Genomic DNA, 134704 nt, shown 5'->3' with positions numbered 1-134704 from the left:
GGAGTCCGGAATTGGTATAAATTGGTGCATATAGCGCCAACATACTCCGCAGCGCTGCTCTGATTTACAAACCAACAGCAGGTAAAAGTTGTGAGAAGCCCTGCGGCTTCTGCACCGATATGTATTTTAATACCTACATACCCCCGCCAGGGCACATAGCAGCAAAGAAATGCCCCTCCTGTTTAGGGCTGCCGCCACTCCTATCACCCTCAGCCATAGACGCTGGAATCCAGCAGCTTCCATCACGGTTAGCTAGTTTTGGGCTTCAGCCCCCAGCACACTCAGCCAGCGCCGTGTGCATAGCTGCCAGAGCTCCTGTGTGGCTGTATAGTCCCGTCGGTGGGTGCAGGGTCGACACGTCGGGCCCCCGGAGTCAGTTTTCGTTGCTGAGCACCCGCATGCCGCGAGGGTAATTAGCCTCGGGACGGGGCATTTACTCAGAAACTTACCCTGGAAGCCGGGCTTTGTCTTCCCCACTGAGGCTGTGTTAACCGCTTGTTATCTTCCGTTATTCCGCCCCATCACGTCACGCTTTGAGTATTTTTTATTAAAATTCTCCCACAAAAAAAAAAAAGATCCCCATATAGGGTCCAGTTTATACCCCGCCCCTCCCCCGCGTCTAATTATTGCCCCCTCTCCACCTCTGTTTCCTCCAGCCTCTCCCTCTCGTGTTCTTCGCTGGATGCAGTTGAGTCGGACCCTCCGGCGTCTCCCGTTTCCTCTGGCCAGGTGGTCCTCTCGCCGCGGCGTGATGGATCTCCGCACGGTGGTCTCTCGTCTCGACGCCTTCGCCCCCCCAGCCTTGGCGGAGAGCTGGGATAACGTGGGCCTTCTGGTGGAGCCCAGTCCTCCTCACCTGGTCCACAGGCTCCTGCTGACCAACGACCTGACGGAAGACGTGCTGGAGGAGGCGGTGGGGATGGCCGCGGACTTGGTCCTCTCCTATCACCCTCCCATATTCAAAGCCCTGAAGAGGGTCACCAGTGGAAGCTGGAAGGAGAGGCTGGTGGTGAAGGCTCTGGAGGGACGTCTGGCCGTCTACTCTCCGCACACGGCCTACGACGCTCTCCCCGATGGGGTGAACGACTGGCTCGGGAGGGCAGTTGGTGAGGGCCGCTGTGTGTGATGTCCGCGTTCTCCCCCTCCTTGACCAATGGCGTCCTCTGTTCTGCACTCGTGTAGACGGTTGAAGGTACTGTGTCTGTAGGTACGTCCATCTATCTATCTCTGTCCGCAGGGCCGTGCACGTCTGTTCCTCTGCGTCTCTCCTCATGGCTGTCCCACCCCGGTGGCTTCGCCCACGTCCTGGAGTTTAGCCACGACCCGTCGGAGAGCCCGGTGTCCAGACTGAAGTCCCTGCCGGGCGTCCGCCTCCACCCCTCGGCAGTCAGGTAGGTCGTCTTAGGTTCCGCGCGCGGCTGTGATGTCATCCGCAGGGGTTTAAGCGCTCTCCGTGTCGCCCACCAGGGAGGACGGCGATGGAGCGGCCCGGGTCAGGGTAAGTTGTTCTCGGGATGCCCTGCCGCAGGTTCTGGCTGTCCTGACCGAGTGGCCGCGTGCGTATAGTAGTGTGGAGCTCCTCAACCTACAGAAGGTACGTGAACCGGTGCACCACTAGGCAGAGAAATACGGCGAGGAGGAGGTTAATGTTTTATCTGCCCCTGCAGCCCCCATTGCTGGATACCGGGATGGGGCGTCTCTGCACTCTAACGGAGTCGGTGTCCATAGCAACTGCCCTGGAACGCATCAAAGCCCACCTGGACTTACGGCACCTGCGCCTGGCCCTAGGACGGGGCAAAACGCTGGGTGAGCAGTAATGTGACCTGTCGCTAATACGCAGCTGTCTATCACAATGCGACTGTCTCTTTAACACACGGCTGTCTATCACAATGCGACTGTCTCTTTTACACACGGCTGTCTATCACAATGCGACTGTCTCTTTAACACACGGCTGTCTATCACAATGCGACTGTCTCTTTTACACACGGCTGTCTATCACAATGCGACTGTCTCTTTAACACACGGCTGTCTATCACAATGCGACTGTCTCTTTTACACACGGCTGTCTATCACAATGCGACTGTCTCTTTAACACACGGCTGTCTATCACAATGCGACTGTCTCTTTTACACACGGCTGTCTGTCACAATGCGACTGTCTCTTTTACACACGGCTGTCTCTTACACTCGTCTGTCTCTGTTATACATGGCTGTTTGTCTCTATGCGACAGTCTGTCTCTCTGTATGAACAGTCTCTTGCTTGTTCCCAGAGTCCTCTGTAAGTACGGTGGCTGTCTGCGCAGGCTCGGGGAGCAGCATCCTGAGTGGAGTTCCCGCTGACCTTTATCTGACAGGTACTGGAGTGCCGGCAGGGGGTCGTTACCCTCTCCGGGGGTCTCCCGGAAACCCACAGACCAACGCTCAGCCTGTGACTTCCACTGTGAGGCAAAGGGCCCCGGGTTTACCCTCCCACCTGCCCCATCTAAATGCCCCATCAGGCTTCAGGTGCCTTTCCTTTGCCCTGTAACTCTCAGGTGAGTGTTTACCCCGGGGTAACTCGCGTCTGTCTGCCCCGCGCAGGTGAGATGTCTCATCACGATGTGCTGGACGTGGTGGCCGAGGGGCGCAGCGTGGTCCTGTGTGAGCACAGCAACTCGGAGCGAGGGTTCCTGAAGGAGCTTCGGGGGAAGATCCAGGAGATGCTGGAGGGGAAGGTGGAGGTCGTGGTCTCTCAAGCGGACCGAGACCCCCTGCAAGTGGTTTAAAGAGACGGAATAAAGACTCCCCGCCCGTGTCTTCGGATTTTCTGCCGTATCTGTGTTCTAAATAAATATATCCATGCGTTTCAACATACGTGTTTATCAGAACATTGTATGCAGCCAATGGGAAGTGGCGATTAGACATACTGCTGTCCTATTGGCTACAGGCCCCTGTCCTCTCTGCTCTAAAACACATCATGGTGCCCTGGATCCGGAGTCGGTGCCGCCGTATTTTCCGGGAGGAACTCAGAAATATTGTGTAAATTCCCCAATTAGACGGAAATTATTAGAGTGTCGGGTGCTGCCGAAAAATAAAACGGGATCTCCACGCGTTTCACCCGGAGCCGCGACGCTCTGCGGTTACAGGAGCCCAGAGGGATCGGCCCGCTTCCGATGGTTTTTGGAGCTTTCTTCTGTCTGGAGAGACGTTCATGCGCGGAGCCCGCGGGATAACGGGGTTCAAAGGAGTCCCAGAAATATCCGGGATCCAGCGGAGGGGGCCGAGTCACAAGGCTCCCCCTAATTATTTGCCTCATACCTCTAAATCCCCCTATTCAGCTAGAAATCGTCTGCCCCCCGATATGACTCCCACACCACTATCTGCCCCTCTCTCTGCGCCTTATGTTTATACCCCATTCCCTCTAGATTGTAAGCCTGCGAGCCGAGCCCTCTAATGTATCCGGTCGGCTCCGGTTCTCTCACACCCTTTGAATGCAGGGACTGTAAGAGGCGCAGCAGGATTGTTGGCACTATATAAGTAAAATAGAATAATATAGATAATAAAGTGGTTTCCCTCCGGAGCTGGGGAAGACGAGGACACAGAGAATTGCCCCGGTGGGGTATAAACGCTTGTAACGATGGGGGTTAGAAACATTGTAACCGTCCCTCGGAACGCGGTATTTGTTTTCGATACGATGTAACTAAACGTTTATTACCCCGGAGTGCGGATTCATCCAGGAGGGGCGGATGTTTACCCCGGGGGGTGGGGGCAGATCATCTCGCTGGGACTCTGTGCATAGAGTCTGTCTGCCCCTCCCACTCTATATCAGGGATACTATTTGCCCTCCTACATACCCTCCCTGCCTGTATCTCCTCCCATGTGCCCTCCCCTGCCCCTCCTCCTGTGTGTCTGCCCTCCCCCTGCCCCAGTCTGTCCTCCCCCGGTGTCTGCGGGTCTCTCGGAGCACATGGTTTAGGTAAGAACATGTTGTATGTATAGTGTGTACATGTAGCATGTGTAGCGTGTGCGCCTGGTGTGTAGCGTGTGCGCAGGGTGCGTGCCCAGCCGTGGCGTGACCCCCTGCACATGCAGGGCAGACATGGCACATGTAAATGTTTTTCTCCCCGTATGCATTGCGTGTTCCGTACCCTTCATGTATGTAGCTTGTGGATCTGAAGCTGTGTACATACATGTTTGCGTCGCCCTGTGCTGCAGGACGTGTATGTGTGTGACAGGTATGAAGTTAGCGTGTCTCTAATTCCCGTGATCTGGTGACGCTCCACACAGAGACAGCTTTGTGAGTCTCGCTCCGAGACCAATGAGTGTTTCCTGCTGATCTAATAAAGCGACATCCAGCCGAACTCGTGAGCGAGCGCTCAGCCCCTCCAGCGTACTGACATCTGCCCCGTTCACTCCGCTCTGCCCCCAGCCTAGGGCTTTATTCGCTAAACGGTGAGCGGCATGGAACCATCTCCCCGTATTAACCCTGTAATATATACGTGGCTGGCTGGAGAAGCTCTCTCTTGATAACGCGGGGTTAACTGAGCCAGATAGCTCATTCCAGCTCGACAGGGAATCCCCCCAGCAGTTACCCCTTCTCACCCCGTTCTGCCCCGCACTCGCTGAGGACGCTCTGCCGCTCGGGGTTTGTCGCTCTCCGGTTTTGCGCTCACTTGTCTTGTGTTTCTCTTCAGGGGTCCGCTGTATCTGCAGAGATGGTGGTCTTGCACTTCTACTGCTCCTTGGAGCCCTCGGCCAGCGTCGCCCGTCTCTCCAGCGTGGAGTACATCCGCGGCGTGCACACTGAGCTGTGTTATAATGTCAACTGGACGGGTGAGAGCGAAGTCGGGGGCCCCTGCACCCCCCGAGCGGGGTACCTACTGATTAATCCCCACCACCCCCCGGCTCCCCCTCCTATGTCTTTATTTCTCACCCAGCGCTCTCTCCACAGCCGACTCTCCCCCCTCCAGCCAGGAGACTGACGCCCTGCGCTGGCTCTTCAGCTGTCCGTTTGACCCTCAGAGCGTCTCGGAAACGTCTCGCCTCCATCCCGAGCCTTCAGACCTGCTCGTTGAAATCGGGCCGAGGTGAGCGGCCCTCCGTTTCCTGCCCCCTCTGTCCTTGTTTCATGCTCATTACCCGGCCCTTGACACCCACCTCTCCCTCTCAGGATGAACTTCTCCACTGCAGCTTCCACCAACGCAGTCTCCATTTGTCAGTCGGTGGGTTTCACAGACGTGGACAGGATTGAGTGCTCCAGGAGGTACCTGATAAAGGTGAGATGTTTCCACTCAATGAAGACGAATCCAGCCAGTGCCCGCCAGGCGGGTATTACTGTATACATGTTACTGGGTCCTGAGTGTTGGGAGGGCAGTTTGTGTATATATTCTAGAATGTTCCTCTTAGTCTGTAGGAATACTCCGTGGTGCGCGTGTTGGGTCAGCGTTGGTGTCTCTCCAGCTGGGGTTACCAGGTTGTCTTATCCGTTCCCCGTTCAGTTCCAGAGCCGGCCGGAGGAGAGCGAGGAGAAGAAGCTGACGGCGTCTCTTTATGACCGCATGACGGAGTGCGTTTACCCGGAGCCCGTGACCAGCTTCCAGGTGTCTGCCCGGCCAGAAAACGTGTACGAGGTGGATGTCATCGGGCAAGGCAGGGCGGCGCTGGAGAAAGCCAACTCTGAGCTCGGTGAGTGAGACGCCATCATGACACCCAACCTCATGGCTCCTGGCGCGGAGATCTCGTTCTTAAGCTTTTTGTCCTGATGCCCGCTCTCTCGCGTGGCTTTGGCTCTCCAGTTATCTCGTTTACGCTCCTGCCTGGCTTTTGCTGTCTCTCATGATTGCACCTCCCCAACTTACGCCGTATGGTGGTCTCGCTTTACCGTCGTCAGGTCTGGCGTTTGACTCGTGGGACCTGGATTATTACAGCGGCCTGTTCCAGCGCGTGGGCCGTAACCCAAGCAGCGTGGAGTGCTTCGACCTGGCGCAGTCTAACAGGTCCGTGTTCTCCCCCGGAGCGCGTGTCTTCGCTCCGCCGGTCGGCGACTAACCGAGCTTTGTCTGTCGCAGCGAGCACAGCCGGCACTGGTTCTTTAAGGGCAGACTGGTGGTGGACGGGCAGGAGAAGGAACAGTCTCTGTTCGACATGATCATGAAGACTCAGGACACCAGTAACCAGAACAACGTCATCAAGTTCTGCGACAACAGCAGGTCCGTGGGGAGAAATGTATACGTTGTGCCATATTATAACCCCGGTGCAGCCATTTAATGCGTCGCATGCGTCCTACACATGCGCTCAACGCAGCACTCAGCTCCGTCTGATTCTGTACCCCCGCAGCGCCATCCAAGGACATGAAGTTACGAGTCTGATCCCCACCGACCCCTCTCGTGCCGGACGCTACGAGCTGCAGCGATCCATGCGCCATCTGATCTTCACCGCGGAAACGCATAACTTCCCCACCGGTGAGTAGGTTTGTGTGGTGGAGGAGTAGGGGTTAAGGAGGGAAGACTGAATGGTAGGCAGGAGTCCAAAAGATGCCCTCCTTTCCCTCTCGCTCACTGCCCTTCTCTCCTGCGCAGGTGTGGCCCCTTTCAGTGGCGCCACCACGGGGACAGGCGGGCGCATCCGCGACGTTCAGAGCACGGGGCAAGGAGCTCACGTCATCGCAGGAACTGCCGGCTACTGCTTCGGGAACCTTCACATCCCAGGTGAGGATCCTCGGGGGTGGACCTGCGATGTCTTCCTGTAATACATTAAACATCTTTTATTAAGGATTCTCTATATTATTATATCTTACTCTACGAGGATTCGGGAAAACGCGCCGTGTCCGAAGCAGGGACGGGGAACGCCGTAGTCATTTCATGTTGGCCGCATCATCTAATTTTGTGTCTTTTCCGTCATTTCTGTTTCTGGGAATTTAAAATGCAAATTCGTTTTGCTTCAATCTTCCATTTTCTGTCGGCTCAGGATACCCCCTGCCCTGGGAGGACTCTTCTTTCCAGTACCCCGTGCAGTTTGCGCGGCCCCTGGAAGTGGCCATCGAAGCCAGTAATGGCGCCTCGGACTATGGAAATAAGTTTGGCGAGCCGGTCCTGGCAGGTGAGAGATCTGGCGTTTCCTGGGAGGGGTAGGAATTTCACACCGGGGGGGTTATGTGGCTCCTTAATGCCGTCTGTGCTTCCCGTAGGGTTTGCCCGTTCCTTCGGGCTGCGTATGCCCTCCGGAGAAAGGAGAGAGTGGGTGAAGCCTATCATGTTCAGCGGAGGAATTGGCTCGATGGAGGACATTCACCGCAGCAAGGACCCCCCAGAACCTGGTGAGGATTCCTCATCGGGGAGCAGAAAGCAAAAAGCGCCGACAGTATTGCCATGGAAACTGGATCAAGATGATTAGATAACGAGGAGCATGAACCCAGACCCGCAGGCAATAGAATGCGCGTGAATATCGCGGGTGACGGGGTCCGTTTAGGATTCCTGAAGGACGAACGAGCAGAAGATGCATGACATGAGTGTGAAGAATGGTGGCCCAAATACTATTCAGCTTCCTGATCTTTGTAATTATTTTCAGGGATGCACGTGGTAAAAGTCGGCGGCCCGGTCTATAGGATTGGTGTTGGAGGAGGGGCAGCGTCGTCCATCCAGGTACGCCCTGCGAGGGCCATTGATACCAGCACCCTAACCCTGCCATTAGACTGAGGGAGATGCCACTAGTGCTTCATCACAGGGTTCTCCGGAGGGTCCTGAAATGAACCTCTTGCTGCTCTCTTTTTAGGTTCAGGGTGATAACGCCAGTGACCTAGACTTTGGGGCTGTGCAGAGAGGGGATGCCGAGATGGAGCAGAAGATGAACCGTGCCGTGCGGGCTTGTGTGGAGAAGGGGTCCGGAAACCCAATCTGCAGCATCCACGATCAAGGGGCCGGAGGGAATGGTGAGAACCCAAATAAACGCATCGTATCATCCAGCACGACGTTGGCCGTCATCTTTCTTAGGACCGAAAACAAACCATATGTTCTTCACTCGTTCCTTACGCTGCCTTCTCACCTGCAGGCAATGTTCTCAAAGAGCTGAGCGAACCCCAAGGAGCCGTCATCTACACGGGAAGCTTTCAGGTCTGTTTTCCTGTCATCTCTCAGGGTTTTGGGTCCTTCTCGTTTTCCTTCTCGTAAGAGTCATGCTTTATTATCTCTCTGAAGCTGGGAGACCCCACGCTGAGTGTGCTGGAGATCTGGGGAGCAGAATATCAGGAGTCCAATGCTTTGCTGTTGCGTCCAGCCGATGCTGAATTTTTGCGGTCTGTATGCCGACGGGAAAGGTGCCCGGTGGATTTTGTGGGCAAGATCACAGGAGATGGCAGGGTAAGTGTCCCCATTGTCCCTCTTGACTTGCCATTGGAACAATTTGGAATTAAACTCCCTGATACCCTCTCCTTACCCTTCTTACAGATCATGTTGGTGAACGGCAGTGAGACGGACCCCCTCCCAGATGCCAGAGATCGAAATGCTGTTCCTGTCGATCTTCATTTGGATTGGGTTTTGGGAAAGATGCCACGCAAGGTAATACCTGTTAATAAGCGCCTTGCTCCACAGCATGGTCCTTTATGACTTCTCTGGCCTTTTGTTCTTCATTGTCTTTTTGTATAATTAGGAGTTTATCCTGAATCGTGCCTCCCTCGACCTGCAAAGCTTGACTCTGCCCGGAGATCTGACTGTCCGACAAGCATTGGAGAGAGTTTTGAGGTTACCGTCTGTGGGAAGCAAGAGGTACCTGACTAACAAGGTAAATCCGGGCTAGCTATGCCCAGACGATGTGGCTCCTTGTGGTACCTCTCTGTTTTTGACTTTTGTTGTGATATTATTGCTGTATTATTCCCATTGCTTGATACGTTGGCTGACATCTTCTGCCTCCGTCAGGTGGATCGCTCTGTCACAGGCCTTGTGGCCCAGCAGCAGTGCGTGGGCCCCCTTCACACCCCTTTGGCTGATGTGGCCGTGGTGTCCCTTTCCTATTCCGACGTAGTGGGAGGAGCCACTGCAATAGGGGAGCAGCCAATAAAAGGCCTGTTGAACCCGGCGGCAGGAGCCCGGCTGGCGGTGGGGGAGGCTCTGACCAATCTCGTCTTTGCTGAAGTCACTGACCTGAAGGTGAGATCCTCTGACCCCGGCTCCGTAATTTGTTTTTATCACGGATTATGGATACATCCGGGATACTCGAGGCTCGCGTGTCGATGAGCTTGATTCCTCTGTAATTGCCCCAAGTGATTTGCCCATTCTGCCTCCTCCTAGGATGTCAAGTGCAGCGGAAACTGGATGTGGGCAGCCAAGCTTCCTGGAGAGGGGGCTTCTCTGTACGATGCATGCGCCGCTATGTGTGATGTTATGACGGAGTTGGGGGTGGCAGTAGACGGCGGGAAGGATTCTCTCAGTATGGCAGCCAGGGTCGGGTCGGACACGGTGAAGGCACCAGGTAATCATAGAGGGAGTTACATGGGGGGGGGGGGGTTGGGGTAAATCTCGCTTTAAGCATTAAACTTACCCTTCCCTGATTGTGCTTCATGTTCTCGTTAATTAAAATATTTTTACTCTCCTCCTTCAGGCTCTCTTGTAATTTCCGTCTACGCTCCATGTCCTGACATAACTGCAACAGTAACCCCGGACCTAAAAATTCCAGGACAGAAAGGTAAAATCCCATGGCTGCCTCTATCGGGGTCTGTCCATAAACAAACTTCTGCGGTTGCCTAGTTACATTACTTAACATACATTACAGTTATGTGATCATACGGGTTTGGAGTCTGGGCAGCGATGTATTTAGTATGGTAGATGTAGTAGTGATTGGTTTCATTATGTAGATGATGGGCTAAAAACATGGTGGCCGTGATCTGGTGTCTTCTTTTCAGGTGTCCTGCTCTATGTCCCCATCTGCCCTGGCCAGCATCGGCTGGGCGGTAGTTCCTTGGCACAGTGTTATTCGCAGTTGGGTGATCAGCCCCCTGACCTGGATTGTCCGCAGACGTTAGTGTCCTGCTTCCAGGTTACACAGAGGCTTCTACGAGGTGAGAAGGAGCTCATGGTCAATAAAGTCAGATAATGTCTCATTTTGGGGTGTTTCGGTGGAACGTGGCTATTTTTTATCCGTGGTTAGCCATTAATTTGCATTTCCGTTCTCCCAATTTACATCAGACCGATCCTTGAGTGCTGGGCATGACGTCAGTGACGGTGGCCTGATTACGTGTCTCCTGGAGATGGCTTTTGCAGGGAACTGTGGTCTGGATGTTGAGCTTTCATCCCCTGGGAAAGGAGGTGAGTCTCTGTACCCACAGCAACAATCTGCGGTATAAAATCTGGCTATGGGGCTTCATCTTCTTTCTTCTCTCATTGGATGTTCAGCTCTGGAGCTCCTGTTTGCAGAAGAGCTGGGTCTAGTTCTAGAGGTGTCGGAACTGGTTCTGGAGGTGGTTATGGAGCAGTACCGAGCAGCCGGGGTTCAATGTGTGAAGATTGGATGTACCGAGGGTCGGGGACCTAATGCCAGGGTTTGTGTAATGTGACCCCTCCTCAGTAAGTTAACTACAACAAACCAGTCGTCGATGTCTAAGCCCTTTGCCATCCTGTCCAGGTCCGAGTCTCTGTGAATGGTGAAGAGGTTCTGTCCGAGGACGTGGGGACCCTGAGGGCTGTTTGGGAGGAGACCAGCTTTCAGCTAGAGCGTTTGCAGGCCAATCCAAGCTGTGTGTCCCAGGAGGAATCTGGATTGCGTCAGAGGGAAGGACCTACGTTCCACCTGACTTTCGACCCGTCTGAAAACCCTGTTCTGCCCCCGTTAACTGGTACAGCGATGGAAAGGAGCTTTGTTTTTTCTGCACGAAACACATTCTGGCTGCTTAGATAACTTTATTTCTTGTAACAGAGGAATCTCTCCCACGTGTGGCTGTCGTGCGCGAGGAAGGAAGTAATGGAGATAGAGAGATGGCGGCTGCTCTGCTGATGGCCGGGTTTGAGGTAGCCTTTCTGCCCTGTAGGCCAATGGTTCCCTGATCTTGCCTATGGGTGCTAATCACTTGCTGCTGTCCTCTGTCTTCAGGTGTGGGACGTCACTATGGAAGATCTCATTTCTGGAAGCACCACTCTGGACTCCTTCCGGGGGATCGTGTTTGTTGGGGGATTCAGCTACGCCGACGTCTTGGGCTCTGCAAAGGGTAAATGTCGATCCGCGCATGTTGCTGACCTATTCGGCTTCCCGCGCCATCTTACGTTTATATCATTGTGCTTTCCCGTGTCGCAGGCTGGGCGGCCTCTGTGAGGTACAACGCTGCCGTGCGCGACCAGTTTGAGGCTTTCCGCAGCCGCAAAGACACCTTCAGTCTGGGCGTCTGTAACGGGTGCCAGCTGATGGCGCTGCTGGGATGGGTCGGCCCTGATAACCCCACAGAACAAGGTGAGTGCATACAGGAGGAGATGAGCCTCCATCTCCCGAGCCCTGTAAACTGTACTCATGCTCACTTTCCGTCCATCAGAGGAGCGTCCAACACAGGGCACTCTGCTCACTCACAATCAATCCGGCCGCTTCGAGTCTCGCTTTGTCACGGTACGGATAGAAGCCAGCCCATCCGTTCTGCTGCGTGGAATGGAAGGATCCTCACTTGGAGTTTGGGTGGCTCATGGAGAAGGTAATTTATGTTTCTCTATGCGATTACTCAAACTTTAATCCCATCCCAAAGCTGAGTCTGTCCAGAATATCCATCTCCAGGTCTTTCAGTCGGTCTTCTGTATCTTTTTAGGTCTCGTGAGGTTCCGGTCTCAGAAGGTCCAAAATTATGTGACGTCGCGTAACTTGGCCCCTATCCGTTACGTGGATGACCAGCGGAATCCTACAGAGACATATCCCATGAACCCCAATGGCTCTCCTCTTGGCATAGCTGGTCTCTGCTCTGAAGATGGTCGTCACTTGGCCCTGATGCCCCATCCAGAACGGTGTGTCCTCAAGTGGCAATGGCCATGGATGCCGGAGGACTGGCGCCAGTCTCTGAGTATATCCCCCTGGAAGCGTCTGTTTCAAAATGGCTACCGTTGGTGTCTGGAAAACCAGCCTTAAAATGTGTAACCTCAATCCAATTATACATGCCATAGGTGGTCCCAGGGCTATCCCACCTTCTTCCAACACTTATTTACTGAATTAAACTAAAGTAGCGTCCCGTCTGCTGGGACCCACGTAAGTCTTTCCAGTAGTATTGGCCTGAAGCTCCCCCATACTCTTCTATCTGCCCCCGATAAATATGTTCCACGGGCGTATTCTGTAGATGAAGGATGCTTTATAATGGTTAAGGACAGGAGCCTCTTCGTGTGGGCTTCACGCGTAGGACGCGGTTCTAGCCCTGGGAACACGCTGCTTGGATGGGGTATCAGATCTTTGAGGGATCGTGGAGCCCAGAAATGTTCCTTTTGTTAAAATGACAACCAAAGACAATCTCATTCCATTAGTGGTGATTTATCGGTCTCATTCCAATAAAGAGTTTATTACCACCTTCTCTATTGTTTGAAGGGCCTGCTGTATGCTGGGTCCATGCTCCATTTACACGTGTGCCTGGTGCGCAGTGATTGGAAGTTATGTAACTGGAGTCCATGTACACGCACACACACGTCACACGCTCAGTGTTTACATGTGCGAATCCCACTGTCATGCACACACGGGAGACAGAGGGTAGGGGCGAGGAGTTAACCTGTTGGTTGATCGGTTTCTCTGAAGAAGTGGGTCTTAAGGGATTCGTGGAAGGGCTGGAGACGCGGGGGGGGGGTGTGATAAGCTGGGGTAGAACATTCCAGAGGATGGGGCGGCCTTGAGACGTCTTATACAAGCATGAGAGGTAGAGATTAGAGCAGAGGATAAAGTTCATCAGATGAGTGGAGGGACCAAGTAGGTCAGGAGTGAGTCTGGGGTTAGTGGGCCTGGGTGAGCCCCCCCATGTAACTTACATACACATATTAACACGCAGGCTCGCTCTAGCACACGCTCATTCTAACATACATACATTTATACATACAGTACATACACACATAGGCTCACTCCGACACTCTAACACCATAAGCGGACACACACTCTCCAACACCGTACACTAACACATGCACACTCACTCCAAGATACCTGAGGGCTGGACACCCACCGTAACGTGTCCCTGGGGTAGATTTTGAGCCCCGCGTGTAAATCCTACCAGGGCTATTATTTGTTCCTTACATTCAGTTTGAATGATTGAGCAGATCAAATGGTGACACGTTTTTGAAATGCTGACACAAGAGGGTTAAATAAACCGGGGCTTTCCACAAGAACCCCAGATACCCTCCCAGGGACGGTGTAGGGGTGTTTGCAGAGGGGGTATATCACATGGCTGCATTAAACTCCGTATGGCCCCTGTAACGCAAGGACTTTAAGCGTTCCCACAGGGTGATGGTGGTCATCTTAGTCTAGTTTCAGCAGCAGCCACAGCTCTGCAGGCGGCCATATTACTGAAGGACAGGGTGACATTAATGTGACCTGGTGACGTGCCGGGGCAAGAAGGAAGCGTTTTCTAACCTTTGTTTGTGTGTTTTTAGAACAAACCAGATCTACGTTCCTGATTAGGACTGTTATCCCTCACTGTATTAGCCTCTACCACTTCTACTGGGAGGCTGGTCCCCTTATCTACTACCCTCTCATTAAAATATAAGCTGAAATGACCACTATGAGAAGAGCTTCCACCTCGATATAATCGGCCAAGGGCCGGCCCTCGGGGGCTGCTGCATCCATCTGTAACTACAGAGAGATACAAATGTAACAGAGCTGGGTGTTAATTCCATAGAGACCCAGGATGTTTCGTGCATATAATATGTGTGACTGCCTGTAATATATGTGTATGTATGTATGTATAATATGTGTGTATGTGCGTGTGTAATAAATGTATATGTGTATGTATACTGTTTTTATGTATAATATATGTGTGTGTGTATATAATGCGTAATATATGTGTATGTATTATATATATGTGTGTGTAATATGTGTATATCTGCGTGTGTAATATATGTATATGTGTGTGTAATATATGTGTATATCTGCATGTGTGATATATGTATATGTGATTGTGTATGTATAATATATGTGTATATCTGTGTGTGTGATATATGTATATGTGTATGTATAATATATATGTGCGTGTAATATATGTGTATATCTGTGTGTGTAATATATGTGTATATCTGCGTGTGTAATATATGTATATGTGTATGTATAATATATATATATATATGTGTCGTGTGTAATATATGTGTATGTAATATATGTGTATATGTGTATGTATAATATATATATGTGTATATCTGCGTGTGTGATATATGTATATGTGTATGTATAATATATGTGCGTGTGTAATATATATATATGTGTATGTATAATATATCTGCGTGTGTGATATATGTATATGTGTATGTATAATATATATGTGTGCGTGTGTAATATATGTGTGTGTGTAATATATGTGTATATGTGTATGTATAATATATATATATGTGTATATCTGCGTGTGTAATATATATATATGTGTATGTTTAATATATCTGCGTGTGTGATATATGTATATGTGTATGTATAATATGTATGTGTGTGTGTAATATATGTGTATATGTGTATGTATAATATATATATGTGTATATCTGCGTGTGTGATATATGTATATGTGTATGTATAATATATATGTGTGTGTAATATATGTGTATATCTGTGTATGTAATATATGTGTATATCTGCGTGTATAATATATATATGTGTAATATATATGTATGTATACAGGGTGATTTGATGTACATGTTGTTTTTACATCAGCCGCTTGTCCTTTTGCCTCTGAAACTTCTCCAACATGGCAGCATCCCTGGTAACGGGGTCAAAGGTCCTCCCCGTCTCTCTTTACTAAAGGGTTAATCTGAGAAGCATCACAGAGAGGGGAGGGCAGTTCACGGATTTCCCGCCCCTCCCTGGTGTAAAACGCTCTGGTTGCATAAGGAAGCCTTTCATTCACTGGCGCTTAAAGGGACGGCGACACCGGGGTAAAGGGGCAGAAGGAAAAGCCACCAGGAGGCATTAGGGCAGGTAGAAGAAGCCGACTACCAGACATACTGAGTAAAGATTTCATGGACTAACCTGTGACCAAGCAGGGACTCCCTGAACCCCTGCTTTGTCACAGTTACTGGAGGCCTTTCACTCCCGCCGCTCTGACGTCTCATTCTACCCCTTCACAGCCGCCAGTTACCCTCAGTGTTCTGACCTTTAACTCTTTACACTCTGCTCACTTATTTGCTTCCTCTACAGATCGTCGGGATGGGGTCTGTTTGGGAGACGGCGCAGGACTATTACACCTGGGTCCTGGAAAATGGAGGTAAGTCATGTGGCAAACAGTGGCCCCTCCCACTTCAGGGCAACGCAGACAGGAGAGAGCTATGCCCGTCCCAGGGTGTATGGTTTGTGATGGTTGCCCCTCCCACTGCAGGGTGTATGGTTTGTGATGGTTGCCCCTCCCACTGCAGGGTGTGTGGTTTGTGATGGTTGCCCCTCCCACTGCAGGGTATATAGTTTGTGATGGTTGCCCCTCCCACTGCAGGGTGTGTGGTTTGGTATGGTTGCCCCGCCCACTGCAGGGTGTGTGGTTTGGTATGGTTGCCCCGCCCACTGCAGGGTGTGTGGTTTGGGATGGTTGCCCCGCCCACCGGAGGGTGTGATATAACATTCCTTCACGCAGATAGCCGCACGGACCCCTGGCTCCTGGTTTACTCCCCGGCACCTGTGGTTCTGATATTCGCCGCGTACCTCGTGATTGTGGCCCTCGGACCTCGGTTAATGGATGGACGGGAACCCTACACCCTGCGCGCCGTCCTTCTCATTTATAATCTGGCCCTCGTGGGGCTTTCTGCGTATATGTTTTACGAGGTAATTCCGCCCCGTGAAACGGTCTGTGTTTATTGCCCCCATCGGCCTCTTCCTCGTTAAATAACCCGAATCTTTTCACTCCAGTTCCTGGTGACGTCGGCGCTGGCCGGATACAGCTACCTGTGCCAACCCGTGGATTACAGCGGCAGCGAGCTGGGCATGCGGGTAAGTGATAGCGTGTCTTGCTGGAGGCCCCGGCAGAGCATCTCACCTGGTAGTGAAGACGAGGCTGGCATGTGCGGTAAGTCGGATCTCGCCCGAATGTGCTGCTGGTCCATAATAACCGGTTCCTCTCACAGATGGCGCGCGTCTGCTGGTGGTTCTTCTTTTCCAAGGTGATCGAGCTTCTGGACACGGTGAGCACCAGCGGCGATGGCCAAACCTTCCCACCTGTCTCCCTCCGTCTCCCTCTTTATCTCTCACGCTTTATCACCGTCTCTGTCCTCCTCGTCTTGGTCTCGCTGCCCCTTTTCCCCGTCTCCTCAATCTCAGCTTTACTCATCTCCATTTTTTTCTAGGTCTTTTTCATCATGAGAAAGAAGTTTAATCAGATCTCGTTCCTCCATGTTTATCACCATGCAACCATGATCTTCAACTGGTGGGCAGGGGTCAAATATGTGGCAGGAGGACAGGGTAATTATACAATGTTAATGCCCCTCCAGGCTAAAAGAAACATAAGGATGTCTCTAGCCAAAAACCATGGAGATGACCTAGCCGGACCTCCATGTTTAAAATGATAGATATGCCTCCATCTCAGGCTCCAGGAGATTACATGTTCGGGCCTCTTTCTCTAGGATTGTGGTGACCAAGAGACCCTACTTCTTCCCAAAATTCCCTGTCTAGAGCCTGATTGCCCCTTGTTTCTGCTCCGCAGCTTTCTTCATCGGCATGCTGAACTCTTTTGTTCACACCTTCATGTATCTGTATTACGCGCTCGCCGTGATGGGGCCATCAATGCAAAAATATCTTTGGTGGAAACGCTACCTCACGTTGCTTCAGCTGGTTAGTATGCCTCAATTTCAGTCTCAAATCTGGTCATTCGTGGTGACATTACATTTTATTGAGCACAAGAGGACTGTTTGGGAACGATTGGGGTGGAATAAAGTTTGGTGGTTAAGGTGATGGATTCTATGGGGGTTGTTTTACATGGATACATATGGTGTGACACTCAAGGTGACCATCTCTTCATTTCTGTAGACTCAGTTTGGAGCCATCGCTCTTCATTCTGGCTACAACCTCGTGACCGACTGCCCGTTCCCAGATGGCTTCAATGCAGCCGTCTTCGCTTACATCATCACCCTCATCATCCTCTTCTTCAACTTCTACTACCAAACGTACTTGCGCAGAACACAGAAGAAGAAGGAGCTTTGAGGACTCCAAAGCCAACGGAGAGAGAGCCGCAGTCACACGGCTGGGAGTGATTCATTTACCAAAGACGACAACAGCTAGAGATGCCGACTCGTCACACAGAGTTGGTGTCACCACAATGTCCCGGGGGTTCCTGGGGGTATCTCACGCCGCGAGCTGTGGGGGGCTCTCAAGGTTCATTCAGCTCGATGGAGCCCAAACCTCAACCAATGACCAAAAACAGGCATCTTGGAGAACATGGCGGCCTGGGAAGCGGGGAGTGCGCGTGGAATAACTGCTCGCCGCGGGGGGAGGGACTTTTAATACATTTTTGGGATGTTTGATGTTTTTTCATTTGCCGGTTTATACTCAAACGTGCGCTGTCCCACGGGGCCGCTCGGGCTCCCATAAATGGTATCATCAGGGGCAAAATAAACAAAGTGTTCCTTACGGCGGTGAGTCCGGGACGTGATTCCCCCCCAGCCGGATAGCAGACGTTTACCTCGCGTTCAGGACTTCTCAGGTCGCTTCATCGCAGATATTTCCCTAAAAATTCCTCCAAAATCATCTCTAGAATGCGGCGTCTCTAAATCTTTCCAGAAATGCGGGGATTTTATCCGTTTCGCGGTAATCTGAGTGCAGATCATTCATTGGTTCATTGATTCATTCATTTTTTTGGTATTGATTGATTGGCTAATTGATTCATTAGCTGGTCATTGATTATATGACTAGTTATTGATTCATTGATTGGTTATTGATTGATTGGATGGATTGATTGGGTTATTGATTATTGATTGGTTATTGATTCATTAATTGGTTATTGATTCATTGATTGGCTAATTGATTGGGTTATTGATTGATTGGTTATTGATTAATTGGATTGATTGATTGGTTATTGATTATTGATTGATTCATTGATTGGTTATTGATTATTGATTGATTCATTGATTGGTTATTGATTCATTAATTGATGTAGCCGGCTTGGTGTTTCCAATTTTTGGAGCAGGGGAACTGGTAGCCCCTCAGCTGCTATAGGCAACAACTCCTTTACCCTCAGCCACCACGGTGGGATGATCATGATAGGAGTTGCAGTGTGACAGCAGCTGATATACAGTAATGTGCATTCTTAAAGGGACACGCAGCCACCCTATACACTTCAATGCATACGATGTGCGGCCCCTTTAAATTTCTGCATGGACGGGTTATGCTGAATCCCCCATATACCCCCCCCGGGCACATGCACGAAGAACGCTCCCTTTTATTTCAATGATTTCAGCTCTGGGGCTGCAGCTTCCGTAAGGTATATAAATTTTACCCTTCTTTGGGGAGGCTGCCCGTGACATTAAACTGCCCCTGTAAGCCGGGGTTGGTCTCGGGAGAGCAGGCGAGGCGTCCGCGTTTCATTTTGATTAATTTTGTGGGGACCCCTAACTCTTCACCCCATTAACCAATTAACCCCAATTATAAGCAGTTATTATTATTTATGGAACCCCACAATGTTATGATGATGTCATGCAGTGATGTCATATGTAGCAGTGTGGATGGAGCTGCAGTCTTCCCTCTCTCTCTCGCTATGAGATACCGAGCTGTCTCTCTCTATGAGATACCGAGCTACGTCTTCTCTGCCTCCTCTACTGAATATGAGGCTTCTTTCTATAAGTGCGGTCAGAAGAGCTGACACTTCACCGCCTTTACCACATCACCCACTCTACAGATTCCCCTCCCCCCTACGTGGCTAATAAATCTGCCCCAGCTCGTGAAACGTGGCGGCCTGATTATTATTTGTAGTTTTTTATAGCGCCGTCATATGCCGTAGTGCTGATGTAATACCCCGTTTACCCCACTAGGTGTCAGGCGGAAAACCTTCACGCAGTTTGATTTTCAGTGCTTTGGCTTCGGGGGCCCGGGGGCCGGGGGGTACTTTACCCCCAGAACCAAACATACCTCCAACACTCAACTGCACCTTCTATGTGGGTTTTAAAAGTGTCTGTGGCCCCGGTGACAGCCCCGGCGGTGGCCCCGCACGTTGGCCCCGGATGTTGGCCCCGGCTGGGTCCCCGTCTCTGGAAATGGTATTCCTGCCATTATTCTAATATTCTGCTGTCAGTAACCCCCCAACCCCTGATGGGGCAACAGAGACTGCAAACCCCTACTTTCTGCCTCTGACATCGCAAGCAGTCATGTGATGCTGGCAGAAACACAAATGTGGGAACAGGGCTTTTCCCAGGTCGGCCCCCGGCGGCCCCCGTCTAGTCGCCCGTTTCTCCTGCTGTAACGACTCAAACCTTAATCAGTCGTTGGTCTCGTCTTAGATTCAGGAGCCGTATGTCTATCCCATGCATGTTTAATCCCCTCACTGTATTACCCTCTACCACTTCTGCTGGGAGGCTGCTCCACTCATCTACCACCCTCTCGTTAGATTAATGTCTCTTGTTCTTGGCTGTGACATCCAGCAGCACATGATGTCACCACATAGCTACGCCCTCATAATTTAATACAATCTGCCCCTCCAAATCCAACCTGCTCTCCCCCCCAAGACTAACCCCCCCCCCTCTATTATCAGAAAGCTCCTCCCATATAGATGATTTAGTGATCGGTCGCCCGGCCCCTGGGGACGTGCGGATCAGGACTACATTTTACCCGTGAAATCCAACGTTTTCTGCCCCAAATAATTATAATTTGTAAACGCGTGACGAGCGGAGAGGAGTCCGACACGTCACGCATCGCGTGTGTTTCATATGATTCCTAACACGTGTTTAATTAAAGTCAGAGGGGGTAATTTTCCGCCAGGTTTTGGGCTTTTATGCTTCACATGGGCCGTCTGGGGTAATAATGATGCGGGGCGTGTGAAGCCCCTCGAAATGTGACAAAACCTCACTAACAGACGGAGCTTTAGGGCAGAAGATTGACTCTGAGCACTCCTTAAAGCTTCAGAGGCTGACATGGAACGGAAGGAAGTTTTACTTTACTGAGAGGGTGGTAGATAAATGGAACAGACTCCCAGCAGAAGTGGTAGAAGGTAATACAGCGAGGGTATTTAAACATGCATGGGACAGGTGTTACATAGCTGCCAACAGTCCTGAAAGTGATGGAGCCATTCCATTACCAAGTTGTAATGGGAGTCGCTGTGGCTGGGAGTCAGATGCCAGTGAGACGACTCCATTAAACTCTACAAGGCACTCGCCAGCAGCTCGGCAGCGAACTCTCTTGACCCAACTGGGCTGTCGAATGGATTCAAGTTGAGTCGGTCAACTGAGTTCACAAACGTCAATGAACTTTATTGAAAAGACCCCAAAGTAACAGAGACAGAGGGTCTGGCGGAGGCTTTCAGATTACCCCCGAAACCATTCTTTCTCCTAGATTTACCCCTCCAGGGGTAATTTACTAATAATGCGTCATTAGATAAACCCCGGGCTTTCCCAGAGGTGTGTTTGTAAAGTGCCCCCTCTGCCCCCGGGCAAGGAAATTCCGCAATTTAAACGGGGAAATCCCGCCAGAAAACCAGATGAATCGGCTGAAATGCAAAAGAGACCCTCCGAGATCTAATCTGTGAGAGGGAATCTCCCGCCGTGTCTGTAGGAGTAACCCAGCCTGGAGCCCCTGGGCCACGGGGGGTGGGGGGGGTGACCCGGTGTCTCCTCCGTGCCACGAACTGATACAAAAAAATTCTTCTCGAGTGCTTCGTGGCCCAGAATATTGCTTTGTAGACGGCGTGATGGGAAGGGGCGAGGGATTGTGGGTGGGGGCGAGGGATTAGGGGTGGGGGCGAGGGATTAGGGGTCCCTAGGCATGTGCCTAATGGTGAATCTGCCACTGCGTCAAAAATCATAAAATATCCATAAATGCCCCCAAAACCTCGGCGCCCGCTCTCCGCAGAATCACCGCCTTTGGTTTCACTGCCGAGCATTCTGGGTAATAAAAGGGAAATCCCCAAACGCTGATACCCGCCGGGGAAATTAGTGTTCCTTTGTTCAATTGATTAACGAGACAATTAACCCCTTCCTTCATGGAGAACAATGACATTTACATTGAGACACAGACTTAAAAAGCAGCGGGGGGGGGGCTCTCTGGCTGCAAAGTGTGTTTTATGCCTAAAAATAGAGAAAGTGAAAACTCACCCCCCCCCGGGGGCAGTTATTCTAATGCTCCGATTTTACCCCCCACCTCACCTGCTGTACGGGGGGGGGCTGCTCTGTCAATAGAATTTATGAGCGCAAACGAATGCAAAACCCCTCAATACCTTTAATAAAAACCTTTATTTTAAAAAATATACATTTTTTTTTTCTATTTCTTTTCTGGACATTTTAGGAAATGTAAGTTAAAAATAATAATAATAATAATAAGAGCCCGCCTATATCATGTGTAAGGGCATACAGCGGCACGCGAGGGCCACATGTTTAAAAAAGACATATTTTTTTTTGTTGTTTAACCCCTTAAGGACCAGGGTTATTTTACCCTCCGGGGCAGAGCATTTTTTACCCTCGGCCTTTGTTTCCCCCGTTCTCATTTAGTGAACCCGCACAAATGATAAGTTTTTTTGGGGGACAAAACACATTTTCTGCCCAGAATTTGAACGGCCGGTTGGCTTAGGGTCACCGCCGTGAATCACGTGACCCAACTGGCCATGGAAGACGCAACCCATCGATAAATTCCGACTCCAACCGAGCCGAGACAGCGAGGGCCACCACTGAGGTATGGAGGGCCGACCCGTCGGGAGGACAAGGGTTTCTACCCAGGCCTGGGGTATTCAGCATACACATGTACCCAGGGGAAATGTCATCTTCTGCTCGGGGGTCTGTCCACGAGTCTCCCCAGAAATGCCACAAATAGGACATTAGAACCCTAAGATTAGCAGCTCTTCTATACCACAGGCAGAGATCTCTTGCGCATGTTGCCCGGCTGTTGTGAGGACACCAGACTGACTTCTACACATTGGGGGCATCTTCTGGGCTGATTGTGGCCACCCCTTGGTCCAGGAACCCCAGTGATTACCCCCTCTTTATCTGGGTCGCCCGTTCTGCGGGGGGGGGGGCAGCGTTGGCGGTTTATTAGAAGCTTCTAGAAAGCTCAGGATGAGAAGCCAAGACCAGAGTCTTCATCGTCATCTGGGGCTGGGACCGGGGGCCACGTCGGGGCAGCAAAGAGAGGACGTTTAGGTATCGAGCGACCCTGGGAGGCAGAGGAAGGCGTTAAGGTGTTAATGAGATGCTCGGGGCTGTTGTTCCAGAGGCTGTGGGAAACGTGCGCGCATGTCACGGGTCAGGTACGCCGGGTCCCACTGCCAGCCCCGTAGCATTCCAGGGTGAGGTCTCACCTCTTTGTTCAGTTCATTAACATGACAGAGACAATCCTGTGATGTATGCGGCCCCCGGCAATGCCTCCGAGGGCCGGACAGCGAGGGCTGCGGGGGGGCAGAACAACGATTTAAGGGGGCGCTGTCATAAAACCCCCAAAACACTGAAACGCAAACAATGGCTTCCCTTACCTGCAAATACCAGACTTTCCTCTGGCCACTCCGGCTTGATTTTGGGTAATAATAATAATAATAATAACAACAATAATAATAATAATAACAACAATAATAGTAATAACAATAATAATGATAATAATAATAATAACAACAACAACAAAAATACTACTACTAATAATAATGATAATAACAATAATAATGATAATAATAATAATAACAACAACAACAAAAATACTACTAATAATAATTATAATAACAACGGCATTAATAATAATAATAGTAATAATAATAATAATAGTAATAATAATAATAATAGTAATAGTAATAATAGTAATCATAATACAAATAGTAATAGTAATAATAGTAATAATAATAATAGTAATAATAGTAATAGTAATAATAATAGTAATATAGAAAAATGAAGGTTTCCACTAAATAAGGACCCAGTGTCAGCTACCATAGCGTAATGCCTAAAAAAGAGATTCAGGTTCAAAAGTGGTCTTATCGCCATGGCAACCAACATTGGATCATTCTATTTTTTGCCCAAATGTTGTCCCAGGATCACTTTTTAGCCGTAACCCCAACGTTTCTTTGTTTCCCCCAAAGTTTTGTGCCCCGAGCTCGGCTGTGAGATGGCGGAGGAGCACGTTGTGTTCCGGGGCTCTCGATGGGGGTGTAATGATGATGATGTCCCCTCTCCTCCACGGTGTTTGTTGGTGCCATATTTAATGTCTTGCCATCTTGTATGCGTGCCCCCTATAGACGGGATGAGCTCCCAGGATCCTCTGGGAAGAGCCGGGCCATCAGCCCAACGAGGAGACATCCAGATCTCCATCTTCACCCCAGAACCACGGCCCAAATCGGGGGGGGGGGGGGGATATGTTCACCACACTCTGCAGGACAGAAAAAAAGTGACATCATCTGTGTGACATAAAGATGACATCACACCACAAAACATGGACCTTAGTGGTGTCACCAAACCATGGATTTATCAAGAAAATGTTTTATGTGAATTTACCCCCTACTGCGGGGTATTTGTGTAACTGGGAGGGGCAGTTATTAGAAGCATAATGGGGTTTATTTACCCCGTTTAATTTATAAAGCCGTTCCCTGCTGTTTCTATACACATTATCGGGGCTTTTAGGGCTGTAGAACCCTGCGATCCCCTCATACCCAGCAAACATTCTGCCCTCCTAGAGAAGAGGGGCACCAGGGGGGGAGAGAGGGGCATCAGGGGGGAGAGAGGGGCATCGGGGAGGAGAGAGGGGTATCGGGGAGGAGAGAGGGGGATCAGGGGGGAGAGAGAGGGGGATCAGGGGGAGAGAGGGGCATCAGGGGGGGAGAGGGGCATCTGGGGAGGAGAGAGGGGGATCAGGGGGGAGAGAGGGGCACACAGTTTTGGGAGTAGTTGGTGCAGACCGGGAAGTACGTGCTGGGCTGGCCAGTTACTGGTTCTTCGAGGTGATTTGGCAGATTGACATCTGTGTCTAATTAGCCAAATTCTACGTGCAGAGCGGCCTCGCACCTCACAGCCCGCGGCCCGCGGGAGACCTGCGAGGGCCACAGGGAGCATAGCTGCCTTTAACCCTCTGTGTGCCATGTATCGGCCACCTCTCTGCATTGGGAGCCGCTCATTAAGGGTTAACTTTTTGTGTTTAATTAATATGGATTAACAGCCAGAAATATATCAAGAAAATCAGATAATGAATTCAATCGACTTCCCTGGAATTCTCTTTCCTTCCTTCCTTCATTCTCTTTCTTTCTTCCTCTCTCCCTTTTCTTTCTTTCTTTCTTTCTTTCTTTTTCTTTCTCTCTTTCTTCCTCTGGCTTTTCTCCTTTGTTCTTTTTTTAGAATAATATTTCCCAGTAACTCTGCTCTCCATAGACAGAAGTGGAGAAATTGCCCCCCACAATCACCCCAACTGGAAAGGTTCTGGGGTAACAAAGTCATCTCTACCGGAGCGAAGGGTTTCTTGCCCCATCCAGTAACCCGCTGGGTGCCTCCATGTCCCAGAAACGAGGGTCCCGGGGTGTGAAGGAGAATAGACCCCCAGGGCGAGGTCCCCGCATGCGCAGGGTGCGGGTAACGGTGCTGCGCATGAAGCCTATATTCAGCGGGGTAACCCATTCACTGCGGCGCAGGGCACTATGGAGACGTAAGAACTGCCCCTATATATATATACTGGTTACAAACGGTGCGGAATTCCAAGACTTTGCCCCTTCACCCCGAGAATCTGCCCCCTACCCCCCCAAAAAACCAAGAATCTGCCCCCCTACCTCCAAAAGAAACCCCAAGAATCTGCCCCCACCTCCAAAAGAAACCTCAAGAATCTGCCCCCCACCCCCAAAAGAAACCCCAAGAATCTGCCCCCCACCCCAAGAGAAACCCTGAGAATCTGCCCCCCTACCTCCAAAAGAAACCCCAAGAATCTGCCCCACCTCCAAAAGAAACCCCAAGAATCTGCCCCCACCTCCAAAAGAAACCCCAAGAATCTGCCCCCACCTCCAAAAGAAACCCCGAGAATCTGCCCCCTACCCCCAGAAGAAACCCCAAGAATCTGCCTCCTACCCCCCAAAAGAAACCCCAAGAATCCGCCCCCCACCTCAAAAAGAAACCCCAAGAATCTGCCCCCCCTCCAAAAGAAACCCCGAGAATCTGCCCCCTGCCTCCAAAAGAAACCCCAAGAATCTGCCCCTGCCTCCAAAAGAAACCCCATGAAACTGCCCCCCCACCTCCAAAAGAAACCCCAAGAATCTGCCCCCACCTCCAAAAGAAGCCCCAAGAATCTGCCCCCACCTCCAAAAGAAACCCCAAGAATCTGCCCCCACCTCCAAAAGAAACCCCAAGAATCTGCCCCCACCTCCAAAAGAAACCCCGAGAATCTGCCCCTCACCTCCAAAAGAAACCCCGAGAATCCGCCCCACCTCCAAAAGAAACCCAGAGAATCTGCCCCCCACCTCCAAAAGAAACCCCGAGAATCTGCCCCCCACCTCCAAAAGAAACCCCAAGAATCTGCCCCCCACCTCCAAAAGAAACCCCAAGAATCTGCCCCCTACCCCCAGAAGAAACCCCAAGAATCTGCCCCCCACCTCCAAAAGAAACCCAGAGAATCTGCCCCCCACCTCCAAAAGAAACCCTGAGAATCTGCCCCCACCTCCAGAACCGGAGTGAAAAGATGAAAATGTTAATTTCAACCTCAAAAACAAATTCCCAAGATTAGCGTTTTCTGCGTTCATTTTGGGGCCGATCTCGCGTTTACAGATCAGAGGATCTCAAATAAAAGAGGGTTTTATTGTCTATCCTAATAGTGTTATTCCTCCCCGCAGCCCCGGTCTGCAGATTGTCGCCTTTTTTCTTCGCGCACCGCAGGGCATCGCCTCCCGGGGGCTTCGTTCCCAAATTTCCACGCCTGATGTGTGGAGAATTACTGGACGCGTGGCCCGCGGGGGCACAAACCGGTCGGACGGCTCTCTGCGCTATAAAGGGCCGGCCGGGGGACCTTCAGGCTCAGAGCCGTCAGCCCAGAGGACTCAACATGATGAGCTTGACTTTGTCACTTCTGCTGCTGCTTCTCCTGCCAGGTAAGAAATCCTGCCCCGTGCGGCTCGTAATCTTACTCTCCACGCCGGGCATTTGGTTTTGGGGCAGGTTGGGGACGCCGAGCCACCCCTAGCCAAGCCGAAGGGCTGTGGGGTCATTTCCCCAAACTGAATGTAGATACATGGAACAGCCTCCCAGCAGAGGTGGTAGATGCTAATACGGTGAGGGGATTTCAACTTGCATGGGATAGACATACGGCTCCTGATATATAATATATATTTTCTGTACAGCGCCGCGGAATATGATAGCGCTATATAAACCGATAAATAATAATAAATGTTTATTTAAAAATAATAAGTAAATTCGGACCCTGACCTCCTCTCTCCCTCTCCCCCTCTCTCCCTCTCCCTCTCTCCCTCTCTCTCACTCGCGCAGGATTGGAGGAGCTGCAGGCTGCCACAGGTGAGACGCAGATTTCTTTACTTTTCAGTAAATTTGTATAAACTGAATGTTTTTCATTCTTCTGATTTTCTGTGAATTACAGTTTATAAAGAGTTTTTTTTTTGCGCCCAAACTTGGGTTTTTCCCTGAAAAAGTTTGTTAACTTGGTGAGATTCATTAGGACGTGGATGCCGGTTTATGGGGGGGATGCCGGTTTCGGGGGGGATGCCAGCGCTGGCCCGTAGGGTGGTTGTGGCCCACCGGCCCCTGTTAGATGAATGGGGGGGGCAGTAATTAATTTGGATTCTTTGCTTATTTGAATTCTCCATCATTTATCATTCTTTTGCCATCTGCAGTGTGTGGGACCCCAACCATGTCAGAGCGAATAGTGGGAGGAGTGGATGCTAAAAGAGGGGAGTGGCCTTGGCAGGTGAGCTTGCAGTCGAACGGCAAGCATTTCTGCGGAGGATCCCTTATTACCAACTCCTGGGTGCTGCTGGCTGCTCACTGCTTCGAATCGTAAGTAATCCAGTATCTCTCCCTGGTCTCCAGTATCTCTCCCTGGTCTCCAGTATCTCTCCCTGGTCTCCAGTATCTCTCCCTGGTCTCCAGTATCTCTCCCTGGTCTCCAGTATCTCTCCCTGGTCTCCAGTATCTCTCACTGGCCTCCAGTATCTCTCACTGGCCTCCAGTATCTCTCCCTGGCCTCCAGTATCTCTCCCTGGCCTCCAGTATCTCTCCCTGGCCTCCAGTATCTCTCACTGGTCTCCAGTATCTCTCCCAGGCCTCCAGTATCTCTCCCTGGTCTCCAGTATCTCTCCCTGGTCTCCAGTATCTCTCCCTGGTCTCCAGTATCTCTCCCTGGTCTCCAGTATCTCTCCCAGGCCTCCAGTATCTCTCACTGGCCTCCAGTATCTCTCCCTGGCCTCCAGTATCTCTCACTGGCCTCCAGTATCTCTCCCTGGTCTCCAGTATCTCTCCCTGGTCTCCAGTATCTCTCCCTGGTCTCCAGTATCTCTCACTGGCCTCCAGTATCTCTCCCTGGTCTCCAGTATCTCTCCCTGGCCTCCAGTATCTCTCACTGGCCTCCAGTATCTCTCACTGGCCTCCAGTATCTCTCACTGGTCTCCAGTACCTCTCACTGGCCTCCAGTATCTCTCCCAGGCCTCCAGTATCTCTCCCTGGTCTCCAGTATCTCTCCCTGGTCTCCAGTATCTCTCCCTGGTCTCCAGTATCTCTCACTGGCCTCCAGTATCTCTCCCTGGCATCCAGTATCTCTCCCTGGTCTCCAGTACCTCTCCCTGGTCTCCAGTACCTCTCCCTGGCCTCCAGTACCCCTTCTAGCCTCTAGTTACTCTCATTAGCCTTCAATATCCTCTTCTAGTATCTAGTACCTTTCCCTAGCACCTGGTTTCTTTCTAGCCACAAATACCTTTAACTAGCCCCCAGTATTTCTCACTAGCCTCCATCTTCTCTTACTAGCCCCCAGTACCGCTCACTAGCCCCCAGTACCGCTCACTAGCCTCTATCTTCTCTTACTAGCCCCCAGTACCTCTCCCTAACCCCCATATCTCTGATAATACTGTATCTTTCTGCTTTCAGGACTGACAACGTATCCCTCTTCACCGCGTATCTCGGGGCGTTCCAGCTCTCCAACCTCAGCGACCCTAATGTAGTGTCCGTGGGGGTGAAACAGATTATAGTCCACCCTGACTTCATGTACGAGGGATCCAGCGGAGACATTGCCCTGGTGCAGCTGGAGAGACCCGTCCAATACACCAAGTCCATCCTCCCCGTGTGCCTCCCGTCTCTGGCTGTCCCGCTTGAGGCTGGGACTCTATGCTGGGCCACCGGCTGGGGGGACATTCATGCCGGAGGTGAGTCGGCCATAACGATGAAGCTTTTATCGAAAATGTTTGCCCAATGAGAGTCTGAGGAGCCTTCTGGCTAAAGGTCTCGAGGCATTGGGGCCAACAGGCTTTAGAAAGCCCGGAATGAATCTCCAGGCTCCCCGACACTCACCTCTTTGTCTCCTTTTCTTCTTGATTTCCTGCAGTTGTTCTTCCGCCTCCGAAGAAACTTCAGAAAGTGGAGGTTGCCGTGATTGACAGAAACACGTGTGAGTCCATGTACCAGAGCAGCCTGGGCTACAATCCCATGTTCCACCTCATCCAGGAGGACATGATCTGCGCCGGTTACAAGGAGGGCCAAAAGGACGCCTGTCAGGTAGAGTTCACACCAATGCACAAATATGGATATTAGCATCTTGGACCCCAAGCATAAAGCCCAAAGTCTAGAGTAAGAGACCTCAGAGGTCCCTGCTTCAGTTGGTGCACTGAAATGTCAGGACTACCTCTCTCCCTCCTTCTGTCAGTCGTTATTAATTTATAGGTGGGCCGAGGTCGGACGGTGAAACAGATATCATGATACCCCTTTCTTTATTGCAGGGAGACTCTGGTGGCCCCCTCGTATGCAAAATGAATAACGCCTGGCTTCAGCTTGGAATCATTAGCTGGGGCGTGGGGTGCGCCAACCCCAAAAACCCCGGCGTCTACACCCGAGTCCAGTTCTACAACGCGTGGATAAAGAAATACGTGCCTTCGATCAGCTTCAGCGACGGTGGAGTCATCAGGCCACAAAATATTCTTCTCAACACAACAAAGGTGCACCTTCTTCCCGCCTCGGAGCTCAGCAGCATCTCCTTCCACCAGGAGACCAGAAACTCCTCGTCCAACGCCACCGAACCGAGGGTGGAAAGCCTGTCTACCGATGGAGCCCACTCCCCCACGCTATCCACGCTTGGTATGGCCCTGCTCATTATGTGCACGTGGTTAAGCTTCCACTGGTGACCTGCTTCTCCTCACTACCCCTCGCTGAACGCGGAGAACATCGCTGGGCCACGGAAGCTTCGTGATTCCAATCCTCTACAGGATCCGCAAAACACGGACACTTTGGGGCAAAAATACCGATTAGGTCTCTTTGGTGATGGGTGACCTCCCGATATAGAAGATGTAAATATTAAGAGAAAACAATACTGCTATGAAGTGGCCCTCTACCCACCCGGAACTGCCCTCGGGGGGGATTCCCCCCCCGAAAAATATATATAAGATCAGGGAGATGAGCAATTGCAGCAACAATGCTTCTAGAATCCATCTCAGAGGGGGCGAAATACCAGGGGTAACTTTCCAGAAATCAGAGCGCCATCTTGTGGTAAATTGGAGTAACGTCTGTATCAGGATCCCCCCATTCTATTGGCTAATATTTTTTTCTCTCTTCTGGTATTTAAATATTTGTATTTATTTATTCTTGTATAAAAATGCATTTTTTTTGTATGAATTTAAACTTGCGGTGAGCGGAATCTCTTCTTAATTCTTTTTTTTATTCCCCGCTGTAATTTTTGTTTGTTTTATTTTTGTTTCCCAATATTTTTTCGGGGGGCGTTACATGCGTTTATATAACCAGAGAAATAAAAAATAATTCTTCAGATTGAAAATACTTTCTCGGACTTTTAATGATAAATTCATCTGCCTGCGGACGGGATTCCCGAGCGCCGCGCCGCCGCCGACCATGCAAAAAAATCAGCCAATAATAATAAAAAAAAGTTTTTATGGAGAAACTTGAACAAAAACACGCTTTTTAATACAAAAATACACAACACAATATAAAACCCCAATATCTCAGGGTCAGCTCCTCTGATGGAGATCTTATGTTCTGGAGATGATGTCAGCGATGATGTCACTTTGCTGTATAAATACAAGACTAGTATTGGCCTGAAGGGGCCACGCAGGGCCAGCATGACCGGGCTGGCCGTAAATTGCCCAATGTATCTTTTAGGTGATAGCCCAATAGGGACCCTCTGGTAAGGGTTATGTTAATGTTATCTGTTACCCCTCCCAAGGGGTATTTATTTCTTCACAGGGGTGATATCCTTTCAGTTTTAGTAAGTTATACAGAGTGAAGCCCCCCGGCCTCCCTTGTTTCTTTGGGTTCTGGGTATGGCGGGGGGTCCCTCTGGGTCTGGCATCAGTTGGCCATCTGAGGTATGGCAGCCCGGGTGGCATTAGCCGAACGGCTCCGTGCAGGACTCCCTACGGGACGGCCCAGGGGGGTTCATATCAGTTTGGCTACAGTGCGGGGAGGACGCCGGTAAGCGCTCTTAACATCGCTTCCGCCGGCGCCAGCATTCCCGGGGGATCCCGTCCCGGTAAGCAGGACGCTCATTGGTTACGCGCCGAATGATGATGTCATTGTCCGAGGCTAATTGCGGGATATTAATATGTTTATATGTTTGAAGTTCCCGTTTATGAATGTCGCAGGTGACCACTTTAAAATCCGGCAGGTCTCTCGTCTTTATTGGGTGATTGATGATCATGCATTTAATAACAGCTAGTAAACTGAAAATGAGATAATAATAATAATAATAATAATAGACCTTTAACCAAACCGGTGCAGTTACTATCGTTTACCGAACGTGAACCCTCGAAATCGAAGCTTATTTTGCTTTTTTGACCCACTTTCTGCCATCTGCGTTGTTGAGATATAATCTCTCGCAGGGCCTTCGCCTATGTGATACGTTGTATGCTTAAGAGACGTATAAATAAAGTTTTTGTTGTTCCTCCTGAACAGGAAGTGAAGCAGTTAATATGTTTCAATAAAGGCACGGAAGCAAGAAGCACCTGTGTGTTTTGCCTCCATCTTTATATATAATTATTATATATCCGGTTATCCTACCCTAATCATTGATAGGGCAACACGCATACCCGCCAACAGTCCCCAATGTCGTGGGACAGTCTTTTTTTTTTACAGTCCTGTCACATTGCTGTAGGTAAGTTACAAATGTGAGGCAAGTATTGGATATAAGGCTGTGTGAGGAATCCTCCATCGCTGGGGCCCCTGGAGACACCCGAGAGCCGGCCTCCTCCCTATCGGCTCCGGGCCCTGACTTGTCTGGACGGAACATGCGCTGCATCAGATAGATTTCGGTCAGCGCCAGCGCGGCTCCATCCCGACGACATCTCTCTCCCGCTAGTTCTGTCTAATGCTGAGAGGGTTAATCGCAGAAGTCTTTAAAATTGGATGGATTTATAAATAAAATATTTTGCCCGACGGCAGCCAAAAAGATAAAAAAAAACAAAATACATTTTTGAATTACGTCATTTAATCGGTAAAAATCAGTATATTTCCCCACGTAAAATTACAGGGCAAAGGGAAGAAATGGGCTGCTGCAAATGACAAGATCAGCCAGGGGGGGCCCATGAGAAAATGAAAACAAAGGGGAGAAATCCACAAGCGATTTATTTTACAGAATAAAAACATATCTTGGTGAGGAAGCCCCTCGCGCGGTGTTGCCAGGCGGTGGCACCAGGACGCGCAGGTTTCGATCGCTGTAGCCAGATTTCAGCGTCGGACCCCGCAATTAAAAGTCTGTGCCTTTGAGCCCTCACAAAAGTTAGAAGATCCCAAGATCCGGGGTCAGAACCTCCATGGAGGCCGAGCGGAGACGTCCCACATTTATAGAAACAGACCAAACCGTCCACGGAGGTTTACCAATCGGACGTTTGTGGCGTTAAACCGAAGAACAAACTCCTTGGATCTCCGCTTTCTCATAGGTGCAGGAATAAGGAGACGCCCAGGAGGAGCAGAGAGGCGCCAGGAAGAGACGGGGACGAGCTGGTGGGGATTGTTGCTTTGGAGGATATCCAGGAGTGGTAGTTGGGTACAAGGGTATAAACCCCGGGTCTGTTAGGAAGGGCGCATCCATCTCCCCAGCTCACGATGCCAATTTGGTACCAGACGCCGTGCAGCTTGCAGGCCAGCGGACCGCCAGAGTCGCCCTGCAGGAGAAATCACAGCGAATGAATGAGACGGGGCAGATCAGAACCTCAGAACAGCCGGGTATTAACTGTAACGAGTGAAGCCTTCCTAAAGAATCTCCGACGGGGCCCCGTGGAGCCCGCGCAGGGATATCCGGAACATGATGGGGCCGCTCACCTGGCAGGAGTCCTTCTTCCCATGCTGGTACCCGGCACAGATGTGGTCTTTCTGGATTATGGGCGTGCTGGAGTTGACCTCGGAGTTGATGCGGTACATGGCTTCACACGAGTCTCTGCCGATGAGCTGGACCTTCACCTGCTGCAGGGTCTGAGGGTCTGGCAAATCCACTGCGGGGTGGGGGGGGCAAAAAGACATTCAAACTGCAGCCTTACTGCTTAATGGCACTGAAAATCTATCCCATCTGCCCCACACACAAAAGCCACATTCCAGACGTGTTACATTGTATGAGGAGGATAACGGGGTCTTTGGCCCCAAAAAGGATCATATAAATAAGCAACTTATGGCAATAAAACTACAAGCCCACCCCACGAGGAGCCCACCCCACGAAGAGCCCACTCCACTTCAGCCCACCTTTGGACCCAGTCCTCACCGTCATAGTATACGTTGCCCCATCCGGTCACCCAGCACTCCATCCCGGGTGTGAAGGCAGCAGACGTCTCCGGCAGGCAAATGGGTTGAATAAAGTTGCTGAAGGTCACCGGAGACGACAGGCGGATGAGAGCGATGTCCCCGCTCTGCCCCGTACCGCTGTAGGTGGGATCCTTGATAATACTCTGAACGCTGTACGAGACCTCGTTGGCCCCCGTCTCGGAGATCCGGAAGGCTCCAAGGTGCACTCGGTAGGAAGACGGCTTCAACGAGCTGCAACGGAAGCCGAAACATGAAACTACCCTGGGGTGATATTATCTATAATCCCCTCAATCGAGCCGGGGACGCCCGCCGGGAAAGCCAAGTACTCACTCAAAACAGTGCGCGGCGGTCAGCACCCACCGGGCAGAGATCAACGAGCCGCCACATATATGGACCCCCCGGTACCGGAGACTGATCTGCCAGGGCCACGCTCCTTCCACCGCATCCGTGCCCCCCACGATCCTGCTGGACGATGCCGATGAGCCACATGGCACGGCGGGAGCTTCAGGGGCAGGAAGAATAGAGGTATTAAACACAGCGGGGCAGACGGGTACTATACACAGAGCGGGTTGTGGTATTATACAGAGGGGGGTATGGGGGTACTATACACAGAGCGGGTTGTGGTATTATACAGAGGGGGGTATGGGGGTACTATACACAGAGCGGGTCGTGGTATATTACAGAGCGGAGTATTGGGTACGATACACAGATCGGGCCGTGGTATTATACAGAGGAGGTTGCTGTATTATACAGAGGGGGGATGGGGGTACTATACACAGAGCGGGTCGCGGTATTATACAGAGGGGGGTATGGGGGTACTATACACAGAGCGAGTCGCGGTATTATACATAGGGGGTCGCAGTATTATACAGAGCGGGACGCGGTATTATACAGAGCGGGGTATGGGGGTACTATACACAGAGGGGGTCGCTGTACTATACAGAGGGGGGTATATGGGTACTATACACAGAGTATATACTGGTTTATTTGATCTTTACCTGTAACACGAGATCCCTCTGCAAAACCTACAATAAAAACACGCAATACAGAGATCAGTGACGGAAACACAGTATACAGAGAGGGGCCCCCCCTGCGCAGGCACACGGTATACAGAGAGGGGTCCCCCCTGCGCAGGCACACACAGTATACAGCGAGCCCCCCCCCCCGTGCAGACACACACAGTATACAGAGAGGGCCCCCCCTGCGCAGACACACACGGTATACAGAGAGGGCCCCCCCCCCGTGCAGACACACACGGTATACAGAGCCCCTGGTGGGCATTTGCATGAATTACAGCCTGCTGGGAAAGTTCTCTGCCATAAAGCAGGGAGCGCTGTGTGTTTTTGGAGCAGTGGGCGGTACCCAAATGTCACATGATCATCCATGATGGAGATCCCCAGGTTACAAATCATACATTTTAATGTAATAATTAGAACCAAAACACACTTTTTCCAATCAACATCTCGTCCCCGGCAGCCCCCGGATTTAATGCATTTCCCCTTTAATCCGCCTTTATACGGGGTCCCTGGGGCACAAACGCTTCTAACCCTGCGTCCTGGGGGGTCTCGCCTTACATTTAAAGGGACAGTGTCACAGAAATACTGCAGCGTCCCCAGGCTGGGGGTCCCCAGTACGCTAGCAGGGGAGGGGGTATATAATGTAACATCCCAGCACCCCCAGTCTGTTACTGGGAATTAGGAAGATTTGCACCATGCACTCTAGCATGTGGTGGGGTAGAAAGTTATTGCCTCCATGATGCTCCCCTACAGCTCTGTTCATACCCAGGGGCAGATAGCGGGGTAAGAGGTACTCACCCAACAGCAGCAGAGCGGCCAACACCAGGGCGGACGCCATCTGTACCTCCGACTCCCCGCACTGAGCTCAGACTCCGCAGCACGACCACCAACTGCCCTCTGACCCTCAGGACTGAGCCCTCCGACCCTCAGGACCAAGCCCTCACAGCACACAGCACACAGCCACCCGACCTGTTGGGGCAGATAGTTCCACCCGAGCCGCAAAACAGCCATTCACAGAGCGAGGCTGGGGCAGAAAAAGAGCTCGATTGCCTTTGAATAGGCGGCTGGGTGTCGGCTCGTTCAGGCGCCTCTGGGATGCCCCCGCCGGCCATTGTTTGCCCCGATCGCAGGGTTTCGATACATTGTGTTCCTCGGCTCCGTTTCTCTGTGAAATCTCTGAATTCTCCCCAAAAAATTTGCTAAAGTTTCAAAAATGTCCCCCGCTCCCTCCCGACTCTTTTATTCCAGGTTATTCCCCCCACTAATGAATTGCCCCCACCACCTCCTCCTGTTCCCACCTGCAAGACCATGGGTCTTCTTCTTTAAGGATGATGTCAGCAGGAGAGCTGCAGTTTCAGCGACTGGCTTTCCCAGGCATTACGAAGGGCATTAAGCGGAGCGATGTTAACCCTTTATAATGCAGAAACGGGGCAGAAACTACCAGCCCCACCCCGGGGCAAAACCTTCAGGGGGGTTGTCTGATCGATAAACTCCTTTGCTGACTAATTGATAACTCCCATGACTCCAATCCAGCCGTTCATTCCATACTGCCCCCGAAACTACCCCAGCCCCAGATTCCCCTTCTCAGCGTAAGACGTAGTCCAACCAACTCCTATCACCCTGGGGCAGGCGATGGCAGCGTATGGACCCCCTATAGCGGGGGGGGGGGTATGGGGTATTCCTGCCTTGGTGCATCTCTTTATACGCCTAATAATGATGCTGTGATTGGGGGTCGCCCACTAGGAACCCTGCAGGGGTAGTAATACCCGGATCTGGGTCCTAGCCGAGGACTGCTAGTTACATTAAAAGTCCACAGATAGAAAGCCTTTGCTCTAATGACCCTCATCAATAAAAACGGAGTCAAGTTAACAAAAATCAGCTCCTTTATTCAGCAAATAAATAAATAAACCCGTCGGAAGCAGGTGGCGCATGTTCAGCTCCAGTAACTCTGACGTGCGTTGGCCCCTGGGCGAGGGCCCCGGTGCGTTAGGCTGGTATCCGGATGATAGGATGCGGTCCTATTGGCTCAGAGAAGAGGATACATACACGGCGGCGCTGTACAGCAGTACCCGGTATCTATACAAGATATAGATTGATACAGGGGGTCCTCGGCCCCCCGGGGCATCCCCCGCGCATGCTGCTGAACCTTGCGATTAAAGGGACTTTGTATATTTCCCAAGCTGTATGCCAGGGCCCCTGGGGGAGGAGGCCGTATATTAGTTCCATACAGGGCCCCTAACCCTGCATATTAAATACACCCTTTATTTGCATATAGAATGGAGGCAGCACTTCAGGGTACTGTGGCCCCTGGACATTTTACCCCATGCCCCGAGTGTCAATCTAAGGTGGATCTCACTGGCCCAGACCTACCCCACCCTGAAACAGGTCCTTATCTCCACTACACATTAGCGCAGATCAGAGAAACAAACAATGGAATGGGCGTCATCTGCCCCAAACGGTTCATTCTGCCACCTCCGCAGCCAGGGCATCCCCGGGGGTATTTAATATGTTACGCGGCATTCACGGGAAATCAGAGAAATTCTGTCGTTTTCTTTATTCCTTCCTCGACTTTCTGTTTTTAGGTCAGTGGAGAAGAAACGCGAGGACCCCCAGGATGAGCAGCCACGGGGCTGACATGGCGGGCGACGAGGACGGGGTCACGTAGTTGGTGGCTCCATACGAACTGATCCATGAGTTATAGGCGGATACCAGAGTATATACCCCGGGTCTGTTGGCGAGGGCACATTCCTCCCCCCAGCTCACAATACCGGCTTGGTACCAAACTCCTTGGACATCACAGACCAGCGGACCCCCGGAGTCACCCTGCGGAAGAGAGACGGGTTACACGCCGAGCAAAAACCTCAGCCTTTCCTCATAATACGCAGCGAGACCCCCGGCCTTAACTTATAATACGCAGCGAGACCCCCGGCCTTTCCTTATAATACGCAGCGAGACCCCCGGCCTTAACTTATAATACGCAGCGAGACCCCCGGCCTTTCCTTATAATACGCAGCGAGACCCCCGGCCTTAACTTATAATACGCAGCGAGACCCCCGGCCTTTCCTTATAATACGCAGCGAGACCCCCGGCCTTAACTTATAATACGCAGCGAGACCCCCGGTCTTTCCTCATAATACGCAGCGAGACCCCCGGCCTTTCCTCATAATACGCAGCGAGACCCCCGGCCTTAACTTATAATACGCAGCGAGACCCCCGGCCTTTCCTCATAATACAGAGCGGGACCCCCGGCCTTTCCTCATAATACGCAGCGAGACCCCCGGCCTTAACTTATAATACACAGCGAGACCCCCCGGCCTTTCCTCATAATACGCAGCGAGACCCCCGGCCTTTCCTCATAATACGCAGCGAGACCCCCGGCCTCTCCTTATAATACGCAGCGAGACCCCCCGGCCTTTCCTCATAATACCCAGCGAGACCCCCGGCCTTTCCTCATAATACGCAGCGAGACCCCCGGCCTTTCCTTATAATACGCAGCGAGACCCCCGGCCTTTCCTTATAATACGTAGCGAGACCCCCGGCCTTTCTTATAATACGGATCGAGACCCCCCGGCCTTTCCTCATAATACGCAGCGAGACCCCCGGCCTTTCCTTATAATACGCAGCGAGACCCCCGGCCTTTCCTTATAATACGTAGCGAGACCCCCGGCCTTTCTTATAATACGCAGCGAGACCCCCGGCCTTTCCTTATAATACGCAGCGAGACCCCCCGGCTTTTCCTTATACTCGGTATCGAGACCCCTCATAAACCGCGACGGCTTGACCTCAGCGCCCGCACGCCCCCCGTCTCGTAGCGTCGGGTGAGTAAGAAGCTTCCATCGTTTTATAGGAAATGGGACTGTTTTACGGATGTCTGACTTGTCATTTTTGACACGCGGTTAATCGGCTGAATTTTCGGATCAAATGAAAACCAATAAAAATATCTTAACGAGCCCAAAAAAGGCTGACGCCATTAATGTGACTAATAACCCCCACGACGGGAGCAGAGCCTACCCCAGACCATCGGCTTGCACCTTCTAACCGTGACAAGCGCCCCGACTCACCTGGCAGGAGTCCCTTTGCCCCTGCTGGAACCCGGCACAGATCTGGTCGGCCTGGATTATGGACGTGGTGGGGCTGACCTGGGAGCCGACGTGGTACATGGCGTCACACGAGTCTCTGCTGATCAGCGGCAGCATCACCTGCTGCAGGGTGTGGGGGTACGGCAGCGTCACTGGGGGGGGAATGGTTTACCGGTTAGACGCTAATCGCTGGTTAGGGGGCCACAGATTTAATTAATCATTCAAAAAAGAAACAATAAGAAATAAATAAAATAATAATTATAATTAAAAATGGATAGATTTAGCCCCGAATTATTGTTTTAGAGTTAATCTGACTAAAAAAAAAAACGTTCAAAACTCGCTGATGACCCAAAAGAAGGGCAAAAGCCCCACACGGAAGAGATACCCTTGTAGACATGAGCAGGGCAACAAGGGGTATAAACATGAGGTTCCTACGTTTGTGGGCGACTAACCGGCGCCTCTTCTTAGCGGCAGGCGATACCCGTTCTTACCTCCGTAACCTTTATCGCCCCATCCGGTTACCCAGCAGTTACTCCCTGGGGCAAATGTCATAGAAGCTGAGGGCAGGCAGACGGGAAGGATGAAGCTGGTGTATTCGATGGCGATAGACATTTTGACGAGCGCGATGTCCCCGGAGGAGCCCGTGCCCCGGTACTGATCATTGATAATTAGTTGCTCCACGTTGGACGACTTTTGGTTGGGGCTGGTGACGGAGAGCTGGTGGACGCCCATGACCACGGAGTACATTGATGGAGACTTGGAGCTGGAGAACAGAGAGACCCAGACAGACGTGAGACCAGACCCCCGGCGTCTTACCAAAATACATCATTCCGACCCGCGTTAATGAATGCAGAACCGCGAGGAACATGGTGGACTCAAGGAGGACCTCGAGCTCTGGAGGCCAGCCGTTTCTCCAGGAGAGAGATACTTACTACTGAAAGCAGTGAGCGGCCGTCACAACCCACTGATTGGAGATCAGGCTCCCCCCGCAAATGTGGGAGCCTTGATACCGTAGACTGATCTGCCACGGCCACGCTCCTTCCCCGGCATCCGAACCGCCGACAATCCGATTGGAGACCAGAGGGGATCCGCACGCCATGGGGCTGGCTCGGGCATCATTCGCCGAGTGAGACGGACGGACTATTGGAGAAAAAATAAACAAATAAAGGAAATCGTTAAAAAAAATGTCACGTCGCAGCTGGGGATTCACCGGAATGGAGTATTTTACCTCATTTTACGCTTATTACTTTGGCGTGACCTTGGCGTGGCATTGACGTGTCACTTACTCATCATGCACATAATAAACCGCCTTAATAATAGCGTGACGTGCCGAATGCCAATAAAATCTAACTTTACTGCCTGTAAACGTTTACTGTAATATCAGCAAAAAAAGATGTGCCGTTTCGGGTCATTGGGGGCCATTTGGGAGAAACTGGAGAATTTCGAACAGTCCCAGCCTTACTTTAGGGGGCCGCCAGCCTCTAATACTTCACAGCCAACTACCCCCCCCCCCCGCATCTGGTGAGAGTTCAAAATCTGAGATTTATTTATTAATTTTTTTAAAAAATCACCTATTTTTCTACTAATTTTAAATTCAAGTCTCACATTTTCAAACATTCAATATGCAATTTTATAAAAAAAAACAATTTAAGTAAAGATGATGTTTGGGAAGCGCAATTCTGGCATCATGCCATATGCCTATCCCGCGCATGTTTTAATTCCCACGCTGTTCTAGGCTCTACCACTTCTGTGGGGAGGCCGTTCCACTTATCTACTACCCTCTAAGTAGAATAAAGTCAATTTTTATCAAGCAGTTCAATTGAGACTGAATACTGAGACTTAACTAATTGAGAAATAATAACTTTCAGGAATATCAAAGACAAAAAAATATAAAAAAAACGCCAACAATCGTCATAATAATAATTCTTTTAAAATCTTTTTTTGTATCTTTTATATTTGCATTGACTGTTCTGAAAAATGTAAGCATTGAATAAAATATTTTAATAAAAAAATGAAAACAAATTTAATAATTTAAAATAAATTAAAAAGGCTTTTTTAGGACGATCTCTAAAATATTGAATAAAATATATGAATAAATTTTTTTTAAAGACAATTTAAAATATAATTAAAATAATAAAAAAAAACGAATTAAAAAAGGCTTTTCTTAGGACGTTCTCTAAAATATTGAATTAAATATATTAATAAAAAATAATATAAATATATAATTAAAAAGAAATGTAAAAAAAGCTTTTTTTAGGACAATCTCTACAAGCACAAGACTAACTATACCGCCATCCGCTCAAACGCTTTAAGGCTGACGAGTATGGCGCTGAAAGGGTTACACGGCCCCGGTACATCTGTGTTTAACCCTCTCTGCACATGTGCCGGATTCTAGAAAAAACATTGCGGAATGTCGTCTTTGGTTGTTTACAATGTAGCCATTTTTATATGAATTTGCCGATATCTAGCGATGAATTGCCCCCCGCCCCGGGCTTCGTCCCACCACCGTCATTAAAGCTTCAGACAGGGTGTTGAATGGAGTCTCCCGCGTCTGATGCATCTGCCTCCCCGCCTAGAACATTATCACGTAGACTTATTTCACCCCGACGTCGGTAACTCCGGGAGCCGCTTCACAATAAAACAGAATAAAAACATCGATTAAAACCTCTCACCAGAAAGCAGCAGGAGGAAGAGGGCGTTGTGGATCTCCATTCTGGAGAAAGGTGGACCTTGTGGCTCCTCTGGAGAAACGTTTGGCCCCAGTCGTGGTGTGGATGCCACGGAGAACTTTTTAAACTGCTGTCACCTCGCCTACCGAGGAAACGAGAATCTATTGTCTACCTGTCCATGACAATCAATGGCGTTCCAGTGAAAGATATGAGGTCACCCCATTAACTGGGAATGCCGTGGAACCAGTTATTCCGCCCCAGAATGTGATCACCTCAGATCAAATAAACAAAGGTGTAAATATGCAGTATGATAGGCATCCATCGCCGTGACAGGATGGTTTGTCACCCCTCGACACGTCACCGTAATAATGTCACAAGTCACATGGAAATGGCTGCGGTTAGAAATTGGTGGCGAAGGAAGGTCCTATGGCCTGGAATGGGGGATTTCGCCCCATTTCACCGCCTCGTCTCCCGGTTTACTCTGTAGTTTCTCAGATGTTGTACAGCGCTACGGAATTTGATGGCGCTATATAAAACAATAAATAATAATAAGATGTCACGTTCTAGCGTTTAAACGGCTCTTCGATCCCCGATGCATGTTGGATCTTGTTATGCATTTAATCTCTTGGATGTTTCACAAAATAGACTGGAAAAGAGGAGTGAAGAGAGGCCACCGAGTCCTTCAACAATACGAGGTTCTAGGAGAATGCACCCCCTTCTGTTATAACAGAATCATTTGGAATGCGACCGCCATGTAACAGTTGGTGGACCCAGGGCCTCGTTATATGGACATGGCTGGTCAGTAACATCTGAAGGGCCCAGGGGCCACATTAAATGGATAGGGCTGGTCAGTAACTTTTGAAGGGCCCAGGGGCCAATTTATATGGATAGAGCTGGTCAGTAACATCTGAAGGGCCCAGGGACCCCATTATATGGATAGGGCTGGTCAATAACATCTGAAGGGACTAGGGGCCAAATTATATGGATAGGGCTGGTCAATAACATCTGAAAGGCTCTGGCCAGTGAGCTGGGTGCTGGACCCTAATTCAGAGGTCTAAGACTTCCTCAATTAAGCCTTTTGGTCCCCCCCTGGTCAAAGAGGATGACTAAGTTTTGAGGTCTCACTTGCGTGTCCCAGACATGGACCCTGTACTCGTTTGTATTTTGGGCACTTCCCTGGTAACGCTGATATTTTGGAGCACTCACACCAAGATATTCAATACAAGCTGGCGGACTCGGCCCAACAGCCATAATGTTATAATGTAGGCGGAGAAAGAGGGTAATCCAGACAGGCCTTTTATTACGTCTCCACCCTGAGAAGGTCCAGGCTGTTACAATCAGGCTGATCCAGGCCCTAAGGCTTCAACGTCTCCTACACTTTGGCTCTTTTAAAAACTGAAATTTAAGGCTCGACACAAGGCTAGAAGATCTTTATCTGAGTTTAAATCTCCAGTCAAGCCCAGGGCAAAGAAGCCCTTTTGGCCTGACTTCTGCATCAAGAGGGAAATCCAGAAGATTTGGTAAGCTTGTCTTCTTCTCCAGTTACCTCCACAGCAGGCAGAGTAGCTCTATAGCCCCACAGACAAGTATTTTCCCATCTGACTCTTCCTCATCCTTGTCCAATTCTGAAGCCAACTCTCAGCATGTCCATTGCGAGAGGCGCATCCCTTTTCAGAATGGGGAGCAAGGCAGTAAAGGATGTCTGGTCAAAACTAGAATCAGTTCTAGACTAGTCTCCCCCCTTCATCAATAGCCTTCCGGATGGACAACAGGACTGCGGTCCCTTACATAAATCACATGGAAGCAACAAAGTCTAAACAATGTCTCTTTGGCATCGGCCCTCACTCGGACTATCATCGTCTCCGCAGAGAGAACAGTACCAGATAACTTAATTCTGTTTCATCTTGAGAGGACAGCTATCCTCCATCAAGGACCAGGTCAGCTCCTTTATCTCTCGCCCTCCTTACAGGCCGCTCCAGCCAACACTATAAGGATACCGTTCGCTATGTCCTCAGCTGGTTTTGATACCGCTGTACTTAGAGGATAGTCCTTTATGGGGTGCACATCAGCCACTTCTATGAAGCCTTCAACTTCCTATCATTATGAAGGCTGCTAGGTGGTCCTCAGCTGAAACCTTTGTCAAACTTCATTGGAGACCATCTGATCCGGACGGAACCGCCGTTAGGAAAGTAACTGCCAGACATGCGCTATTCTTCTGCTACCTAATTCCGGGTTTTTCAGGAATCCACCTGCCTTCTCTCCTCGAAGAACCACCTTGTGACCCCGTGTGGGGGTTTCAATAGAGGTAGCAGTCCAGACCTCCACTGATTTTACGGCTCCCTGGACCAGTCAGGGGATATCGGAGGGTCTCCCCAACCAGCCCATGCGCCCAACTGCCCACAGAATTGAGACTGCGGGGCAGTTACCCGGAACAGTGCCTGAAAATCTAAAGTGTTCCACAAAAACCGTTGGGAGGTATGCTTCCTTATCACAGACACCATCTTGGCTTCTTTGATGTTTGTGGAGTAACACGGCATTTTCTCACCTCCCTTGGGGTGCCGTGACGTGGCAGGCGGTCAAAATACAGCCCTAAGGCCTCGTGTTTATTTAATGTATAATGTACATGTATTGTAGAATAAGTTTAATGAATATGTATTATTTAATGTATATAATGTGTAATGTATATGTATTATTTAATGTATATAATGTGTAATGTACATGTATTATTTACTGTATATAATGTGTATTATTTCATGTTTATTATTTATTGTGTTTACTGTATATGTATTACCGTATTTAATGTACATAATGTGTAATGTATATGTATTATTTAATGTATATGTATTATGTAATGTATTTGTAATATTTTTTGTGTATAATGTTTATGTATTATTTAATGTATATGTATTATGTAATGTATTTGTAATATTTTTTGTGTATAATGTTTATGTATTATTTAATGTGTACAATGTATATGTATTTATTAATGTATTTAATATATATTATTTCATGTATATGTATTTATTAATGAGTTTAATGTATATGTATTTATTTCATATGTTTAATGTATATTATTAATGTGTTTAATGTATATTATTTAATGTATTTAATGTATATTATTAATGTGTTTAATGTATATTATTTAATGTGTTTAATGTATATGTATTTATTTAATATGTTTAATGTATATTATTTAATGTGTTTAATGTGTATTATTAATGTGTTTAATGTATATTATTTAATGTGTTTAATGTATAGGTATTTATTTAATATGTTTAATGTATATTATTTAATGTGTTTAATGTATAGGTATTTATTTAATATGTTTAATGTGTATTATTAATGTGTTTAATGTATAGGTATTTATTTAATATGTTTAATGTATATTATTTAATGTGTTTAATGTATAGGTATTTATTTAATATGTTTAATGTACGGTATATTATTTAATGTGTTTAATGTATAGGTATTTATTTAATATGTTTAATGTGTATTATTAATGTGTTTAATGTATATTATTTAATGTGTTTAATGTATATGTATTTATTTAATATGTTTAATGTATATTATTTAATGTGTTTAATGTATATGTATTTATTTAATATGTTTAATGTGTATTATTAATGTGTTTAATGTATAGGTATTTATTTAATATGTTTAATGTGTATTATTAATGTGTTTAATGTATATTATTTAATGTGTTTAATGTATATGTATTTATTTAATATGTTTAATGTGTATTATTAATGTGTTTAATGTATATGTATTTATTTAATATGTTTAATGTGTATTATTTAATATGTTTAATGTGTATTATTAATGTGTTTAATGTATAGGTATTTATTTAATATGTTTAATGTATATTATTAATGTGTTTAATGTATATTATTTAATGTGTTTAATGTATAGGTATTTATTTAATATGTTTAATGTATATTATTTAATGTGTTTAATGTATATGTATTTATTTAATATGTTTAATGTGTATTATTTAATGTGTTTAATGTATATTATTTAATGTGTTTAATGTATAGGTATTTATTTAATATGTTTAATGTGTATTATTAATGTGTTTAATGTATATTATTAATGTGTTTAATGTATATGTATTTATTTAATATGTTTAATGTATATTATTTAATGTGTTTAATGTATATTATTTAATGTGTTTAATGTATATGTATTTATTTAATATGTTTAATGTATATTATTAATGTGTTTAATGTATATATCTGCAGGTTTGGGTTTGCACGCCAGTGATTTTTCCTTTTGCGCACCTTTTTTCCGGCATAAAGGAAATGTCGGTTATTGTGTTACCGCGTGTCGAAGGCGTGATGTCATCATTCTGTAGGTCAAAGTTTAGGAAAACAGGAAACATCGCAATGTTCCAGGGCGAGGTGTGTCGTCCACACGTGAGATAATGTGTAAGACGTTCGGGCACGGGCGATGTGACGACACACGGGTGACACACGCGGCTCCGCGCACTGTCCGCAGGGCCATTGTTTATACGACACACAAAAGGTCACCCAGATTACGGCATCACGTGATATGTAAATAGCATCAGTTAACCCCTCGCATGCCACGCATAGCTTCCCGACTCACGTACATCCGGATTTTGCCACCGCCTGCCCGCTGATTGTTGCCCCAGCGGGTGGACTATGAGTGAAACTGTTGGATTAGGAAATACTTTGCAGGGATGTTAATTACGCGCCTCGCCAGGGATGATAATTACTAGATAATGAAGTCATTTCTTGCAAGACAATGCCCTCTGGAATAATGGAGCCAATAAATGATCCTTTTGTGACTCACAGATTCAGCGCCAGGCCACGAGACTTGGGAATCCGCCGCCCCGCCTGCTGAGGCAGCACTTTGGGTAAAAACAGGACAGCTTTCTGCCAAGAAGAAAGTTACCGCACCCTGGCCGTTCCCCTGTTTTGCCCTCCGTATCTGCCCCTTGCACTTGGACTTGGAAAAAAACACAAGCTATTCAGGACCTCAGAGGTCTCTTCTTCAGATAAAAAAAAAAAATGATGTTTGACTCCAGAGTTGTCCTCCATAACTTGCAGGACCTTAGAGGTCTCTTCCTCAGATGGAAGAAACAATTAAAAATGTATCCCCGTCTCCAGAGTCATCATTCATGACCTCAGAAGTCTCCTCTGATTCCACCTGAAGAAGAGACCTCTGAGGCTCAAAAGCATGTGTGTCTCTATAATGTCCCAATAACCTTTGAGTAAGGATTCCATCTTCAACCAGACGCCATTTCCTTTTGCTGCGGCAGTTAAATTTGTGGGGGTAAAGGACATGTACCCAGCCCCATAATAACCAGTTAATAATCCAGGTTCAGGGTGTCTGTAGACCGGGCTGGTGACATCTGCAATACGGCACACGCCTTTTATACGAGTAACTACCATGACGGTTAGCGACTTCCCGGTAACAGGAGCACTGCTTGAAACCAGTGTTTATAGATGGCCGGCGGGGAGGAAGGTGAAGCGCGCCGGGATAAGTATTGTGTTTATGCGTCGGGGGGCCGTGAAGGTAAAAAGAGCTTGTGATTTAGTTTGATATTGAAGAGTCTTTAATACAGATTGACTCTCCAGCCCCTAAGTTGGGTATTTCCTGTAGATCCTGCTTGTTTAGTGGGTGAGAAGGGGTTAATAACGTCCATGCATGGGAACTCTCTGGGTTTTGCCCCCCAGAAAGCTCCGGATCGCAGGAGCGGCGGCCCTACTCCCTGCCAATTTCCCAGTTAAACAACTGTGTGTTCCTCGACCCCAGTGGGACCGCCCACCCACCTCAGCAAGACTTCCTGTTCGCATCCTGGAGCCATTAAGTTCCCAGGTATGATTTCACCAAACATCACTGCGGCCCACCTATAAGGTTGCCACCTGGACGGTATTTCACTGGCACAGCTGGTATTTAGAGCACCCTGCCGGTATTGGTATATTAAAAATACCAGCAATTCAATGGCCGGTATTTTTTGCAGGGCAGACCGGTGATTGGCAGGAGGGGGAGCACCCATTACAGCCCCCCCTCCTGCCCCCCTGTCTTTAGCGTAGCGCTACGTGCCGCAACAGCGTGATTGGGGGAGGCTGAGCGCTAGGGGGAAGTAATGTTTAATTTCATAACGTCACTTCCCCCAGCGCTCTGGAGTCTGGCAGCATCCGCAGACCGGCCGGCCTGTGCAAGCTCGCTGCCTGCGGACTTGGAGGAAAAAGCCTTATGTCCCAACTCCTGCCTGCACTGATAAAAGAAAACTGAGGTAGGTGCACATTATGTTTCTGTGACAGGAAATATTGGGGGGGGTAGGTGCACATTATGTTTCTGTGACAGGAAATATTGGGGGGAAGGTAGGTGCACATTATGTTTCTGTGACAGGAAATATTGGGGGGGTAGGTAGGTGCACATTATGTTTCTGTGACAGGAAATATTGGGGGGGTAGGTGCACATTATGTTTCTGTGATAGGAAATATTGGGGGGGTAGGTGCACATTATGTTTCTGTGACAGGAAATATTGGGGGGAAGGTAGGTGCACATTATGTTTCTGTGACAGGAAATATTGGGGGGTAGGTGCACATTATGTTTCTGTGACAGGAAATATTGGGGGGAAGGTAGGTGCACAGTATGTTTCTGTGACAGGAAATATTGGGGGGGTGCACATTATGTTTCTGTGACAGGAAATATTGGGGGGGTGCACATTATGTTTCTGTGACAGGAAATATTGGGGGATAGGTGCACATTATGTTTCTGTGACAGGAAATATTGGGGGGGTGCACATTATGTTTCTGTGACAGGAAATATTGGGGGGGTAGGTAGGTGCACATTATGTTTCTGTGACAGGAAATATTGGGGGGGTAGGTGCACATTATGTTTCTGTGACAGGAAATATTGGGGGGTAGGTTCACATTATGTTTCTGTGACAGGAAATATTGGGGGAGGGTAGGAGCACATTATGTTTCTGTGACAGGAAATATTGGGGGGAAGGTAGGTGCACATTATGTTTCTGTGACAGGAAATATTGGGGGGAAGGAAGGTGCACATTATGTTTCTGTGACAGGAAATATTGGGGGGAAGGTAGGTGCACATTATGTTTCTGTGACAGGAAATATTGGGGGGAAGGTAGGTGCACATTATGTTTCTGTGACAGGAAATATTGGGGGGGTGCACATTATGTTTCTGTGACAGGAAATATCGGGGGGGTGCACATTATGTTTCTGTGACAGGAAATATTGGGGGGGGTAGGTAGGTGCACATTATGTTTCTGTGACAGGAAATATTGGGGGGAGAGGTAGGTGCACATTATGTTTCTGTGACAGGAAATATTGGGGGGGTAGGTGCATATTATGTTTCTGTGACAGGAAATATTGGAGGGAAGGTAGATGCACATTATGTTTCTGTCACGGTATTTGGCCATATATTTCCTCAATACCTCAAAGTGTCTTTTAGGGGCCATAGAAGGCCGTGTAGAACCTCATAACCTTCCTGAAACGGCTCTAACGACGGTCTCCAACGCCTCACTGTCTGCCAAAGCGAAAGCTCACGTCTCCTTCTAATACTCCTGGGTCTCTCGGCTGCTTTTGATTCTGTTGATCACCTTCTTCTAGGCTCACTTGCTTTTACAGGCATTCGAGATACAGCTCTCTCTTGGATCTCCTCATATCTGTCTAATCTGTCATCCTTGATTCTAACCTCTCCTTCATCCCTCACATTCGGCCCCTCGCCAGATCGTGCCGCCTGCACCTAAAAACAATCTCTTGCATCCGCCCATTCCTCACCCACCACAAAAACTCTGCTTCATTCACTCATTTCTCATCTTGACTACTACTGTTGGCGCTATATAAATAAAATATAATAATAATAATAAGCATCCGAAAAGGAGACCCCTGAGCTCCGACGCTGTCTAAGTCTCTGCTCCTAAAACCTGTTGGCTCCTTTTACCCGCGGTACTGTTGCCATCTGCTGGCACAAAGCGGTTACTGCATCAGCACTAATTTACCGAGTGGAATGAAAATGCAGGATGGCAGCGCTGCGCAACCCCAGTCCGCCCTGGGCCACAATTTCTGGATATTTTTGGGGTTGAACAATAGCTTCAAAAACAGAACTGCTGCGGACGCGGCTTTTGAGTTGCAAGGCCCTGAAAATCCACGAAAGCAAGAAAATCCCAATAAAAATTCCCATAATTTACGTAAAGCACTGCATTTTTATTATTAAAAATGAAATATACAGATTCCATTGAATTATGAATCAGGATATCATTCTAGAGGAGACTGAACATCAAAATACAGAAAAGAACAATTTTCCAAGGTGTGGAAGAGATGCTCCCCGCGTTGGGGTCCGGGTAGCTGCCGTTGGCACACGGGGTGCTTGGTTTTGGTATATTCACCAGATTGGTAAACGTTAGCTCCGGGACGTACGTCTTGATCCATGACTTGTAGGCGGTCACCAAGGTGTAAACCCCGGGGCGGTTTGGCAAAGCACATCCATCACCCCAACTTACAATCCCAGCCTGGAACCAGGCGCCTTTCACCTTACACACCAAGGGACCCCCGGAGTCTCCCTACAAGACAAACGTCTGTTAGCCATCAATAGCTCCATAACGTCTCCGGTGTGTGCCGCACTCGGAGCGCATTCCCTCCACGTAGTCAAGCTGGTCACCGTGGGATACGGTTCCTTCCTACGTCACCCAAAATGGGGGTCTTATGTATTTGGACAAATATGGGGTACATTATAGCTGATTTTAATGCTATTTGCCCCAATTCTTCTTTTCTGTCTGTTTGAAAAATATCTGATAGAATTTACTGGGAAGAAACACCCGTTTCTATGACATTAAGTGAGAACTGGAGGAAATCTCTCCCAAGATTTAGCTCTTTTTCTTCCGCTATCTCTATCCTTATTTTCAAACTGGAAACTTTTTTCTAACTAATCTCGTATCTCCTAAAAGGCAAGTGGCTGCGGTACTTTCCGGAAAATCCATCCCACCCACAACCTGTTGGAGCAATTAATCTTTGGTCGTTAATCGATACCTGCTGAGCGGATAGCCGTAATAACGAGCTTTTACGTGAAGTACCTGGCAGGAGTCCTTCTGTCCCTCTTTGTAGCCAGAACATATCTTCTCCTCCTGGATGATGACGTAGGAGCTGCTAGATGAGGAGCCCACGTGGTACATCTGGTCGCACCTTTTGTGGTCAATCAATGGGGTCATCACTTTCTGGAGGGTTCGCGGATACGGCAGACTCACTGATTATTAACGGACATAAAACAGGTTAATGTAAATCTTGTATGGCTGCCTCTTCAGGGTTTTAGACGTAACGTGAGTTTGGGATCTACAGAAGCTCAGTTGGGTTGGTTTAATCGTTACAACTGGTTACAGACCATTGGGTGCTGAAAATGACATTCGGGATGTCTCTTGACACATAGCTTTAGAGGCTACACCATTATTTTTTTCTCTCTGAAGAAGAGACCTCTGAGGTCCTGAAAGCGTATGAAACATATATTTTTCTGTGTTCACACAATAAAAGGTATGAACTTTGACCATAGACGCCATAATTTTTCCTGAGCGAATATCACTCCATTTTTGGATCATTTTCCCCTGCAAACTTTGTTTTTTCACCATAACCCTACAATGTAGAGCAAAACGAAATCCCATCATTTGGGATTTACCTCCAGAGTCAATATTCCCCCAGCCGGTAACCCAGCACTCCAAGCCGCACGGGAAGGTGACCGATGAGTCCGGCAGACAGATGGGCAGGATATAGTCGGTGTAATTCACAGGAGAGCTCAGCTTCACCAGAGCGATGTCCCCTCTGCTGCCAGTCGTAATATAATTGGGGTGAGTTATGATTTCTTGCACCGAAATGGAAATTCCATGAATGTTTGACCCTCCGAGCTGGTGCATTCCCAACAGGATCATATAATTCCGTGGGTCGGGAGAACTGAAAAATAGACAAAAGCATAAATAAATGAAGACTCGTTCCTTTATTTATTTTTTCCTAAGTTCACTCACATTTAAGACAATCTCGTGAAGCCGATCTGAGAAAAACAGATCCAACTAGAGATGCTCCTACTAGAGCGACCAACAGTTTGCCCAAATCCCAAGGTCGCTGCTCTCTGCTAATCCTTCTGGAGCCTTCTGTTACTTTTCACACCATGGGCCAACCTCTTCTTCTTGACTCCGTGACTCTGCTCTCTCCTGGTTCTCATATTTCCTCACGTTCTGAGTCTCCCCTCCCAGTAACTCTTCCTCTCCTCTTCACCTCTCACCGTTATTGTCTCAGCTTGTAATACCCGAGGTCCCACCAATGTGGCGTCTGATACTTGGACTCACCTTGTAAAGCAATGAGCGGCCGTCAGGACCCACCGAGGAGAGATGAGGGACCCCCCACAAAGATGGGATCCTCTATTATATATACTGATCTGCCAGGGCCACTCTCCATAAACAGAATCCGAACCCCCGACTATCCAACCAGACACTGCAGGGATGCCACACACCGACGGAGGTGCCATGGATGCGGTGGAGTAAGAGCGGGGTGGAAAAACTGAGAAAGAAGAGTCAGATACGGCACATTAGACTGGTGTATATACAGCTGCCCCTCCCTTGTGCTTTTGGGTATCAGTATCTGCCCCTCACCTGTACTTGTGGCTTTAGTGGATCTGGTGGAGACAGAGACTGGGGGAGACACTGGAAAAAAGTAAGCGACAGAACATTACACAAGTAGTAAAAAGTAGTGTTTACCCCTCACTGGATTGGGAAAGCCGTATCTGCCCACCCCATATTTTTGGGATGTCATTATCTGCCCTTTGGGGTGTCAGTATATGCCCCTGGCCTATGCTTGTGATTTCGGTGTCTTACCCTTAGCCGTGCTTAGGGTATCAGAATTTGCCCCTCACCTGTGCTGTTTGTCCCATTGTCGGTGTCACAGGAATTGCTTGGCTTAGGGATGTTTGTCAGCTTGTTGAACGTTATCCCCGGCACGTACATCTCAATCCATGACTTGTAGGCGGTCACCAAGGTGTTCACCCCGGGGCGGTTTGGCAAAGCACATCCTTCACCCCAACTTACAATCCCAGCCTGGAACCAGGTGCCGTTCACCTTACACACCACGGGACCCCCGGAGTCTCCCTACAAAACAAACGTCTATTAGCCATCAATAGCTCCATAACGTGTCCGGTCCCGGTCTGTGCCGCACTCAATAAGCTGCACGGATAGCAAAAGAAGACAGTGGAGGCACAAGCGGAGATTTACAATAAAATACGTCTAAAGACATCACTACCTCTAGGTGGCGCTGCCATTTTCACAAGACAAGAAAAACGGTCTCAGTGCCTTTCCTACTTGTGGAGATTCTCTACTAATATTTGGGTTAGTGGAGCCGATCCTTGTTATTAAGGCTTTCCAGCAGCCGCACCCCTTGCTTTCTAGAGAAGATTTAAGAAGTAACTTAGTGTCCTGCTTGAAGACGAGAGGAGACAGAACAAGTCTAAAGATTTTTGTTACAACGCAGTCCCCGTCTTGCAATTGGCTTCTTGAGCTTTTGGAAGATTTTGATGGTCAAGTTGTTTTACTATTCAAATAATCTGTACAAAAAATGTCAGGTCAGACACTGTCTGCGCAAGAATAACCAGATGGAGGCAGAGTTCTTTAAGAAGACCTGATTCCAGTTTTGACCTACCTGGCAGGAGTCCTTCTGTCCCTCTTTGTAGCCAGAACATATCTTCTCCTCCTGGATGATGACGTAGGAGCTGCTATATGAGGAGCCCACGTGGTACATCTGGTCGCACCTTTTGTGGTCAATCAATGGGGTCATCACTTTCTGGAGGGTTTGTGGGTACGGCAGACTCACTGAAGAGTGAAGAAAACAAAAGTGGGGCAATATAAATCTTGCTGCCTATGGGCTCGATTTTATACCCCTTTTGGCAATAGATGTGGCTGAAACACCCAAACTCAATAATTAGGAGGAGAGCCACAAACTCTTGGTCGTATCATGTGTGTTTCTTTGGATAAATTCATTGAAATTGTCTCTATATCAAGTATTATCCTACATTTGTTCTCCTGTAACCTTTCTAATGCAGGAGGAACCAAATCCCAAATATACTTTGGGATTTACCTCCAGAGGCAATATTCCCCCAGCCGGTTACCCAGCACTCCAAGCCGCACGGGAAGGTGACCGATGAGTCCGGCAGACAGATGGGCAGGATATAGTCGGTGTAATTCACAGGAGAGCTCAGCTTCACCAGAGCGATGTCCCCTCTGCCGCCAGCCGTAGTATAATTGGGGTGAGTTATGATTTCTTGCACCGAAATGGAAATTCCATGAGTGTTTGGCATTCCGAGCTGGTGCATTCCCAACAGGATCAGATAATTCCGTGGGTCGGGAGAACTGAAAAATAGACAAAAAAAGCGGATCTTAAGTCTGTGTCTGAATTCTTGATATATATAAGACTATCGATATAATACATAATCATATAATCTGTATATAAAATGTCATCCATACCCTGTTCCCATCCTCTGCCGATATTATCAGACTTTAGAGATTAGTATATTTCTATACTATATATATTTTACTTTGGCCGTGTATGTCGTAGAGACTGTTGAGCTGCAATGGCTTCCTTGCTACTCTGATTGGTCAGTTTATAAAACACGAAACTCACCTGGGGAAGCAATGAGCGGCGCTGAGAACCCATTGTTGGTTGATCAGGGATCCTCCACAAATAACGTTACCCCATTCCTGGATTCCTATCTGCCACGGCCACTCCCCGTCCACGGCATCTGTACCCCCGACGATGCGAGTGGTGACTACCGGGGTGCCACACGCATAACGGGTGGCATTAGGCTGAGTGCTGGAGGGACGGACTGGAGGAGAAATGGAGGAAACACAGAAATGAAAAATAAAAAAAATACTCTTTACATCATGGAAAATGATCTGCAGCGAGCTGGGTGTTTGAGAAAATTCTGTACGGTCTCTAGAAATAGAGGAGTATTTCTCATGAAACGGATTTTTAGCTTTCGTAGCTTTCATTCCCCCCAAACTGTACCTAACCGGGATTACCTGATTTCAAGATTGAGTTTTGAGGTTAATGTGGTTTAATCAGAGGAATGGGGGAGAGCGCGGCGGCTGCAGTTTAATGTTAGAAGAATGGAGGAGAGCGCAGCAGCTGCAGTTTAATGTTATAAGAATGGGGGAGAACGTGGCAGCTGCAGTTTAATGTTAGAAGAATGGGGGGAGAGCGCGGGGGGCTGCAGTTTAATGTTAGAAGAATGAGGGATAGGGCGGCGGCTGCAGTTTAATGTTAGAAGAATGGAGGAGAGCGCGGCGGCTGCAGTTTAATGCTAGAAGAATGGGGAGAGCGCAGTGGCTGCAGTTTAATGTTAGAAGAATGGGGGAGAGCGCGGCGGCTGCAGTTTTATGTTAGAGGAATGGGGGAGAGCGCGGCGGCTGCAGTTTAATGCTAGAAGAATGGGGGAGAGCGCGGCGGCTGCAGTTTAATGTTAGAAGAATGGAGGAGAGCACGGCGGCTGCAGTTTAATGTTAGAAGAATGGGGGAGAGTGCGGCGTCTGCAGTTTAATGTTAGAAGAATGGGGGAGAGCGCAGCGGCTGCAGTTTAACGTTAGAAGAATGGGGGAGAGCGCAGCGGCTGCAGTTTAATGTTAGAAGAATGGGGGAGAGTGCGGGGGCTGCATTTTAATGTTAGAAGAATGGGGGGAGCGCGGCGGCTGCAGTTTAATGTTAGAGGAATGGGGGAGAGCGCGGGGGCTGCAGTTTAATGTTAGAAGAATGGGGGAGAGCACGACGGCTGCAGTTTAACGTTAGAAGATTGCGGGAGAGCGCGGGGGCTGCAGTTTAATGTTAGAAGAATGGGGGAGAGCGCGGCGGCTGCAGTTTAATGCTAGAAGAATGAGGGAGAGCACCGCGGCTGCAGTTTAATGTTAGAAGAATGAGGGAGAGCGCGGCGACTGCAGTTTAATGTTAGAAGAATGAGGGAGAGCGCGGCGACTGCAGTTTAATGTTAGAAGAATGAGGGAGAGCGCGGCGGCTGTAGTTTAATGTTAGAAGAATGAGGGAGAGCGCGGCGGCTGCAGTTTAATGTTAGAAGAATGAGGGAGAGCGCGGCGACTGCAGTTTAATGTTAGAAGAATGGGGGAGAGCGCGGGGGCTGCAGTTTAAAAAAGTTAATTTTTTTTACAAATTAAGACACAGTATAAGTTTTTGTTTCACTTTCTTTAGTATTTTTTTAAATGATAAGAGAAGCCGCTTAGACTCGCGCTCCCTCACATGCTATGCCAATAAATCTGAGCCGAGCTGAAGGATCATAAATATTGTTTTTGAAGAGAACCAGGTCCCGCTGCCTCGCTGGCCGCCACGCCGCTTACCTGTGAGCAGTAAGAGCAGCGCGGCTACGGGAATCCTCATTTCCACTTTCTGAATCCTGGAGGCTCTGCGCTCCGCAGGTCTCGGAGGGGGAGATCCCAAGAGTTTTGCTCGGGGCTCTCGTGGAGTCTTTGTATCTCTCTTGTGTTGTCTTCTTCTTCTTTGGCTACAGACGTCCTCCCATCGACGTTCCACATAAACCGTCGTAGGCGACTCAGACTTGGCGGTTCATTGATGGTCTCTTTAAATCTCTGAGGCGAGAAATGCACCTGAAAGATGCTGCTTGTGATTGGAGCTTCATCTTCCGTGTGGGTGGAAGACCTTCGAGTATTTCGCTTGTTTTCTTAAACACAGATATGTGTGATATGCAGATAAAGCTCTGAGCTTATCTCTTTACAACCTTATTACCGAAATAGCCCAAAGACTTCCCTGAGCTGTCACCGACTAAGAAAACGTTGGCCACGGGAGTCCAAACCTTCCACCCATGACCGGTTGTGCTTACAGTCATTAACACCCTGTCGCTTTATTATGAAAAGACACTGAAACCCTCGCGGGGCGAGATGTCGAGGCCGGATCCATCCAACGTTCCGAGCCGATACAAGTCGGTAACGAACAGATCCCGTTCTATTATCGCAGATCCATTGTTGTGTTATAACACATCGATGAACCTCGTTTAGGGTTATTAAATCTACAGCGGTAACCAATGTTCCATCTAATTTTTCTTAGTTGGCGTGCGCAGAAAATTTCTCTTGTGCAAAAATTTTCACAGAGCAAAAATTTGTTGCGCACAATATCCGCGCCTCATAAAGTATCAAAAAAATTATTATTTTTTTCTTTTTTGGGGAAAAACTGTTGTGTGCACAATTTTTGGACGTGTGCGCTCTCTAAAAAAGCTATGTGCGCACGCACAAGCGCACAGCTTAGAGGGAACACTGGCGGTAACTCATTCCAGGCCAAGAAATATTCTAACGATAACGGACTGTTTCTCATATTCCCTTCATCTCTTTGCTTGCACTTTTTTTTGCCCATTTCTCCCCCTTTGAAATGAACGTCCCTCCTATCCTTGTTAAACCCCTTTATGTATCGTTCTCTTCTCTCCCTAGCTCTTCTCTCCTATCCCCTTTCTCTCTCTTCTCTCCCCATCTCTTCTATCCCACCATCTTGTTTCCCCTCTCTCCTCCCCCTGATGCACCTCTTTTCTAGGAGGTGAGAATGTTTGCTGGGTATGAGGGGATCGCATGGTTGTACAGCCCTAAAAGCCCCAATAATAGGGCAGAAAGTGTCATAAAGCCCCCCCTCCAGCCACACCCCTATAACGTAAGCTCCCCCCTCCAGCCACACCCCTATAACGTAAGCTCCCCCCTCCAGCCACACCCCTATAACGTAAGCTCCCCTCTCTGCTGTTGGAGTTAATGAATGGTCTCCTGGGTTTTATTTGAGTTTTTTGGAATCGTCGTAACTTTTACGGTCATTAAAGTTATTGTCGCTGCGCCGACGGACCTTGAACCCTATAAATATACAATTAGAGTTATGAGAAGACACAGTGTCTAGATCTCATTGATCTTCTTACTGCGCTTTATTGTTTATGTTCTGTTTTTTTAATATATTTGGATCCATTTGAGTCTCTTCCAGGGCTTCACAGACTTGTTGCGTATGTTTTATTATTCACTCACACCGTGGATCAGCCGCCACACAGAGCGCGCGGTTATTTATTGTTCCTTCTCATTTTCTCTGTCACTAAATCAGCGGCCAGGTCTGGTTTTATGACACGCAGCCCCGGCACATGTGTTTATTATAGCTTTCTTTTATACTAGCGCATCCCTTTGTTTTTTACATTTAGAGTTAGGGCTGCTGTCCGGGCGGCTGTTAAATCTCATGAACGCTGCCCGTACTCCTCTTTCTGTTTTGAAGCTCACCATGGCTTGGCATAGTTTCAAAAACATCCGGGCGACCTCGGGGTCGGACTGCGGACGGTCTGAGCCGTCACACCATTGTAGTCGGGACACCAGCCGGGGGTCAATGCTGCCTCCAGCACCACCGGCTTCGTAGATGTGCCTGCTGCGGGAGCTGTAACGGTTGGGGTCGTGGGTACTGTTTATATGTGCCTGCTGCGGGAGCTGTAACGGTTGGGGTCGTGGGTATTGTTTATATGTGGCTGCTGCGGGAGCTGTAACGGTTGGGGTCGTGGATATTGTTTATACGTGCCTGCTGCGGGAGCTGTAACGGTTGGGGTCGTGGGTATTGTTTATATGTGCCTGCTGCGGGAGCTCTAACGGTTGGGGTCGTGGATATTGTTTATATGTGCCGGCTGCGGGAGCTGTAACGGTTGGGGTCGTGGGTATTGTTTATACGTGCCTGCTGCGGGAGCTGTAACGGTTGGGGTCGTGGGTATTGTTTATATGTGCCTGCTGCGGGAGCTGTAACGGTTGGGGTCGTGGGTATTGTTTATATGTGCCTGCTGAGGGAGCTGTAACGGTTGGGGTCGTGGATATTGTTTATATGTGCCTGCTGCGGGAGCTGTAACGGTTGGGGTCGTGGGTACTGTTTATATGTGCCTGCTGCGGGAGCTGTAACGGTTGGGGTCGTGGGTATTGTTTATATGTGGCTGCTGCGGGAGCTGTAACGGTTGGGGTCGTGGATATTGTTTATACGTGCCTGCTGCGGGAGCTGTAACGGTTGGGGTCGTGGGTATTGTTTATATGTGCCTGCTGCGGGAGCTGTAACGGTTGGGGTCGTGGATATTGTTTATATGTGCCTGCTGCGGGAGCTGTAACGGTTGGGGTCGTGGGTATTGTTTATATGTGCCTGCTGCGGGAGCTGTAACGGTTGGGGTCGTGGATATTGTTTATATGTGCCTGCTGAGGGAGCTGTAACGGTTGGGGTCGTCGATATTGTTTATACGTGCCTGCTGCGGGAGCTGTAACGGTTGGGGTCGTGGGTATTGTTTATATGTGCCTGCTGAGGGAGCTGTAACGGTTGGGGTCGTGGATATTGTTTATATGTGCCTGCTGCGGGAGCTGTAACGGTTGGGGTCGTGGGTATTGTTTATATGTGCCTGCTGAGGGAGCTGTAACGGTTGGGGTCGTGGATATTGTTTATATGTGCCTGCTGCGGGAGCTGTAACGGTTGGGGTCGTGGGTATTGTTTATATGTGCCTGCTGCGGGAGCTGTAACGGTTGGGGTCGTGGATATTGTTTATATGTGCCTGCTGCGGGAGCTGTAACGGTTGGGGTCGTCGATATTGTTTATACCGTATTGGCTCGAATATAGGCCGCACTTTTTTCCCCCACTTTAAGTTTTTAAAGTGGGGGTGCGGCCTATATTCGGGGTCTAGCGCCCGACGCCCGGGACATGCAGTCCCGGGCGCCGGGCAGGCAGCGGGGTTAAGATACAGATCCCCCGCAGCGGTGCAGGGGACCTGCATCCTTCTCCCCGATACTCTCAGACAGCCTCCCCTGCCAGCACTTCCCACGGGGGGGGGGGGCCGGCACGGGAGGTTATCTAAGCGTTTTACCTCTGTCCACCCCCGACTTACCGGAGCAGACTCCCGGGTGTCTTGCGGGGCCGGCGGGAGACATTTACGCAATACGCAAATGCAACTTCCGGTAACGGTACCGGAAGTTGCATACGCGTATTGCGTAGATGTCCCTCGCCGGCCCTGAAGACACCCGGGAGTCTGCTCCGGTAAGTCGAGGAGGGGGGCAGAGGAGGACAGCGGCAGCGTATCGCGGGGAGGGAGGACAGCGGCAGCGGATCTCGGGGAGGGAGGACAGCGGATCTCGGGGAGGGAGGACAGCGGATCTCGGGGAGGGAGGGCAGCGGATCTCGGGGAGGGAGGGCAGCGGATCTCGGGGAGGGAGGGCAGCGGATCGCGGGGAGGGAGGGCAGCGGATCGCGGGGAGGGAGGACAGCGGCAGCGTATCGCGGGGAGGGAGGACAGTGGCAGCATATCTCGGGGGGGAGGACAGTGGCAGCATATCTCGGGGGGGAGGACAGTGGCAGCATGTTTTTTTTGGTGCTTTTTTAAAGAAAAAAAACTTTTTCTTTAAAAAAGCACCAAACTTTTAGGGTGCGGCCTATATACGGGGTCGGCCTATATCCGAGCCAATACGGTACGTGCCTGCTGCGGGAGCTGTAACGGTTGGGGTCGTGGGTATTGTTTATATGTGCCTGCTGAGGGAGCTGTAACGGTTGGGGTCGTGGATATTGTTTATATGTGCCTGCTGCGGGAGCTGTAACGGTTGGGGTCGTGGGTATTGTTTATATGTGCCTGCTGAGGGAGCTGTAACGGTTGGGGTCGTGGGTATTGTTTATATGTGCCTGCTGAGGGAGCTGTAACGGTTGGGGTCGTGGGTATTGTTTATATGTGCCTGCTGAGGGAGCTGTAACGGTTGGGGTCGTGGGTATTGTTTATATGTGCCTGCTGCGGCAGCTGTAACGGTTGGGGTCGTGGGTATTGTTTATATGTGCCTGCCGCGGGAGCTGTAACGGTTGGGCTCGTGGGTATTGTTTATATGTGCCTGCTGCGGGAGCTGTAACGGTTGGGGTCGTGGATATTGTTTATATGTGCCTGCTGCGGGAGCTGTAACGGTGGGGGTCGTGGATATTGTTTATATGTGCCTGCTGCGGGAGCTGTAACGGTTGGGGTCGTCGATATTGTTTATATGTGCCTGCTGCGGGAGCTGTAACGGTTGGGGTCGTGGATATTGTTTATATGTGCCTGCTGCGGGAGCTGTAACGGTTGGGGTCGTGGATATTGTTTATATGTGCCTGCCGCGGGAGCTGTAACGGTTGGGGTCGTGGATATTGTTTATATGTGCCTGCCGCGGGAGCTGTAACGGTTGGGGTCGTGGATATTGTTTATATGTGCCTGCTGAGGGAGCTGTAACGGTTGGGGTCGTGGGTATTGTTTATATGTGCCTGCTGAGGGAGCTGTAACGGTTGGGGTCGTGGATATTGTTTATATGTGCCTGCTGAGGGAGCTGTAACGGTTGGGGTCGTGGATATTGTTTATATGTGCCTGCTGAGGGAGCTGTAACGGTTGGGGTCGTGGATATTGTTTATATGTGCCTGCTGAGGGAGCTGTAACGGTTGGGGTCGTGGGTATTGTTTATACGTGCCTGCTGCGGGAGCTGTAACGGTTGGGGTCGTGGATATTGTTTATATGTGCCTGCTGCGGGAGCTGTAACGGTTGGGGTCGTGGATATTGTTTATATGTGCCTGCTGAGGGAACTGTAACGGTGGGGGTTGTGGATATTGTTTATACGTGCCTGCTGCGGGAGCTGTAACGGTTGGGGTCGTGGGTATTGTTTATATGTGCCTGCTGGGGGAGCTGTAACGGTTGGGGTCGTGGGTATTGTTTATATGTGCCTGCTGCGGGAGCTGTAACGGTTGGGGTCGTGGGTATTGTTGATACGTGCCTGCTGCGGGAGCTGTAACGGTTGGGGTCGTGGATATTGTTTATATGTGCCTGCTGCGGGAGCTGTAACGGTTGGGGTCGTGGGTATTGTTTATATGTGCCTGCTGCGGGAGCTGTAACGGTTGGGGTCGTGGATATTGTTTATACGTGCCTGCTGCGGGAGCTGTAACGGTTGGGGTCGTGGATATTGTTTATATGTGCCTGCTGAGGGAGCTGTAACGGTTGGGGTCGTGGGTATTGTTTATATGTGCCTGCTGCGGGAGCTGTAACGGTTGGGGTCGTGGGTATTGTTTATATGTGCCTGCTGCGGGAGCTGTAACGGTTGGGGTCGTGGATATTGTTTATACGTGCCTGCTGCGGGAGCTGTAACGGTTGGGGTCGTGGGTACTGTTTATATGTGCCTGCTGAGGGAGCTGTAACGGTGGGGGTTGTGGATATTGTTTATACGTGCCTGCTGAGGGAGCTGTAACGGTTGGGGTCGTGGGTATTGTTTATATGTGCCTGCTGCGGGAGCTGTAACGGTTGGGGTCGTGGGTATTGTTTATATGTGCCTGCTGCGGGAGCTGTAACGGTTGGGGTCGTGGGTATTGTTTATACGTGCCTGCTGAGGGAGCTGTAACAGTGGGGGTCGTGGGTATTGTTTATACGTGCCTGCTGCGGGAGCTGTAACAGTGGGGGTCGTGGGTATTGTTTATATGTGCCTGCTGAGGGAGCTGTAACGGTGGGGGTCGTGGATATTGTTTATATGTGCCTGCTGCGGGAGCTGTAACGGTTGGGGTCGTGGGTATTGTTTATATGTGCCTGCTGCGGGAGCTGTAACGGTTGGGGTCGTGGGTATTGTTTATATGTGCCTGCTGCGGGAGCTGTAACGGTTGGGGTCGTGGGTATTGTTTATACATGTCACCCCAGTCTCTTTACCCTTTTATACATTTGTTTTACATTTTAGAAATGTATGCAGCGAAGACGAGGCTCAGGCAGCCTCTGCGGATGATAGAAGAGGAGTCCCACCAAGTGTTCATAAGATGGCGTCCGGTTTTAGATCATGCTCTCCTTCTCTCCTTCATGCTCTCCTTCTAACATCTTTTTCATCCAAGCGATTCTTGTTGGGATTCATTTCTTGGTGAAAATCTTCTTGGGTCCTAAAAAACAAGCAGACTGGACGGGCAGGTTCCGGGTTTCTATGGTTCTGCGGGTTCTCGCTGTCTTTATACTGAACATTCTCTCTATCAATAAGACAAACATCTCAGTAATGTGGAAATTCGAGAAATTGTTATTATTATTTTTCACTTTGACCGCTTCCTTCTCAGAATGAAGTCAGTCTTCGTCAGGCGGACAATCACTTCCAGCCACTCGTTAATGCAGATTTATGTTACTTATAAAGCATATTTTTAGCGTTCTCCCCTTTGTCTCTTCCAAATTCTTAATATTTTTGGAGGCTTTTTAAAATTTATTTATTCATTTTCAAGAAACAATTAACAGAAACGCAAATAAAAATATATTTTTAGATAACAAAATGTTATAGACTGACAATAGACTGCCACAGCGAAAGCTTCTACACCTCTATCCTCGAAAACAGAGCGTTTTTAATAACGTGAGACTTCCCGCTTTTGGTCACATTTTCACCTTAAAGATTTTTTGGGGGATTCATTTTCATTCCGAATTTCAATTTTTCTTTGAATTTTGAATAATGAAATGGCCGCGCTATAAGTTATGTGGATCACACGGCCTCGGGTTGTGAATTTGGGGCAAAAACTATAATATAAATATAAAATAGAACTCTTTAGAGGACGCCGATGAGCAGTTAGAGGGCCGGTCTGACCACCTTGAGACACCAGAATTTCCAGCTGAAGAAGGTCTCGTTCGAGACATGTCTTCTCCAAATCTATCGGGCAGACTGCAAATCAGGCAGCGAGGACAATGCTGTCATTCATGCCTTTATAACAAACACCATATCGGTTTCTTTCTTCCTGCCGCACCTCATGGTATTAGTTACCTTATTTATAAATGGAGCCGAGGTGTTCCTACCCTGGGGCATTAGAACTTGACATGCCTGGTATGCTCCACGTGCTTTGTGGTTTCATATCTCGCGGTGAACTCCATCTGTCATTGGATGCCTCCATCTCTCGTATGTTTAGAAAGCATGTCTTACACGATGTATCTGCACTTTGGGGGTCCCTGGCCAAATTGGACACCATCTTGGGCGTCTTCCTGGTCATCGTCTTTTCTCAAGGGTTTTTCTTCTACCCGATTCCCACCCAATCCATTCAGTCTTTACTCTTTGGCTGCATCTCCTACCTGATCCTCGTCTGTACCCCCCTCGTAAGACTTGCTATGAAATTCATCCTACGTTGTACTAACATCTAAAAGATTATCTCCTTCATACGCATGTTGCTGGCAACTTATAAATAAATGTTAAAAAAAAGTATCGGATAAATAGATATCTGAGGGGACAGAAATGGCTTCTCACCCGAATCAAGCTGCTTTTTATCATGGAGGATTTAGAAAATGTCCCGTGTTTTCAGAAGACTTAAGGAAACCGTGGCAAGGAGAAGGCCGGTAGATAGATGGAGACCATGCCCATGGGCCCTTGTGCTGATAGAGTTGATGTTTTTGGTCAGGGTGACATTTAACTCCGCTCTCCCCGGATCACTCTTCCTGGTGATGGTGGTACCAGTTGGTTGGGTACTGGCGAAGGCGCTGGTGCTTGGAGGGGAACTGGTGCTTGTATTGAGATCCAGCGCCTTCTGGTATATCCATGAATGAAAGCTGGAGACCTTGGTGTAGACCCCCGGGCGGTTTGGCTGAGCGCAGTCGTCCCCCCAACTCACAATACCAGTAAGAAACCAAGTGTTTCCATTTTTGCACGCCAAGGGCCCCCCTGAGTCACCCTAAAGGAGAAACACAGAAAAAGTGGCCTCGGTGGTCTTGCATCTGATAAACACGCTGCTATTTCTCATGGTTTAATGTATTCGCACAGGCCTGGTGATTTACCGAGAGATGAAACACCGCATTCTGGGCGCCTTCTATCTTGGACACCTTTTTTTTTTGTAAATAACGAGAGATTTTATTGAGATTCATGAAATTGGCCCAGATGTAAACCGAAACTCGAGCTGCTTTTACGATATTTGACGGGACTTCAAAAAGAAAATTGTAAAAAAGGCAGGTAAACCGGGGGGGGGGGGAATTATCAGGAATTCTAAAAATTCGGTTATACCATCAAAAATGTGTCTTCTGGGTGTCTCTTCCTTCTCTCCACACAGTGACATACTTGGTGGTTCTGGCTTAAACCCGACCACGACTTAGTTCTGCTTCTAACCTTCTGCAGATATGACTCAGATATGTTGTACTTTATCGCATTAAAGTATTCAGAATTTTTCTACCCCTAAAACCCCTACCCTCTACATATTAAGCTCTGCGTGACCTCACCTGGCAGGAATCCTTCTTGCCCTCGGGGTATCCGGCACACACCATGTCTTCACTTATTAGGATTATTTGTGGGTCGATATTGTAGGTCTTGTGGTAAATGTCGTCGCACGAGGTGGCATTAATCAGGGGCAGCTCGACTTCCTGTAGGTTTTGGGGTGGCAATAGATTCACTGGAAGAGGAGCAAACGGGATTATTACCCAGCTCCCCGCCCCCGAGTCTTCATGCCCTATTTATTAGGGTGTATAATGTGACCTTGTGCTATGGAAAGGCCATAGAATGCGCGGCTTTCTCCTCCATTCCTAGGGTGACCCTACTGCCGCTAACACTGCGGAGGAGGCCGAGCCGCGCCCAGCCTATACAGCATCTCTTCAGAGCGGGTGAAAATAAAACAGATTTGGTAAACTCCATAAATCTATGGAGGTCACCTGGACCCCCCGGTCTATAAGTTACCAACGTATCTCTAACGATCTCCCCGTCAGCCTCACGTTATAAGGATCTGTGGCCCTTTCCCCCTGGCTGCTTTTACCCCAGCCGCGCTCTCTGTCCTCACCTCCGCTCTGAACGTCCCCCCAGCCGGTCGCCCAGCACATCTTCCCGGCGGAGAGCGGTTCGGCCGGGGAAGGTATGCATATCGGGAGAATGTAGTTGGTGAAGGTCACTTGGGTCTTCAGTTCAATGAGAGAAATGTCCCCGACGTTCGAATCCTGGTTGTACGAGGGGTGGATGAAGACGCTCTTTACTGGAACCATCAAGGCGTTCGATGTCGTGTTGGTGAGGTTTTGCGCACCGAGCAGAATCTGGTAGTTTGCCAGCAGGTTGTAACTGAACAAAAATAACAAAAATGACAAAAATGACAAGATCTGTGATGTCTGTAGCCGAGTGCGTGACTCCCACGGGCTCTTGGACCCATCAATCACAGCCATAACCAACGAGCTGCTCGTTTTCAGAAATTTGTACAAATGCACAAACTGGGCAAAATGTGTTAAAAATGACATTTGTACGAATCTTACCACAGAAGCCTAGCAAGGATGACTAATATTATAGCAATCTACTGGAAATCAGTGGCAGCCGGCGGCAGAACCAGCATTACCGACCCCCAAAGACTGCCTGAACCCAACAACCAGCAACGTAACAACAGGGAGAGATAACTTAATGGGGAGGAATAATCATGCAGGTCCTGAGAACGGCTGCTCCCACCTAATATATATATTATTGCATGTTATATCGGCATATTCACCGCGTAGCATTTGGGGGGAAAAGGGCAATTACCTGGGAAAGCAATGAGCAGCAGATGCCACCCATGTCCTGGAGATGAGTGACCCTCCGCAGAGGTGAGAGTTGCGGTAGACAATGCTGACCTGCCAGGGCCACTTACCCGGCGGGGTATCCTTACCCCCCACTATCCGCTCCGTAAACGCTGGCTGCCCGCAACCTGCCAGGGAAACAAGGGAGGCTTTGGTGAAGACGTCGGTGAGATGTACGACCCCGAGCCGCAGCGAACCCACTAAACCCTTTCCCCCGGGACCCTCGAAGTCTCCTCCGCCTGTCGGTTTGGGGGTTCAGAGAACGTGGGGTTCTGTCTCTTTTGGTCACTTTAGTAAATTTCCACCCCCCCATCTTAATTTCCTAAACCAAAAGCGGCCTTATTTGCATTTTTCTTTCCTCCGTAGGAATTATCATGAAACTCGTGGGTAGAAATACAAATATATATAAAACAGACATAAATATATAAAATAGAAATAAATCTATATAAATATATAAAATAAATATATAAAATAGAAATAAATCTATATAAATATATAAAATAAATATATAAAATAGATATAAATCTATATAAATATATAAAATAAATATAAATATATAAAATAGAAATAAATATATATAAATATATAAAATAGATATAAATATATAAAATAGAAATAAATCTATATAAATATATAAAATAAATATATAAAATAGATATAAATATATAAAATAGAAATAAATCTATATAAATATATAAAGCAGACATAAATATATAAAATAGATATAAATATATAAAATAGATAAAACAGACATAAATATATAAAATAGAAATAAATCTATATAAATAGATATAAAATAAATATAAATATATAAAATAGAAATAAATCTATATAAATAGATATAAAATAAATATATAAAATAGATATGAAATAAATATAAATAGATATAAAATAAATATAAATATATAAAATAGATATAAATCTATATAAATAGAAATAAATCTATATAAATAGATATAAAATAGAAATAAATCTATATAAATAGATATAAACAAGAAATAAATAGATATAAAATAAATATAAATAGATATAAAATAAATATAAATATATAAAATAGATATAAATCTATATAAATAGAAATAAATCTATATAAATAGATATAAAATAGAAATAAATCTATATAAATAGATATAAACAAGAAATAAATAGATATAAAATAAATATAAATAGATATAAAATAAATATATAAAATAGATATAAATCTATATAAATAGAAATAAATCTATATAAATAGATATAAAAAAGAAATAAATAGATATAAAATAAATATAAAGATATAAATGCTTCATTATTTGAACCGCCGCTGTAGCCCCCGCTGTTGCCCCCGCTGTAGAGTTACGTACGTGAATCGCAGAGATTTCGGGTCGTATTTACCTGTAAAAGCCGCGGCTGTCGCCACACCTGCAGGAGAGAAACGACAGGTAACGGCAGGTAAACAAACCCCACGCGACCCCTCCACCACTGCGAAGAACATCTCCCCTCCTTTGTAAGACGCGTGAAATGTGGCCCCCGGGTGCCGGGGATCGGCTTACATTTTAATAATGAAACCTTCACGCGGTGAAACTAGAATTGTAGGTCTGGATCAGGTCTCATTACTACGAGGGCAGCTATTACATTCATTCAGGAGCCGTATGTCTATCCCATGCGTGTTTCAATCCCCTCACTGTATTACCCTCTACCACTTCTGCTGGGAGGCTGCTCCACTTATCAACCACCCTCTCAGTAAAGTAAAACTTCCTTCCATCTCAGCCTCTGGCCCTCTAGTGTTAGATTCCGGGCTCTTGTCGTTTGTTAATTCACTTTATCTATTTAAATGCCTTTCTCTCCACATCCGGCGCCCTGCTTACTTTTTCCTCCTCTTTATTGCCTGCTTACATTATGTCCTCATAAATAATTACCCCTTAGCTCCTCTCTTCTATTGTCAGGGCAGGCCCCCCCCCCCCCACTGCTGTATTCTGCCCCAAGTGCATTATTTTATATTTATTAACATTAAACTGCAGCCGCCGCGCTCTCCCCCATTCTTCTAACATTAAACTGCAGCCACTGCGCTCTCCCCCATTCTTCTAACATTAAACTGCAGCCACTGCGCTCTCCCCCATTCTTCTAACATTAAACTGCAGCCCCCGCGCTCTCCCCCATTCTTCTAACATTAAACTGCAGCCGCCGCGCTCTCCCCCATTCTTCTAACATTAAACTGCAGCCGATGCGCTCTCGCCCATTCTTCTAACATTAAACTGCAGCCCCCGCGCTCTCCCCCATTCTCCTAACATTAAACTGCAGCCGCTGCGCTCCCCCCATTCTTCTAACATTAAACTGCAGCCACCGCGCTCTCCCCCATTCTTCTAACATTAAACTGCAGCCCCCGCGCTCTCCCCCATTCTTCTAACATTAAACTGCAGCCGCCGCGCTCTCCCCCATTCTTCTAACATTAAACTGCAGCCGCTGCGCTCCCCCCATTCTTCTAACATTAAACTGCAGCCACCGCGCTCTCCCCCATTCTTCTAACATTAAACTGCAGCCCCCGCGCTCTCCCCCATTCTTCTAACATTAAACTGCCGCACTCTCCCTCTTACTTCTTTATTTCGTTTCCGGCTCATCTACGCGTCTCTGTTATATTTGTCTTTAGTTAAACTGTGTCTGATATTACGGTGAGCTACGGAGACAGACAGGTGGACAGACAGACCGGTGGACAGACCCGCAGAGACAGACATGCAGAGACAGACACGCAGAGACAGACACGCAGGGACAGACAGGTGGACAGACACGACTCTCATATGACTGCGTGTAGCAGAGAGTAATGGTCCCAACATCACTCACTGGACAGGAGGAGAGCGCAGAGAGCGGCGCGGTGCCGGATCCTCATCCTCTGTAAAGCAGAAAGCGTCTTCTGGTTTCCGTCTCTGAGATCTCCTCTGGATCTTCTTGTTCCGTCTTTTCCAGTAAAGATCTCCTGTGGTGGATCTCCTCCTGGTTGCTCTCTCCCAAGCCGTCCCCCGTTCTGGATGTTCTTCCTTCGGTACTCGTGTCCTCCTTTGGGTTTGATCCTCGTTTCTTTCTGTGCCTGGGATCTTCTCTCAGAACCTGTGAGCTCCTCAGGAACTTCTCCTGGGTTGTCTCGGAGTGGTTGGGTCCTCCCTGGGATCTGCTCAGAACGTCTCTCGTAGTTACACTGTCACTCCTTTGGTTTCTCTGTCGTTATCTGTGTGTCTCCTTCTAGACCTGCGCTGGACACCCAACCTCTCCGTGTCCGTCTCTCCTCTAGAAGCTCTCTGTCTATATACTGTCTATATATACGTGTCTCTTTTGGGTCCCTTCTACACCCCTACTCTCGGTGGTTGGGTGTTTCTCTGGATTCTCTCCTGCTTTTCTTTGCTCCAAATTATTCCAAGGTTTGCCAGCTTCCTGGAAGGTGCTGATATTTTATCCGATCAACACGTTCATTGTTCCCGTTCTTGATTCCTCCCCAAAAACTCTCCTTCCTACTCTGTTAAGTAAAGACAATTGAGCTAATTACTTTAAGTGGCTTCGTACTTAAACGCGAGACGGGCGAGGGAGCCTGCCCAGGACACACGGATTTGTTGGGAAAAAAAGAGCACTTTCAGGACCAATGAAACGCGTTTTTAGCCTAATCCATTGATTGTTCTTGGAATGGCGGGGCTGCCTATGGGCATCACTCTCAGCCAGGGACCAGCATGACGATCCCAACGGCTCGGGGCATCGCGAGTGCTCAGGGGCTTCTCCGGGAACGGCTCTGGGGCTCTTCCGTGTGTTCCTCACTGAGCTGGAGGTGCCTTATTGCTCTCCCGGTCGGGGGGATTTCATTCTGTGGCGCACGCGGTGCTGTTTCCACGTGTATTGTGCAGAGACGCGCAGACACGGCGTTAGCAAACATGTCGAACAATCCGTGGACGTTGTGTTCCATTATGCGGTGGCGCCGAGGGCTATAGATCGCTGGAGAATCGGTGAGGGTCACGCGGCAGATCCTATGACACGGCTCTTTATCCCTCGACCGAAGGCTCCGGTTTCTATACATCGCAGAACAATAGCGGGAGCAGCTTTTTCCACCGATTGCTGTTATTCTGCACACAGATGGTGTTTGCCGACGGGATTAGGGTCGTGACAAACACACCTTTAGATCGTGCGGGGTATGCGCTACTTCCGCTGGAACCGATACCAACTGGAGCGTATCGGCTCCTCGCTGCCCCCACGTCCCCCATAAGACGCGTAAACGAGGGCGATCCCTCGGACCCCGAGCCTCTTTTCTCAGGGTTCATTAGTTGACGTTTCTCTGCGATGAACCTACGGGGGCTGCAGCTGCTGGTGGGCACCTGGGGCACCTGAACCTAATGCCCTTCTCCATCTCCAATGCATTTCCCGCAGCCCCTGACGCAGTGAAGACATTAATCAGAGAAAAGGCCCCCCAGGGTCCCTCCAATCAAAAGAGTCCAAACAGGACCCCAAGATTGTTTGGTGACGCGGAGCTCGTCCATCTTACTGCGCCTCTAATTCTTTATTAAAAAGGGGACAGACGGACAGACAAATAGGTAGGTAAACAGGTAGATCTATCGATGACCTCATATCAGTGACCTCATACTGTTACCAATGACCTCATACCATCTCAGTGACCTTCATCACATAAAGATAATGTGGAAATGGAAATAACGTTTTCTCCGTTAGTAAAGTCGGTTTTATATTAAATTATATTATAGGAGGGTAAATGATTCCAATAATTCAATACGCCCAATCCCAGCCTCCCCTCTACACACTCACCAATCAGCAGGAGGCACGGGGCGTGCAGGGGCCGGCGAGGGGTCCTCATCGGGGCTGGAGGGGAAATAGCCGTGGGTGAGAGAGAGACAGAGGGGTAAGAGTGTGTGGCAGATAGAGATGTAAGAGTGTGAGATAGCTGTGAGTGTGAGAGAGCAGTGCGTGTGGCAGCTGTGAGTGTGAGAGAGCCGTGCGTGTGAGAGAGCCGTGTGTCAGGGACAGTTGGCAGGTGTGTGTCGCAGAGAGCGTTACCTTCTGTACAGTGAGGACATCAAGGAAAAAAGGATAACGAGTATAATGGAGACGCAGCGCCTCCCACCCTCCGCAGATTCACCAATTACCCACCCGGACTCCGCAGCCCCGGACTCGCTCCCCAGCCCGGACTCGCTCCCCAGCCCCGGACTCGCTCCCCAGCCTCGGACTCCCTCCGCAGCCCCGGACTCCCTCCCCAGCCCCGGACTCGCTCCACAGCCCCGGACTCGCTCCCCAGCCCCGGACTCGCTCCCCAGCCTCGGACTCGCTCCCCAGCCCCGGACTCCCTCCCCAGCCCCGGACTCCCTCCCCAGCCCGGACTCGCTCCCCAGCCCCGGACTCCCTCCGCAGCCCCGGACTCGCTCCACAGCCCCGGACTCGCTCCCCAGCCCCGGACTCGCTCCACAGCCCCGGACTCGCTCCACAGCCCCGGACTCGCTCCACAGCCCCGGACTCGCTCCCCAGCCCGGACTCGCTCCACAGCCCCGGACTCGCTCCCCAGCCCCGGACTCCCTCCCCAGCCCCGGACTCGCTCCCCAGACCTGGGGGTCTCTCCGTCTCGTTTTCTGAGATCTCCCGTGTCTGTCACGGGGTATAACGCGATGCTTTATGTTTTCTATAAGGCTTCCGTGTCACGGATACTTGGTGACGGCGCCTCCAGTATAAGGTTATACGCCGATGCGACGGGCGAAACGGCCCCCCATCCACAAACGCCACGTACCCCATGTCTTCACGGAGGGCGGCATAGCGCATGTACGCAGCGCATCTCACTCGGCTTCTTTGTAAATAAGAACGCTTTGGATATTACGATGGATTTCCCAAATGTAGCCATTTTGCTCCTATTTTAATGCACAATTAACAGAATTTCCGGACCCCCCCCCCCCGATTCATTCATTTCATATCACGGTGCATTCCGTGTCCACGTTTAATGGGGACTTCACTGAATAATTAGCATCAGCGCCACCACAAAGATGGAGGGCACGCCGGCGTAAGACCCCGAGTGCGTCACCGAGGAGTAATTAGCGGGGCTCGTGAAATTCACCCCCCGCATGTTCACCGCGGCCTCCGGAACGTTCTCCACAATCCAGTCGCTGTAGGCGGTCAGTAGCGTGTAGACTCCCGGCCGGTTCACCTCCCCACAACCTTCCCCAAAACTCACTATCCCGGCCAAGAACCAGCGGCCGTTCTCCGCGCAGACCAGCGGCCCCCCGGAGTCCCCCTGAGGAACAGGAGAAACACCGACGTCAGCACCTTTTTGACATTTTCACATTTAGGGCTACGTATCATTTTTCTTTAGGTAAAACCGCAAAAAGGAAGAAAAAGAAAAAAAAACCCAATATAGAATTCACGCTTGAGAAGATAGCAAAAGCACCAAAAAACATTTAGTCCGTAAGGTTTTTCAGAGGCAGGGATTTGTCTTGGCCAAAACAAAAAGGTTATTACCAAATATTTTTCAGGAAAAAGCTAAAAAATGTGTGCCGCTAACACCCTCCGAGCACCTTAATAGAAATCATTTTCCCAAACTTCGCGGGGCCCTAATTTGCACTTAAATTCTAATTTTACATTAATTTATAATATTTACAGTTTCACAATCTTTAGACGAAAAGTCCCCAAATAAATGCTCAGGTTGGCTTTCAGGAGCCTGCAGAGAGACCGCTGGGGAGGCCAATGAGGAGACCACTGGGGAGGCCAATGAGGAGACCAAGATGGCTGCTTACAGCTCCTCTACGTCTGGCACATGGAGAAGGTACCCCACAACTGGTGTTTAAAGGAATGTATCCTCCTCGCGTAGGATCTGGGGTAACCTCACTCACCTGGCAGGAGTCCTTGCCGCCGGCTGCGTAGCCGGCACATATGTTATCGGTGGCAATCGCCCTGCTCTGATCAGCGCCAGACTGGAGGTGATAGAGATCGTCGCACGTTTTCGCGTCAATCAAAGGGACCTGGACTTCCTGCAGTATAGCGGGGCTCGGCAGGCTGGCTGTGGGGGAGCAGAGGAAGCTTTATATATATTTTATAAAAACCTGGTTTTATGTAATTTTTCCCCAATAAACTCCCTTTATCTGCAGACCTGGAGCCGCCGTCGCTGTCAGTCATGTGATATTTTGGGTGACTTTCCGGCTCAAACACCACACTGAGCTGATGCTTTACGGCAATGCTAATGAAGTTCCTTCCTCCATAGACTTTCATTAGTCAGAGAGTCCTACTGGGCGATTAAGACTGAGCCATTCTATTGTTCCCCACAGGCAGTATGATAAGTCGGGGGGGGTTGTTTAGTAGATAACAGGGACTCAGAAAACTTTATATTATGGGGCAAAAAACTGGGCGTTTAAATGGATGACATCTACAGGTATTCCCTCCTCCATCTTTACAGGATCTCCTCCCTCCTCTCTTCTATCTCATCACTGATGACGTGGGGGTCTTTCCCTTCTCCCCTCTAATAAAAAAATTTTCACACTCCCATCTCCTTTCCTTGTTATTTTTATTCTGTTTTATTCCCCAAACTCTTCCGCCTTGTCGCTCGTCGTGGCTGGCGTGTCGGTGGCGTGTCAGTGGCCTGTCGGTGGCGTGGTACGTGTCGCGCAGGTACTTACTCCCGTACTTGATGTTTCCCCAGCCGGTGACCCAGCACTTCAGGCCGGTCGGGAAGAGAACGTCCCCGGCGGGCAGACAGACCGGAAGCGCGTAACTCGTGTAGCTCACTTGTCTCCCCAGCTCCAGGAGAGCGATGTCGCCGCTCCCCGATTGGAGGTGGTACGCCGGGTGCACGATTATCCTCCCCACCCTCACTGACACCTCGTGGAAACTCGGCAGGGTCAGGGCGTACGACCCGAGAAACACAGAGAATAAAGCGGCGTCGAAACTGAAAGAGAGTCCAACAGAACTCAGAACCTCCGAGTCCCACAAACCCAGAACCGGCCCCTGTCTGTAACGACTCAAACCTTAATCAGTCGTTGGTCTCGTCTTAGATTCAGGAGCCGTATGTCTATCCCATGCATGTTTAATACCCTCGCTGTATTACCCTCTACCACTTCTGCTGGGAGGCTGTTCCACTTATCTACCACCCTCTCAGTAAACTTCCTTACATTACAGTTTTGTAGACACATTACTGGGGGTGTTCTTGCCGTGGGAATCTGTCACACTCAGGTCCCCCAACACCCCCTCCATACAGATGGTCACAGATTAGGAAGGGGGGGCAGGGGCAGTTTTGGACCCCGGAGGGGGACAATTTACAGTTGAGATACTAACCCTTCCACGCAGTGAGCGGCAGAGATAACCCAGTTCCGGCTGATGAGGGAGCCTCCGCAGATGTGGACACCGTTCCTTCTCAGGCTGACCTGCCACGGCCACGCCCCTTCCTGGGCGTCCTGGCCCCCCATAATGCGGCCGGACAGCCGGACTTTCCCGCACTCTGCAGACAGAATGTCAGAAGCATCACGATCGGGGCTGCCTACAGCTCGTGCCTCAGGTCTGCCAGGGACTTTTTCCTCCCCAGGAAGCTGCCATCGTTGGCAGAGCTATGTGTTTATACGCTGCGCTCGTCTACGCAATGCCTTGTAAATTCATTCAGGAGGGAAGTGGTAAAACTGGAGCAATCACCATAGCAACCAATGCAATGTGCCCGGATGAAGACCGGAGCAGGACTCATTTCTCACCCTCTGTTGTCGTTGCCACGGTGGACGGTGACGCTGACAGCGCTGTGAGATTTGGGGTGATGATCCCCACAATCCAGTCTCTGTAATAAGACACCCGGGTGTAGACTCCAGGCCGGTTGGGAAGAGCACAGCCGGTCCCCCAGCTGACGATGCCCACCTGGAACCAGGTACTGTTCAGCCTGCAAACCAGCGGACCACCAGAGTCCCCCTAATGCACAAAGGACAGGAGAGACAATCTCAGCCATTCTCCCCCATCCCGCGTAGTAATGACTGCTAGGCACTGAAGGTCATGAGAGTGGGCACTCTGATATAATGAGGGTCTGGGCAACCAAGCAAAGCACCGGTACAAACCCTGCTGAGACATGGACTACCAATAAGGGGGGCTCATGGATACATATATCCTGGGGGAGGGGACATGGATGCATATATCCTGGGGGAGGGGACATGGATACATATATCCCAGGGGGGGGCACATGGATACATATATCCTGGGGGAGGGGACATGGATACATATATCCTGGGGGAGGGGACATGGATACATTTATCCTGGGGGGGCACATGGATGCATATATCCTGGGGGGGGGGCACATGGATGCATATATCCTGGGGGAAGGGACATGGATACATATATCCTGGGGGAGGGGACATGGATACATATATCCTGGGGGAGGGGACATGGATACATATATCCGGGGGGGGGCACATGGATACATATATCCTGGGGGAGGGGACATGGATACATATATCCTGGGGGGGGCACATGGATGCATATTTCCTGGGGGGGGCACATGGATGCATATATCCTGGGGGAGGGGACATGGATACATTTATCCCGGGGGGGCACATGGATGCATATATCCCGGGGGGGGGGAATCCTATCTGTCGGTACCTGGCAGGAGTCCTTCCCTCCGGCTGCGAGTCCGGCGCAGATCATGTCCGGCCGGATTATCGCCAGCGTTGGAGCCACGGTGGAGTTTTGGTGATACATCTGATCGCAGCTCTTCTGCTCCACGAGCGGGACGACTACCTGCTGGAGCGTGGACGGAGGGGGGAGGCTCTCTGAAGAAAGGGAAAAAGACATTCCTCCTAAAAACAAAGAATGAGGTCTGCTGACATTCCGTTTGTAGGAGAATCAGGCCCGATGGGGGGATCTCCCGAAAAGATTATTAAATGCTAACCAAAGATACATCGTATCAACAAAGCTCTCAGCGACTCTGCCTCTGTCATGTGACTTCAGGCTAGAATTTATCCGGCCCGACAGAAAACAACGAATGGGGTGAAGCTGGACATGCGGTCGGGGGTTGGGAAGTGAATGAAGGGGATCATGATCCTGACTCACCCAAGTGTCTTCTAGTTTCCTAGAACTAGTATCAGAAAGAACCTTTACTAAGCCTCGGCCCCCCTGGGTCTGGGAATTTTCTGGATCTTTCTGGATAAACCGGAAGCGGATTTCTGGAATGTTCTGGGTCGATGGTTGATATGTTGCGAGGTTTCCTCCTGGTTCTACTCACTAACCCTCAAAGTTTCCATGACGAGGGAGAACCCTGGATAGATCATAACTGAGTCTCTATGGGACCCCTCGAGGACTCTGGAGAGGAGAGACCCCATCTGGGCCAAACCTACGGCCATGACGTCTTCTCCTACCCCAGACTCAGCCTCTACTCACTTGAGTGGTTGACGTTGCCCCAGCCGGTCACCGTGCAGTTCATCCCTTCGGGGAACGCCGTGGAATTGTCCGGGAGGCAGACGGGGCGGATGAACTGGGAGAACGTTACCGACGTGTTGAGTTGTAGCAGAGCCAGGTCGCCGGCGGAGGTGGTATTGCTGTAATTGGGGTGGAGGACGATCTGCTTCACTGAAGACGCAATCTCATAGCTGTTCACGGTGGAAAGGTTGAGGGCTCCTAACCTCACGCTGTAGAGCGAAGCGTCATTCGACCTGCAAGAGAGACGGAGGGAGTCACGGCAGACGCGCTGAAGCATGGGGACAAAAGTCGCATAAATGGCGCGCTCCGCGTGGGTGGAGGAACGCCGGACGGAAAGGAGCGAGGGCTCAAAGGATTCTGCCTCTTCACCCTCGCGCTTTGTACGGGGGGGGTATCTGCCTCCTTAAAGGGGGCAAAGTCTCCAACGCACCCTATCATTAGCTAAATGGTTTCCATCTCCTTGGCGTATTAATGCGTCTCCGCTGCCGGGGGTCTCTCAGCATCTGCCAGGGACTCTGATTCTCACCCTCGGGGCTGTAGGGCCCCCCCTGACCTTTATGTCTCCTAAATTCTGCCTCTACAGCAGCGGGGGTAATTCTGGGTGTTAATACCCCCCCTTTTTCCTGCACAGTATGGCGGTCGGTGACCGTGGGATCGGGAGCTCGCGGAGCCTGGGAAACGATCGCCGTGGCAGTTCCCAAGACGCGGGGATTCTTGGACTCTGTTACATCATATTTCACCCGAATCCTCACACCGGACCGGAATTACCGGATCGGGATTCACAGAAGCCGCGGCCAACATAAAGCGCTCTCTGCCAGGCCCTGCGGCCATCGCTTGGGGAGCTCACCCAGAGACGCAGTGCGCCGCGGTCAGGAGCCAGCGCTCCGATATCACAGATCCTCCGCAGATCAGGGCCTTTCCCCTAAACAGGCTGACCTGCCACGGCCACGACCCCGCCGCCGCGTCACTGCCCCCGACAATGCGGCTGCTGAATGCCGGCGACCCACAGCCTGTCACGGCAAAGGAGAAGGCAACGTCAAACGCGAGGGAGAGAAAAGAGAGAGAGAATAGACAGAAGACAGAGAAATGGGGAGAGAGGAGAGAGAGAGGGGATGTGAGAGAAGAGACGGAGAGAAAAGAGAGGAGATGGAAGAGAGAGAAATGGGGAGAGGGGAAGTGAGAGAAGAGACAGGGAGAGAAAAGAGAGGAGATGGAAGAGAGAGAAATGGGGAGAGGGGAAGTGAGAGAAGAGACGGAGAGAAAAGAGAGGAGATGGAAGAGAGAGAAATGGGGAGAGGGGAAGTGAGAGAAGAGACAGGGAGAGAAAAGAGAGGAGATGGAAGAGAGAGAAAGAGGAGAGAGGGGGAGAGAAGAGAGAAATGAGATGAGGAGAGAAGAGAGGGGAGTCAAGAGAGACATTTAAATACAGGAGGAGAAAAGTTACAACAAGAGACCGGATTCTAACGCTAGAGAGTCAGAGACTGAGATGGGACGGAAGGAAGTTTTACTATACTGAGAGGGTGGTAGATAAGTGGAACAGCCTCCCAGCAGAGGTGGTAGAGGGTAATACAGTGAGGGGATTAAACATGCATGGGATAGACATACGGCTCCTGAATCTAAGACGAGACCAACGACTGATTAAGGTTGGAGTCGTTACAGACGAGACGCCCGGATGTGACATTCACAGAACCACATAATGTGGATCCAGTTTGACTCCATGATTACACCCGCTGATGACATCATAGCTGCACTCTGTCCCACTTAACCAGGACAAATTGTCACAGGTACGGGAGTGTGCTTGGCACTCGTCAGCGCCTGGAATCCTCAATCAATTTCTTAACAACCAATTCCAGTGTTTTACTAATTAGAGGACAGGCTGTGCTTCTTCGCTCGTGGTTTCCGTGGAGCACAAAGCGCCGTTTGTAGCGAGGAGAGGCGCTGTGACGGCCCCCGATGCGGCTGGAGGGCCGGGCACTTCCTCAGCGGGGAGACGCCGCTGCCAAGGAGGAAATCCTTCAGTGTTTACGCTAAATAGAAATGATGCGGCCGGGGTCTCTCCATCTGAAATACCCCCGCGCCAGGACGGCGGCGTAATAACCGTCAGCACCGGGGGGTCCCTGGGCCACTGCTAACAGATTGTAAGCTCTTCAGGGCAGACTGTGCTAGTACGTGGATAAACGGGTCAGCTGGGGGCCCCTGAGGATGCTTGGGGCCCGGACAGTGGAGCTGATGGACATGTCCAAGATCTCTTCGGGAGACCATCCGGGGCAAGAAAATCTACCCTGAAGGGGCAGTTAAAGCTTTGCCTCCCTGTCGCCCCAGCCTCGGCACTTCATGAACCAATACCGTTTCTTTTTACCCCAGTTTAGTTTCACCACAAAGCATTTTTACATGCGGCTTCCTACACAAACATCATTACATCATACATTAGATCATGTATTACATCATCGCCGACATCACCGTCTGGACTCACCTGGTTCAGCCGCGCCTGACGCCAAATTCCCTAAAAAGTAAAAGATAATTCTAATAAATACGGATTTCGGTTTCTATGGAGACGGACAGAAACTCCTCGGATTCCAGTCCGAATTTGGCCCAATTTCCCTCGATCAAGAAAAACGTAAAGATAAATAAATGGATGAAGCGGCCCCCGTCGTCATATGGCGGGAATTTGCTCTCCGCTGTATCCGCCATCTCTGGTGGCCCCAATTAGGTCCCAGCGAGTCGCATCCTCTTGATGGGCTCCGGCGGCCCTCTCGAGGGGGGGGGTATATCAGGATCTCCGGTAGCCCCCGACTCACCCAGGCTGAGGAGAAGACTCACTCCGGCCAGCAGCTCCATGGGGGCCTCGTCTGCTCACCGAACCCACAGAGCTGACGGCGGCAGAATGCGGCCCGACAGGTTCCTCGCATATTTCCCCAAAATGGGGGACACACCCTGATTTCACTGACGCTGCCTGCGGGGGGCCGGGACGCTAATGGTTAATATTCATACCCGGGAACTCTCAGGGGTTTTGCCCCAGTAACAGGGTGACGGGGCAGATTCATATCCAAGACTCCCAATTGGGGCTTTTGCTCCCAGTATGTTATGGGCGATATCCCTGCTTGAATGCAGGTGACTCAATTAAGTGAATCTTTAAACAGTGAGAAATCGGGGTTTCCATGACGACCGGGTCACTTGAGTGACACATCAGGCGAGTCCCTGCATAGAAACGTCTTGGATCTCCCTCTCTGCTGAAGCCACCCCTCCCTCCCTGACAGCCGCTGATGCCCAACAGCAAGCAGCCAATCAGAGGCCGGCGATGACGTCACCACACAGATACTTTCACTTTCGTTTCCGCTCTGTGGAAGGATCTGGGTGAATGAGAGCTGGCGCAGGTAGGGTTAACTAGAGGAACAGGGCATGGGGGGGGGTTATTAATGCCTAGTGCAGGGGTAATGCTGAGGGGTATGGGGGCAGTATTACAGCGGTATCAGAGAGTAAATAACCCCCGCACGGGGCAGATACCCGGAAGAGGGTAGAATCTGAGGCTGTATAGCAATAGCCCACCTCCTAAGTGCCCAAATCTCCCCTCCCCTGATCTCAGCCTTCCTCCCCTGATACCCCCTCTCCTCCCCTGATGCCCCTCTCCTCCCCTGATGCCCCTCTCCCCCTCTGGGGTTTGCTGGGTATGGGGGTATCACCGGGTTCTACAGCCAGGGGTAAATAAACCTCATTATTTTTCTTCTAAGTGCCCCGCTTAGTGGAACACTTTATAGGCATTTGTGCCTCTTTAACCCTTTAAGCACCCCTTGGCAGTTATATAGTTAACCCTGTATACTGAGTGAGCTCTCATCGGCTGTCTCACTGTGCGGTTGGGGTTAAATTCTCAATTTGCCCCAGCACTGCACCCCAGTTGCCCGGCAGTATTGGTTTAGTTTTATTAACCCGTGAGTTAACCCCGCAGGTTCCAGACGCAGGTTATCGGAGGGACACTCAGGACCCAGAAACTCTCCATGGGGAATAACAGCTCCAAAAAGTGAGTGCCCCCCCCACCCCCGCCAGGCGCCTCCACCTCGACAGGCCAACGAGTTAACCCCTCCGCTGGGGCAAACATCTAAAACTCATTGACCTGCCCCCTAAATTTGCTGGATGGCCGCGCATGATTTTAGCGCCTCGTAATAACTTATGGTGACGATGCCCCTTTAATGCCCTTTTAATGCCCCGCGCAGGTCCGCCATGGCTGAAGGCGCGGCGGCTCAGTTTCACAACCTAGAAGAGGAGATCATGTGCTCCATCTGCCTGGAGGAGCTCTCCGAGCCGGTCTCCATCGCCTGCGGACACACCTTCTGCAAGGCCTGCATCTCCTGCTATTGGTCAGGCATCCAGCGGGGCGGATCCCGGTGCCCGGAGTGCAAGAAAATCTGCCCCCGAGACCAGCTGATACCCGTGTACCGACTCAGGAACCTGGTCAGCAAAGTGCAGCTCGGGGTGAAGGAAGAAAAGGCCAGAAAGGTGAGTCCCATCAGAGGGGGGGCGGCGACACGGCGGGATCTCCTGCCCCCCGCAGACGTGTTCATGACGTGTTCTGCCCCAGGAATGATCCGTACATCATGGTAGCAGAATATGTAGCGCATGCACGGGGGAAAAGCAGGGGCCGTTAACAAGGAGGTCAGAGACCCCACATCACGGTGTAAGGGCACTCGATAACATTTTGGGGGCAGTACAAATTAGACTCAAAAATGACACTTTAACTCTTTCCTGCCAAGAAGAATGCTACTCAGGGGGTGCATCTGTACAGAGCCCCCAATGCCCCCCACAGAGACGCAGTACTCATGAGTGATGACGCATTTTGTGGAAGCCCCTCTGACCCCCGCGTTGTGTTTGCAGGAGCCCGTCGGCCCCGTGCCGCTGGTTTTTACCGAGCCGTCCGGCCGGATGCTGTTAGACGAAGATGTCCTAAGGAGCCTGTTTTTGGACGGCGAGGTGGCGGGGTGCCCGGGGTGCCTGATCTGCGTGATCGGAGAGAAGCGGCGCGGGAAATCCTTCCTCCTCAACTATATCCTGAGAGCGCTGCGCGCCCAGGTGGGAACGAGACGCTCCGTGCGGAGGGGCCGCTGACAAAACCAGCCCAGAATGTAGCCATAGGGGTTCGGACCCCCCCCCAGAGTCTCAATGCAGCCGTTAAACGACCAGCGGGTGGCCCTGTTAGAAAAACGGAGCAGATCCTTCTGCGGCGTCACAAATTGTGGCTTTATTCTCTTGCTTGGCCTTATCTTATATGCCCCCCCATGCATGTGTAATTCCTCTTATTGTACCTCACTATAACCTTTTACCCAACTCTGCTGGTAGGCTGCTCCACTTATCAACCACCCTACGAGTAAAATGCAGAGGTGGTGGGACTTTACTGCCCCGATGTAGAGTAAGATCCTGGGGTCTGGACGTGAGGTCGGCACGGAATTCCTAATTTACCCATTTCTTTTCAGGAGCGGAGGCAATCGTTCAGCATGGGGGCAGATGATGAGCCCCTGACGGGTTTTGATTGGAGGGCCGGGCCTGACAGCGCTACCAAGGGCATCTGGGTCTGGAACCGGCCGTTCATATTGGAGCAGAACCAGGAAAAGGTGCTGACCAGAAATATTTGCCATCTTTAAAGCCCCCCCCCGCTGCCTTTCAGCCACTCACCCTGCGTCTCGTTCACTTCCTACGGGGAAGGATTGTACAGCGCCGAGGACTATGATGGCGCTATTTAAACCAACAAATAATAATGATGTCCGCAGGAAGTTTGTTTCTGTCTGCAGCCTTCTGCCGTCACTAAGACGTTAATAAATAAACTGTGCTTCTCGGGGCGTCGTGCTGCGCTCCTCCTCTAGGTGGCGGTCTTTGTCGTGGACACCGAGGGGTCTCTGGATATCGAGGGTGACCTGGAGAGCAGCATCAAGCTGTCGGCGTTATCCATGGTGCTCAGCTCCTACCTGGTAACCGGCATCCTCTCTGTCGCACGTCATGTATGTAGACCTCGTCACGTATGCCCCCGCCTGAGCTCGTTTTCCCTTTTTTCCCCCCCAGATTTTTAATGTAAACTCAAGTCTCAAAACAACGGAATTGGATTATCTGGAGGTGAGGATGAGGCGTTACCGTGGTAACGTTTGTTTTTCCTGGGAAGATGGCTTTCAGAGACTTATGTCGAAGGAGAATGCGGGGTCTCGCGCATGCCGCTTTATTATTTTCCAGCGATGAATGCAAAGTATTTTTGGGGGGAAATGATTGATTTCATTTGTTTTAACCCGAGGCAGTTTTTATCATTATGGGTGTCATGGGAGGTGGAGAGTAGACTGCTTCGCTGTAGACCCCTCATTTCCTGCCTGAGCCCCCCACAAAGCCTCTCTGGGGGCAGCTGGGATGTAGCTCTGACCCCGGCCTGCTCCCCGCTGACCTGGTTTCTGTCTGTTCCAGATGTATCTTCACATCTCCGCGCTGACCGGGAAGTCATTTTCCCTCAATAATCTGCAGGTGAGTAAAGGGAATACCCTGTGCTGAGCGTTCACTCCGACCGCACTCCGGATCACACCGGCATCGACACACTCCGGATCACACCGGCATCGACACACTCCGGATCACACCGGCCTCGACACACTCCGGATCACACCGGCCTCAACACACTCCGGATCACACCGGCCTCGACACACTCCGGATCACACCGGCCTCGACTCACTCCGGATCACACCGGCCTCAACACACTCCGGATCACACCGGCCTCGACACACTCCGGATCACACCGGCATCGACACACTCCGGATCACACCGGCCTCGACACACTCCGGATCACACCGGCATCGACACACTCCGGATCACACCGGCCTCGACACACTCCGGATCACACCGGCCTCGACACACTCCGGATCACACCGGCCTCAACACACTCCGGATCACACCGGCCTCGACACGCTCCGGATCACACCGGCCTCGACTCACTCCGGATCACACCGGCCTCAACACACTCCGGATCACACCGGCCTCGACACGCTCCGGATCACACCGGCCTCGACACACTCCGGATCACACCGGCATCGACACACTCCGGATCACACCGGCCTCGACACACTCCGGATCACACCGGCATCGACACACTCCGGATCACACCGGCCTCGACACACTCCGGATCACACCGGCCTCGACACGCTCCAGATCACACCGGTCTCGACACACTCCGGATCACACCGGTCTCGACACACTCCGGATCACACCGGCCTCAACACGCTCCGGATCACACCGGCCTCGACACACTCCGGATCACACCGGTCTCGACACACTCCGGATCACACCGGCCTCGACACACTCCGGATCACACCGGCCTCGACACACTCCGGATCACACCGGCCTCGACACACTCCGGATCACACCGGTCTCGACACACTCCGGATCACACCTGACCCAAATTACACAAGTTGCCCCCCCTGTCACGCCATACTCATCACTTCTGCTCTGTCTTCTTCGTATCCCTTTCTGTTCCACACATTCTGCTCCTCACTCCTTTCCTCTCCATGTCTCGCTCTTTATGTCCGGCCACGCCGGGCGCTGCTCTTTATGTCCGGCCACGCCGTGCGCTGCTCTTTATGTCCGGCCACGCCGGGCGCTGCTCTTGATGTCCGGCCACGCCGTGCGCTGCTCTTAATGTCCGGCCACGCCGTGCGCTGCTCTTTATGTCCGGCCACGCCGTGCGCTGCTCTTTATGTCCGGCCACGCCGTGCGCTGCTCTTCGCTGTCGCCCTTTGGGGTTTTCGCCCGTCGGAAGCCGTCACGTGGTTTGTGTCTTGCAGTATCTGGATATTCTGGTGCGGGACTGGCAGGATGATGAGAATTGCGGGCGAGACGCTGGTCGGGCGTACATAGATGATGTGAATGAGGTTTGTGACGAATGCGCCTGCGACATTCTAAGGTTACTGAGGGGTCCCTCGTCCTGCAGATCCCCCATCATCCCCTCGAAGCTCCTTTCTTTCTGTGTCTGACACCTTTTTTTTACCTCTTAAAGAAACTCCGGAGAGGCTCCGGGTATCGCCAGGTGCTGGAAACTCTGCGGAGTCCGTCTACAAGCTGCTTCCTTCTGCCGCATCCAGGAAGGGGAGTTGTCCGGTCCGGCCAGGGCAGACTCGCGGGTAATTCTGGTATCCTGGTGACATTATCCTCCGGGATCCCTGATCCGATCGCGTCGGCTGGGGGCAGATCGTCGCCTTTAAGGGTCTCTCTCTCCACAGATATGGATGAAGACTTTCGGAGCCACCTCACCGCGTACGTATCCGAGCTGGTCCGATGGATTGGTCGTCACGTAAGGACCGACATTCGGGGAGACAAAGTCACCTGTGCGCAGTTAGGAGGCGTACTTAAGGTCTGCGATCCCGTTTGTTCACTAAACTTTATTTGTTGTAGACGTTTCAGGCCTGGGCACATTTGATCCATACGGCGTACCTTAAATAACGATTTTACTGCTTTCCAGGAATTCCTCAGCATTATGCAGAACGAACACTACAGCTTCTCAAGCCCGGTCAAGGTGAGATCTCAGTTCCATGTCACCTCCTGGAAATAAAGGTCAATGACCATGCCCTAGGTCATCAGCAGTGGACCTGTCACCCGGCACATTGATGGACCTGTCGGTGCCCGTGTTGCCCGGCACATTGATGGACCTGTCAGTGCCCGGCACGTTGATGGACCTGTCGGTGCCCGCGTTGCCCGGCACGTTGATGGACCTGTCAGTGCCCGTGTTGCCCGGCACATTGATGGACCTGTCGGTGCCCGTGTTGCCCGGCACATTGATGGACCTGTTGGTGCCCATGTTGCCCGGCACATTGATGGACCTGTTGGTGACCGCGTTGCCCGGCACATTGATGGACCTGTCAGTGACCGCGTTGCCCGGCACATTGATGGACCTGTCGGTGCCCGTGTTGCCCGGCACATTGATGGACCTGTTGGTGCCCGTGTTGCCCGGCACATTTCTGGGTTGTTCTGAACCTGGGGGGTTTTTGGTCTCGTCTGACCATTAACGCTGTTCGTTCTGTGATTTTGTGTCTTTCCTCTCCAGATGTTCCACGCCTATCAAAATCAGAAGAACAAAACCGATATCCAAAATGATTTCCAGAAATTCAAAGAAAACCAGGTGAATATGGAGACAGCTGCCCCGTTTTACGTTTGTACATTTTTCGGGGGTCGTTGTGGACCCCAATTTATTATCCCAAACCATTTGTGCTCCGAATTAACCGTAGCCTAACCTTTCATTCCTTCACCGCTGAAAGAAGAGGCGATGAAGCTGCCGGCGGCTGCACCCGCCGCCATGTAGCTTTCTACGGTAACGCCAATGCAAGTTGTGTAGTTGCCGTGGAAATAGGTGGTGCAGAGCGACCGCTTAGAAGACAGTGCCCCGGAAGGTCGGCCGGATTCCCAGTCGCCGGTTAATTTCCCAATAACTCCATTTTCCGAACTCTCATTGTTTCCCCACCAGGTTTTCTCCAATTTGTCGCTGCTAAAGGTCCTCAAAGTTCCTCCGTCTGAGATGAAGACGAAGGCGGCCGCCGAGGCCTCCAGCCTCCTCTCGGAATACGAGACGCTTCTGGTGGGGTGCGAGGGCGCCGAGAAGCAGGGCCTGGTGGATGAAATGAAATCAGTGTTGGGGCAGAAGGAGAAGCAGCTGTGCGAGGAGTACTCCAAAGTATTCACAAAGTATGCGGTGGGACTCGGCTTCGCCGTCGGCGGAGGAGTGCTGAGCCTGGCGGGGGGGGCGGTGGGAGCTGCCGTGGCTGGGACGGTTCTTGCCGCCGAAGCTGTAGCCTTACTGGGAAGCACGACGGCCGCCGTGGTGACCGGAGCAGTTGGGGGCTCCGTGACGTTGGGGGCTATTGGTGGTGGAGTAGGGGCCAAAATAGGAAAAGTAATTGGACTCAAAAAGGGGGACCTTACCGGAGAGACCGAGGGGCAACGCAACCAGCAAGAGACATCCAGCGATACGGACCAACTGCTGAATGATGATGACTAGGGGCCGTTCCGGCACGGCGCCCGCGGAATGAAGGATTTGTGTGAAAAAGGTTGCTTTTTAATAGTAAACAAAAATTGAAGACCGAACGGGGCAATCACCCGCAGAAATCTTGAAAGTGCCTTTGCGTGGGGCAGTTACTTTGCCCCCACGCGTTCCATGTGATCTAGGACTTTGCCTGTCGCCAGGGGCTTCATCTAAAAGACGGGAAAATAATGTGAATCGGGGGAGAAAAGGGCTTTTTGCACATGAATCGTTTTTACTGTAACTGACAGCTATAATATTCCGCCACAAAACCAAGCGACCTGATTTCACGTTTTAGACGTCGATGGCGCCGACAGACATTTTACAAACTTAAAGGGAAAAAAAAACGCAATCGTTTACCTTGAGAGTAACTGGAAGGGGTTAATTATTTTTTTTTATGTATAATTTACCAAATAGGCATTATTTTTGTTGTTTTTTTTAATTCTATGCAAAGTTGAATGAAATGAATCACAAGTTTCTTTTCTATTTGCGTTTTTCTCGCTCGGTCTTCCGCTGGATGGACGGGATTTGGAAATTGTCTGTTTTTTGGTGTTTTGCGAGATAAAATATTTGAAGGTATAACGCGGTTCTGCGTCTTTATTTATATGTCACTCTAATCAATCCAAATATACAGCGAGGAGGACAGGGCCCTGCTCCCAGGAGCTTACACTCTATTAGGTATTTTCTTGGTGGTGATACTGCTTGTGGCCAGCAGAGGGCGCAGGGTGTTTGCTTTTAACCCTGAATGTGACTCGCCAGGGCTTTAAATGTCTGCGCGGGGGGGGGGCTGTTAACCCTTGGTTGTTCACCAGCTGGATATTAACCACGATTTGATCATTCTAGAATGCGCAGTACCGCCCTCTGGTACTGAAAGAGTTAAATAAGTATAGCGCGTGGGTATTTACACGGCTGGGGCAGAGTCCTAACCCACCCCCCCCCCTTTACTTTCAGTTTCTATTCTCCGAAATCAGCGAGAAGGCGGGGAGAAAGCTGAAGAGAGACCTCGGCGACGCGGCAGAGACACGGCAGAGACACGGCAGAGACACGGCAGAGACGGACGCACGTTATCTCAGCAGGTTCTGTGGGAGACGCAGCTCTGAGGGGCAGACGGTGGGATTTCGCCAGAACCGGACCCCCAGACCGACATGGAACCCCAGAGGGACAGAGGGCGAGACAGCGGGTACCCAATGCCCAGCGAGACCACCACAAGGAAACGGCAGGCCCGGGGCAAGAGCACCCGGCGTCTCGGGTAACAGATGGGGCCACAGATAATCTGAGACGGCACGGGGTGTCACGGGTGGGATGTTTCACAAAAACCTCTAATTCGCTCAGTGGCTGCCAGTCAGGGCCCCCCGATTCCGCCTGTCACGTGTCTGATGCATGTAACGCGTTGGCCCCGGATTATCCTTAAATCCAGAGTCTGACGCCCAGTAAGTCTGGTAAATGCGGGACGATAATTGTCTGATTGGGTAAAACGCGTTATGATTTAATCCCGGGCTGTGGCTCGTCGGTATAACGAGCAATTCTGCTGCCGACCGGCACAGGAAACCGGCAAAAGGGGCCACTTTTACAAAGAGATTCATAGGGCTTAAGGAGGGACTGGCCAACCTGAAAAGGGACCCTTGGCAAGTATGGCCACCATCTTTTGCTGCGGGAATTTGGAAAGATACACTGTACAGGGCTGCGGAGATGAACTTTCCCTTCGCTGCCATCACTGGTAACCCGTCCTGGTTTTATAGCCAAAAAATGTTACCCAGACCCTGCCGGCACATCGGCCCCCGGCGGCCCCCGTCTAGTCTCCCGTTTCTCCTGCTGTAACGACTCAAACCTTAATCAGTCGTTGGTCTCGTCTTAGATTCAGGAGCCGTATGTCTATCCCATGCATGTTTAATCCCCTCACTGTATTACCCTCTACCACTTCTGCTGGGAGGCTGTTCCACTTATCTACTACCCTCTCAGTAAGAAAAGCTGAAGAATTGTGGATGGTTACAGAGCTAGAATAGAGAATATTCCTGGGATCCCTCCTCGCGCATGCGTCGCTGGCTGCTCGGGGTAACCCCATTCCCTGTATTCCCCCCCCCCAGTGTGCAGCCGCCGCGGGAAGCGGGTGTCCATCCCCTGGCGGAGGAGATCGCGTGTTCCGTGTGCCTCCATGACCTGCAGGACCCGGTGAGTATCGCCTGCGGACATACCTACTGCCGGGCCTGCATCTCCAAACACTGGGCCGGCTTCTCATCGCAGGGGTTCCTGTGTCCGGAGTGCAAGGCCACCTGCCCCGGGCAGCGGATGGTTCCCAACTACCGCCTGGCAAGTCTGATCTCCAAAATCCGTCAAGGAGCAGAAGACAACACCCAGGCCGATACCAGGGTTAGTGACCCCGCCGTAAGTGCCCCGCGGGGTAAGTTTAATGCCCATGGTGCATATAACATTTCCCTTTGGTGGTTATTTCAGGGCAGTCCGGGGGTCTGGCCCCCCGATTACCCCGTACGGCTGGTCTGTAGGGCTGGCGACGGCACTTTGATCCTTAACGAAAGTGGCGCCCGTGACTGTTTCCAGAGCCCCGGGGTATCGGATTGCCCCGCCGTCCTGCTGTCTGTGATCGGAGAGAAACGCCGGGGCAAATCCTTCCTCATGAATTATATCATCCGGGCGCTGAGAAGCCAGGTGAGGACCACCTTCCCCACGAGCCACGGTGGCCACCAAGTGGACCTGTTCTTCTCCCTCCTCTGTACGGTCTCCTTATTCTCAATCACCCCCTTTCTCCTAACCGGCCCCTTCCGGCATCTCCCGCTCCTCCGAACCCTCCCCCTCCCGAGCGCCTCCATCTTCTCCCCACTTCTCTCCCATCATCGGCTCCTCCCTCTCCTGCCCCCCCCGTGGCCCGATTCCGTCTCCTGCCCCCCCGTGGCCCGATTCCGTCTCCTGCCCCCCCCGTGGGCCGATTCCGTCTCCTGCCCCCCCCCGTGGCCCGATTCCGTCTCCTGCCCCCCCGTGGCCCGATTCCGTCTCTTTCTGATGAGTTCTTACCCCATCTTCTCGTTGCCGGTTCTCTTGGACCTCTCTGAAGCAGGCGGCTGTCTCTCCTGGGCTCTCACCGAGTCTCCACCTCTACGCAGACGTCTCGATAATTTGCCTCTCCGCTCTCGTAGCCGGAGCTTCTAGTTATTCCTCCCCTCTCCCGCTCCGTCTCCTGATATCTCACAGCTCCGGTTCGTGGTCTCTCCGCTCTGTCCTTCGCCCCCCCATCCCGTCGCTTCCCGTCTGGATTACTGTAACTCCCCCTCTTCCTGCCCCATCCCTCCATCCGCGGCCCCCTGTGCCAGTCTGTGCTTCTCTTATCGGCCCCGCGCCCCCTACATCTCTGCTCTTAACCCCAAATACCCTCCCAGCTGCCCCTTTCACTCTGCCCGCGGCCCCTCTTCAGTCTAATGTAACGGCCCCGGGATGAACACCTGAGCTCTGTGCGCTGCGTGTTACCCTAACCTTTCACCTGAAATGATTACATGTAACATGTAACACGCACAGCCAGCCCTTACACGGGTATGTTACCGTGTTTGTGTTAGTGCGTGTGTGTGCGTGTGTATTAGTGTGAGTGTCTGCGTATGTGTTAGTGTGTATTAGTGTGAGTCTGCGTGTGTGTTAGTGTGTGTTAGTGTGAGTGTCTGCGTATGTGTTACTGTGTGCGTATGTGTTAGTGTGTATTAGTGTGAGTCTGCGTGTGTTTTAGTGTGAGTGTCTGTGTGCTAGTGTAGCTGTCACATGATGGATGTGTCGGCGTGGTTTTGGTGGGCGTGGTTTGGGGGGCATTTGATTCTTGGACCCAGGACTGGCCCGTGTAACACGCTAACGCCGATGCCCGTGTCCTTAGGAGAGGGGCGAGGAGTTTACCATGGGGAGCGACGAGGACCCCTTGCATGGATTTGATTGGAGGACGGGGGCCGACAGCATCACCCAGGGGCTGTGGATGTGGAGCAGACCTTTCATCCTGAGCCACAAGGAGACGAAGGTGAGCCCTTGGGGGGGGGGCCCTGATACCACGTGTAGGGGGGGTAACAAAACCCTCTGGGGCCGCGCTATGACATCATCCAGCTAGTGCAGCCTACATAGACCGTGGCGCAGGCACATTTCATGTTACGTGTAACGTGTCGCCCCGCAGATCGCCGTCTACGTCATGGACACGGAGGGTTCCCTGGATTTGGTCGGTGACCGGGAGACGTGCGTTAAACTGTGCGCCCTGTCCATGCGCCTCACCTCTCACCTGGTAACGACACCAACCATACAAACTGCCCCGCCACGGGCATTTAAAGGGTCGGGGGTGAGGGGGGGTAAGAGCGGCCTTCACGGATTTTATTGGAATTTTCCAGATTTTTAACGTGGCCTCAAGTCTGAAAGAGACAGAAATGGACTGTATGGAGGTAAATGGGGAAGCTGGGGGTCCGGGGGCGATGCGGGGGTCTCTGAGTCCTAACACTTCCTTGTGTCTGCAGACGTACATGCACATGGGCGAGGAGTACAGACCCCGGCAATTACAGGTATGACCCTCAGCCGAGTGCCCTGGGACCCCCGAGTCCAGACCCGGTGTTTTCGGGGCCCCCGTACCCCGCACTCTGGATGGTGTATATCGCAGTATGAGAACGTTCTGGATTTTGTCCCTTGCAGTGTCTGGACATCCTGATCCGTGACTGGCATGGCACCGACAGCGGCCGAGGCGCGGCTCGCGGCTACATCGCCGGGGTAATCGAGGTATTTCCCGTAAAGCTGACTTTCCTGCCCCGGTATTTTGGCCCCTGGAAGGGCCCTCAGTCACGCGGTTCATGTTTAACCCTTTCTCCACCTAACAGAAACTAGAAAAGCAGAGAATTTACCCCAAGGTTTTACTGGGCCTGAAATCCCGGGACACGCGCTGCTTCCTCCTGCCTCACCCCGGCAAACGGATAACCGCGGAGGGCCGGGGGGCGCTGGCAGGTAACGAGCGGCTGGCAGACATGTTTAGAAACACAGAGCGTCACGTGACCCCCATCCCGGGTTTATTACCCCTCCTGCCCCCCCCCGCCCGCCATTCCCCTCAATCCAAATCATCTCATCCGCCTCCCCTTTCTGCTGACTTCATATTTCTCTGAACACAAACTCAGGAGCTCCCCCCCCTCCGGGGCCCTCAGGAGCCCCCCTCCGGGGCCCTCAGGAGCCCCCCCCCTCCGGGGCCCTCAGGAGCCCCCATCCCCCACATGTGTCTCTTCTCTCTGAAGCGGGGTTTGGCCCTCGGTCTCTCCTGCGTAACCCTGACTTTTGGGTCTGCGTTTTCAGACATGGACGCCGACTTCCGGCGGGAGCTGAGGAGCTACGTCGGCACGGTGGTGGAGCGAATACGTGGCCGAATCGGAGCCGACGCACAGGGGGAGGAGGTCCTCTCCCGAGATCTCGTCCCGAGGCTTCAGGTCTGTTTGAAAGAAACGGCGCGGCGTCAAAATGGACCAAAAATCGGGGGGGGGGGCGCTTTATTAAAACGAATCCCCTGAGTCCCGCTCCAGTTACGCAGCCGCTTCGTAATGGTGCATGCTGGGTAATAGAGCCGCGCGGAGACCACAATCTCTGAAAACAGCGTGTTTTTGTTCCCTTTAGGAGTTCGTTGAGTTGCTGAATCAGCAGAAATTTGGATTCTCGTCCCCCTTGGAGGTGAGGGGGGGCGCTGGGGGGGTCCACAGCCAATGCTGTGACTTTATCATACCTGCCAAGCATCCCTTTTTTTTGAAGCGCTAGTCCCTCTGACTCTGCGTCTCGTTCCTCACCTGTTTTTCCCCCCCATCTTCGCAGATGTTTTATGCTGTAAAAAAACAAAAGGATTTCCAAATGATTTTGGATGAATTTCAGGATTTCCTTGGAAAACAGGTGAGTGAGAAGGGCTGTCCGAGCGGCCCTCGTCCCACGATTACAAAAGAGATGAATCTGCTCATTCCATAGAATTTCCGGCCGCCGTGGAGCGAAGGGAGGCTAAAAAAAAAAATGGCGCCTGTCCAGATCGCGTTTTATCTCTCGCGCCGTTGGGTTCTGGTCTCTGCCCCGTCTATGTAAGGGTTAAGTGTCATCCGACTGTAACCGTCAGGTTTTTTCTCTCCCCCCCATCCAGCCTTTCTATCGTTTGACTCCCACAATGAGGAAGCTTGTGGCTGTAAAGCGCACCGAGCTCGTGGCGAGGTTCGGGGGCTCCTCGCCGGACAGCGGACCCCACGGCGAGACCCTCGTGGCGGAGCTGGAGTCCCGACTTCTCGAGATGCAGGAGAAGTTCTGCAGCGAACACACCAAGCGCCTGACCGGCAGCGCCCTCATGGCCGTGAGCGCGGGGTACGGAGCGTACGGCATGGCGGCTGGTATGGCGGCCAGAGGGGCAGCGATGGCGGCGGAGCCGGTGATGGCGGCCGGTGGGAGGGTGCTGGCCTCGGATGTGGTGGCCGGAGCCGCATCTTTAGTGCAGGCCGGCCTCGCGGGCCTCGTGGGGAGGTTCCTGAGATAAATACCTGCCACGTCCGTCGCTGCCCCCCGGGGTATCAAGTTTCATTTTCAAATATATGGGGCACTTTAGGATTTAAAGCCCCTGATAACCCCGTGGCACCCGTATAGCGTTTTTCTTTTTTTCCCATAAATGCAATATTTTAACCAAAAATCAATAAATTGTTTCCTGCTTTGCCCGTAAATTCGTTCCGTTTGCTTCCGTTTATTGAACGTTTTTTATCGCCCTCTTTGCATTCTATATCAGGACACGATAACTATCATCTAAACAAACATCCAACCTCAGATTACACCGTGTCAGGATTTCTTCAACAAAAATAAAGCCGAAATGGAGAAGCCATGTGCGAAAAACTAAGTGCATCCTTACTGCTTCCATAGGAATTAAGATGCGAAGCAGCAGACAGGTTCCGCCAATCAAATGCCCGCGATTAACGGATCATCAGCGAGCTGCTGGTCTTCCCAGGAGTGACTGTCCCACTAAATTCACCCCAAGGTCATGTTACACGTTACAGTTCATGAACCTTGCAGTCATGGAGGCCGTCTGCCCTCCGAGCGCACCAGCCAATCAGGGTAACGGGCCACAACCCGACTGAAATGCTGCGGCGGGACCTTAAGAGAGCCGACCATAAACTAATACCCGCCGACCTCAACGAACCGGAGCATCGCCGTAAAGAAGAGCGGCCCAGATACCCCCAACGACGCGAGAGACGGAGAAAAAGGTTACTTCAGCTTATCGCTGCTAAATGTGGTTCTAAGCTGTTGAGTCAGACGGTGTGCTTCGTTTTTCACACATGGCTTCTCCATTTTGGTTTTATTTTTGTTGCGTGACACCGTGTGATATGTCTCGTGTTGTTCATCTTTTTTTTAAGTTTTTACCTTATTTTGAGACCTGCTAAGGAACGGACGATGGTTGTTACGTCCTGATATGTCTTCTTCACGCGACCGTATGGAGTATGATCAACAATTACAGGGGCGATTAACTAAAACACGCGCACATACTAACACGCAAACTCCCACTAATCACACGTGTTAACACCACCATATAGTAACTCACTCTACCACCAGACACTCATACAGACGCACTCCCTTAAACAACATGCTCCGTGTGCTGTGTGTGTAGCGTGTGCAAGGGGCATGTCTGTGTGCATGCTGCATGTACTGAATGTACGGGGCATGTCCATGTTCTGTGTGTGTATACCGTGTGCATGCTGCACGTCCATGTGCTGTGTCTGGGGAGCAGGGTCCGTGTTTGTGTGTTCTGGGTCTGTGTTGTGTCTGTGTTTGCTGTTGTGTATCACGTGTGCGCGTTGCGTGTTTGTGTAGAATGTGCGCTCTGTGTTTAGTCTCCAGACTCTGGGCTCAGTTCCCAGACACTTGGACATTAAACAGCCATTACCTCACAGTCTGCAGCACATTCCTCCTACAGAGTCAGGGGCCTCTCAGCCAGCCTGCAGCACATCGCATCCTTCCCAGACTGCAGCACATCGCATCCTTCCCAGCCTGCAGCACATCACATCCTTCCCAGCCTGCAACACATCGCATCCTACCAATCCTGCAGCACATCGCATCCTTCCCAGCCTGCAGCACATCGCATCCTTCCCAGCCTGCAGCACATCGCATCCTTCCCAGCCTGCAGCACATCGCATCCTTCCCAGCCTGCAGCACATCGCATCCTTCCCAGCCTGCAGCACATCGCATCCTTCCCAGCCTGCAGCACATCGCATCCTTCCCAGCCTGCAACACATCGCATCCTACCAATCCTGCAGCACATCGCATCCTTCCCAGCCTGCAGCACATCGCATCCTTCCCAGCCTGCAACACATCGCATCCTACCAATCCTGCAGCACATCGCATCCTTCCCAGCCTGCAGCACATCGCATCCTTCCCAGTCTGCAGCACATCGCATCCTTCCCAGCCTGCAGCACATAGCATCCTTCCCCAGCCTGCAGCACATAGCATCCTTACCCAGCCTGCAGCACATCACATCCTTCCCAGCCTGCAGCACATCGCATCCTTCCCCAGCCTGCAGCACATCGCATCCTTCCCAGCCTGCAGCACATCGCATCCTTACCCAGCCTGCAGCACATCGCATCCTTCCCAGCCTGCAGCACATCGCATCCTTCCCAGCCTGCAGCACATCGCATCCTTACCCAGCCTGCAGCACATCGCATCCTTCCCAGCCTGCAGCACATCGCATCCTTACCCAGCCTGCAGCACATCGCATCCTTCCCAGCCTGCAGCACATCGCATCCTTCCCCAGCCTGCAGCACATCGCATCCTTCCCCAGCCTGCAGCACATCGCATCCTTCCCAGCCTGCAGCACATCGCATCCTTCCCAGCCTGCAGCACATCGCATCCTTCCCAGCCTGCAGCACATCGCATCCTTCCCAGCCTGCAGCACATCGCATCCTTCCCAGCCTGCAGCACATCACATCCTTCCCAGCCTGCAGCACATCGCATCCTTACCCAGCCTGCAGCACATCGCATCCTTACCCAGCCTGCAGCACATCGCATCCTTCCCAGCCTGCAGCACATCGCATCCTTCCCAGCCTGCAGCACATCGCATCCTTCCCAGCCTGCAGCACATCGCATCCTTACCCAGCCTGCAGCACATCGCATCCTTACCCAGCCTGCAGCACATCGCATCCTTCCCAGCCTGCAGCACATCGCATCCTTACCAGCCTGCAGCACATCGCATCCTTACCCAGCCTGCAGCACATCGCATCCTTACCCAGCCTGCAGCACATCGCATCCTTACCCAGCCTGCAGCACATCGCATCCTTCCCAGCCTGCAGCACATCGCATCCTTCCCAGCCTGCAGCACATCGCATCCTTCCCAGCCTGCAGCACATCGCATCCTTACCCAGCCTGCAGCACATCGCATCCTTACCCAGCCTGCAGCACATCGCATCCTTCCCAGCCTGCAGCACATCGCATCCTTACCCAGCCTGCAGCACATCGCATCCTTCCCAGCCTGCAGCACATCGCATCCTTACCCAGCCTGCAGCACATCGCATCCTTACCCAGCCTGCAGCACATCGCATCCTTCCCAGCCTGCAGCACATCGCATCCTTCCCAGCCTGCAGCACATCGCATCCTTCCCAGACTGCAGCACATCGCATCCTTCCCAGCCTGCAGCACATCGCATCCTTCCCAGCCTGCAGCACATCGCATCCTTCCCAGCCTGCAGCACATCGCATCCTTCCCCAGCCTGCAGCACATCACATCCTTCCCAGCCTGCAGCACATCGCATCCTTCCCAGCCTGCAGCACATCGCATCCTTCCCCAGACTGCAGCACATCGCATCCTTCCCAGCCTGCAGCACATCGCATCCTTCCCAGCCTGCAGCACATCGCATCCTTCCCAGCCTGCAGCACATTCCCTCTCTCGCAGTTTCAAGCTTTTCGACTAACATCCTGTTTGGCCCCAGGCCCCCCCGGCCAGTATCTCTGGGCTCGCAGGTGTCCGCCGGGGCCGGGATCGTTCAGTAAAGGGCTGAGGATTGCTGAGCTCAGCAGATAAGAGAAGCCATTAAAATGTGATGGGCGGAAACAGGTGAGCGGGGTAACAAAAGCCAGCGATTTCCTCCCCCTGCCCCCGGCAACATGCGCAACAATCACACAATCCCTGCCATTCCACGCCAACATGCCCAACAATCACACAATCCCTGCGATTCCACGGCAACATGCCCAACAATCACACAATCCCTGCGATTCCACGGCAACATGCGCAACAATCACACAATCCCTGCCATTCCACGCCAACATGCGCAACAATCACACAATCCCTGCCATTCCACGCCAACATGCGCAACAACCACACAATCCCTGCGATTCCATGGCAACATGCGCAACAATCACACAATCCCTGCGATTCCACGGCAACATGCGCAACAATCACACAATCCCTGCGATTCCACGCCAACATGCGCAACAATCACACAATCCCTGCGATGCCACGGCAACATGAGACAATTATTAACTTTTTTATTATAATTATTATTATTTATTTACATTATTTTATTATTTATTAGCATTATTAATTATTATTATTTATCATTATTTTGTGGATCTAATCATTTTCCCATCGTTTCATTTCACTGATTTAACCGATTTTATTATTTTTCTGCACTTTTGAATAAATTTACTGCATTTTTTTTTTATTTTATTTTGATTTTATTGTTTTTAACATAAATCTAGAAAAAGAGATGATTGATAACGGTGCCCAGAAACAGCAGGTCCCCGGCCATGCGCTGCTGCAGGCCCTGTGTCCCCGGGGGCGCCTCCTGGCTCAGGGCCCCCCAGGCCTGTCACCTGTGATTTATGGCGGGCGCTCTGTTGTGGTGGGACGCGTTTGATAGAAAGCAGAGTGCATTCTCGTTCTGCCGGAGCTGCCCCTCCGCCCCAATCTGCCCCAAAAACGGCCAAAGACCCCCACGGGCCCGGGGGCCTCCGTCTCCAGCTACGCCATTTCTCTCCGTGCCCAAAACTTTTCTTTTTTCTCCCCAGAATCCCTCGTTCTAATCTCGTCCTTCTCCCTCCATTTGGACCCCCGTCCCCAGCTGACCCTCCATCCCCCTCCCTCCTCCCCTTCTCTCCACTCCTTCATTCTCTTCCCCATCACTTTCCATTTTCTTCATTCTGTCACATCGTTTCTCATCGTTTCTCTTTCCTCGCTCTCCTCTCTCTCCTTCTATCTGCTGCCGCACTTTTCTCTCTGTCTCTCCTTCTGTCATTTGCCTCTCTCTCTCTCTCTCTCTCCCTCTCTCCTCTCTGCTGTCTCTCCCCTCTCTCTCTCTTGCTCCTTCTCTCCATTCTCTCCTCTCTGCTGCCTCTCCCTTCTCTCCTCTTTCTGCCCCTCTATTTCCCCCGTTTCCTCTCTTTCTGCCCCCCGGTTTCCAGCTCTGCTCATCCTGTTATGTGTTCAGGACACGCGTGTGCCGAGCGCTCACATATAACCCTGTATCCTGTGAACACTTTGTGGTCCAGCGGCCCCCCTCCCCATCCCAGGCGCCCCCCCATCACTAACAGAGCGGGGGGGGGGCATGTTGGGCCCGAGAGAGAGAAAGTATAAATACCGGACCTCACAGAACCCGCCTCACTGTACCGGCTGCAGACATGACGGTAAGGAACGCCGGGGGCTGGGGCAGATTCCGTTACTGGGCAGGATGGGGCAGATTCCGTTACTGGGCAGGATGGGGCAGATTCCGTTACTGGGCAGGATGGGGCAGATTCCGTTACTGGGCAGGATGGGGCAGATTCCGTTACCGGGCAGGATGGGGCAGATTCCGTTACTGGGCAGGATGGGGCAGATTCCGTTACCGGGCAGGCTGGGGCAGATTCTGTTACCGGGCAGGCTGGGGCAGATTCCGTTACTGGGCAGGATGGGGCAGATTCCGTTACCGGGCAGGCTGGGGCAGATTCCGTTACCGGGCAGGCTGGGGCTGTTCTCCTCGGGTTAGGAGAGGTTTTTTTGTTGATGGGGTAAAAGTGGCCCCCGCACGCTGACTGCGGCCCCCAAACATGTTTCATCTTAAATGAAATTCTCTGTATTTCTGGCTTTTATTAATGTTTATTTATTTAATGTGTGAGTCGCGGGGTCCGCCGGCCGGAGGGGGTCTCTGACGCGTGGTCTCTTCCAGGCTCCCGCGTGGCTCCGCCGTTTGGCTCTCCTGCTCATCGTCTGCGGCTCCGCGTGGAGTGAGGTTTCCAGGGGAGACGCGGAAGACGGTGAGTCGGCGGCTGGGGGGTAAACGGGGCAGATTCAAGGGACAAATACCCCAGTGAAGGCGAGGCTGTCGGGGGCCGTCGGGGGCCGACTCAGTAACCCCTTAGTGACCCCAAACTCTCCTTCTACCCCAGATAAGGAGGGCGAGGCGTACCCCGCAGACTGCGACGACTGGTACTCCATGGGATCGGACGCCAGCGGGGTTTACGTCATCTACCCAGCCGGACCACAAAGCGCCGTGCCGGTGTACTGCGACATGACTACTGACGACGGCAAGTGGACCGTAAGTTACAGTGCCGAGTACACCGTCTGCCATACGCTTGGAAACCTCCAGCACGTGAGACACTGCCGGCTCGTACAAACCATACGGCTCACCTGTTATTCCACCCCAAACCTTGGCTTATTACCCCCACGTATGATTTCCAGGCATGTGCGTACAGCGCCGAGCGCACTGGCTGACGCGGCATTCGCTCCCTCCTTGTAGGTGATCCAGAAGAGGTTCAACGGCTCCCTGACGTTTTTCCGCGGCTGGGCGGATTACAAGCTGGGCTTCGGCCGCGCCGACGGGGAGTACTGGTTCGGTGAGTTACCCTCTGGTGCCACGCTTAATACCCCCGCCATGTGCCCGGTGTACCCCCACCGTGTGCCCTGTGTACCCCCGTGTGCCCCCGCTGTGTGCCCTGTGTACCCCCGCCGTGTGCTCCGTGTACCCCTGCCATGTGCCCCGTGTATCCCCGCTGTGTGCCCCGTGTACCCCTGCCATGTGCCCTGTGTACCCCTAACTGCACAGCTTTTATCCTGCGAGGGGGAGCCACGAGTGCCCCGCAACCCAGCTTAACAGCCCCCCAGTACCCACAGCCACCCATAGCGAGTGAATTCCAGAGCTTTACAGCCCTCACTGCGAAGGGGTGGGTGGCCTGGGTCGGTCCAAAGAGAGGTAAAGGGTTAATGCGGGTAAGAGAGGGGTTCGGGAGGGAGAGTGTGTGTGTTAGTGTGAGTGTACACGTGTGTGAGAATAGGTGTACTAATGCCAGTTACAGGTGGGAAGGGGATAATGGGGCCACTTAGTTCGGCCCCCATGGCCTGAAGGTAACAGCACAAGCCCCCCCTGTGACGAACCCTGTCTGATCTTCACTGTTATTATTATTATTATATTTATGTGTACCCGGTTTGAATGTGGCTGCAGCTCCGGCCTTCAAAGAGACGATCAGGTAACCCGGCTGGGGCTCTTAATCAGCCAGCACAGCCCTGTCTGCCCCGCCGGCCCCCGCACTACAGGGGGGATAACACAGGTGGGGGAACCCATTGTATCCCTTAATCCCCTCACCTGATACATCCCCTGTATACCGATGGGATTTGTGAGGGGATGGGGGTGATGGGATTTGTGAGGGGATGGGAGTGATGGGATTTGTGAGGGGATGTGAGTGATGGGATTTGTGAGGGGATGTGAGTGATGGGATTTGTGAGGGGATGTGGCTGATGGGATTTGTGAGGGGATGGGGGTGATGGGATTTGTGAGGGGATGTGGCTGATGGGATTTGTGAGGGGATGGGGCCAATGGGATTTGTGAGGGGATGTGGCTGATGGGATTTGTGAGGGGATGGGGGTGATAGGATTTGTGAGGGGATGGGGGTGATGGGATTTGTGATGGGATGTGAGTGATGGGATTTGTGAGGGGATGGGGGTGATGGGATTTGTGAGGGGATGGGGGTGATGGGATTTGTGAGGGGATGGGGGTGATGGGATTTGTGAGGGGATGGGGTGATGGGATTTGTGAGGGGATGGGGGTGATGGGATTTGTGAGGGGATGGGGGTGATGGGATTTGTGATGGGATGTGGCTGATGGGATTTGTGATGGGATGTGAGTGATGGGATTTGTGAGGGGATGGGAGTGATGGGGTTTGTGAGGGGATGGGGGTGATGGGATTTGTGAGGGGATGTGGCTGATGGGATTTGTGAGGGGATGGGAGTGATGGGATTTGTGAGGGGATGTGGCTGATGGGATTTGTGAGGGGATGTGGCTGATGGGATTTGTGAGGGGATGTGGCTGATAGGATTGGGGGTTGGGTTCGGTGCACAGTGAATGGAGATTGTATATAAGTTCTGTGTGTTTGTAATAAAGAGAGTTCTGTTTTAACCTCAAAGCATGAAGTTCTGTCTCATGATTGAGGGAAGTGCTGGTCTGTGACTGCTTTCTTCGGACAGCCACAGCGCGTCCGCTTACTGGGAGAGGGAAGGAGCTGACGGGCGGATGTGTCCAGTCTGGGGCACAGGACGATCCGTCACATTGGTGGCAAGCGGTGGGATCTACTCCTTCCAGACCAGAGCGGACCAAAGCAACTAGCCGCAGAACAAAGTTATACCCTGGCGAAACTGAAAGAATGGTGGTCTCTCCCTGGTGGCAGATCCTGGCTGTCTGCTGGAGATAATCCCCTCAGCTAGTGAGGAGATGATACTGCTGGGGTAGCCACAGAAACCTTTACAAACCCAGGGCCCATAGTCAATAGGGAGGAGGCTGGCAGTCAGGCCTCTCCAGTGGTCCCAGTGATGGAGGCTTCCGCCCCCCCCCGGCTCAGTTTCTCCATGTAAACCGGTGCCACGGTTGGTCACCAGGGCCGTGTGACTCGTGCCAGTTGGTGAGGGGCGTGTGGCCCTTGTGTGGCCCTCGTGTGGCAGATCCTCACGCTGTGCTCGTCATGGAGGAGCCTGCATTGTTTAGCAGCCGCTGCCGTTTTTCCTCCCCGGTCTGGCTCTGCCGGTCACCGTTTTCGTCTCTTCTCTCTCCCCAGGGCTGCAAAACATTTACCTCCTGACCCTGAGGAGGAAATACGAGCTGCGGGTCGACCTCGGGGACTTCGAGAATAACACGGCCTCTGCCAAATACAGCGACTTCGCCCTCTCCCCGAACGCCATCAACCCCGAGGAGGACGGATACACCTTCTTCGTAGAGGGATTCGTCGATGGCGGAGCAGGTATGACACCGAGCCCCCGACACGGCCCCCAACACGGGACCCCAACACGAATTCCCAACACGAGTCCCCAACACGGGCCCCCAACACGGGACCCCAACACGGGACCCCAACACAAACCCCCAACACGGGCCCCCAACACGAATTCCCAACACGAGTCCCCAACACGGGACCCTTACACGGGACCCCAACACGGGACCCCGACACAAACCCCCAACACGGGTCCCTGGTTTGAGGGATGGAGAGTCCAGAGTCTAACACTAGAGAGTCAGAGGCTGAACTGGAATGTTTTACTTTACTGAGAGGGTGGTAGATAAGTGGAGCAGCCTCCCAGCAGAAGTGGTAGAGGGTAATACAGAGGGTATATTAAACATGCATGGGATAGACATACGGCTCCTGAATCTAAGACGAGACCAGCGACTGATTAAGGTTTGAGTCGTTACAGCAGGAGAAACGGGCGACTAGACGGGGGCCGGATGGGGGCCGATCTGCCGGCAGGGTCTGGGTTTCTATAGTTCTGGAGAAGTCAGGAGCCGAGGGCCACGAGCCCGCACAGCCCCAGCTCATGCGAAGCGTTAACCCCGACCTGCGCTTCCTTCTCAGGCGATGCTCTTTCCTATCACAACGGGATGAAGTTTTCCACCCTGGACAGAGACCAAGACACGTACCCCCAGAACTGCGCAGCCCTGTCGTCTGGCGGCTTCTGGTTTAAATCCTGCCATCAGGCCAACCTGAACGGGCCGTACCTGGGTGGTGTCCACCTGTCATACGCCAGCGGCGTCATCTGGTCGCCCTGGAAGGGTTTCTACTACTCTCTGAAGTCAACGGAAATGAAGATTCGCCGAGTGTGACCCGTCCGCGCGATCTGGCCGAGCCGCTAGAATGACGACCTTCCTCACTATACCTGTCCTGTCCTGTTACTCAGCATCGTGTAGCCTCTGATCTGTGGTGTCCTCCACAAGAACCTTCTAGAACCTCACTTCCCGATCGGCCGGCGGCTTATATCCCGACGTCTCTGGCCAAACGTCCTTTTTTAAATATAATGTTTGTCTTCACCATGACTTGTGTTTTCACCCATTCTGTAGAGTTTGCCGCGGCGTAACCGTGGGGTGTGATCACGTGATCTACCTGACCTGGGGGGGGGGTTCTATACCGGGGGCAAAACCAGGACTGAACTCCACTAAGTAATTGAAAAGCATTCGTTAAGACATAACGCCAGCGATACATTGTATCTCACGGCCAATACCTGTCTGTTCTCCACCTCATTTCCTTACAACTGCTGACTCTAGAACCCTCTTTTCCAGATCCAAACCCATTACCTGCAGCCTCTAGAACCCTGTTCTCCAGAGCCAAACCCGTTACCTGCGGCCTCTAGAACCCGGCTCCCCCAGAGCCAAACCCATTACCTGCGGCCTCTAGAACCCTGTCCTCCAGAGCCAAACCCGTTACCTGCGGCCTCTAGAACCCTGTCCTCCAGAGCCAAACCCGTTACCTGCGGCCTCGATTGGAATGGAGGCCACGGCTAACAGTAAAAATCATTTTAACGGTAGAACCAACATCCAGGCGCCGGATCCAAAGGTCCATTATAGGTGATCCAGGCGGATGGTTCCTGTCCATCTAGAACGTTCATTCATCTTCCAACATGCGCTGGCTGCAGGGGTGATGAGTCGAGGGAAGGGAAAGGCCTGGAAGAGTGGGATAGAGAAGGGAGACTCCACTGAGTGGAGGCGGGTAAGAAGCCAAAATACCGCATCCAAAATACCGCAATCACCCCGGCCGGTGCTGGATCCCTCAGGCCGGTTCTTCCCAAACAACCAGTGTCTTAAGCGGTAAAATAACAAGAACGTCGCTGCGGATCTTGGAGGATAATGCGTCGGGACTCAGATCAATCACGACAAACAGGCACAGATTTCTGGGGTCAGTCCCTAGAAGTCGTGGTTCCTGTCCCCGGATCCTGCTTTAATGGCACAGAACACAAAAACGAATCCATCAAGCTGTCAGGAAAAAGAAGGGGTTCCGAGCTCGTCCATCAGCCTCAGGCAGATAGGGGTGGGAGTACACACAATGCAGAGCCTAGAACCGTGTTGCAGAGCCGGGTGCACAGAATGCAGAGCCTAGAACTGCATTACAGAGCCAGGTGCACAGAATGCAGAGCCTAGAACCATGTTACAGAGCCTGATACACAGCATGCAGAGCCTAGAACCATGTTACAGAGCCTGATACACAGCATGCAGAGCCTAGAACCATGTTACAGAGCTTGATACACAGCATGCAGAGCCTAGAACCATGTTACACAAGCTGATACACAGCATGCAGAGCCTAGAACCATGTTACAGAGGCTGATACACAGCATGCAGAGCCTAGAACCATGTTACAGAGCCTGATACACAGCATGCAGAGCCTAGAAATTTGAGTGATGCCAAAAAATTACCCCTAAATTCAACCTCAACCTCTGGCGCCCCATTACAGGCTCCATCACCCCCATCCCAGCCTGGCGAGAGCGTCACGGAACATCCCGCTAATCCTAATCGTATCAATAAATGACGTTTCTGCCGTAACGGGGGGTTTTCAGCCACAATCCCCGGATTCGGAGGAAACCCCCTTCGGTCTCCGCGCCCTGAAACTCGGGGGACTTTCCCGCCAACGCCAGCCGCTCTACGGGGACAATAAAAGAGGAACACAAAACGTCTCGGTGCGTCTCGCTGTTCCTGGGGCAAATAGAGAGGGGTAACAAAGACGGAGACTGCAGGGTACGGTCTGTGGGAGAAGGGGATGAGGAAACCTGGGAACTTGTGGGCTCCGGCTACCTAACGGGACGCGGCCGGGAACGCGCTCTGCCGTCAGCAGGAAGTCCCGACGATGCCAGTAGGGGGTCCATTAACGTCAGTTGGCGGCCCCCTCCATCGGGACGGGTGTCAGGATTCCACCCTGTCACCCCGGACTCTGTATTTATTTAGTATAACCACACAAATTATACATATTTACTGAATAAAATATAAGAAATTTGGTAGGAGTCTGGGACACGCAGGCTAACAGGAACCCAAGCCGTGCTTCTGCCGTGTGCCCTGCCAGTGGGCTTCCAGACGTGTGCCCTGCCAGTGGGCTTCCAGCTGTGTGTCCTGCCAGTGGGTTTCCAGCCGTGTGCCCTGTCAGTGGGCTTCCTGCCGTGTGCCCTGCCAGTGGGTTTCCAGCCGTGTGCCCTGTCAGTGGGCTTCCTGCCGTGTGCCCTGTCAGTGGGCTTCCAGCCGTGTGCCCTGCCAGTGGGTTTCCTGCCGTGTGCCCTGCCAGTGGGTTTCCTGCCGTGTGCCCTGCCAGTGGGTTTCCTGCCGTGTGCCCTGCCAGTGGGCTTCCTGCCGTGTGCCCTGTCAGTGGGCTTCCAGCCGTGTGCCCTGCCAGTGGGTTTCCTGCCGTGTGTCCTGCCAGTGGGCTTCCAGTCACTTTTATGAAATCTAAAGCAGGAGACACGCGGCAGGCACCGGCCTCCCCCCCGACCCAAAAGCTCATGCAGTCTCCCACCGTGAAGCCACCGCCCCCCCCCAGCATCATGGAGGATACCAAACGGCAATTTCATTAAAAACCTAATTGCAGTGTAAACGCCGCGTGACAATTACCCCATTGTAATAATAATGGGGCAGGAGTGTGAGGCTTTTGTTACGCTCACACTCGATTAATGGGATGGATCTTCTCTGGGTTTCCCCAAACTCTCAGCCGCCTGTTCTTCCTCTAAATGCCTCCGTCTGGGGTTATATATACGTGTACAGTATATCACCGCGGCTAATACTCGCAGAGGACATCGCTCGGCTGGACCTGGGGGCAGAACGATGAGGGTAACGTGGCCCCTGTCTTTCTCTCCTCCGCCCTTCTCTCCTCCGCCCTTCTCTCCTCTGCCCTTCTCTCCTCCGCCCTTCTCTCCTCCGCCCTTCTCTCCTCTGCCCTGTACTCACTCTGTGTCCCATCTCCTTAAACTTGCTCCTAGATCCTCGTGCTGTGCCTGCTCTGCCACGTTCTCCCGATCTCCGGGAATCCGGCCAATCAGTTACCAGGAAGCCCTCGCGATTCATTGGGTAAGATCCATTTACTGCTTGCTAAGCTTCGCACGGACTCCGGGGCCTTTCCGTAGCCAATTGCATGCATGATAGTGTGTCATACGTGTTACTGGCCATCCACATGAATGGGAGCTCAAGTCTAGTTTTCTAATATGGGATTCCCACTGAGCATGTGCAAGAAGCATTCCGGAGTACGCTCCCTGCGGTCAGCAGAGGCAGCTGGGGGCGGAGTTATATGGGACAAAAGAGCTCCAATAACTAGAGAACGCCTGCGCCGATCCGTATCCCGAAAACTACACTGGAGTCCGTGCAAGATGGCCTCCAATATCCATTTAACACGGAAATAGGGCGGGGGCGCTCCTTTAATCTCATACAGCGTCACCCCCGGGAGTTAAAGAGGAACACGCAATTCCTTCCGAACACAGGAACATAGAGGCGGCGTCTCGCGGGGGCTCAGGCTCTAGCACCACATCTGTAGACGGTTGGAGGTTCCAATAGTGGCGCCGCCGGCAGGGCCTTTACTTTTAGCCACGTTGTGTTTTTCACAGGCCACCGGCACAGCACCAACGGCGGGGGGTTTCCTCTTGACTGCCAGGATGTTTGGGAGAGAGGCTTCCACGTGGATGGCGAGTACCTCATATACCTGCAGGGGCCCCGGCACCCTCTGCCCGTCTACTGCGATATGACAACCAATGGGACGGCTTGGACGGTGAGGGTCCACGCAGGGATCACTCGTGGCTGGTGGGAGTTTTGAGGGATCTGGTGGGTTCTGGAGCTGGGGTAAAGCGTGTTGGGGCTTTAGAGGTCACGGTGATCTCACGGTAAACGCTGGCATCTCTCCGTGACAGGTCTTACAGAAGCGGTTTAACGGCTCCATGGACTTTAACCGAGACTGGAAGAATTACCTCAACGGGTTCGGAAACGCAGACGGGGAGTATTGGCTGGGTAACCCCCCCGTTATTTACTAAATACTCATACATCAGGGCAACAAGAATTTAATGCCCCATTTATGTGTTATCCACGTGTGTGTATACAGCACTGGGGGGGGTTATATTACTGTATACAGCGCTGGGGGGTTATATTACTGTATACAGTGCTGGGGGTTATACTACTGTATACAGCGCTGGGGGGTTATATTACTGTATACAGCGCTGGGGGTTATATTACTGTATACAGCACTGGGGGGGGTTATATTACTGTATACAGCGCTGGGGTTATATTACTGTATACAGCGCTGGGGGGTTATATTACTGTATACAGTGCTGGGGTTTATATTACTGTATACAGCGCTGGGGGTTATATTACTGTATACAGCGCTGGGGGTTATATTACTGTATACAGCGCTGGGGGGTTATATTACTGTATACAGCGCTGGGGGTTATATTACTGTATACAGCGCTGGGGGTTATATTACTGTATACAGCGCTGGGGGGTTATATTACTGTATACAGCGCTGGGGGGGTTATATTACTGTATACAGCGCTGGGGGGTTATATTACTGTATACAGCGCTGGGGGGTTATATTACTGTATACAGCGCTGGGGGTTATATTACTGTATACAGTGCTGGGGGTTATATTACTGTATACAGCGCTGGGGGTTATATTACTGTATACAGTGCTGGGGGTTATATTACTGTATACAGCGCTGGGGGTTTATATTAGTGTATACAGCGCCGGGGGTTATATTACTGTATACAGCGCTGGGGGTTATATTACTGTATACAGCGCTGGGGGGTTCTATTACTGTATACAGCGCTGGGGGTTCTATTACTGTATACAGCGCTGGGGGTTCTATTACTGTATACAGCGCTGGGGGTTATATTACTGTATACAGCGCTGGGGGTTATATTACTGTATACAGCGCTGGGGGGTTATATTACTGTATACAGCGCTGGGGGGTTATATTACTGTATACAGTGCTGGGGGTTATACTACTGTATACAGCGCTGGGGGGTTATATTACTGTATACAGCGCTGGGGGTTATATTACTGTATACAGCACTGGGGGGGGTTATATTACTGTATACAGCGCTGGGGTTATATTACTGTATACAGCGCTGGGGGGTTATATTACTGTATACAGTGCTGGGGTTTATATTACTGTATACAGCGCTGGGGGTTATATTACTGTATACAGCGCTGGGGGTTATATTACTGTATACAGCGCTGGGGGGTTATATTACTGTATACAGCGCTGGGGGTTATATTACTGTATACAGCGCTGGGGGTTATATTACTGTATACAGCGCTGGGGGGTTATATTACTGTATACAGCGCTGGGGGGGTTATATTACTGTATACAGCGCTGGGGGGTTATATTACTGTATACAGCGCTGGGGGGTTATATTACTGTATACAGCGCTGGGGGTTATATTACTGTATACAGTGCTGGGGGTTATATTACTGTATACAGCGCTGGGGGTTATATTACTGTATACAGTGCTGGGGGTTATATTACTGTATACAGCGCTGGGGGTTTATATTAGTGTATACAGCGCCGGGGGTTATATTACTGTATACAGCGCCGGGGGTTATATTACTGTATACAGCGCTGGGGGTTATATTACTGTATACAGCGCTGGGGGGTTATATTACTGTATACAGCGCTGGGGGGGTTATATTACTGTATACAGCGCTGGGGGGTTATATTACTGTATACAGCGCTGGGGGGTTATATTACTGTATACAGCGCTGGGGGTTATATTACTGTATACAGTGCTGGGGGTTATATTACTGTATACAGCGCTGGGGGTTATATTACTGTATACAGTGCTGGGGGTTATATTACTGTATACAGCGCTGGGGGTTTATATTAGTGTATACAGCGCCGGGGGTTATATTACTGTATACAGCGCCGGGGGTTATATTACTGTATACAGCGCCGGGGGTTATATTACTGTATACAGCGCTGGGGGGTATATATTACTGTATACAGCGCTGGGGGGTTATATTACTGTATACAGCGCTGGGGGTTATATTACTGTATACAGCGCTGGGGGTTATATTACTGTATACAGCGTGGGGGTTATATTACTGTATACAGTGCTGGGGGTTATATTACTGTATACAGCGCTGGGGGTTATATTACTGTATACAGTGCTGGGGGTTATATTACTGTATACAGCGCTGGGGGTTATATTACTGTATACAGCGCTGGGGGTTATATTACTGTATACAGCGCTGGGGGTTATATTACTGTATACAGTGCCGGGGGTTATATTACTGTATACAGCGCTGGGGGGGTTATATTACTGTATACAGCGCTGGGGGTTAATACACAGACTCGGCCCGGAGGGTGATCTGCCCCCCAGGGGTCCGCTTTAATCCTTGTTTGCCCCGCAGGTCTGCAGAACGTTTACCGCCTGGCGATGCTCGGGGACTATGAGCTCCGCGTGGAGTTGGAGGATTTCGAGGGCCGCAGAGTCTCCGCTCAGTACAGCGACTTCAGCCTCTCGCGTCACGCCTTAAACCCGGACAGCGACGGGTACCGGCTCCACGTCGCGGGGTTCACCGACGAGGGGGCAGGTGAGGCGGGGATCGGCCCTTACGGGGTCTGAGGGCCACCGAATCCCACCCACTCCGTGACCGCCCGGCGTCTCTCTCTCCCCAGGAGACGCGCTCACCTTCCACGTCGGGCAGAGCTTCTCCACCTACGACCGAGACCGAGACGGCGACATCCAGAACTGCGCAGAATACTGGGGCGGCGGCTTCTGGTACCACGGCGGGGGCTGCAGCCACGCCGCCCTCAACGCCCGCTACCTGTCGCCCCGCGCCGCCGTGGCCCCCAGCTTCTCCTGGAACACCTGGATAGACTTCCCTCAATCGCTGAAGGGAAGCCAAATGAAGATGCGGAGAAGGAATCCGCGCTCCAGCAACGGCGGCCGATCTTAAGAAATAACGGGTGAGGGGCCGGTAGTTTCCGCACCCCCCGGGGGTATATACTGCGCATGCGCGCCCTGGAGATCAATAAAACGCTTTTTATTTGCAACATGGTGGGAACAATCGACCCATCCTTAATACACAAATGATAGGGGGCGACACCTCGTGGCATCCCACGTTACATACAACCCCAGACCCTCCCCTCAGATCGGCCCCCGCCTGGTCACCCGTTTCTCCTGCTGTAACGACTCAAACCTTAATCAGTCGTTGGTCTCATCTTAGATTCAGGAGCCGTATGTCTATCCCATGCATGTTTAATCCCCTCACTGTATTACCCTCTACCACCTCTGCTGGGAGGCTCTGCCACTTATCTACCGCCCTCTCAGTAAAGTAAAACTCCCTTCCGTTCCATCTCAGCCTCTGACCCTCTAGCGTTAGATTAGATTAGATTAGTTTTTCTCCTCCCCTCCGGACCCCGGCGCTATTTACATTACAACAAACGCGCGTCCAGAAACGTGGCTGCCGTCTGAATCCAGTTAAATGTTTATTGGAATAGTAGGTAAGATAATGGCCACGCCCACCCCCGCCCACTTAAAGAGACAGTGCCTTTGCAAGTAAAAGGGCCCCCTCCAAATAAAACGGACCCCCGCTGTTTTACCGGTGGGACGAGGAGAACGATGCGCGGGGGGGTATTGAAACAAAATCACTTTTTTTTTTTTTAAATTGCCCCTGACCAGTCCACGATCCACTGAACGGTGCAAGGCCATGGATTTGGGGGGCCGTAGTGCCTTAATGTTATCCTCTCCCCCCTCAAACACCTTAAGGGATGTGGTGCAGGACTTTCAAGGGGCCCCCGTTCTTCCCGGAGTCGTTGAGGCAGGGGCAGAAGTAGGGGTAGACGGTCTCGGTGAAGGAGGTCACGAAGGTGTAGATGTGGGACATGTCGTCGGCGTTGTAGAAGGACAGCAGGCCCCCTTCGTGGTCCAGCAGGATCCCCACCCTCTGGGGTTTGCTCCGCAGGGTGAGGGCCCGGTACGGCACGTCCAGAGCCTTGAACTCGTGTCCGTTCCTCAGCCACAGGATCCAGAAGCCGTTCTCCGGGGACAGGGTGATGCCGCCGCGCCTGTTCACCGACTCCTTGGCCACGCCGAGGTTCCACTTGGTCTTGTTTCCAACTTCCACGGCCCAGTAGTGGCGGCCGGAGGAGAAGCCCTCGGTGCCCAGGACGCAGCAGCAGTAGTCGAAGCGGCGCGGGTTCTCGGGCAGAGACTGCTTGGTGTCGCTGTATCTGACAGACGTGAGGTCATCGGACAGGATGAGGTTAAGGTGGGCGGTGCTGGGATCCATGATTATGTTGGGCAGGGCTGGAAGGACACGCGTGTCAACAACAGGGTGGTACAGACCACGTACCCCCCCCACACACACACGTGGACAGCCACCCTTACCTGGGCTGATGTAAGACTTCATATCTTTCCACGCCGTGTATTGAATCAGATCCTTCACGCCGCCGTACCCGAAATCTCTGGGAGCCACGACGTTCTGCGCTGGGAAGCCATCCCTGTATCCACTGTAGCATCTGAGAAAGGGGGACACGAAAGGGTAAAAGAGGCCGCCGCTCGGCGCAGGGAGACGTGATCGCCCCACGGCAGATACTTACATCTCCATACAAGACTTGATATCCTGGAAGAGAGAGAGAGAGGAGCGTTAGATCGGGCGGCCGTGCGGAGTTTGGCCCTCGCGGTACTCGCGGTGAGGGAGGAGACGGGGCCCCGCGGTACTCGCGGTGAGGGAGGAGACGGGGCCCCGCGGTACTCGCGGTGAGGGAGGAGACGGGGCCCCCCGCCGTGAGGGAGGAGACGGGGCCCCCGCCGTGAGGGAGGAGACGGGGGCCCCCGCCGTGAGGGAGGAGACGGGGGCCCCCGCCGTGAGGGAGGAGACGGGGGCCCCCGCCGTGAGGGAGGAGACGGGGGCCCCCGCCGTGAGGGAGGAGACGGGGGCCCGCGGTACTCGCGGTGAGGAAGGAGATGGGGCCCCGCGGTACTCGCGGTGAGAAAGGAGATGGGGTCCCCCGGTACTCACGGTGAGGAAGGAGACGGGGGCCCCGCGGTACTCGCGGTGAGGGAGGAGACGGGGTCCCCCGGTACTCACGGTGAGGGAGGAGACGGGGCCCCGCGGTACGAAAGGAGATGGGGTCCCCCGGTACTCACGGTGAGGAAGGAGACGGGGGCCCCGCGGTACTCGCGGTGAGGGAGGAGACGGGGGCCCCCGCCGTGAGGGAGGAGACGGGGGCCCCCGCCGTGAGGGAGGAGACGGGGGCCCCCGCCGTGAGGGAGGAGACGGGGGCCCGCGGTACTCGCGGTGAGGAAGGAGATGGGGCCCCGCGGTACTCGCGGTGAGAAAGGAGATGGGGTCCCCCGGTACTCGCGGTGAGGGAGGAGAAGGGGTCCCCCGGTACTCGCGGTGAGGGAGGAGATGGGGTCCCCCGGTACTCACGGTGAGGAAGGAGATGGGGTCCTGCTCGTAGAGCCGGGGCTGCGTGGTGCTGATGGTCTGCAGGATCCCCTGGCAGTTCTGCTTGATTTTGCTCAGACTCTCCTCCATCTCGGCCAGGATGAGGTCTCCCTCCTGCTGAAGCTCCCGCAGCAGCCGCTCCTCCCTCTCGCGCAGGAACTGGTGCAGCTTCTCAAACTCCACGCTGACCTGGTGCTTGGTGCTCAGCAGGTTGCCCTGAAGGTTACGAGAGAACAGGGTGATCACCGCCGGCCACGGACGCCCAGCAGCCGCGCTCGGACCGTGCCACGACCCGTACGATGCCGCTTGTCCTGCGCAGGTCGGCTCCTAGAGGTTTGGCCGTGACATACCCGGTGCTGCGCGATCATCTGTTCCTGCGCGCACTGCATCTGCTGCAGCTCTTTCAGGCGGGACTCCAGCGGAGCGATGGCGGAGATCAGCTCGTCCTACGGGGCAAAGAGAGAGACAGAGGCGTGAAGCTGCGCATGGACTCTGCCACGTACATCGAAACGAGCCACAGAAATAAGAAATGTGAAGTTACAGGACGGCTTCTGACACCTCAGAGGTCTCTCCTTCAGAAAGCCAGCCAGTCTGAGTACATTGGGCCTCTCCCCGGCACCGCGCCACTACTGGGCCTCTGCCCGGCACCGCGCCACCATACAACCGGTAATATCCCCCTGTCGGCCTCTACCTGGTCTCACGCCTCCATCCGACTCCCACCCGGAACGAAGCCTCATCTTCTACTTTGCCCCCTGTCCTTGTGTTACCCTTGGGGGCGGTACCTGCACCCACCGCGTGCCGCTTTGCGTTCTCACCTTGTAGCCTCCCACAGCCTCCTGTATGGGGACCAGCGCGTGCGCGGCGTGCTGCTCCGCCGACCCCGGGCATCGGGTGCACAGCATTCTGCCCTCCTGCGGGGAGTAGAACTGCAGCTTCTCTCCGTGTTCTGCGCACGCACCCCTCTGGACCCCGTCGGGGGGCTGCACTTGGGCCGGCCGGCACTTGGGGCAGGTGGGGTAGTTCTCCTGGCCTCTCCACGCCCTCTCCAAGCACCCCCTGCACAGGCAGTGACCACACGCCAGGGTGACCGGGTCCCGGGGCACATCACGGCACAGAGCGCAGCTCAGCGACGGCAGCAGGGGCAGAGGGGCTGGAGGACTGGACGCCATGGGGGGCAACTCGGACTGCCACACCTGTCTGGCCACAAAAAGTTCCGTCTCACCTTTTAGTGTCAATCACAGTCCCTCCCTGCGGTCTCCCGCCACTAAACAGTCTCTTTAAACGCGCAGTCTCTTACTAACATAGAAAGCTGTCTCTTTAAATCTGTTTCACCGCCTCAGTCTGTGAGCGCCCTCTCCTGGCTCTCTCCCTCACACTACACTCTCTGTGAGCGCCCCCTCCTGGCTCTCTCCCTCACACCGCAGTCTCTGCGAGCGCCCTCACACTCTCTCTCTGATTCCCTTGTCTATGCAGTGGGCTCCCCTGGCTGTCTCTTTTGCTCTTCTGCATCCATTACCCTGAGGGAGCAGTCTCTGTACTGTGTCTCTAATTTCGAGCTGTCTCTGTGGCACTCTGACCCCTGCCCTCCTCCTTGGCTGTCTCGCTCTCTCTCTCCACCCTGCCTCTCTCTCTCATGCGTCTGTCTGTCTCTCTCTAAGCTGCAGAGGGAGGGAGGAGGGCGGAGGACGGTGGGGAGGAGATAAAAAGAGGAGGGAGGCGGGGGGAGCAAAGAGAATGAGAGGGGGGAGAAGGGGAGGGGGTGCAGGAGGGAGGGGTAGTGGAAGGGAGGGGAAGAGAATGGAGGGGGAGGGTAAACAAGGGCAATGGAGGAGAAAAGGGAAAAATGCGGGTAGGGGGGAGGGGGCAAGTAAAAGCGCACTATATGATCCCACGTGCCCCTGCTTAACCCTTTATCTTCCAGGCGCCGTGACATGCAGGGCCCGGCTGCGGGTAAATCAGCTTTAAGGAGGGATCGGGGAGGGGGCATTAAGGTAGGAAGGGGCAGGAGACGAGAACAAAGGCATTAAATGACTCGGGGTAGAAGGGATCGGGTTATACCAACTGTAAGGGGGGGGGGTAGTGAGATGGAACAGGCTGGGGGGCAAGTTACTCGGAGGAGTTACACCACTTCCCAGTGTGATATTACCCCACAGGGTTAACAGAAAATGGGGCTCAGAGCACGTGTACAGGGGTAGAAAACACAATATACCCTACCACCTGGGGCAGAAACTGCCATCTACTGAATATAAACTACCACCTGGGGCAGAAACTGCCATCTACCGCATGTACCCTACCGCCTGGGGCAGAAACTGCCATCTACTGAATATAAACTACCACCAGGGGCAGAAACTGCCATCTACCGCATGTACCCTACCGCCTGGGGCAGAAACTGCCATCTGCTGCATGTACCCTACCACCTGGGGCAGAAACTGCCATCTACCGCATGTACCCTACCACCTGGGGCAGAAACTGCCATCTACTGAATATAAACTACCACCTGGGGCAGAAACTGCCATCTACCGCATGTACCCTACCGCCTGGGGCAGAAACTGCCATCTGCTGCATGTACCCTACCACCTGGGGCAGAAACTGCCATCTACCGCATGTACCCTACCACCTGGGGCAGATGCTATCACCTAGTGTCAATGATGTCATTGCGCATTCTTTACCCCATTGGTTGGTGTCGGTACTGTGCTGCCCCCTCCCCTGCCAAATACCCCTCCTTCACCCGAACCACCCTCCAGTCATCAGTCACTTACCCCTCCATATCGATCAGTTCTTGAAAGGGGCGCTGAAACTGTTGTGTATCGGCTTCCTGATACCCCGGGGGCCGGGGCAGTACCTACAAGCACACAGGACAAAGTGTAAGAGACCCTCGGCATCCCGCACATATTCCATAGGGGCAGCCCCTATACGCAGGCACCCCATACTCATTCCTATAGGAGCAATACATACAGCACCCCACCCTATACTGAGAAATGGGAGGGGTTATAGGGCAGGTTTTATGGAGCAATAGGAGGAGTGATATGGAGTAATAGGAGGGGTATAAGGAGTAATAGGAGGGGTATACGGAGTAATAGGAGGGGTATACAGAGCAATAGGAGGGGTATACAGAGTAATAGGTGTTATAGGGAGGGGTATAAGGAGTAATAGGGGTTATAGGGAGGAGTATACAGAGTAATAGGAGGGGTATACGGAGTAATAGGAGGGGTATACAGAGCAATAGGAGGGGTATACAGAGTAATAGGTGTTATAGGGAGGGATATAAGGAGTAATAGGGGTTATAGGGAGGAGTATACAGAGTAATAGTGGTTATAGGGAGGGGTAATAGGAGGGGTATACAGAGTAATAGGAGGGGTATACGGAGTAATAGGAGGGGTATACGGAGTAATAGGTGTTATAGGGAGGGGTATAAGGAGTAATAGGGGTTATAGGGAGGAGTATACAGAGTAATAGGAGGGGTATACGGAGTAATAGGAGGGGTATACAGAGTAATAGGTGTTATAGGGAGGGGTATAAGGAGTAATAGGGGTTATAGGGAGGAGTATACAGAGTAATAGTGGTTATAGGGAGGGGTAATAGGAGGGGTTATTGGTGTTACACAGGGCAGGATTGGTTAGATGTGAACTTGGCCTGTATGATAATGAGATAGGGATACACAGTAACAACACGGTAACGGAATCACACAGATAGACACGCTAACAGCGCGTTGCGTGACACAGACAGACATATTAACAGCTCGTTCTATGACACGGACAGACACGCTAACAGCTCATTCCGTGACACAGACACATGTAACACTGCCTCTGCCGGGACAGGTTTGGAGGGGCTAATTTACTGCGGTCTGATTGGCCTATTAGGGGCAGCCCTCCCCAGAGGAGGGCGGAACCTGTGATCTGATGTCATATGTGAGGGCTCCATGTGATGAACACCAAGAGGAGCCATTCTGTCTAACGACATCATCACTATTATTAATTATTAGAAATAATAACAGAAATAGATTGTAAGCTCCTGTGCGCAGGGCCGTCCTCACCTGTTGTTCAGTTAGTCAATTTGTTATGTTACATACTACTTGTTATGTCCTGTCTACCCATTGTACAGCGCTACGGAATTTGACGGCGCTATATAAAACAATAAATACTAATATTAACAAATAATAAATAATCATAAATAATAATAAGTTGCCACGGTAACAAGGATAGTCAGGCTGTGTCCTTTATTCACAAAATGGCAAACGCGTGACACCACACACAATGACACACACCGCAGCACACACAAACGTGGATACACACACAGTCACCGATACACACGCAGTCACCGACACACACGCAGTCACCGACACACACGCAGCGATACACACGCAGTCACCGACACACACACACACGCAGCGATACACACGCAGTCACCGACACACACACACACGCAGTGATACACACGCAGTCACCGACACACACGCAGCGATACACACAGTCACCGACACACGCAGCAATACACACACGGTCACCGACACACACACAGCAATACACACAGTCACCGATACACACGCAGTCACCGACACACACGCAGCGATACACACGCAGTCACCGACACACACGCAGCGATACACACGCAGTCACCGACACACACGCAGCGATACACACACACAGCAATACACACAGTCACCGACACACACGCAGCGATACACACACGCAGCGATACACACACAGTCACCGACACACACGCAGCGATACACACACAGTCACTGGCACACACGCAGCGATAGACAGTGAGTGAGTGAGTGACAGACAGTAAGTGAGTGAGTGACAGACAGTGAGTGAGTGAGTGACAGACAGACAGACAGACAGTGAGTGAGTGAGTGACAGACAGTAAGTGAGTGAGTGACAGACAGTGAGTGAGTGACAGACAGACAGACAGTGAGTGAGTGACAGACAGACACACACAGAGCTTGTCCTCCCCAGTGAGTGAAGCCGGCTCTCGTTAGCATTCCATTCCTGTGTGGCAATCATGGGGTTAATGGGCCGGGCCGCACGTTGCGGGGTCGGTACCGCCCACTGAGCCACGCCCACCCCCGGTTTGATTGGCGAATTTTGCCGCCATTTAACTTTTCCCCTCCTATGTGTGCTCCGATTGGATTAGTTGCATTGGCTTCCCTGACGAAAAAGGCCACGCCCACTCATCGCCTCCGTGCCGCCGAACATCCGGGGATCCCCAGCTGCGGGTCAGCCGCCTGGTAACCGCTCTTAAAGGGGACGCTGCGCTCCACTTCCGGGTCAAGGGTTACACCCAGCTATGGGAGGGTTAAACCCAGCTATGGCAGGGTGGGACATATGGCAGCCCAGGTCATGGCTAGGATCCAGCTACCTGGTCATTGGCTCACCTGTGCTTAAGCAGCGAGGGTGGGGATACTCCCCCATAAGCTGGGGCAGATACTAGCCCAGGGTATTTACAAACCCTGCCTGGCTCCTCTGGGGTATTTCAGACCTACCCATATCCCTTCTGCCTTGCTACCCCTAACTAGGACATTACCCCAAACCAGCCCAACACCCAGGGTCTGTCTCTCCTGCTGCCCCACCCCTGCATGGTGCCTATCTGCCCTGCCCTGGGGTATATTAACACACCTGGGGTCTGCCTGACCTGTTACCTGTTCCGGGTTTAGAACATACGTGTGATTTTGCTCAGCCCCCACCCATGCATCTCATAAACCTAACTGGGGCAAAAACATGTTAATTAGTAACCTATAAGGCGGGTAACAGTCGGCAGCCGGTCACCCGGATCTCGTTGTAGGAAGCCATGGCGGAGCCGAGAAAGCCGTCGGGTGAAGAGGAGGCGCCGGCTGGCACCAAGCTAGAACCCCCTCGCTGCTCCTCCACCGCGGCCAAGAACCTCGCCATCCTCAAAGAGCGATCCTTCGACGTCAACTTCGAGGTGGGCGACGAGTACGAGATCATCGAAACCATTGGCACCGGAGCGTACGGCGTGGTGTCGTCGGCTCGGCGGAAAGGCACCGGTGAGACATGTCTGCCCCCCCCCGTGTATCTGCCCCCCCCCCGTGTATCTGCCCCCCCCGGGTATCTGCCCCCCCCCGTGTATCTGCCCCTGGAGAGACTCCAATGAATGTTAACGGCCGTTCCGATATTCCCAGGGCAAAGGGTCGCCATTAAGAAGATCCCCAATGCCTTCGACGTCGTGACGAACGCCAAGCGCACCCTGCGGGAGCTGAAGATCCTCAAACACTTCAAACACGACAACGTCATCGCCATCAAAGACATCCTGAAGCCGTCGCTGCCCTTCGCGGACTTTAAATCCGTGTAAGTCTCCGGCCGACGGCCTCGGCGGCTCGTTCAGCGGGCGGCGGGTTTCCGGGGGGAGCTTTAATCGCGTGACTCCGCTGTGCGTTGTCGTTGCTTTGTGTGGGAGCTTTCTGTGTCCTGTGTAGGGGGAATATGGAGATATTATTTGTAGGCACGATGAAAAGCTGTCCGCGGTAGGCGTCCAGCACATAAGGGGAAGCAAATTAACGTTGCGCTCGCTGTCTCGAGCACTTCCTGCGACTGCAGATGCTTCTACAATTCAGCTGAAATTAGTCATTATTGGTAAACTTTGGGCCTTTTCCGAGTATTATTGGAGGTGAGACACGAGTCCAGGGGACCCTTTTATTAGACCGCTGCCTCGTGTGAAGGTGCGCTCTCTTGTCAGACCGCTGCCTCGTATGAAGGTGCGCTCTCCTGTCAGACCGCTGCCTCGTATGAAGGTGCGCTCTCCTGTCAGACCGCTGCCTCGTATGAAGGTGTGCTCTCCTGTCAGACCGCTGCCTCGTATGAAGGTGCGCTCTCCTGTCAGACCGCTGCCTCGTATGAAGGTGCGCTCTCCTGTCAGACCGCTGCCTCGTATGAAGGTGCGCTCTCCTGTCAGACCGCTGCCTCGTATGAAGGTGCGCTCTCCTGTCAGACCACTGCCTCGTATGAAGGTGCGCTCTCCTGTCAGACCACTGCCTCGTATGAAGGTGCGCTCTCTTGTCAGACCGCTGCCTCGTATGAAGGTGCGCTCTCCTGTCAGACCGCTGCCTCATATGAAGGTGCGCTCTCTTGTCAGACCGCTGCCTCGTATGAAGGTGCGCTCTCTTGTCAGACCGCTGCCTCGTATGAAGGTGCGCTCTCTTGTCAGACCGCTGCCTCGTATGAAGGTGCGCTCTCTTGTCAGACCGCTGCTCTCTTCTTCCTTCGCAGGTACGTGGTGTTGGACCTCATGGAGAGCGACTTGCACCAGATCATCCACTCGTCGCAGCCGCTCACGCTGGAGCACGCCCGTTACTTTCTGTACCAGCTCCTGCGCGGACTGAAGTACATCCACTCTGCCAACGTCCTTCACCGAGACCTCAAACCCAGCAACCTTCTTATCAACGAGAACTGCGAGCTGAAGATTGGGGACTTTGGGATGGCGCGGGGACTCTGCACCAAGCCTGACGAGTACAAGTACTTCATGACGGAGTACGTGGCCACCCGCTGGTACCGCGCCCCGGAGCTCATGCTGTCGCTCCACGAGTACACGCAGGCCATCGACATGTGGTCCGTCGGCTGCATCTTTGCTGAGATGTTGGGGCGACGGCAGCTGTTTCCTGGGAAGAACTACATTCATCAGCTGCAGCTTATCATGACCGTGCTGGGTACCCCTTCGAGTCAGGTGATCCGGGCCATCGGGGCGGAGAGAGTCAGGGCTTACATCCAGAGTCTGCCGTCTCGCCAGCCAGTGCCTTGGAGCAGTCTCTTCCCGCAGGGAGACCGCAAGGCCTTGGATCTTCTGTCCAAAATGCTACGCTTCGACCCGCGGGAACGAATCTCTGTGCGAGAAGCCCTTCGCCATCCTTTCCTGTCCAAGTACCACGACCCGGACGACGAGCCGGAATGCGTGCCGGCCTTTGACTTTGGTTTCGATAAGTTGGTTCTCACCAAGGAGCAGATCAAGGAAGCCATTGTGGCCGAAATAGACGGTTTTCACCGCAGGAGAGAGGGTATCCGACGGCAGATCAGCTTTAAACCTGCGCTGACGCCAGCCGTGGAAGGGCCGGTAGGTGAAGGGGTTATCCGGCAAGATGACTTCCAGTCGCCACCGCTCCCACCTCCTCCTCATGCGCTGGATGTGGATATGCCTAGTGCCAACTCTGCCAGGGAAAGAGCAGATTTCCCGATGGATTCTCCAAGGGTTCAACTCAAGCCGGAGACCATTGATTTGACCTCGCCGGTGGAAAGCGCCGAGCCCGAGCCACAGCCAGGAAACCAGGAGGTCAAGGAGGAGGCACCAGTGGTCAAGGTGGATCCAGAGCCTGTGCCAAAGAGGGAAGGAGCTATATCGGATGATACCAAGGCGGCCCTGAAGGCTGCCCTAATGAAGTCCGCTCTGCGGAACAAGTGCAAAGGTAAGCGAGTGAGGACGATGCTCTAGAGGTGTCTCATAGCGAGAGAGAGAAGGAGGTGAGGGAGAGGAGACTCGAGAAAGGCATGTACGCTGGACAAGTGGTCCACGGCTCTAAATGCCCTTTAAATGACACGGTGTGGACATTTTTTGGGGTGACTTTGGGTCCCGGGTTAGGTCCTCGTTGAATCATCTTTAATGATCGCTTGTTTGCTTCCCGCTCTCTTCCTCGCAGATGCACCGAGTTCTGTCCCTGAGGCTCCTGACATGAAGAAGCCGATAACTGCCCAGGAGCGCCAGCGAGAGCGCGAGGAGAAGCGCAGGAGACGCCAGGAGCGCGCCAGGGAGAGGGAAAAGAAGCAGAAAGAGAAGGAGCGCCGGGAGGTAAAGAAGTCGGAGGGTTTTGGGGGTCTGGTGCTCAGCGAGAACGACAAGAACCTGCTGGAGAGATGGACTCGGATGATTGACCAGACGCAGCAGCAGCCGCTCCCTCCTCCTGTCAATCAAAAACACGCGCCATGCCCGGTGCAAGCTGCCGACGTCTGCCAGGTACCCCGGCCGCTTGCCCAGCCGGTCTACGGAGTGGCCAACATCAACCCGCTTTCTGAGGTTGGGGGCAGGCAGAACGGGACAATCCCCACCCCCGCAGTGGGACCCGGCATACAGTTCATGCCCACGTGCTTGAACCCCAGCCTGGTGCATTACGTCCCTCCAGCATCTGCAGGATTCCAGATCACTCCAATGGTGCTGGCCCCCCACGTGAAGCCCACGGCGATAGCTGCCCAGCTGCCTGCCGACGTCAAGTTTATTGGCGGGGGGCATGTCTTGCAAAGTAATTTTCCTGTCCCTCCGAGGATCGACCCAGCCTGGGCCAGATGCTCGCAAGACGCCTGGCGCGCCCCGGACGTGGGCAGCAGCAGCAGCAAGAGAGAAGCTTTGGCTGTGGACCCTTCGCTTTTCCTCCGCAACCCCTCCAGCCTGGAACAAGAAGCACCTGGACCGGCGTATCCCAGCGGGGCAAACGGACCACCTCAGGAGGAACGCAAGACCTGCAGCGTGACCCCACTCCGACCGTCTGCATTCACCGCTGCCGACCCCTCCGACTCCACGTCTCCAGACATCAATCAGGTTACGCAGCAGCTCTCCAAGTCCCAGGTTAGTGCGGTGGGTGCGGCGATGGAGGGCAGTCGCGCGTGTGTGTATATGTATGTATGTATGTATGTATGTATGTGTGTGTGTATGTATGTATGTGTGTGTGTATATATACGTGTGTATATATATATATATATATATATATATGTGTGTGTGTGTGTGTGTATGTGTGTGTATATATACGTGTGTGTATATATATATATATATATATATATATATATATGTGTGTGTGTGTGTGTGTATATATACCGTATTGGCTCGAATATAGGCCGCACTTTTTTCCCCCACTTTAAGTCTTTAAAGTGGGGGTGCAGCCTGTATTCGGGGTCTAGGACATGCAGTCCCGGGCGCCGGGCAGGCAGCGGGGTTAGGATACAGATCCCCCGCAGCGGTGCAGGGGACCTGCATCCTACTCCCCGATACGCTCAGACAGCCTCCCCTGCCAGCACTTCCCACCGGGGGGGGGGGGGTTCGCCGGCACGGGAGGTTGTCTAAGCGCATTGTGCGGACCGTCCACACGATACGTTTTACCTCTGCCCCCCCCCCGGACTTACCGGAGCAGACTCCCGGGTGTCTTGTGGGGCCGGCGGGGGACATCTACGCAATACGCGTATACAACTTCCGGTGCCGGCACGGGGGGGGGGGGCAGAGGAGGACAGTGGTAGCATATCTCGGGGGGGGGGACAGAGTGGCAGCATGTTTTTTTGGTGCTTTTTTAAAGAAAAAAACTTTTTCTTTAAAAAAGCACCAAACTTTTAGGGTGCGGCCTATATACGGGCCAATACGGTGTGTATATATATATATATATCTCTATCCTTCCTCCTATGAGCGAGACGCGGGTTGTGTATATATATATATATCTCTCTATCCTTCCTCCTATGAGCGAGACGCGGGTTGGCGGGTCTCGTGATCATTCGGGTTCTGAGTCATCTCGTGATTTTTCCAGGTGGAGGACCTTCTCCCGCCCGTCTTCTCCGTCACCCCCAAAGGCAGCGGAGCTGGTTACGGAGTGGGCTTCGACCTCGAGGAATTCCTGAACCAGTCCTTTGAAATGGCGGCCGAGACCCGCGAGAGGTACGCAGCGGCCCCTGGCAGAGGCCGGGGGTCACTCCTTGTCCCGTTGCCAAGATGAAGCTCGGTTTAATGTTGCCCGCTCCTGGTCAGTGTGAGCTTTCCGTGTTGCCGCCTGACATTGTGCTGCCGGTCAGAAATGGCCTTCTGCGTGGCTCCGTGTAAAAGCGGTTTCTCTTTTGCTCCGCAGCCTGGTGGACTCCGCTCCTCTCTCGGCTTCGCTGTTGGCAGATTGGCTGGAGGTTCACCGGATGAACCCGGCGGACATGGCTTCTCTGCAGGAGGACCTGCAGCTGGGGTCTCCCATGATCCTGTCTGACATCCCCGATTTGCAGGACACCTGAAGGGTCTCGCCAAGCACAGCCACGGACCTCTTGGCCGGACGCCTCCTCGCTGTGGCCGGGACGGCTCGCCCGCCTCGGGGCAGATATGTGAAATGTAGACATTTATGTATGCATGCGCTGTAAGACACGGACCCCGGATGTCAGCTCTGCATCCCGTAGACGTGGTTACGTGGGCTCCCAGCCTTCAGGTTAATGTGGCCAGGGCCGTCCCGTGACTGCGTGTAAAATATTCCGTATCCGCTATCAAGGACTTGCATGCTCTGCAGATACAGCGGCTTCCAGCTCCGCGTCTGTACTGTGCCATCCGTGCTCTGTGCGTGCTGCACGCTCACAATCCTCTTGGCGTGTTCTGCCGCTCCCGGACGGGCGCTTGGCGTGTTCTGCCGCTCCTGGCCGGGTGCTTGGCGTGTTCTGCCCCTCCTGTCTGTGGCGTTGCATCCTATGCGCTCTTTGAACATGCCAGTTCTCTCTGCGTTTTTATTGCGTGTTCTGCCTGCAGGGGGCAGCACTGGGGGCCAAACGGTGCAATTTTGTATTCCAATAAATAAAATTCTATTTATTTACGGTGTGCGGAGTAACCTGTGGCGGGGGAGGGGGTTTGTGCTGAGTAGCGGTGGGGGGGGCGGCCGTCCGTCCGTGGCCAAAACCACAAGAGCTGCAGCAATACACAGAAATCCTTAAAATGGACAAAACATTAGGATTCCTACCTGATCTGGCCGGAGCCACGTGCCTCCCCCGCCACCAGCCCCCCAAAAAGCTGATACCGGGGTCGCGTTCACATGTTACACGCTAATATGAATCCTGATACTGGGGTCGCGTTCATATGTTACACGCTAATATGAATCCTGATACCGGGGTCGCGTTCACATGTTACACGCTAATATGAATCCTGATACCGGGGTAGTGTACACATGTTACACACTAATATGAATCCTGATACCGGGGGTCGCGTTCACATGTTACACGCTAATATGAATCCTGATACCGGGGTCGCGTTCACATGTTACACGCTAATATGAATCCTGATACCGGGGTCGCGTTCACATGTTACACACTAATATGAATCCTGATACCGGGGGTCGCGTTCACATGTTACACGCTAATATGAATCCTGATACCGGGGTCGCGTTCACATGTTACACGCTAATATGAATCCTGATACCGGGGTCGTGTTCACATGTTACACGCTAATATGAATCCTGATACCGGGGTCGCGTTCACATGTTACACGCTAATATGAATCCTGATACCGGGGTAGTGTACACATGTTACACACTAATATGAATCCTGATACCGGGGGTCGCGTTCACATGTTACACGCTAATATGAATCCTGATACCGGGGTCGCGTTCACATGTTACACGCTAATATGAATCCTGATACCGGGGTCGCGTTCACATGTTACACACTAATATGAATCCTGATACCGGGGGTCGCGTTCACATGTTACACGCTAATATGAATCCTGATACCGGGGTCGCGTTCACATGTTACACGCTAATATGAATCCTGATACCGGGGTCGTGTTCACATGTTACACGCTAATATGAATCCTGATACCGGGGTCGCGTTCACATGTTACACGCTAATATGAATCCTGATACCGGGGTCGCGTTCACATGTTACACACTAATATGAATCTTGATAGCGGGGACCACATGTTACATACTAGTAAGAAGCCTGATACTGGGGGCCACGTTCACGTGTTACACGCCAATATAACACCTGATACCGGGGGCCACGTTCACGTGTTACACGCCAATATAACACCTGATACCGGGGGCCGTGTTCACGTGTTCCATGCCAATATATCACCCGATACCGGGGGCCACGTTCACGTGTTCCATGCCAATATATCACCTGATACCGGGGGGCCATGTTCATTGTGGGAACGCCCTATGGGGGGACGTCCTCAGCGCACAATGTATGGGGCGCTGGGATTAGCGTGGTGTAGTTAGTTACAGGCGATCAGGACAGCAGGGTAATTACCCCACTGCCTACCGCAGATACCCCCTCTTCCGGATACCCCCACCAGTGTTAATGAGTTTTGCCCCATGCAGGGTGTGCTTTGAGGCTTTATTTCTGGCCACGTGGCCAGCCTCAGCACCAGATCCGAATAAAACTACAGCTCCCAGCAGCCTCCGCGCGCAGGCCCCGCCCCGTAAGCCAATGGGCCGGCGGCAGGACAGCGACGGACAGCAGTCTCCGGTGGGTGCCGACGTGTGCTTCTGATGGCTGGTCCGGGCTGGGGGGTCGCCGCTCGGCTGCTGTTGTGCACGGTGGGCATCGCTCTGTCGGTGTACGCTTACCATGTGGAGACCTCTAAGGAGAGGGACGCCGGCTACACGGCGCTGTGCGACATCAACCCCTCCATCAGCTGCTCCAAGGTCTTCACATCCAGGTGAGCCGGCTGAGCACGGGTTAAAGCGGGTGCTGGCACCGAATGGGTTAACGAGAAACCTTAAATTCTAAGTAGACGGAATCTAACACTACAGGGTCAGAGATGGGATGGAAGAAACTCTTACTTTACAGAGAGGGGGGTAGATAAGTGGAACAGCCTCCCAGCAGAAGTGGTAGAGGGTAATACAGTGAGGGGATTAAACATGCACGGGATAGACATACGGGTCCTGAATCTAAGACGACACCAACTGCCGATAAAGGTTCTTTAGAGGCTAGATGAGGGCCGCTGGGGGCCGATCTGCCTGTGGGTTCAGGGACCCTCCGCTGCACCCAAACCACATTTTGTGGGTCTCCTTTGCCAAACACAGCATGGCGTGTGGGGTGCCCTGTTACCCCGATAAGTCCTGGGGAGGCCCCCTGCTGCCCCCCAATACCCCTGAATAACCCCCCACAATAACTGCCGGTGTGTTCCCAGTGAGTTGCTGGTCAGTGGTTGGCCTGGTTACTGGGGTCGTGGGGGGTCATAGATTGGAGAGTTGGCAGAGTCTGATTGGCCAGCTGTTGGGGAGGGGCTGTGCACTGGGGGGGGTAGAAACTGGTTGTGGCCCCCGGGCTAATGCCAGATATTGCTGTTCAGTTATTGTCATTCGGCTGTCAGAAACCTCCCGTCTCTCTCGGGGGGCCGGCTGAGGGTGCTGTGCGGCCCCCGCTGGCTTCAGTTAATATTGTTTGCTCTGGAGGGTTTCCCACCGGACTTTGCCCCCCTTCCCTGCATTGATTGGACGCCTCTGCTTTGTTTCAGGTGGGGCCGCGGCTTTGGATTGGTGGAGAAGCTCCTGGGGCCCCAGAGTTTGATGAATCAGCCGAACAGCGTGTTTGGGATCCTGTTTTATGTCCTGCAGATCGTGTTGGGTAAGAAGCCAGGGGCGCGACATTTAAAATCCTGATGCACACCGTCCCGTAGAGTGTCCGTGGGCTGACTGCACGTGTATCGGGTGAGTGCGTCCCATAGAATGTCCGTGGGCTGACTGCGCTTGGATCGGGTGAGAGCGTCCCATAGAGCGTTCGTGGGCTGACTGCGCGTGGATCGGGTGAGAGCGTCCCATAGAGCGTTCGTGGGCTGACTGCGCTTGGATCGGGTGAGAGCGTCCCATAGAGCGTCCGTGGGCTGACTGCGCGTGTATCGGGTGAGAGTGTCCCGTAGAGTGTCCGTGCGCTTACTGCGCGTGTATCGGGTGAGAGCGTCCCATAGAATGTCCGTGCGCTTACTGCGCGTGTATCGGGTGAGAGCGTCCCATAGAATGTCCGTGGGCTGACTGCGGGTGTATCGGGTCAGAGCGTCCCATAGTGTGTCCATGCTCTGTTCACGCGTGTATCGGGTGAGTGTCCCATAGAATGTCCGTGGGCTGACTGCACGTGGTTCGGGTGAGAGCGTCCCATAGAGTGTCCGTGCTCTGTTCACGCATGTATCGGGTGAGAGTGTCCCATAGAATGTCCGTGGGCTGACTGCGCGTGTATTGGGTCAGAGCGTCCCATAGTGTCCGTGCTCTGTTCACGCGTGTATCGGGTGAGAGTGTCCCATAGAATGTCCGTGGGCTGACTGCGCGTGTATCGGGTCAGAGCGTCCCATAGTGTGTCCGTGCTCTGTTCACGCGTGTATCGGGTGAGTGTCCCATAGAATGTCCGTGGGCTGACTGTGCGTGGATCGGGTGAGAGCGTCCCATAGAGTGTCCGCACGTGTATCGGGTGAGTGCGTCCCATAGAGTGTCCGTGCGCTGTCCGCGCGTGTATCGGGTGAGAGTGTCCCATAGAGTGTCCGTGCATGTATCGGATGAGTGCGTCCCGTAGAGTGTCCGTGGGCTGACTGCGCGTGTATTGGGTGAGTGCGTCCCATAGAGTGTCCGTGCGCTGTCCGCGCGTGTATCGGGTGAGTGCGTCCCGTAGAGTGTCCGTGGGCTGACTGCGCGTGGATCGGGTGAGAGACTCCCGGCCCCCATAGAGCGCTGAGCGGGTGGCACTTCGGGCACCAGCGGAAGCCCTTCCTGTTTCCTGGCTTTGGCCGGAGTGCATGCTGGGAGATGTGGCCGCCGGTGATGCGCGCAGCCCTCTAATCTCTCTCTTTCCGTTAGGATTCTCGTCGTCGGTGGCTGCGGCCGTCACGCTGCTGGTGACCTCGTTGGTGTCCATCGCCGGCTCCCTCTATCTCGCCTACATCCTGTTCTACGTGTTGGAGGATTTCTGCGTGATCTGCGTCACCACGTATGTCCTGAACGCCGCTCTCCTCCTGCTCAACGGCAAGCGCCTCGCCGGCCTCGGACCGGGGCCCCGGAGGCCCAAAAGCAAGCGCAAGAGGAATTAGGCGTCGGGCGGGGGCCCCGTTCTCCCGGCACGGATTGGTTAATAATGGCGTCCCGCGGCGTCTCATTGGCTCTCGGCAGAAACAGGAAATCCGGGAAATCTTTTATTTTAAATATTTTTTTACTTTTGGGGTCATTTCGAGGGAAACGAGCGGCTTTTAGAATTATTTAATGAGCTGCCGCGGTCTCTTTACGAGACGGGAGATGCAGAGCGCATGTCTCGGTACCCAGCCGGCCCCCGGGGGCCTCTCTCTCTGCTTTTGGTTGATGCTGCTTTCTGGGTTATTCCATTTTTATGTCGTTTTTCTGAAAATGTCTCTTTTGATACTTTTATTAAAATCGCCTTTTCCACGAAGTCTCGGCGAGCGTCTCTGCGTTTCACTTCTTATTCCACCAATGAAGATCCCCCCCCCCATTCACATAAAAGCCCCCGGCCCCCGTGCACGATGTACAGCGAGGGGCATTTGTGCCCCTTTACAGATCTTTGGTGGAACCTCACCTAGAGTAGTGGGTACAGTGCTGGAGATCCCATCCCCTTCCCCAGAGCGGGGGAACGGTTCATGGCATAAAAACAATCAGGAGAGACGGAGGGGTCTCAATACGTCCGGGTGGGGGGAGGGAGAAGAGATGGGGTGGGGCGGTGAAGTAAAAGGGGGAGAGAAAAGAAAGATGGAGGGTGGGAGAGAGATATTTAAATACATAACGGGGTCTACCAAAGGACAGGAGAAAAGTTACAACAAGAGACCGGATTCTAACACTAGAGGATTGGAGGCCGAATGTGGTAGATAAGTGGAACAGCCTCCCAGCACAGGTGGTAGAGGGTAATACAGTGAGAAGATTAAACATGCGCGGGATAGACATACGGCGCAACGACTGATTAAGGTTTGAGTCGTTACAGAGGGGGGCCGGTGGGGGCCGATCAGCCAGCAGGTTGTGGGTTTCAGAGTTATAAGAATCGGTGATAATCGAGCCGCCGAAGTTCATTTTATTTACAGCGCGGGGCCGCGGTTTCTATAAACGCTGAGAAACGGGACAGTGCGGCTCCACTAATGGGTTAAAAAGCGAGTGCTTGGCCCCCGCCGGCCGGCTGCGGATTCTTTTACTTTTAGTTTCTTTTTGAGTCGCTTCAGTAATCGCTTTTAGAGGCTGGGCCGGCTCTGTCCTCACACTCACGGTTACCCCGGAGCTACGGAGCGGGGCTAAAGAGCGGGGCTACGGAGCGGAGCTACAGAGCGGAGCACGCCAACGGGTGACGGGACTTTACTACACGGGTGAGAACCTCAGGAAATCCCCGCTTTAACCCTTCACGTCTTCTCTGCACTTTCAATATTCCGCTTCTCTTTTTCTTTGCGCCCCCCCCCCGGGCAGAGTCGCTGCCGTGTTTTCTGTATTTTTATGTCGCTTCTTGTCACCCCCCCCAAAAATAAACAAATTTAAAAAAATAGAGGCTTAGACAGAATTTAAGGAAATGTTACTTTACTGAGAGGGTGGTAGATAAGTGGATCAGCCTTCCAGCAGGGGTGGTAAAGGGAAATACAGTGAGGGAACGGTTCACTGGATAAAAATGATCAGGAAAGGGATCTCGATGTGTTCAGCTTGGGACAGAGAAAAGAGACGATGAGGGGAAGAGAAATGGGGGAGGGGAGAGGAGAGAGAGGCTGGGACGGAGTCATAAATACATACATTACTGAGAGGGTGGTAGATAAGAGGAACAGCCTCCCTGCAGAAGTGGTAGCGGGAGGGAATGTCAGTATGTGTGTGTTAGCATTGATGTGTATGTATAAGTGTGTAAGCATGTATTAGTGTGAGTATGCGTGTGTTAGTGTGAGTATGTGTGTGTAAGTGTGATTGTGTAAATATGTGTAGCAGGGCAGAACGATGGGCCGCCTGGCTGTACATGTGGCCCCCGGGGGCCAGCCCTCCCCTCTGTTCTATGTAGGTAAAGCATTAATTGATAAATCTCAGCAGGTCAGGCATTTGGTTCTTGCCTCTAATTATTAACCTTATTTGCATGCGCCTACCCAGAATCCCGTGTGGTTGTGGCAGCACCATGAGATTTCTGAGGGATAAACAGGCCTTCTGGCCGCTGGGGGCTGTGGATGAGCGTTTAATAATAATTAATAATAATAATTAATAATAATGCTTCTACTACCCCTTAAATTTAAGTGGAAGGGTTTCCATCACCTTTACCCGCCATAACTTATGTGATGGTTCTTTCCTCTGAAAGTCACACCATGTAAAATAAACACATAATCATTTCCCGTTTCCATGGCAACAGTCAGTGCCTCCCTTTGTGTCACATGACAATCAAGTGTTCCCGGCAAAAATAGTGATAAGGCAAATGAATGGTACGTGTCTTGGAAAGGTTTGGGCGAATAATACCCCCGATGCTTTAATACCAGCTGGGGAGGAACAAGTGGACTCTGATCCTGGAGCTATTTATTTGCAGCCGAGATAAGAATGGACTCCAGCATCAGAATGAAGGCTCCTTTGTGTCTGATTGAAAACAGTCCGGAGGAGAAGCTCCGCGTGAATCCCGACGCCCTGAAGATCCTGTCCGCCATCACCCAGCCCGTGGTGGTGGTGGCAATCGTCGGCTTGTACCGGACGGGGAAGTCCTATCTCATGAACAAGTTGGTGGGCGTCCAGAATGGTGAGAGGGTCGTATGCCGGTCTCTTTAGGGGTAGTTACCGGGATGTCTGTGAATTTGATATTTTCCGTCCGCAGGGTTTGCTCTGGGTAACACCGTCCAGTCTATGACCAAAGGCATCTGGATGTGGTGCATCCCGCACCCCACTAAAAAAGACCACACGCTGGTTCTGCTGGACACGGAAGGTCTTGGAGATGTGGAGAAGGTGAGTCGGGGGACCTCTAGGACAGTGATTGTTGCCTCGACTCCCCAAAACCCCTTGTGGGATTTTTTATTCTTCTGAAGCTCTTGTGAGTAACTGTCTGGAACAGACCACCTCAGACCTCAGAGTCCTGCACCGGTCATTAGACCTAGCTAGTAACAGGCAGAGGATGAATGGTTTTTTTTAATGTTATCTTGTAGGGCGACTCAAAGAATGACATCCAGATCTTCAGCCTGGCCGTACTCCTCAGCAGCACCTTGGTCTATAACAGCCTCGGGACCATTAACCAGGACGCTATAGAAAAGCTGCAGTATCCTTTGACCCATCGAACAGTTTGTAATAAAAACCCTCTGGGGTATTTTGCCCAGAGCTCTGAGAGATTAGAGACACCAAGAACAGAGTTGGGTCAAAATGGCCTTTGGTTCTCACTCATCGTTAAAGTAATTAACCACAAAGCTAGAAGGGGTTAATCCAGTGAGAGAATCTAAGCCTCTAGTTAGTAGGAAGACTCGATAGGACCAACGGCTCTTATCTGCCGGCACTTTCTAAGTTTCTTGGAGCCCCAGGAGATCCCTCAGCCCTTTATATATTGGAATTTTTGATCTAGAATGAAAGGATTTTCCGCGAGTCATTAGAATTCTTATAAAAACAAAAGGTTGTAAAAAGAAAAGTCCACCAAGTTCCACCGCACTGGTCCAGAAAACCACAATTTCCAAACGTGGAATGGATTTCCAGTCATTCAGCTCTGCAGTCCCTGCCTCGTTTCCTTAGTCTTCATCCCCAGATTTGTTAAGCAAATTACCGAATTAATCAAAGTGAAGTCCGAAGAGAACGACGACGAGGAGGCCGAGTTATCCAGACACTTTCCCACCTTTATCTGGGCCGTGAGGGACTTTAGCTTGAAGCTGGAATTAGAAGGAGAAGCCATCACCGAGGACGAGTACCTGGAGAACGCCCTAAAACCGAAGTACCGTAAGTCAGCTACAGGCCTTGTCCCACGTGTCACGAGCCCCCACTGTATTAGCCAAGGGGACCTCAGACATGTTTTACCCAAGTGGCCTCCAGGACCATCCATCTTACAGCCATGTTTGATGTGGAGACAGTCAGGGATCTTGGACGGCTGGCAGGCTGGTGGCCTCACCCATTGTCAGATGCGACCGATCCATGCGACGGGGCCACAAGCTCCACCTACAATAACTTTTCCAGAAGTAGAATTAGAATGTAAAAAAAAATAAAAAATTAAGCTCAATTAAATTATCAAACAATTAACGTGATTAACAGTTGAGGGACGTGGAGCTGCCCCGCACAAATTACGCTAGAGGTTCCTTCACCAGAAAATCCCAAATGCTGAACGATAAAATGAAATATTATTAATCAGATCTGGTTTTTTTTTTTCTTCTTCTCACAAAAGCTGAAAAGACCCTTAAGATTCAAGACATGAATCAGCGCAAGAATTGCCTGCGCATGTATTTCAGAGCTCGGAAGTGCTTTACTTTTGAACGCCCTTCGGCCGAGGTCTCTGTCCTCCAGAACATGGAGACCGTGACGGACAAGCAGCTGAACCCTCGCTTTGTGCGTCAGTCTGAGGCGTTCTGTAGATATATATATAATGAGGCTGGAGTGAAATGTTTGGATGAAATCCACCCAATCACAGGAAAATGTAAGTGTCGCACGAAGCCGCCAATATCAAACCTCTTTCCACCTCTTACAAATAGTAGAGGGCGTAGAGGTCGTCCTTTCTAGTGCCCAAATCATTTATTGTGTTATGTCCCAACATCCTTAGTGGTCATTGTGGATGGGATTGGAATGTTGTATCCAAATGTAATTCATAAAACAACAAATGTTCATGGAGGGGTAGGGGTGGGGGTGGGGGTTGTTTATCCATCGTTATGGAGACTAAATCGTTTCATTTTTAGATCTGGGTTCATTGGCGAAAACCTACACTGAAACCATAAATTCTTCAAACATGGTGTGCATGGAGAACGCGGTGATGAGCGTGTCCGAGATAGAAAACAAGGCAGCCGTGAAGGAAGCCGCGCAGCACTACGAGGACAAGATCAAGGAGAGAGTGGACTTTCCAACCGAGACCATGGAGACGTTTATGGAGCTGAGCGGGCAATGCGAGAAGGAAGCTCTGCAGATGTTTATGAAGAAGTCCTTCAAGGACAAGGACCAACTGTTTCAGAAAGAACTCGCAGTGAGTTTCGGATATTATCCAAAATAGGAGTGGTTATATAGGTTATTTTTTTCTGTAAAACAAATGTTTTGTGCGTTTTTCCTACCAGGAGATTCTACAAGAGAAGAAAAAGGAATTTCTGAAGACGAACGAGGCCGAGTCTCGTAACCGCTGCGAGGCTCTGATTAAGAAGCTCGCAGGAGACTTCGAGAAAGCTTTGGAACAAGGAACGTACACGGTGCCCGGGGGCCACCAGACATTCGCCGATGAAATGAAACGAATTGAAGACGAGTACAACAAAGAGCCGAACAAAGGCGTCCAGGTGAAGTGATTCGGCAGAGAGAGGGTTATGTGGGTTCAAAGGGGTATCAGTGTTGGAATATCTGAAGATTTCAGTGAAAAAAAAAAAATCTAAAACCACCAAAACCGGACGCCTCTGTCCCACTAGTTTTAGGATATGGACTCTTCTTCTAACGTTCCTCCTCCTTTGACATAAATAACCCTCATGATGCCTGTTGTAGTCTTCCGCTGGTAGTCAGAGGCACTTGGTGGGTCCTCGGGTAATAAGCGTGAAGTAGAATATATTTATATTTTACATTTTTTTTTACAGGAAAAACAAGTTCTTCAGGAATACCTCAAATCCAAGGAAGTGATCGGAGTCACAATCCTGCAAAGTGACAACGTCTTGACGGAGAAGGAGAAAGAGCTGGAAGGTCAGCAACCCGTTCGTTTCTCAAACCTCATAGAATGTCCCATCCCGAACCATTAACCTCCAGTCGGCCTCGTATGAACCCAGAGCCTCTCAAACAAAAACGATACATAAATAAAGGGAATTAGCAGTTTCTGCAATAAGAAAACAATAACAAGGTGACATCATCTCTGTAGATATTTTATTGACATTGCCCCCTCTTGTCCGTCAGCTGAGAAAACCAAGATGAAAGCCGAGGACATGGAAAGGAAGGTGAAGGAGGAGATGGAGTCTCAGGTGAAGCAGAAGAATGAGGCCGAAATTAGGACAATACATGAGAATCTGCAACAGCTGATGGAGAAGATGGAGAAGGAGAGTATGCTGAGGAAGATGCAGCTGGAACGCATCATCTCGGAGAAGAGCAGGGTAAGCATAACTTGTAGCTCCACCAGGTACCGGGGATGGCACAGGGGCGATGGCACGGCGCCTACACCTGGAGACGACCTGGGGAAGTGTAACTGTAGCCATATTAAGGGGTAAATACAGGAGTTAAGATGTAAGAGTAGGACGGGGGACTGGGAAGTGAATATGGTGACTACTGGCAGCTCGTCCCATCCCACCAAAGTTCCCCGTATCCCACCCAACAGCACTGATTGATTCTCCCCGCGCAGGAACAGAATCAGTACATGAATCAGAGCCTGACCAGACACGCCGACATGTACCAAGCTCAGATCGACGATCTGCTGGAAGAGAAGAGCAGACTGCAGGGCCCGTCCTGGTACACCCCCATCGTGGACACCCTGAAGAGAGTGGCCGCAGAAATTATCCCGGGGGCCCTGCAGGTCGGTGGAGAATTTCTCTCCCAAATGGTGAGTGGTTATTCCGAAAAACTCAGCAAAACAAACGTGAAAGAAACCTCCAAGAAAAAGTGAAAAAGTGAAAATGATCAGCGCCGGTCCCCTTAGAACCCCCAAGAACACGGATCCCAGACTGCGCATGTACTAAGCGTGAGTCACAAAATGAGCAACCGGCTGATCGTCTTACCCGACCCCAGCGACCAAACCGGGGAAAATGACAACTGTAACTTACAATAAATAAAAGGAAGCCCTTGAGGTTTGGTTGTTTTACTTCATGATAAAAGACAAAAATACAGAGGGAGAGAAAAGCGAGAGAGGACATAGATGGGGGAAGAAGGGAGAGAGGGAACCGGAGAGAGACGGGAGAGAGGAGACGGGGAGAGAGGAGACGGGGAGAGAGTAGACGGGGAGAGAGGAGACGGGGAGAGAGGAGATGGGGAGAGAGGAGATGGGGAGAGAGGAGACGGGGAGAGAGGAGACGGGAGAGAGGAGACGGGGAGAGAGGAGACGGGGAGAGAGGAGATGGGAAAGAGCCTTCTAGGAATCAAGGGGGTTAATCAATGGAGCCATTAATGCCCTAGTCAGCCAATTGCCCCTTAAATAGTTTCTGTCTCCGAGTCTCCTCACAAAATCATCATGGGGCAAAAGACTCCAGTCCTGATCTCCAGCCGGGTAACAAGAAGTAGATGGCCCTGTTTGTTTCTTCTAGGCCTAGATTTGGGGGACATCTGGGGGTACATGGAATGGTCATCGGCCTGGGGCACAGAGCATCCCATTATTGTACCCCATGGAAGGGTATTTATTGGAGGACGGACTGACATTCCATATTACACGCTTTACACGCTTAGAACGTCATGAGGTCCCTTTAAATCCTGTGCATTCAATAAACACATACATGTGGCCA

At 51.5% G+C, this 134704-nt stretch overlaps 15 protein-coding genes and 1 long non-coding RNA gene across 26 annotated transcripts in view; 11 read left to right on the top strand and 5 right to left on the bottom strand.

Annotated features, from left to right (window-relative positions):
• Positions 1 to 2852, top strand: part of NIF3L1 (NGG1 interacting factor 3 like 1) — a 2916-nt gene extending 64 nt beyond the window's left edge. Inside the window, exons 1-7 of one of the 2 annotated variants that reach the window (XM_053470562.1) lie at positions 1 to 81; positions 657 to 1106; positions 1238 to 1391; positions 1468 to 1594; positions 1668 to 1806; positions 2270 to 2353; positions 2580 to 2852. The exon at positions 1 to 81 is cut by the window's left edge and continues 64 nt beyond it. In XM_053470562.1, coding sequence (XP_053326537.1) covers positions 683 to 1106; positions 1238 to 1391; positions 1468 to 1594; positions 1668 to 1806; positions 2270 to 2353; positions 2580 to 2764 — 1113 coding nt within the window. In that variant the 5' untranslated portion in view covers positions 1 to 81; positions 657 to 682 and the 3' untranslated portion in view covers positions 2765 to 2852. Of the gene's footprint in view, positions 82 to 226; positions 248 to 656; positions 1107 to 1237; positions 1392 to 1467; positions 1595 to 1667; positions 1807 to 2269; positions 2354 to 2579 lie in introns of those variants that run through there. The other variant, XM_053470563.1, reaches the window with a different exon arrangement.
• Positions 2853 to 3878: 1026 nt separating this feature from the next.
• PFAS (phosphoribosylformylglycinamidine synthase) lies at positions 3879 to 12498 on the top strand. The gene is made up of 29 exons (XM_053470509.1): positions 3879 to 3954; positions 4673 to 4811; positions 4930 to 5065; positions 5149 to 5254; positions 5477 to 5663; positions 5869 to 5974; positions 6047 to 6187; positions 6315 to 6439; positions 6557 to 6685; positions 6945 to 7076; positions 7165 to 7293; positions 7545 to 7618; positions 7749 to 7905; positions 8025 to 8086; positions 8171 to 8332; positions 8420 to 8530; positions 8622 to 8753; positions 8888 to 9118; positions 9260 to 9440; positions 9570 to 9653; positions 9871 to 10026; positions 10154 to 10273; positions 10361 to 10506; positions 10590 to 10800; positions 10881 to 10972; positions 11055 to 11169; positions 11256 to 11408; positions 11488 to 11640; positions 11752 to 12498. Exons 2-29 carry the CDS (start codon positions 4694 to 4696, stop codon positions 12063 to 12065), a joined length of 3963 nt encoding a protein of 1320 aa, XP_053326484.1. The 5' UTR covers positions 3879 to 3954; positions 4673 to 4693; the 3' UTR covers positions 12066 to 12498.
• A 2768-nt stretch (positions 12499 to 15266) lies between these two features.
• Positions 15267 to 17303, top strand: LOC128501194 (elongation of very long chain fatty acids protein 4-like). The gene is made up of 7 exons (XM_053470590.1): positions 15267 to 15369; positions 15730 to 15917; positions 16002 to 16082; positions 16217 to 16273; positions 16436 to 16550; positions 16792 to 16919; positions 17115 to 17303. The coding sequence occupies exons 1-7, from the start codon at positions 15312 to 15314 to the stop codon at positions 17286 to 17288; spliced, it is 801 nt and encodes a 266-aa protein (XP_053326565.1). The 5' UTR covers positions 15267 to 15311; the 3' UTR covers positions 17289 to 17303.
• Positions 17304 to 17368: 65 nt separating this feature from the next.
• On the top strand, positions 17369 to 29565 carry LOC128502293 (serine protease 27-like). The gene is made up of 6 exons (XM_053472055.1): positions 17369 to 17544; positions 18541 to 18585; positions 27029 to 27235; positions 28319 to 28593; positions 28773 to 28942; positions 29164 to 29565. Exons 1-6 carry the CDS (start codon positions 17369 to 17371, stop codon positions 29563 to 29565), a joined length of 1275 nt encoding a protein of 424 aa, XP_053328030.1.
• Positions 29566 to 32319: 2754 nt separating this feature from the next.
• LOC128502292 (serine protease 33-like) lies at positions 32320 to 35035 on the bottom strand. Its single transcript, XM_053472054.1, has 6 exons — positions 34996 to 35035; positions 34180 to 34206; positions 33512 to 33683; positions 33141 to 33412; positions 32708 to 32877; positions 32320 to 32550 (listed from the first exon to the last, which is right to left on the bottom strand). Exons 1-6 carry the CDS (start codon positions 35033 to 35035, stop codon positions 32320 to 32322), a joined length of 912 nt encoding a protein of 303 aa, XP_053328029.1.
• A 1027-nt stretch (positions 35036 to 36062) lies between these two features.
• LOC128502291 (transmembrane protease serine 9-like) lies at positions 36063 to 55367 on the bottom strand. The gene is made up of 15 exons (XM_053472053.1): positions 55308 to 55367; positions 53587 to 53788; positions 53044 to 53315; positions 52609 to 52778; positions 51830 to 52061; positions 51570 to 51620; positions 51267 to 51477; positions 50603 to 50874; positions 50010 to 50179; positions 49203 to 49499; positions 40949 to 41072; positions 39209 to 39416; positions 38768 to 39039; positions 38259 to 38428; positions 36063 to 37020 (listed from the first exon to the last, which is right to left on the bottom strand). The coding sequence occupies exons 1-15, from the start codon at positions 55345 to 55347 to the stop codon at positions 36781 to 36783; spliced, it is 2931 nt and encodes a 976-aa protein (XP_053328028.1). The 5' UTR covers positions 55348 to 55367; the 3' UTR covers positions 36063 to 36780.
• An 80-nt stretch (positions 55368 to 55447) lies between these two features.
• Positions 55448 to 55638, bottom strand: LOC128501219 (uncharacterized). The gene is made up of 2 exons (XR_008355027.1): positions 55575 to 55638; positions 55448 to 55544 (listed from the first exon to the last, which is right to left on the bottom strand). It is a non-coding gene; the product is annotated as an uncharacterized LOC128501219 (long non-coding RNA).
• A 15640-nt stretch (positions 55639 to 71278) lies between these two features.
• On the bottom strand, positions 71279 to 78717 carry LOC128501154 (transmembrane protease serine 9-like). 2 transcript variants are annotated; one of them, XM_053470531.1, is made up of 10 exons: positions 78634 to 78717; positions 78309 to 78338; positions 76683 to 76845; positions 75797 to 76068; positions 75020 to 75216; positions 74131 to 74338; positions 73724 to 73886; positions 73069 to 73337; positions 72289 to 72455; positions 71279 to 71693 (listed from the first exon to the last, which is right to left on the bottom strand). In XM_053470531.1, exons 1-10 carry the CDS (start codon positions 78671 to 78673, stop codon positions 71412 to 71414), a joined length of 1791 nt encoding a protein of 596 aa, XP_053326506.1. In that variant the 5' UTR covers positions 78674 to 78717; the 3' UTR covers positions 71279 to 71411. The 2 variants fall into 2 exon arrangements, with proteins under 2 accessions (XP_053326506.1, XP_053326507.1); XM_053470532.1 differs by having other exon boundaries at positions 75020 to 75189.
• Positions 78718 to 79138: 421 nt separating this feature from the next.
• On the top strand, positions 79139 to 86438 carry LOC128501152 (RING finger protein 112-like). Of its 2 annotated transcripts, XM_053470528.1 has the most exons (14): positions 79139 to 79209; positions 79779 to 79850; positions 80044 to 80326; positions 80702 to 80896; positions 81298 to 81435; positions 81685 to 81789; positions 81881 to 81931; positions 82268 to 82324; positions 83632 to 83718; positions 83844 to 83967; positions 84067 to 84197; positions 84306 to 84359; positions 84888 to 84962; positions 85305 to 86438. In XM_053470528.1, the coding sequence occupies exons 2-14, from the start codon at positions 79828 to 79830 to the stop codon at positions 85833 to 85835; spliced, it is 1854 nt and encodes a 617-aa protein (XP_053326503.1). In that variant the 5' UTR covers positions 79139 to 79209; positions 79779 to 79827; the 3' UTR covers positions 85836 to 86438. The 2 variants fall into 2 exon arrangements, with proteins under 2 accessions (XP_053326503.1, XP_053326504.1); XM_053470529.1 differs by lacking the exon at positions 79779 to 79850.
• Positions 86439 to 86848: 410 nt separating this feature from the next.
• Positions 86849 to 92545, top strand: LOC128501153 (RING finger protein 112-like). Its single transcript, XM_053470530.1, has 13 exons — positions 86849 to 87105; positions 87941 to 88223; positions 88308 to 88520; positions 89725 to 89862; positions 90013 to 90117; positions 90221 to 90271; positions 90344 to 90388; positions 90516 to 90599; positions 90698 to 90821; positions 91161 to 91291; positions 91476 to 91529; positions 91668 to 91742; positions 91981 to 92545. The coding sequence occupies exons 1-13, from the start codon at positions 87002 to 87004 to the stop codon at positions 92362 to 92364; spliced, it is 1791 nt and encodes a 596-aa protein (XP_053326505.1). The 5' UTR covers positions 86849 to 87001; the 3' UTR covers positions 92365 to 92545.
• A 4535-nt stretch (positions 92546 to 97080) lies between these two features.
• Positions 97081 to 102117, top strand: LOC128501195 (microfibril-associated glycoprotein 4-like). The gene is made up of 6 exons (XM_053470591.1): positions 97081 to 97483; positions 98002 to 98089; positions 98222 to 98370; positions 98572 to 98668; positions 100877 to 101059; positions 101660 to 102117. Exons 1-6 carry the CDS (start codon positions 97478 to 97480, stop codon positions 101905 to 101907), a joined length of 771 nt encoding a protein of 256 aa, XP_053326566.1. The 5' UTR covers positions 97081 to 97477; the 3' UTR covers positions 101908 to 102117.
• Positions 102118 to 102924: 807 nt separating this feature from the next.
• On the top strand, positions 102925 to 109161 carry LOC128502290 (microfibril-associated glycoprotein 4-like). Its single transcript, XM_053472052.1, has 7 exons — positions 102925 to 103193; positions 103526 to 103748; positions 105033 to 105120; positions 105651 to 105811; positions 105951 to 106047; positions 108446 to 108628; positions 108714 to 109161. Exons 1-7 carry the CDS (start codon positions 102925 to 102927, stop codon positions 108992 to 108994), a joined length of 1302 nt encoding a protein of 433 aa, XP_053328027.1. The 3' UTR covers positions 108995 to 109161.
• A 352-nt stretch (positions 109162 to 109513) lies between these two features.
• On the bottom strand, positions 109514 to 116514 carry LOC128501158 (zinc-binding protein A33-like). Of its 7 annotated transcripts, none has more exons than XM_053470536.1 (8): positions 116434 to 116514; positions 114253 to 114335; positions 112309 to 112690; positions 111844 to 111939; positions 111476 to 111709; positions 110640 to 110662; positions 110428 to 110558; positions 109514 to 110346 (listed from the first exon to the last, which is right to left on the bottom strand). In XM_053470536.1, the coding sequence occupies exons 1-8, from the start codon at positions 116497 to 116499 to the stop codon at positions 109802 to 109804; spliced, it is 1560 nt and encodes a 519-aa protein (XP_053326511.1). In that variant the 5' UTR covers positions 116500 to 116514; the 3' UTR covers positions 109514 to 109801. The 7 variants fall into 7 exon arrangements, with proteins under 7 accessions (XP_053326511.1, XP_053326513.1, XP_053326512.1 ...); XM_053470538.1 differs by having other exon boundaries at positions 112309 to 112686; positions 116432 to 116507; XM_053470537.1 differs by lacking the exon at positions 116434 to 116514 and having other exon boundaries at positions 112309 to 112686; positions 114253 to 114390.
• Positions 116515 to 116671: 157 nt separating this feature from the next.
• Positions 116672 to 123028, top strand: MAPK7 (mitogen-activated protein kinase 7). 2 transcript variants are annotated; one of them, XM_053470511.1, is made up of 7 exons: positions 116672 to 116711; positions 117278 to 117500; positions 117636 to 117801; positions 118720 to 119906; positions 120138 to 121057; positions 122001 to 122128; positions 122316 to 123028. In XM_053470511.1, the coding sequence occupies exons 2-7, from the start codon at positions 117284 to 117286 to the stop codon at positions 122467 to 122469; spliced, it is 2772 nt and encodes a 923-aa protein (XP_053326486.1). In that variant the 5' UTR covers positions 116672 to 116711; positions 117278 to 117283; the 3' UTR covers positions 122470 to 123028. The 2 variants fall into 2 exon arrangements, with proteins under 2 accessions (XP_053326486.1, XP_053326485.1); XM_053470510.1 differs by having other exon boundaries at positions 116689 to 116723.
• Positions 123029 to 124620: 1592 nt separating this feature from the next.
• On the top strand, positions 124621 to 127581 carry VKORC1 (vitamin K epoxide reductase complex subunit 1). The gene is made up of 3 exons (XM_053470605.1): positions 124621 to 124870; positions 125672 to 125781; positions 126999 to 127581. Exons 1-3 carry the CDS (start codon positions 124701 to 124703, stop codon positions 127226 to 127228), a joined length of 510 nt encoding a protein of 169 aa, XP_053326580.1. The 5' UTR covers positions 124621 to 124700; the 3' UTR covers positions 127229 to 127581.
• An 858-nt stretch (positions 127582 to 128439) lies between these two features.
• LOC128501150 (guanylate-binding protein 1-like) lies at positions 128440 to 134055 on the top strand. Its single transcript, XM_053470526.1, has 11 exons — positions 128440 to 128497; positions 129676 to 129879; positions 129955 to 130082; positions 130280 to 130389; positions 130864 to 131051; positions 131491 to 131739; positions 131996 to 132276; positions 132365 to 132577; positions 132866 to 132968; positions 133176 to 133369; positions 133615 to 134055. The coding sequence occupies exons 2-11, from the start codon at positions 129687 to 129689 to the stop codon at positions 133873 to 133875; spliced, it is 1920 nt and encodes a 639-aa protein (XP_053326501.1). The 5' UTR covers positions 128440 to 128497; positions 129676 to 129686; the 3' UTR covers positions 133876 to 134055.
• The last annotated feature ends 649 nt before the right edge of the window (positions 134056 to 134704 follow it).

Source organism: Spea bombifrons, chromosome 7, assembly GCF_027358695.1.
Source record: "Spea bombifrons isolate aSpeBom1 chromosome 7, aSpeBom1.2.pri, whole genome shotgun sequence".
Lineage (NCBI taxonomy): Eukaryota > Metazoa > Chordata > Amphibia > Anura > Pelobatidae > Spea > Spea bombifrons.
This window is presented reverse-complemented; position numbering and strand designations above follow the sequence as displayed.

What these genes read in the sequence shown, in the direction of transcription:
- PFAS (XM_053470509.1), top strand. Translation starts at nt 4,694, where the DNA reads ATGGTGGTCTTGCACTTCTACTGCTCCTTGGAGCCCTCGGCCAGCGTC. An exon ending in AACGCATAACTTCCCCACCG is followed by an intron (nt 6,440 to 6,556) that starts GTGAGTAGGTTT and finishes TCTCCTGCGCAG; the next exon opens with GTGTGGCCCCTTTCAGTGGC. An exon ending in TGTTCTGCCCCCGTTAACTG is followed by an intron (nt 10,801 to 10,880) that starts GTACAGCGATGG and finishes TTCTTGTAACAG; the next exon opens with AGGAATCTCTCCCACGTGTG.
- LOC128501194 (XM_053470590.1), top strand. Translation starts at nt 15,312, where the DNA reads ATGGGGTCTGTTTGGGAGACGGCGCAGGACTATTACACCTGGGTCCTG. An exon ending in CTGCGTATATGTTTTACGAG is followed by an intron (nt 15,918 to 16,001) that starts GTAATTCCGCCC and finishes TTTTCACTCCAG; the next exon opens with TTCCTGGTGACGTCGGCGCT. An exon ending in ATATGTGGCAGGAGGACAGG is followed by an intron (nt 16,551 to 16,791) that starts GTAATTATACAA and finishes TCTGCTCCGCAG; the next exon opens with CTTTCTTCATCGGCATGCTG.
- LOC128502293 (XM_053472055.1), top strand. Translation starts at nt 17,369, where the DNA reads ATGCCGACTCGTCACACAGAGTTGGTGTCACCACAATGTCCCGGGGGT. An exon ending in GGCGGCCTGGGAAGCGGGGA is followed by an intron (nt 17,545 to 18,540) that starts GTGCGCGTGGAA and finishes CAATGATTTCAG; the next exon opens with CTCTGGGGCTGCAGCTTCCG. An exon ending in GCTGCTCACTGCTTCGAATC is followed by an intron (nt 27,236 to 28,318) that starts GTAAGTAATCCA and finishes TTCTGCTTTCAG; the next exon opens with GACTGACAACGTATCCCTCT.
- LOC128502292 (XM_053472054.1), bottom strand. Translation starts at nt 35,035, where the DNA reads ATGGCGTCCGCCCTGGTGTTGGCCGCTCTGCTGCTGTTGG. An exon ending in GGGCAACGTATACTATGACG is followed by an intron (nt 32,878 to 33,140) that starts GTGAGGACTGGG and finishes CCCACCCCGCAG; the next exon opens with TGGATTTGCCAGACCCTCAG. An exon ending in GGAAGAAGGACTCCTGCCAG is followed by an intron (nt 32,551 to 32,707) that starts GTGAGCGGCCCC and finishes TTTCTCCTGCAG; the next exon opens with GGCGACTCTGGCGGTCCGCT.
- LOC128502291 (XM_053472053.1), bottom strand. Translation starts at nt 55,347, where the DNA reads ATGAGGATTCCCGTAGCCGCGCTGCTCTTACTGCTCACAG. An exon ending in CACTAAAGCCACAAGTACAG is followed by an intron (nt 51,478 to 51,569) that starts GTGAGGGGCAGA and finishes CTTCTTTCTCAG; the next exon opens with TTTTTCCACCCCGCTCTTAC. An exon ending in GGGGAATATTGACTCTGGAG is followed by an intron (nt 50,180 to 50,602) that starts GTAAATCCCAAA and finishes GTTAATAATCAG; the next exon opens with TGAGTCTGCCGTATCCGCGA.
- LOC128501154 (XM_053470531.1), bottom strand. Translation starts at nt 78,673, where the DNA reads ATGGAGCTGCTGGCCGGAGTGAGTCTTCTCCTCAGCCTGG. An exon ending in GTCAGGCGCGGCTGAACCAG is followed by an intron (nt 76,846 to 78,308) that starts GTGAGTCCAGAC and finishes TTGCCGTGACAG; the next exon opens with GCTGTGGGTCGCCGGCATTC. An exon ending in GCGGCAAGGACTCCTGCCAG is followed by an intron (nt 71,694 to 72,288) that starts GTGAGTGAGGTT and finishes CCTGTTCCTCAG; the next exon opens with GGGGACTCCGGGGGGCCGCT.
- LOC128501152 (XM_053470528.1), top strand. Translation starts at nt 79,828, where the DNA reads ATGGGGAATAACAGCTCCAAAAA. An exon ending in TGGTGCTCAGCTCCTACCTG is followed by an intron (nt 81,790 to 81,880) that starts GTAACCGGCATC and finishes TTTCCCCCCCAG; the next exon opens with ATTTTTAATGTAAACTCAAG. An exon ending in AGTTAGGAGGCGTACTTAAG is followed by an intron (nt 84,198 to 84,305) that starts GTCTGCGATCCC and finishes ACTGCTTTCCAG; the next exon opens with GAATTCCTCAGCATTATGCA.
- LOC128501153 (XM_053470530.1), top strand. Translation starts at nt 87,002, where the DNA reads ATGGAACCCCAGAGGGACAGAGGGCGAGACAGCGGGTACCCAATGCCC. An exon ending in AAGAGCACCCGGCGTCTCGG is followed by an intron (nt 87,106 to 87,940) that starts GTAACAGATGGG and finishes CCCCCCCCCCAG; the next exon opens with TGTGCAGCCGCCGCGGGAAG. An exon ending in TCCGGGCGCTGAGAAGCCAG is followed by an intron (nt 88,521 to 89,724) that starts GTGAGGACCACC and finishes CCGTGTCCTTAG; the next exon opens with GAGAGGGGCGAGGAGTTTAC.
- LOC128501195 (XM_053470591.1), top strand. An exon ending in CGACGGGGAGTACTGGTTCG is followed by an intron (nt 98,669 to 100,876) that starts GTGAGTTACCCT and finishes CTCTCTCCCCAG; the next exon opens with GGCTGCAAAACATTTACCTC. An exon ending in ATTCGTCGATGGCGGAGCAG is followed by an intron (nt 101,060 to 101,659) that starts GTATGACACCGA and finishes CTTCCTTCTCAG; the next exon opens with GCGATGCTCTTTCCTATCAC.
- LOC128502290 (XM_053472052.1), top strand. Translation starts at nt 102,925, where the DNA reads ATGCGTCGGGACTCAGATCAATCACGACAAACAGGCACAGATTTCTGG. An exon ending in GAACTGCATTACAGAGCCAG is followed by an intron (nt 103,194 to 103,525) that starts GTGCACAGAATG and finishes GCCCCATTACAG; the next exon opens with GCTCCATCACCCCCATCCCA. An exon ending in GTTCACCGACGAGGGGGCAG is followed by an intron (nt 108,629 to 108,713) that starts GTGAGGCGGGGA and finishes CTCTCTCCCCAG; the next exon opens with GAGACGCGCTCACCTTCCAC.
- LOC128501158 (XM_053470536.1), bottom strand. Translation starts at nt 116,499, where the DNA reads ATGATTGCCACACAGGAATGGAATGCTAACGAGAGCCGGCTTCACTCA. An exon ending in AGATGATCGCGCAGCACCGG is followed by an intron (nt 111,710 to 111,843) that starts GTATGTCACGGC and finishes CGTAACCTTCAG; the next exon opens with GGCAACCTGCTGAGCACCAA. An exon ending in GAAGTCTTACATCAGCCCAG is followed by an intron (nt 110,347 to 110,427) that starts GTAAGGGTGGCT and finishes GTGTCCTTCCAG; the next exon opens with CCCTGCCCAACATAATCATG.
- MAPK7 (XM_053470511.1), top strand. Translation starts at nt 117,284, where the DNA reads ATGGCGGAGCCGAGAAAGCCGTCGGGTGAAGAGGAGGCGCCGGCTGGC. An exon ending in TTCGCGGACTTTAAATCCGT is followed by an intron (nt 117,802 to 118,719) that starts GTAAGTCTCCGG and finishes CTTCCTTCGCAG; the next exon opens with GTACGTGGTGTTGGACCTCA. An exon ending in GCGGCCGAGACCCGCGAGAG is followed by an intron (nt 122,129 to 122,315) that starts GTACGCAGCGGC and finishes TTTGCTCCGCAG; the next exon opens with CCTGGTGGACTCCGCTCCTC.
- VKORC1 (XM_053470605.1), top strand. Translation starts at nt 124,701, where the DNA reads ATGGCTGGTCCGGGCTGGGGGGTCGCCGCTCGGCTGCTGTTGTGCACG. An exon ending in TCCAAGGTCTTCACATCCAG is followed by an intron (nt 124,871 to 125,671) that starts GTGAGCCGGCTG and finishes GCTTTGTTTCAG; the next exon opens with GTGGGGCCGCGGCTTTGGAT. An exon ending in TGTCCTGCAGATCGTGTTGG is followed by an intron (nt 125,782 to 126,998) that starts GTAAGAAGCCAG and finishes TCTTTCCGTTAG; the next exon opens with GATTCTCGTCGTCGGTGGCT.
- LOC128501150 (XM_053470526.1), top strand. Translation starts at nt 129,687, where the DNA reads ATGGACTCCAGCATCAGAATGAAGGCTCCTTTGTGTCTGATTGAAAAC. An exon ending in CGCCCTAAAACCGAAGTACC is followed by an intron (nt 131,052 to 131,490) that starts GTAAGTCAGCTA and finishes TTCTCACAAAAG; the next exon opens with CTGAAAAGACCCTTAAGATT. An exon ending in CCACCCAATCACAGGAAAAT is followed by an intron (nt 131,740 to 131,995) that starts GTAAGTGTCGCA and finishes TTTCATTTTTAG; the next exon opens with ATCTGGGTTCATTGGCGAAA.